This window comes from Musa acuminata, chromosome BXJ1-7 (genome assembly GCF_036884655.1).
Source record: "Musa acuminata AAA Group cultivar baxijiao chromosome BXJ1-7, Cavendish_Baxijiao_AAA, whole genome shotgun sequence".
Classification (NCBI taxonomy): Eukaryota; Viridiplantae; Streptophyta; class Magnoliopsida; order Zingiberales; family Musaceae; genus Musa; species Musa acuminata.
The window spans coordinates 5,198,409-5,320,461 of record NC_088333.1 but is presented as its reverse complement, the minus strand read 5'-3'; the positions used below and the strand labels follow the sequence as shown (position 1 = coordinate 5,320,461).

Below are 122,053 nucleotides of genomic sequence, written 5' to 3'. Positions count from 1 at the left end.
TATAATATGAAACATCTACCATTTCTATAGTTATAATATGAAACATCTAGATCCATATATCCTAACGACAAAAAAGATAATTTTAACTTTCCAGTTGGTGTTGATGAAATATGTTAATGGTGGCGGAGGACGATGTCACTAGGGGTCATGAGTGATTGCTCTAGACAATGAGAGCGATGACGAGATATGAGAGTCGCTCTTCATCTACGTCAGCATCGACGTAGTTACTGAGTGACGAAAGGATTGTCAATGTAGATGTTGTGTGATGTCGCTTGATAACTGCATTGACATCGACGTAGCTAAATTAGATATGTTCTTTTGCTACGTATGTTGATAAAACACTTACCTAAGTTTCAATTTTTACAAAATACGACGGCAAGAAAAAATCAATTGACAAAATTAGTTTCGCTGCTCGACAATTGTGTCAACACTGACGTAGATACAGAACGCCCCTCATCTCTTGTCATCGTTCTTCTCATCCATAAAAGTCACCCATAGCCCTCATCTCTTGTCATCGTTCTTCTCATCCACAAAAGTTACACATGACCCTCAACAGTACTGTTGTTCATCACCATCAATTAAAACGTTAAAATTATTTTTTTTTTCGTATTTCTATTAGTAAAAATGATGGTGTCAAGATAAATAGATTTAGATATTTTACTTTAATAACTATAAGGATATCAATATAATTTTTTAAAATGTAGAGACCGAAATACTAAACGTAGTTGACAAGGTAACATATAATGAATCCGAGTTTTAATTGGGTGTCACGAAAGCTGAGCGCCTAAGTTATGAGTGGCATTAGTGATCACAAAAGGTCGAGGCCGGCGTTGATGCCTGTTTGCTCGTGCAGTTGAGATGAGCTCAATAGTCCACTGATCATCAATGAAAACGTCAATTCAATAAAGATTATACATCGATAATTTCAGTACTAACATGCTCGTATTCGATCGGTTGGAGCCAGATATGTCTACAGAAATAATTCTCGATCTATTAGAAATCTTGTTATGTGAGATCTTTCAAATCTATGTAGTTCTTAGATCGATTTCACTTATACAAGATATCAAAATATTGGAGGATATTCCTAAATTATTTTCGATATATTTTTTTATTATCCTTGTATTTGCTTCAATATCTTTCTACTAAACAAGTATGATCTGCAGGAAGCATTTCAGTTCGTTTATCTAATTTGCATCCATTTTCACTTAGAACAATTAGAGCTGCAAAATCAATGATGTTTTGCTTCTGTATCTGGCAATTGAAAGTGGATCCAATGAGGTTGAAAGGTTTAGGAAGTACAGTGAGTTGACCTTTCTTCTCAGCCTCAGGATCAAGGTATGATTAATGGTTGTGCAAGTCTGTTCGTTCATTGAGATAAAGATGGTAAAGCATTTTAAATTGACCTCGAAAATAAGAACAAATGTATGCCAATAACATAATCCTAAATTTTTGGATGACAGAGATAATTAAAATTTGCAACACTTAAAAATGGACCTTTTCAGAATACAAGAGTCTTGTTCTCTTGATAAGGTAGCACCCGAAGTTCACAATACGATTTGATTGATTGCAGGAGACATTGCTTTTCGAGATTCTCCGATTTCTGCACAAAACTTTGCAAGGTATCCTTGTGAGAAACTCTCTCAACCTGCACCATGTTTATAGAAGTATTCAGACTAGAAGTCAGAAGCATGAGAGAAGCAGTTGACTTTTGTAATGTACTGTAGCTGCAAAAGCCAGGAGCAAAGTATCATCAAATGTATCTATTATTACAGTCAAGGTTTCAAGTTTTGATCCAAGAACCATGTTGGTCTGGCTCTGGTACATATCAGTACACCGACATGTGGTATGCTAACATCCTGATTGGCATAGACCAAAGAATAAGAGGGAGAGAAGAGGAGAGGACAAGGAGGAAGAAGAGCGGGAGGAAATGGGAGAGGATGCAGAGGTGACAACTTTGCTTACTGTAGGAATCTACAGCAATGACAATATCAGGAGGTGACAGATGTGGCAATGGGACTAGGAGGATGTCAAGATAGTGATTGCGAAGGTTGCTGTGGCAACGGTCATAGCCGAGCAAAGAAAGAGAGAGAGAATACAGAGGTTGCGATGGAAAAGTCAACAGATTTTATTTTGATTTTATTTTTTACCATCTGTTGAAACCCAAAACCAAACAACTAGCAACAGTTGTTTCGGCTTGCCCAGAAAAAGAAAAAGAATACAAAACCTGTTTCAATTGGACCCAACAAATTTGCCAGAATCAGGTCAGACTGGTATATACTGGTCAGTATGTACCTGTTCAACCGGTTTTCCGAATCTTAGTTATATTGTTCATGGTATCATATGTTTCTAAGCAACAAACAATCAATTGCAGTTAACACCAGAAACTAAGATGACTGGAATAACTGCAAAATTCAAATCTTTTGAGTTAACACCAGAACACAAAGCATGACAACTTAGACTATAAACCATCCAATAACTTGCAAAGGTCTTTGTTACAGAGACTGTACAATTGTCTAAATCAAGAAAATAAAATTTTGAGGACCTAGATACACAACTGTCGACTCTTTGTTTAGTATCAAATTTAAAAGCCCAAACATTTCTCCAGGTTTTATTAGTTCATTTTGATGCTTATGTTGATCCCAGTTTTACAACCATGGGACATGATACTGCCATGTTGTCTTTGTCAAGGAAGAGCCATGCTGTAATCTCACTTGTATATTACACCATTGAATTAGCAACTAAACTTTACATGGACTTTTTTTAGTTCATTAAGACAGCATACTTGCAGGTGACAAAATTCGAATTCAAATGCAACAAGTATTGTCTTCCACACAACTTAAAGAATGCCAACCTCTTTTGTCCTGTGTGGTTCTCGGTTCTCACAAAGATGATGTTGTAAAAAGGGTTATCATGGTCACCTAAGTTTGGGTAATTTTGTGTGTGATTCAATATATTCAGATGTGCATGTTCCTGCATTTTGTTTACAGATTTCTCAATTTGTTGTCAAAATATACATTAATACAAATATGCTATTTTCTTAATTTGTTTTGTGAATTTGATCATAACTGGAATATCATGGAAAGTAATAAATGTAAAACAGCAGTAAAATATCAAAATGGATATTAAGAAACCATATGTGGGAGAAAGATGAGGACATGAGTCGAGACCATATGGTAGGTATTGGCATTATTAGCCTGTCCTCACTAGTTTGATCATTATACTGTAAGCTACGTACTTGCCAAGATTTTGGTTCTGCCTACGAGACAATCCGTATGAATTTGGATTGGGTTGGCAATGAATAAAAACACTAGCCTTAATTCTATTTACAATTTACAGTACCTTTCATTTGTTAATTTCCATGTGTAAATGACATAAAGTCAAACACTAGTGTGATATCAAACCAAGCAAGTACATACAATATGAAGCCAAGATTGTCATAAAATGGATTACCCTAATATCAATGATCAATAATTTGACAAGGTAAGTATCAAAATTCAGGCATGCATAAAAGAAAATCTTTAATAATTGAGCATAAGAATATCACCATTTGTTCAATAATTGGACCAGCATCCAGCTCTTGAGTTACAAAATGACTTGTTGCACCAATCAATTTTACCCCAGCATCAAAAGCCTGGATTTATATACCAGATCTGACTTAACTCTTATTCAAGAGATGAGCAAAGAAAGTTGTTATAGTTCCAACAAATAAATAAAAAATTTAAACAAAGACCTGTTTGGAAGGACTCCCACCCTTAAATGATGGAAGAAGGCCATGATGGATGTTAATTATATCTTTACCATAACTTTCCAAAAACCTTCCAGACAGTATCTGCATGTTGTTATAATATAATAAGAAATTCGGACTCCAAATGACATTCAAGTTGCCATAGTAAAATTTATGAAATAGATGACACATGCAGGAAGACAGTGTCAATAAATATAAGAATCTATTCAGATAACAGATATCATAATTAAGAAATACCTTTTAAAAGATATTTATTACTCACAGTTCACTTATCACTTTTCTGTTCATGTAAGAGAAATACCTTCCTCAAAAGAGAAGCTAACAACAACAATATCAATCTTTTCCATGTCTTAGACATCACATTTTTCCCTTTATTTAGTCGTGGAACTAGAATCAATTGCTCATGAGCTTGAATCAACATTAGCCAATGTTCTAGGAAACTGCAGAATGCAAGTTCATGTTTCTACAATCAAGTGCTTAATAACAATAAAAAAGACCTAAAGATCTAAAAACAAGTTTGGAAGAATGACAAAATTGAAGGGCAAACCTGCATATATCTTGCAAGTACAAGAAAATCCGTATCTTCAACCAACTCCAGGATCTCTGCTTCTCTTTTGTTTCCTACACTTGTTGGCAAGTAATGATATGGAATTCCATGTCTTTCAAGAAAACGAATAACATGTGTATTTGGAGCTCTTTGATGATTGCTGTTCAGTATATTTGGAAGCTTCAGTTTAAATCTTGAGAAGAAATTATTTGAATAAAAAAAGAGTCGCAAGATGTCTCACCTTATCACACAGCTGATATCCACAGGTAGTCTACCCTCCTGCCATTTATATAATAAGTCCACCAAACAATGTTCCTACAGAAACAAATTCTTGCATTGACAAAATGGATATGCAAAATAGATAGTCGTTCATTTTTTATTTATGAATTACAAACTAAATCACAGTTAAAAGTTTAATACATATGATTGAGTCCAGAAGGACAGATATTTGCATATAATGTGCCATAACTAAACCAATACAGACATTTTGAGGCTTAATTGATAAACACTAGTAATGATGCATGCTTAAGCAAAAAGAGTCAACAGTATAGCAGAACAAACCTGCTTTGAAGCAAGAATCACAATCTTATATTTAGGATCTAGATCAGGGACTCGTACAATAGATTTTTCTGCACTGAATAACTTTGATAATTTGATGAAGTCATTGTCCACCACATCCCGAGGCCAATGAGTAGGATCAAATACAAATTCACTGCCACGTGATAACCACCGTCTATTCTTAGAATCATTTCAATTGGTTGTAATGTGCATGTAACTCAAGATAGTATAAATACATTTACTCATGAACAAGTTCAAAATGTTTGCTTCTTTAAAACCTTGGCTTGGTAATACACTGAGGACAACTAGGAAAAGTTAGCTTCACAGAGGATACATCCATGAGTGCTGAACTCTGCTGTTTAGTTAAAAGGAATAGCAACAGCAGAAACAACAAATAATGTTACAGACCTAGGATGGCTTCTAAATGCATGATAACATCAGATAAGAGATCATCTTAAAAGTCACAATGTAAAAGGCAGCTTTTAGTTAACAATGGCAAGAACACTAACAATTTACAGAAAGTGTGCTCAAAATTTTTTTTATCAACCTAAATTCAGGTGAAGTCCCATCAAGGAAAAAGGCATCATCATCAGAATAATTTCAACACAGAAAGTTCATCACTCTTCGCAGAAACAGACAAAAATCACAGAAAAGGTAAGCATCTAAAAGTTGCACCAAGTTGACTAACATGCTTATCTAAGGATTTCATTGTTTGTATCTATAAAGAAAAAAAATAAAGTAGCAACACATTGTCGTTCATAGATACCAAGTAGACAAAAAAATAAGTTTCCATTTTTAAAATTCAACAATCTATATCGTATTCATATATGTTTCTTTCCTAGAACAGGATCATAATAGGAGACACATTAGAGATCTTAAAATAATAGGAAAAGTTTATTTTTCATTGGGACAGATCAGCTGAGGCCTTTATTAGACATATTCCAGTATCAACCACTATAGTCGAATTACTTTTGGTGATTTAAATTGAGCTTCTTAAGTTATTAAGTAGTTTAAACAATGCCACCATGGCTTGATCTTCATATTTGACTCTGACCAACCCGGAGACACAATTTGATCAACTTGACTACAAACACATACTCATGGCCAAGCTTGTCTTAGACTAATCATCCTTATTACAAGAGGAGAGAAGAGCCTAAAGGGGGTTGGCCATAACCAGGGCATGGCAAGATGCAGGGTTTTTTGGCTTTAACTATCACACCATGCCAACTTGGACACTTTCATGGATACTTGGTACAATTTTTGTAGAAGTTCAACTGCACTTGGAAAACATTCCAACAGATCAACTGGATCTATCGATTCAAGCTATGTTGCTCAATCAACAAACAAGGTCAACTTAGTGGGTGTTTTCCTTATAGAAGCAGCCTAAGCTTGCTAGACACTCCAGAAGATGAGAGTAAAATCAATTAAAAAGATAGTGAGGAATTGTCTGTATACAGGTCATAATTATTGATATGAGTCTGTTCGACATAAAGGGGAATATTTTTGTTACAATAGAGCTAGAAGTGATTTGGATGAATCAAGAACCAAAATCATTTCACATTATATATAATTTGAGCAAACACCTACACTTCACATCAATAAATTAATGTGGAATAGTATGAAAATATTAATTTGAGCAAACACCTACACTACACATCAAATAAGGAATTCTTTGGTGATATTTTCATATTATTCCATATTAATTTATTGATATTTATAAAGGGTTTCAAGGGTCCTACTTAGGGTCTACTTAGGGTCTAATCAGTTATCCAAAAAACTTAATATGGGCATAGCATAGATTACGTTATTTATTTTGCTATAAGAGTAGTTTTATGAGAGTTCTCAAGTTATCTTTTGTAGTTAGTTTATGGGATGATAGGATTAGCTCTCTATTCCTGTGTGTCTATGGGATGACAGGATTTGCTCTCCTCCCCTATATCTCGTCTCTCTTGTATGAATCTCTCGTTTCCCTCACTTTTCCGCATCAGTCTCACATAACAATGTAGGAACCAAATGAAACAGGAGGAAGAACAAACCAAAAACCAAAGACAAAACCCCACCTCCTGGAATAAAAGTCCGACCTATTCTCAGGGACAAAGACATCCACGCTGCGAATGTTTCCACCCCGCGATGCAATGCACTCCGAGAGCTTGGCGACGATCCCCACCACATCCTGCCCACCGACACCTCCAATCTCAACCCAGAAAAGGATTAAAGAAGACCTCCAATTGAAGCCCACTCACCGGGCAGTGGAAGACGTGGATGCCGAGGACGGAGCGGGTGGCGCCTCCGGTGATCGTGGAGATCGCTCTCCTCGCCATCAGATCCAAGACGACCACGCTCGCTTCTTCTTCTCTTCGGGGTAGCTGCGGCGTCAAATGGTTCGGTGTGGAAGGGATTATTGCCTCCAAAACAACCTTTTCCCACCCGATTGAGTTACACAGAAGCCTACCGCGTGAGGTATGGAGGGGCCCACCTAAATGTGGATCCCACTTCCTGATCCAATAAGAAAATGCGAATATTACAGCGGAGATGTAGCCGCCAATGTGAGGGACCGGAGGAACGCTAGGTGGGTCCCTTATTTTTCCAATGTGAGGGTTCGGCGACCGGTAGGAAATAGGACGTTCGGTATCACGTCGATTTAATTCTTGAGATGGTCATCTATTCAACCGGAGGGTTGGACACAGCCGAACCGCCGTATTTGATGACCCGGCAGGTGATCGTGATCTGAGTATACCTTCTGCGTCGATCCAATCTCCGCCTTCTGTCTCTCCAAGTCGACCTTCGTCCCGATCTCGTCGCCATTGTTCTCAGAGAGGGACGATCATCCAACGGTACCATTCGAGGTGAATCCATGTTTATAAGTTTGAATCAGGGTTTTCCGGACTTGCACCGTTATGGATCTGATCTGATGAGGTAGGGATTCTGTAGGTAAGGAGAAGATTGAGATCGAGATTGATGGAGGTGGAGCCGCCGGGGCCGCTGCGGTATCTGATTGGGGCGGCGATTATGATGGTCGGCGTGGTACTCCCGCTCGGGTACATGATGTTCTGCATCAAGCGCGTTCCTTCGTCATCCTCGACCTACTCCAAACAGACGTAGGTGTGGTTTTGATTTCTTTTCGTGAACTTGGCTGTCTCTGTTCTTGATTTCGCATGGATTGTGTCTTTTTTTTTTTTTTTCTCTTTTTGTTTGTCTTTTGCTTATCTAAGATTGCAACTGATGATACAGGACTAAAGGGCTGATATAGGGATCATCGGGAGCTTTTCTCTGCTGCCAATGGTCATCCCGTTACAGTGGAATGAGGAAATTACTGGCGAGTATACCATTAATGATGTTTCGATATTTTTGTTTTTTCCTTTCGTTGGTGTATTTAGAGGTTTTTGTGTACTTTGTATCTGATTTTAGTTAGAATAGAAATTTCTAGCTGGAAAATTTGCTTGTCAGTATGGTTGGTTCCAGTCTCTACTATGTCATTGTCAAAATGTTTGGTTGCTAATTGCTTTGATTCGAGTAAAAATTAAGTCTTGAGAGGGAGGCCCATTCGACTGGCTTAATTAAAGAATTGTTATGACATAGGTGACTAACTAGTTCATTAGATGTTGTCAATGGATAAACTGTATCGCGAGTCAAAAATAATTTGGTGATACAGGGAACAGACGGGGTGTGGCTACGCCAGTCGATGAATTGCTCTGATAATGTATTGGGCAGGAGCTTCATTGGGTTATAGGTCCTCTTTCTCTAGAGATGAATGGTATGGTGCTCTAGTAACCTTTGCTTCTGTCTGTCGGGAGGGAAGAAACCTATTCAAGCATTTCGTCTATCAAAAGAGATTGTGTTATTCCTAGCCGTAGCACACATCTCTTACCATTCGTTTCAAGTCAGCAGCTGCCAACATTGTTTTCGTGGTACCTTCTTTCTTTCCTGTTGTGCTAGGACTAAGGCCCTTTACAGAACGAGGCCCATGCTTTGTGTAGCACTGGGGCAGGAAGATAGGCTCTAGATAGATGCAGTAGTCGCTTTGAAGCAGGTTCATCTATCCAACCTGGCTCGGATACCAGCTTGTTCCTCTTGGGATTTCCCCCGTTTCATCTGGCTGTGGCTTGATACTGACTGTTGTAACAATACTTGGCTGCTCAGATTCATATTTACAGTCTAATATCTCGCTTTTAAGTTTTATCTATCTGAAAGTAATAAGCAAGCTTCAAGCATCTGAAACTAAAAAGTGAAGTCCTTGTTTTTCTATTATACACTATAGGTGTATGCTTGTTTTCCTTCTTTGACTACCCATATTGCTCCCTCTCAATGATATATTTTCTTTTCTGTTGAATTAACTGGTTTTTGGTCAATCATTATGAATTTGTAACTTTTTTTTTTTTTGGGTTTCCACATGAGAGTTAGGGCTTGTATATACGAATGTGTCTCTAAAAATTGAGCAATAATGTAACTCTGCCACTTAATAGACATCAGAGCAATATCTTCCCAATATATTCCTGTTCTTTTCATTACTATAAGTAGTTGATGAATGCCCAAATGTGCATTTTAAACTTGGAGCAGTTTACGATGTCTTGCTAGTGATTTTTCAAGTTGCATCTCATCGTTAACTAATCTCATACGGTTGGTGGTTGGTTTTGAGCATTTTTCTTCCAGCACTTTTTTGTATTTGAAACTGGCTATCTTAATGCCAATCAATGCCTTTTTTTTCATTACTACATTTTCTACTTATGATACTGTTTCAGTAAAGGTTAAAATACTTCAACTATCATCATCTTGTTTATCTACTAAGCTGGAACAGAAAATTGTTGTAATTTTTATTTATTTATGTTAATTAATCATGCAAAATGCCTGAGAAATTTCATTTGAGTTCAACTTTGTGTACAGAACGAGTGAGATTTGGTTAGAATACGAATTATGAGAAGGGAATTCTATACACAGGACGAGTGAAATTTGTAGATAATGAACAAAAGTTCAGTATGTCTCTCTGAAACTACTTGAAAAGATAGTGAAATTTGTAGATGATGAACAAAATTTCAGTATCTCTCTGAAGCTACTAGAAACGATAAAGAACATTGCATTTTTAAAAACAAAGCAGCATTTCAACTGCTACTGAAATTTGATTCTAGTTGTGATTTAACATTTGTCTAACAACTATTTTCATGAATCCTGAAAGTGATATCAATGAAAAGTTAACCCAAAGGACAACCTAGCTAATAATTAGATCACCCTCCCTTGTGTTCTGACATGGTAAGCTGTAATGAATCAAGACTAGCTGGATTAGTGAAGAACATAATGTTAAAATATCAACTTCAAAGCCACGCTAAAAATATTTTCTTTTTCTTGTTTTGAGAAAGAAGAAACTGATGCATGAACATGGAGCAGGGTTTAAAAAAACCACCAATTAACACCGAATTACAGGTCTACTATGAGACCTTTCACTGGTGATCTTCTGCGAGGCTTGACTTGGATAATCTTCTACACAACTATTGTTACATCTGAGATGATGATGATGATGAACAGTTAGCTAGCTGAATGAAGTTTATGTGTCCCCAACTGATCATTTATACTGCTTCTGGGTTGGTCATGTGCAAGAAAATTAGGTTGTTGTTCTGTCAATTAACTTTTAGATCATAAATTAATTTCAATAGCTGGGTGTTTCCCAGGATCAGGGCTAGTGAACAAGATCCAATGTGTGGTGAGCTGTGCATCCTCCCACCGGGTAAAGCATTGTCAATTTTTATTCTTGGAGTCTGCTTGTCTGCACCGATACAATTCTACTGTTTGTTATATAGGAAGTTCTAAGAAATCTTTTGTCTTATATGAATGTGTTCGTTTTCATTATTCTCTTACGGTGCTACTTCGGTAACTAAATTACATGCGTCTAATAATTAAGCGTTCTACAGTAAAGCGTACAGCTGGAAGTAATTGTCCTCTTTCAAAACACTATATTAGGAGTATGGAATACCAATGATGATGATTAAAGAGTAAGATTATATGTTGATTGCAAAAGAGAGAAGGATTAATATGTTGTTTACAGGATGCTTTTGTACCGGATAGTAGCCCTTGCTATCGATTCCTCGAGAGACTACAAGCGTTTTGACATGTCAAGTTTGATCAACCAACAAGGTTAAGGAGCCTTTATTTTTAGCCTCTATTACGAATTAAGGTTGAAGGATTTAAATATTCAAAATAGAATATTTCAATATTTGAAGGAAAATATATATGTTATAATACAATTTGGAGGGGAAGGGTGGGGAATGTAATATTACCAAAATTTGAAAGGATATAGATGTGTAAAACGCCTACCTCAACCAAAAAAAATTCGAGTCTGTTGTCACAGCTACATCTCCATCTGACGGCCACTCGATGCAGAGAACAACGAAATGCCCACCAGACAGTAAGCGGTCTGTACGTTGCTGTCAATCTTTTCTCGGCTGAAGAATGACGACTGCGTTCAAGCAATTAATCTTCGTAGCTGAGATATATAATATTGTCAGAAGTCTGAGGACCATGCAACGAACTTCGGTAAAATATTCGATATATGCCTGACAGAGAAACACGCACAATCGGAAAAATGATCTCTTTCCCACATGATTAAGCATCAAGGATATATGTATAAAAAAAGAAGGAAAAATGAGAAAGACTAGTTATTAGTTAAGCATTAAAAACTGAACAGTTTCTTCCACGTGTACTGCATTCACAGGCGAAACCCATACTTACGTGTGTAACAATTTCAATCCATGAGTAGAAGAAAATGGATAATATTTTTGTATAAGAAGTACAATTCACCAAGAATTTGGTTGTAGTCAGCCTGATATATTAGCTTATACATGTGTAATTCAGGCCTGAAAAGTGTAGGATGCAACTGGTCAAAACACTCATCAAGTACTCTAAATATTCTTATCAAAAAATATTCTCAAGATTGAGATACTGTGCCAACAACCACCATTATCTCATGGACAATAACAAGGATCAATAACTGGGAGTCCTCTTTCAAAATAACAAAGAAAGAGAAAAAGAAGCAAAAAGGTGTTGCCAGGGCACAACTTACCCCGAATATGTGACCGGATTTTTGAAGATGGCAGCTAGAAGACTCTCCCATGCACCCAACAGTTGATCAATGACGTTCGAAGCAAATGCCAATGCGGCTCCAAACTTTACGCTCAGGGGAAAAAACGCCAGCTCCAGTGCCTCAATGAAAAAGAATCCAACTTTTGCTGTAACCAAAGTAAAATGCCGAAGCTATAGATGCTCATGGCTGAAACGGCAGACACTCTTTAAGCAAGACCTATGGCTAGAGAAACTAAATGGAAGCCAGGATGCGCCTCTGACCAATGAGTATCGATTCAATAATGGACGGATGTGAAAGTCACAGCTGGTAGTTATACCTGAAGCACATATAAAGAAAAAATCAAGCAGACACATCAAAACAAGCTTCACATGTTTATCATGTTGATCAGTCATAAGCAAAATGCATACATCAAGAGCGGTAAAGCAGCCGCTGTAGTTACTGGCCAAGGCCCTTCAAAGGGACAAGTCCTTCAACATGTTGAATTCCAAGATATAGTGTGGAGGAGACACCCAGGACAATTAGAAATGTAGGATGAACAAATCACACCCTTTATCTCAATATATGTTCGACAGCCAGAGCAATGATTTTTTACACGCACTTTGACGAACACATTGTCAAAGACTCGCCCATTGGATGTGGTCAAATGAGCATATCAACTTCAACCACTTTCTTGTGGTCAAATTACCTCGGTAGCACCATATTATCAATTGTGACTGAAAGATATATATAGTGTCCTCATCTAATATGTCATCAAAATACAAGGGGTGTTGGACAGTGGGTGTGAAGCACTGCATATATATATATATATATATATATATATATATATATATATATATATATATTAGTTAATCTTTGTTATAATCATATTAGTTAAAAAAATACTGACTGGTACCAAGATGCTACATGGAAGGTCAAACCATACATGGTAGTAGACTAGAGACATGAATATATGATTGGGTTTGAAAAGTTTTCATTTAACTGGAAGATGTTTTTAATGCATACATTGCATCTTTTACAATCGGAATTGTAAAAAATCTCACCAAAAGTAAAGCTACTGGGAGGTTTCCTCAGAAGCAAGAAAAGAGATCTGATATAGTCTACCGATCAGACTAACATTAACTTTCCCAAACTCTTTATCTAATTTTAGTTTTACAAATGATTTTGCCCTTCTGTCATGTGTGTGTGCAATCTCTTAAGTATGCATGCAATTGAGTTCTTGCATCCTTAAATTTGTTCAATACTATATCGTGGAAATTTTAATCCTTGTGATATACGGTGTTATTGGCTTATTGCTGCTGTACAATCCTACTGTGGCACAAAATATGGTGAACTGTTTTAAGTTAATGTCGTATAAGTTAATGGAATTTTCTTTTTTCTAATCATGACTGTAGAATTGACAATCTCGAGGTATGCTTGCCTACTATCTTGTAGTCATGAAGATAATCATTTTAAGTTGATGTCGTAAAAGATAACTGAATTGATTCTTTCATCGAAACACTAGCCTTTTGAACTTAAAACTATGAAACAAAATACAGCTACCCAAAGATTTCCAACCAATAATCATCAACCTTATTATGCAGCATTACCTCGGTAAAATAGATTCAAAAGTTATACATGTCTTTATTCTAGCATTCAGTTGATATATGTAGAGAATCCTGACTCATACAACTATTGGTTCACTCAGGGCATCGTCTTATTTTCAACATTTTTGGGATTTGTAGTATGCAAGTAGCATAGTGTGGCAAATAAAGGAGAAGACAGTAGGGAAATCATTGCAGGAGGAAGATCAGAAGCCAGAAGAAACCAACAAGAGCGAAAAGAAAAACATACTATGCACATTTACCTTGAAGAAAACCCTGAATCATTCATAAAATAAAATCATGCAATCAAAATCACACAATCACTGTTTTCAGATAAGGACATTTTAGTATTTATGTGTTGACATAAAACCACTTAAAAGGTCTTTCCCAAAGATAAAAAAGTTTTCCATGCATTCCCTAGAACATCTGCCATGCATCTCTTCAGGATGAATCATACATATTTCCAATATTGGTTGGAACTTACTTTAACAAGTGATTCTTTCCCATCTAACAACTTGAAGATACCCAAATAGGCTGATTCTTGCTAACACTTGACACAAGAATCAACTCCTGCCATACCTCAACTAGCACAATCAAAGACAATTTAAGTAAAACACTAAATTGACTTAAACAACTTGAAATCAACCAAAATTACTTACATAACCTAACCTTATTAAATTGAATAACATATATAAACAACATTCAGTATTACTCACCTAAAAGATTAAACCAAGTTACAAAACAACATAACAAGAAAACACATTTGACTCGATCTAGAAACTAATTAAACTCAAGCTAAACCCAGGTTGCATCATCAGTGAAGGGCACAAATATCCAATCCTTGCAAGGAAAATCTCAACAGTTTCTAGGACCTCACTAGAACAGGCTCATGAGTTCTAAAATCAACTTGCTTGTCCCAGTTACTCAAGACACATGAATTCTTTCCGTGATTGAATTATATTGAGAGAAATCTCATCAGATAAACCAAGCATCATCATAACCTTTTATATCACTCCTACCAAATCTTCTTTGAGCATACTCTAATATTCATCTAAGCACGCAAGACAAAATTTCCACAGAAGTAATCATATTATTCTATGTCTTGGTAACTCAATCCATGTCAATACTTTAAACATAGATCAAAATATTGTCCGTACTGACTAGTACATGTCAATATTTATGAATCTAACAACTAACCAATAAACAGATCAAGCGATTTCATCTGGTTTAATCCATCATTAGCTAAACCATCCTATATGTTCGCTATACAGACCTTACAAGGTGGTAAAATAGATTAGTACCAAACTGTACCAAAAGGAAGGTTGTTTCTTTTTTTGTTTTTGACAACTGTCATGAGTCTTTTGTTTTTTTTCTTCTTCTCTCTTCCTCTTTTTTTATTATGCTCTCCCCACCACCACCACCACCCGAAAAAAAAAACCTCATCTTCCACCTCCTCATCCCAGCTATGTTTCCACCATCTCCTCCAACAGATATGAGTCCTCCATGCTCTCTCTCTCTCTCTCTCTCTCTCTCTCTCTCTCTTGATGGTACCAACCGGTACCATCACAGAGCAACTTGGCTCAGATACCAAGGTAAATAATAGAGACAAGGCTCGAGTTGGTTCTTGAGTTGAGCATAAACATAAGTTTGGTGCCTCATACATAACAATGAAACTTCAAACGAGAGTTTGTACCAGCCCATGTTATAAGAAAAGGTCCAAATTAGAAAAAGGTCTAACAAATTATATTCAAATAAGTGGAGGAAAAAAACAAAGTAAACGTTTTGGGCCATGGGAAACATCAAAAGCAAAATATTTTGAGATCCGATAATAGGAATACAAAAAAAATAGATATACAATAAAGTCAAATAAAGACTTGACATATAAAAATGACCAACTCCAAAAGAACCATATGCACCCTTAACCAAGTACATAAGCAAATGAACCAATATCACATCTCTGGAACAAAAGGACCTCCTCCTTTTTCTCAAAACAATATGCAAGAAAAATTCAAAGCCATACACTATAAATCCACCTAATGGCCAAAAGAGCTGAGTTAAATGCTCAAAAGCAACAACCATATTATTTGCTTTAACTTTCATTCATTCAGTGCATACTAAGCAAGAGAAAACATGATAGACTCAAGCAAAATGCAGAAAAGGACATGCTGGATGTAACAAAGTACCTGTTTCCAATTATTTTGCTTGAGTAGGAGAGCAACGTAGACCTGAGGCATCTGCACCCACCATTGCAAGCTCACAAACAGAACAAAGCTGCCCCTCAATGGCTGGCACAAACCGATTCCCACAATAAGGGCAGGAAACATCCTTCTGCCCACGATAGATTGGAACATAAGTTGTCCCACAAACTACAAAAGGATTCCTGTAATCATAATTGAGCTGGTTAGCATCCTGTTTATCACCAGCATGTTGCAGCACCTGCCTAGCCTTCTTTGCTTGGATTTCAGTGGGGCTATTCTCCAGAAGCATCCTGGCAAAATTTGCTGCTGTTGCATAGTTCCCTCCCTTATAGCAGATAGTCATAGCATTAATGAGGACAAGCCTCATATGGATATTCTGAAGCTTACAGTTGGTGAAATAGGCTGCCAGCTCCTGCTGTCGAACTGCATTGTCCTTGATTTCCTTTCTTTTGACCTCCATTTTCAAGCCCAGAACATACTCTCTAGCTATCTCAATCAGCTCCTTCACTTCATCAACTTCCCTCCTTGAGTCTACTACGATAAGTGGGATGGTATGCAAGATGTTGAGAAACTGGCGTAAAGCTTCTGGAAACTTTCCCTCTGTTGTGGCTCGATAAGCTGCCTTGAGCTTCTCATCCATCTGTGAAAAGTTGAATACAAGTGCTGGAGGGGCCCTAACATTAGGACTGGAAGCCTCACTCCAACCTTTCTCAACAGAAATTGATATAGCTGGGGCTGAGGCAAAGGCATGCATATAGGTATGACTTCCCACAAGAAGATCCATGAACAATGGCTTCATAGGAGCAAAGTTCTTTATACCCAACTGTCGTCTAAGCAAGCGCATGGCAGTGTCAAAATTCCCAGCTGCCACATGCTCTCCTGCAAGGGAAGACTTCTGAATCCAGATTTGGCTAACAGGCATGCCAGGTGTAGGAGCAACAAATAATGAAGTGCGAACATTTCCAGCAGCTTTTGGTGTATCTGCATCTGGTGGTAATTCCAAATCCTCAAGGTCCCATCCACCCTCCTCACTATCTTCATTTACTACCCCATCTTCAAGTTCTGCTACTATATCAGCATTTTGCAGCATGCCCTCCATTTCAACAATGTCCAATTCCTCATCACCCCATTCAGCACCAGTAGCTTCCTCCTCTTCCTCATTTCCTGCCCTCCCAACGTCTAGCCCATTGTCAAAAATACCTCTCATTACCTTTAGTAAAGGCCAATCCCCACGGCACACGAGTGATGCCGGCGGCATCAGAAGAGAACACACTTTTCCTTTGGGTAAAGAGGGAATATTTTCTCCCAATTCAGAAGTGAGCCTGTCAGCAACTTCCTTTAATCCATGAGTGACAGCTGTAACATATGCAAGAGGCAGATGACCAGCATTTTCCAAAATCTTGACACGTTCCTGAATGTCACCAAGATACATGGCATTATGAAACTGGCCCATGATATCATTCTTCAATTCAGATATTTTGAGCATTTTGGACAGCTTCTCCTTGTTACCAGTAACAAGATAAAGGAAAGATAGCCTCTCAAAGTTCTTTGTCCTCTGATATGCATATTCCACAATACTTGTGTTTCCTTGCCGAAGTGCCTCAACACCCAACCGATACCAATGGTCCTTATCATCAATCACATTTGCTGAAGCAACAGCTATTTCGATGTTACCACTCTCAAGAGCCAGGTTGAATCTAGTCTTTTCATCTTTCACGAAATGGAGTGCTACTTCAGGAAAACCTTTCTGTTGTAGGTATGCAATGACAGCTTGTCCGCATAGCTGAGAGTTCCTGATCATACTCATTACATGATCATATCTTTTCCGAAACAGAGAGAGCTTGAAGATATACTCTGTTGAATCAATTGATATCACACAGTTCTTCCCATCACGATCCAAGCAATAGATAGTTCTTCCAGAAACCCTGGTTATGTAAATAGGAACATCAAGTGTCTTTATAATTCCACTGTCCCCATTAGGAAGGCAATACTTGATATGATTTAACGTTGTATAGATGAAGACACCATTGTCATCCCAGGCACCACTTTTCACACGGATAGTCTCATGCAATGTACAACGGTGTACAAGTTTCTTATTAGCAATTACTATAGCATGTTTACCCAGCAAAGCAATAGATTCCATGTCACTTGACCAAACAACGTATTTAACAGGTGGAATTTGAAGTTCTCCAAGAACAATCCTCTGTTGGAGATCAAAAATAGCCACCTTGTCCTCAGCCCTGCACAACAAGTTACCAGTGCCTGCGTAAAATATTGAATCTGTACCACTTGGGAGAGGGCACTTCTTCACAATCTCATTTTTAAGGTTCTTAACTATGGCCTGATTGCTAGTCTTGTCGAGAACAGCAAATCTATTACGAGCTACAAAAACAGCTGATGCTCCAGCTCCCTTCTTTGCATCTTGCATATAGTCACCCCTTCCAGCAGTGTCCTTAGGAACGATATAAAGCTCGTAAGACCCCCCATCGACATCAGAACAGATCAAGACAGCATTCTCTGTGGAGCTAAAAGACAGTGTTCTGGGTCCCTGATTCAAGCTGACAGAACCAGGTCTCCTTATAGGAACCACCTGAGTATCTTTCTGGGTCGAGAACTCATAGAATCGCAAGAAACGATCTTTTACATAGTATAGGGCATCTCCGCTGACTGAGAAAGCAGGTCGTTCCCTCTCCAATTTGAAAACAATCATGCCACTATCATGGCCAGCTGCAAGAAGATTCATTTCTGGATGTGCAGCGAGAATCCAGAAACGGTCATGTTCACGACGAAATGTTTGAATACCCGTTCGCTTTGTCGCATCCCAAATGCGAATGCTTTTGTCTTCTGAGTTAGATACAATGATGTCCTGCTTTGCATGGAACATGACACTAGAGACATTATTCATATGGCCTCTCAGTGTGTCCACCTCCCAAGCCTTTGAATCTGTTCCAATATGACACGCATTAGCAGACACAATTTCATTTATGCTTTTTAATAAATTATATCAACATCTTCCTTATTTCACACATGAGTTGATAAGGAAATAAATCGACTAAAGTACTCCTGTACTCCTCATATCAAGATGATACAACACAAAAGCATAAGAAAGTAATATTAGATCAGATTCTACGAATTGTATCTCTAGGATTTTGTTTTTCTCGAGATCAAAGGAAATAGCAATTTTAATATTCTAAATAATAACATAATGATGCCAAATGAAAGATGTTTTTCAAGTTACCATTCATTCTCCACAGTTTCACTTGCCGATCATCTGCACCAGAGACGATAAGCGGCAAGGTAGGATGGAAAGATGCCCAGTTGACTCCACGATCGTGGCCTTCCAAGACATATTTGACAACAGCATCAACACCTCCAAACAGATCTGCATTCATCTGTCCCAGACGCAGGATATCATCAGCTGGGGAAACCTTTTTCCTCAGTGAACTAATATCCCAAACACGGACCGTCTGATCCAAAGATGCAGACACAATCAGGTCCTCCTTCGGATGGAATGAGGCGCACATGACATAGTGGTTGTGCCCGGTCAACACCGAAATGCAGTTTCGAGATTGCCAGTTCCAAATCCTAATAGTTTGATCATCACTTGCACTAACGATCCATGGGTGCTCATCGTGGAACTGAACAGTGCGGATGTAATCAAGATGCCCAAGAAGGGTGAACAGGCACCGGTGTGTCTTATAATTCCAGACCTTAATCTTATAGTCATCTCCTGCAAATACAACATTGCCATCAGAAAGAAACAAATAAACAAACTGCGCTCTCTGAACTATAAGTTAAAGGAAGAGATCCCAAGAAAGACATCCATGACAACCTCAAGATATTAAACCTAAAATCAAAGGCAAACAAAGATCGGATTCCAATCTTAAAGGGGCACAAGGTTACAAATATTAAATCAACAGCACGAAACGATTAGCAAATTCAAGCAATCAACGAGATCCGGTTACCAAAAGCAAATTCAACTTGCAATTTTTCCAGCACGAAAGAGATCTAATGCCATGAATGACACATGATGCAACTCAAACAAATTAAGATCAAACGAAGACTGAGCATTAAGGACGGGACAGCGATCACCTCCAGAGACGAAAAGAGGCTGGGACTTGTGAAAGTGGACGCCTCGGACGGGGCCATCATGCTCATCGAAACGGTCGATGAGTGTGCCCATCCGGTAGTCCCATAGCTGGATAACGCCGCTGTGGAGGCTGGCAAGGATCCAGGGCCGCTTGCTGTGGAAGCTCAGCCCCTTCACCCGGTTGCTCTTCGTCTCGAACTTGGTCAGCATCGCTGCCACGCGCCCGCCTGCGAGATCGAAACCGACGCATAACAAACCCAAATCAGAGTGCAACGTAGAGGCAAATCAGCGGAAATTAGGGCTAGGGCAGGGATCGCAGCCCAGATCTAGCGAGGGGATTTCCAACCTGAGGGTCTCAGATCTGGATCTCGAGAAATTAGATCGATAGAAGCGGATATCCCCGCCGCGCCGAGAGAGGAAGGGAGAAGAGAGAATGAACGGGGAGGAATATCTCTACTTTCTCCGTTACATCACTTCATCACTTTTTCTCTCTCCGTCGGCTTTGCAAATATATCCTTTCCAAGTTTAAATATAGCATATTGATTCTTACAAGTTTTAACAACATATATTTCTTCGGTTAATAAATAAATAAATATATATATATATATATATATATATCAAAAAAGAAATTAATTTGGTATTTTATTCAGACTGAGGTCCAACTAGTTTGACCAATAAATCCATGATTCTATTTTTTTCTAAAATAACGTGCATTCTATTTTTCTTTTACAGGTAAAAATGATTCTATTTTAAAAAACATTTTTTATTATATTAAATGTGATGCACTAACCGACTCGTCTCAAGTCTTTGTATGCGTCTCAACTAAACACAACCGAACGCCACGGGTTGACCAAAACCTCAGACACTTTCCGCGTGATCCATGTCTTACGCACCCGCCTTAAAGAAACCACAAACGACGCCGTCGTCGGTTACCGTCTCAGTCCATTTCAACGCACGTATCGTCTCACCCAATCCGACCCTCGTCGTCGGTGAAACCAAAGGCCTCCCCGTTTTCAGATCTGATCTCCGTTGGGATCGGCGCTCGTCGGTCCTGGGAGATCTGATTTCAGGACTCTACATCTAATGCGACCTTGATTTGTCGGGATTTGGTGATTCTTTTCCGTTCTTTCTTCTTCGGATTGGTCGTGTTTTGGTCGCTGCTGGATCCGCGATGATGTCCGACGTGACGGTCCCGTCCAGGTATGTGAAGCTCACCAAGGATCAGGATGTGCCTTTGGAGGAGATCCGTCCTGGGGAGCTCAATCAGCCGGTTCGCGTTCCTCAGGTTAGGGTTCTTATTGGATTCTTATCGATTGTTGAATTCGACTCGAATTGGTAAGATTTCTGTTATTTGTGTTGTACCAGTTGGGGGTTCACAGATGTGCCGAGTGCGGGCAACCCCTGCCGGAAAGCTATGAACCCCCTGCTGATGAAGCTTGGACCACCGGGATCTGTGGATGTGCTGAGGATCCTGAGAGCTGTAAGATCTGTCTCTTCGCTTATGTTCCATACTGAAAAGTGGAAGCTGTATTTATATAAAACATCTTGATGCTTTTGAAATTATAAAATGATGATTCCATTTCAGTTTGTTGGTAACTTTCTCTATCTTATTCTTCTTTTTGGCATATTTCAACATCACTAGTTCAATTTCTCATTTCTATTTGACTAGACACTTCTGATGGTTCAGCTGCTCGACAGAATATCAAGCATAAATTGTATAGTTGAGTTAATAACTCAACAAGTTCCTGATGGATAGCATCTTGAATGAATCTCGGGTGCCAGACCAATACCGGTCTGGCCAGGGGTAGTGGGCAGGTCAGCCGACATTAGCGGTGACATGAGGGAGGTGAGTGCTAGAGAGAAAGTGAAAAGATCAAGAAAAGGGTGCTTTAACCGTAGATAAAAAAGAAATAAAAACTGAAATAGGTGTCTGAGCAAGGAGTCTGAACCAAATGATATACCCAATTCAAGAGGGTTAGTGCTTGGTAACCAATTGCATGCTAGTTCCTGACTAGTAAATAGCACCCGGTACATACCAGTCTGGATAAAATTTCAAACCTTTGTTTCATTTAAAATAAAAACTGATCAGGACATTATGAGTTCAGTGAACTGACGATTTGAAATGATTAGTAAACTTAATGGCAAAATGACACTAAAAAATCAGAACCAGTGAAAGTTGCATTAAGCAGTTATTTTCCTTTTGAAACAATTTCAGGATGATAGGATGGAGATTGTGTTTGTTATGTAAATTGATGAAAACTGTTCTTTTTTTTTGTCATTTCTTTCTTACTTGATTTAAATTATTCACTAGAAGCTTAACTTCCACACAGTTCTGAGTGTCCAGGAATTTAAGATACCATAATTGCTTAAATTTATTAGCTTTATCTCTTACCATCTAACTTCTTTGCTACAGCTACTTCCTTGTATTGTTCTTTTTCCTTGAAGGCCGTATTAAATTCATGATCATGACATAGTCACCTCAGACAATTCCGTTTGCTCAAGTAATGGAAACCAAAAAAGAACGTATAATAAAATTTATGAGGAAATAAAAACACAAAAAAAAAAATCTGAACGGATAATCCACATAGATTTATATTCTAGTTTGTTGTTGAGGAGATGTATAGTAAATGTTGGTTTGTACTTTGTCGTCAGCTTTTCCAAAGACCACTTCTTGCTCTAGTCTGACATATGAAGCATGCCATATTCTTTTCAAGAAATTAAAAATAATGTGTTAATCACTGATTGTTTAGTTTTACCTACTATTGGTAGTGTCTAATAATTTAACTGGCAACCTTTTTGGATGATAGGTCGGACTGGTCTGTTCTGTCCCTGTGTGTTGTTTGGGCGCAATGTGGAGAGGCTTAGAGATGATACACCATGGACAACTCCCTGTATGTGCCATGCTCTCTGTGTCGAAGGTGGTATTGCACTTGCAGTTGCTACAGCAGTTTTCCATGGTATTGACCCAGAAACATCAGTTTTGATTGGAGAAGGATTAGTCTTTACTTGGTGGATGTGTGGTATCTACACCGGTATATTTAGGCAATCACTACAAAAGAAGTATCATCTCAAGGTGGATTTTTATCTTCTATTTTCTATGAATTGATTGTGCTATTTGCCTACGTAATTTTTTTGTTCCTAGCAGCAGTTGGTCCCTTCTCTGCTTGTCTGTAGCTTTCACTTCATGATCTTGGTTACTGTAATGACTGTTCACTTATTGTATTTGCAGAACTCTCCATGTGACCCTTGCATGGTCCATTGCTGCATGCACTGGTGTGCTATCTGTCAGGAGCACCGGGAAATGAAGGGTCGGTTATCTGATAATCATCTCATGCCAGTGACTGTTGTCAACGCACCACCTGTGCAGGAAATGAGCAGTCATAATTCAGCGGACTCTGAGGCTGGTCCACAACAGAGCCAGCTTGCTGAATTGAAGACACAAGCATTATAGTTTAGTTGGTTTTCAGCATAGATGTTTTTAAGAATGTGAGGCACAAGAAAGAAAACTGAAAGATCAATCTTCTTTATACAATTCTTTGTTGTTGAACTAAGACATGTCAAGGAATATTTCCAATCTTTTCAGCACCCAAGAAGAGTTCATTTTTGTTTACTTGTGTTGCTATTTTGATGCTAGCAGATGGTTTTTCAAGTGTTGTTCCGTGATTTTTTTTGTTTTTTCTAAAACCATTTTGGCAATTGTTCGTGGACCTCTACATCTTCATGGACTATTTACCGTGATCCTCTGTAATTTGGTTGTCGAAGCCATTTCAATGCTTCTAAATTCTGCACCTTTAATTGAAGATGTTCCAACAACAGCAGTTCAGATCAATGCAAAGTTCGTGGGAACAGCTACTTCCAAGTCAGATATGGAGAGAGATGCTACTGAAGTCCTGGTCCTGTTGTAGTGGCACAGCAGAAGCATCAATCACCATGCTCAGACGGTATATTTCTATTAAATTGATTAGAAGTTTAATCATGTGCTATCTATAGTTGATTAATCGTTTGTGAGCATAAATGAATTAGGTGAAGGTGTACTCTATCTTTTCTTCATCTCCATTATTTTTCCTGTGAAAACACATGGTAGTTTATATACTTTTACCTTGGATCACAATGTAATGCATCATGTGGAATATAATGTTGCTTCAGTAAAAGCCTGGTACATGCTTCTGTCATCACCATAATTGCTTGATACTGATAAGTTCATTTGTGACATTTACTTGGCAATTTAGTTTTTGGTAGCACATAGTTTTCTAGTTCATTTAGAAGGAATCAATTGACAGTGGGTGATAGATCCATCATAAATTTGTAACAACCAAGGCAATATTATTACATATTGAAGCTAAATTTAAGAAAAGACTGGAGGAAGTTTAACTTACTACTCCAATAATTTAATGATTCTATGTGATACTTTAGCTCCTCTGAAAACAAAACATATGATGAATCGGATGTGAACTTGATCTACTAGAAAAATGGTCGTTCTTTGCCATTTTTATGCATTTCAATGCATTGGAACTGAAGCATACAGCACATTGACTATTTGAATTACTTGTAGGACAAAACTTCTCGTGGAAGCACACCGGGAACAGACTGCAACCTAACAAATGAGTGACAGTGGATGCAGATCAACATACCAAAACAAGACCAAGGCAAATGATGGCAGAACTTTGTCAAGAGCTTGTGCTTGAAGCTGTCGCCCTGGCTGTCACCTCACATTTCATTCTTCTTTTTCCACTATTTTTGGTGTTACAGCAGCCCCATGCCTTCTTTTGAACCTGAGGTGCTCTTACTGTAACTTCCAACATTTCTCCTTACAATTCACATAAGAAAATTATACAGATAAATAAAGATTAATGCAGTACTCACTACACTCAATTCACTGTTTGTACTTATTCCTCAAAAAATTCCCAATTTGTTTATCTTGAGATTCTGAAGAAATGAATGTTGTGCTTGTGGAACAAAATTAAACATGTAAACCTTCCCAAGTGTGATTTAATGAGCAAAAGCTGAGATTAATCAACCAATAGAGGAGTTTTGATTTGCCATAAATGTTAGACTTAATAGGCATATTGAGCTACTTCCTCATAATTTAAGATTTTAAATTTTATAGTCACTCAATCATAATCTATTTTATTCTATCCAGCTCGCATCAAATGCTTGGGTTCAGATTTCAAGAATCAGGTATAATTTGGTATGAATCTGAAATGGATTTTAGATCTAATAAAAACATCGATTCTTTTCTAACGCTTTTGTTGAGATATAATGCCAAATGACATTGTCGGATACCTTCCGATTTCCTTTCGAAAGGAACAAAGAAAAATCAAAAGAAAGGGAGAAAGACAAAAAAGAAAGAAAGAAGAAAGAAAAGAAAACTATTCTGGTTGAACATGAGGTTCCACCTTCCGGACCCAAAGATGAACTAGAACAAATGGAGAAGGGATGCATCAAAAGCATTAAAGTATCTCATGATGGTGGTAAAAGAGGCGTATGATGAGCTTCTTTCCAACGTAAAAGAAAAGTTTAGGCTGGCCATACACCACACTTCATCCCCTTCCCTAAAATATATCAAAAGAGAAAAAGAAATCAATGATAGACTTTATGCTTTGCTTGTGCTCGCCCTCGCTGAACTTTCTTGAGGAAAGTTATTAGGTTCTCTAAGCCAAGGAAAAACAATGCGTCTTTCTTCTTACCACCCATGTTCATGGTTCATCAATCAAATATATAGCTCGATTGGGCAACTCAACTCACATAAGTTACACAGAATATTAGCACAACCAAGAAAGTTGGGAACTTCTATGTATATAATCCAACTTTTTAGGCTACCTCATATGGTGAACGAACATTAATGCGACTGAAAGCTTAACTATTAGGTTGTGAGATAACTAATATAGATGTAATCCAGCTTGTTTTATCTCGAGATTAATCTTTACTATGATACAGTCGTCCTAATTATATATTATCGTTTATAGTTAAACCTCTTTAATATCTGATTTTTAGACTTAAAAAATTTATATTTAAATCTTTATAGTTATAAAAAAAATATTTAACCTCATTTATCCTTACGTGATCGGTTGTACCGACGGAAGATATATAGTATATGACAATACCTATATGAATAACACAAAAACGATATACAAAAGGATAATTTCAATAGTGATGATGAACTAATTATAGATTATCCCTTATAGTTAGACTTCTTTAGCATTTCAGTTCCTACGCTTAAAAAATTACATTGATATCCTTATAGTTATGAAAGTTAAATATTTTACATCATTTATCCTAATGTTATCGGTCTTACCAACAGAGGATACAACACGTGACAATATGTGCATGAATGACGTCACACCTGTTTACCTCACTTACCTCATCTTTCTTCTCCCTTTTAGTCGTTGGCGACATAGATGCTTCATCGGTCTTTTCTTCCTCTTTCAGCATCGACGTAGATGCAAAGCGCCATCGAAGGAGGAAGAGGATGTATAGTAGTGCGACGCCGACACAGATATCTTACCTCCCTCCTCTTCCTTCTATAGTGCTGACGCAGATGCCTAATCACTCTATCTCCTCATCGTCGATGTTTGGATCGACAACGACAAGGTCAACCACCATGTCATTCTCACACCACCACAAGAATCACTCACGGTGTTACCATCCATTAGATTGAAATTATATTTTTATCTATTGTTTTTGTGTCATTTATGTATATGCTATCACATGCTCTATCTTTTGTCGGTAAAACCGACGACGTTAGAGTAAATTGGGTTAAATGTTTAGGATTTCAATATAAATTTTAAAATTTAGAGATTGAAATACTAAAAATGCCTAATTAGAAAGGGTAATATGTAATTAGTCCATCATCATAATTGAAATTATCTTCTTACTCATTGTTGTAATATTCATATATATACTATCACATATTATGTCTTTCATCGATAAAACTACCGATGTTAGGATAAAAAAGATTAATTGTTTCATTTTAATGATTATAAAAATTTTAATATAAAATTTTTAAGCTTAGAGACTACATAGAGCATCATTGTACCTTTCAACATAGAGTAATATATAATTAGAGTAATATATAATCTAGTAAGAAAAAAAAGTTCCTTTCTTACACTGACTACATAGAGGAGAAAGGTAGAGATAAGGGTAGAGACTATAAGCTCAGAGACTACATAGAGCACAATGATGCGCTATGTAGTCTATAAGCTTAGAGACTACATAGAGCATCATTGTACCTTTCTTACAATGACTACAGAGACTAATATATAATTAGTCCAATATAATCTAGTAGAGGAGAAAGGTAGAGAAATAACAAATGTAAGAAAAAATTAAGAGCATCATTGTACCTTTCAACAGCTACCTTTGAGAGAAATCTTGCTTATAATGAGCTAAATTTCTCTTCTAACCGAGCATTCTTATCTTTTCTTGTGACTTCCCTTCTCCAAGACAAGCAGAAAGCCTTTAGTCAGATAAGCCAAACCGTACCCTATGGCTTGGACACAAGTTGATGACCAAATTCATGAGGATAGATTTCTGGTCCCATTCACCTCTCATTGTTATTTATTACCAATTTTGCTCTCTGCATGACTTTGTTTGAGTCTCTACAGAATGTGTGTCCCACATACACTTCATCTTAGATTTTCTTTTCCTTCATGTCCCCCGTGAAGGTTCTATAATTCACTCTGACTGCTGAATGAGATGCACAATAGATTTCAATATGATAGCATACATTATGAGTGATTAATTTTTGTATGTTTATCACCTCCCAAGCTCAGAAGTAGAGTGATCAAAAGCTACAATTTCAAATATTATCTCACAGCATCAAAACAAAATGGTTTTCTCACTTCCCAACAAAACATCTGTCACTCATCGTTAACAAATAATTGCTACCTTGCTGATTGACAGCATGGGCATTTCTCAATGATTGGTAGAGAGATGAAAAGGAAAATTTTATTCTTTTCATAAAAAAAAATAGAAAGAAATTTCCATCACATTAAATGACTTTTACTTTCTAAGGGAAAAGCAAACCATGATTTTTCTTTCTTGATCAAACCCAACTGAAGACACATCAGTGTCATGAGAGAGACCATTGTCATGCAGATATATTCTAATGCTCTTTCCTCTTACTGTTGAAAGGTTAGCATTGCAATTGAATGAAGGATCATGCTGAAGATAGTTTTCAGAGAAGGAAAAGAACTGCCCCTACTCCTTTACAATTTGTCACCATGTGATTACACCAAGGCACAGAGGCAAAGCAAATGCTCTACAGTTTGAGCAAATAAGAACATGGCAGTAACGTTACACACTCATACATCATCTAAGTATTCATCGATCTGTCGAACATGATTTGGCTATGTTGTTCTTTGGAAATGTATATTAGTATGTGAGGAAGCTATTGTTAAGTAATTTTACCAAAGCAGAGAAAGAGATGATTGAGACTAGCAGCAGTATCCCCACAGGAATGGCTCCTCGATCTTAAGTTCGCTGACGTCCTCGGCTGCCGACGGTGCCCATGGCGAAGAGTGGCTGAAGCCTTCTCTTAAATCAAGCAGGAGATCGGGTAGATCGAAGAGAGCGCCGTCGCCGTCGCCGTCGTCTCTCGGTGGCGTCACAGGAGCAGGAGAACGGAATGGTGACAGCTTGGTTTGGTTTGGGCTCGTGCGTGACCCGGGGCTGTGATCGCCGAACGTGGTGGCGGCAGCCAGCGCCGCCGCAGCTTGGATGTCCTTCGCTGCAGCGGTGGCCGGACGGGGTAGATGGGAAGCCAGTTCCGGGAAGTTGAGGTACGCAGACTGCCCCTTGATCGCCAACGCCGCCACGTCGTGTGCTCGGGCGGCCATCTCGGCGGTCGGGAATGTCCCGAGCCAGATCCTCGACTTCTTCTTCGGTTCACGGATCTCCGACACCCACTTACCCCATTGACGCATTCGAACGCCGCGGTAAGAAGGATGCTCGCCATCATTGCGTTGCTTCTTACTCTCCTCGCCACCGGTTGCCCGACCTTTCCTCTTGTAGCCACCCCTGGCTACTTTGCCTGAGATCACCTCTGAACTGTGGACTACTTCTGTCGAAGCATTGGTGGTTGTGGCGGAGGACAAGTTGGAGGAAGAAGAGCAGCAGCAAGAGGAGGAGGAATAGGACGAGCCGAGAGGCTCTTTCATGAGGAAGAGGATGATGGAGAGCAAGCGATGCTGCAGCTAGCAGACTGTGATGCTGTGGGCTTTTATGCACGATGAGACAGCTGCGGTGGCTCATGCAACAGATGTGCCGTGCTATAGTAATTCTCTCGACTTAGTAAGATTGGATATCCTTAATAGACTTCCTGAAGCAAAGCCAAGTCTAACATCAGTTAAGGATCGATCTGAGCCAACGCCGATCATATCATCATACTAATCAAAATACTTAAATTCAAGTTAATAATAATAGACAAACAAATAAAGTCATATTCCACTTTCGATCTGTGATTAAACTAATACATCATAAAGAAAATATCTCTTATCATAAAACTCTTATTTAATTAGGTAAAATATATTATAAATATAATTGGATTCTGATAACTGCATCATCACATAATTTCTTAAGCGATATCCTTGATCAGAGGAACTCTCCTAATAATTTATCATAAATAATTTATTTTTATCTATAAATAGATAAAATCTCTAGGATCAGATTTATTTTTCTGAATAATTATATTACAAATAATATAATTATAAATTTTATGCTAACAAAACTATCACCGCATGTCTCTTTTTATCCAATACATGATCTTAGTCTCCGGATTACTATTCCTCTCTCCATTAAACAGTAAATCGGTAATGACACGAAGAACTCGAAGAATTTATCTTTTCTAAAAATAATATAAGGCAAAAAAAAGCTGTCTTTATAGTATTCTAAAACCAGTTGTTGATATTTCATGCTTATCCAACCTTGATTACCAAACAGATTAATTTCGACACATTCAAAGGCAAAGAGTACTATTTAGGAAGAGTTTAGGTAGAAAGATGAGATCAAATCTAAAAGTCTACATTACTTGGAACAATAAACAACGCAACTGAAGTAAGAATGGGCATTCTACTCCAAGAATGTTATCAATCGGGAAAAAGAAAACCTCGTTGTTTCAACCTCCGAACTGCAAATTTAGAAGGAATCATTTAAGGTTTCTAAGTTCCACTGGTTGCTTCTTTTATTATTTTTTTCTTGAGTTAAAGTATGTTATGGGTGAAAGAAACGAATTATTGTGAGTACGAAGCTTTACTTGCGCCGAATTAAGAAAAAACATATAAAACGATTAATATACACAATGCTATTTCCAAGGTATGTAATATCATATATATTATACCGGTGTTTTGAGGTTTACTCGGTATCGACATACTGAACGGTACATTAACACTGTAGCATTGCTATAATGTACACTGTAGCACTGTAGTACGTTCCGTCCGATAACGAACTGCCACGACCTTAGCTGGAATTGCCTAAGGCGTGCGGCACCCTTGCGGCCAAAGACGCGAACTTAGCGTGCGTTGCCTAAGTCGCGAGTCACCCTTGTGGCAAAGACGCGAACTTAGCTTGCGTTGCCTAAGTCGCGCTTCGCCCTTGCGATCTTGCTCCGCAAGGATCAGCCCACTTTGTAACCTCTCGCAGGTCCCGAAGGACCTGTAAAAGAGAAAGAGAGTTAGATCGAAAGAACAAGCAACGGACAAGTCCCGAAGTCTCGCGAAAAGGAAAGCTTTACAAGCAATTCGTCGAACACCTTGTGTGCCCAGGAGAAAAGAGGGAGAGGGAGAAAAACAAGGCTTTCAAGGATGAACGAACAGCTGCAAGCCCACAAACAGCCGCTCACCTGGTCCCGAGCGCAAAACCAAGTTCCCGTAAAGGTCACGTGCGAACTTACGAAAGAGTGTTCAACGCTCGGTATATAACCGAAGCCCCATCCAGCCATGTGCCACCCGAGGGGTTCCTGGGGTCTGAGATGGCTGACATTTTGGTGAGCGGAGGCAGCTCTCCGCTCACCTCCCGCGGCACGCGAAAACGGAGCTGTTTTGGGGCTGTTTTGCTCGGTTCGGTGAGCGGTCGCTTTGCAATGCTGCAGCTTGTTCGAACTTACATATTTACAAGCAAAATGACCCAAAACCATAAGAAAACAGGCTGCCAAGCAGCTGTACATGCAGGTGTGAGCGACGAACGGTTCGTTGAACGTAGTTATTGCGGGTGCGCGACGACCGTTCGTGACATTCTCCCCCACTTAAACTGTCGACGCTTGTTGGTAGTTGTTGATGACTTCTTCTTCATGTCGCAGGGCGTCTTCAGGCTCCCAACTGGCTTCAGTTCGGGGAAGCTTTCGCCACTTCACCAAGTACTCTGTTTGCTCCGCTTCGTTGGGTAGCTTTATCTTGCGATCCACTAGAATGGTTTCCACTCGCTTCTCGTAGGAGGCTGTGATGGGAGGTAGCCGAGTTGGAACACTTTGAGAAGCATCTTGCGGATCCGAATGGTAGGCCTTCAGGTTGCTGGCGTGAAGAACGTTGTGAATTTTGAACCACGCCGGCAGCTGCAACTTGTAAGAAACTTTGCCTACCCTGCTGATAATTGGGAAGGGCCCTTCATACTTACGCACCAATCCTTTGTGAACTCTGTTCCTGAAGAATTGGAGTGATGCTGGTTGGAGCTTTACCAACACCAAATCGCCAACTTTGAACTCTTGCGGTCGCCTTCCCAAGTCGGCCCACTTCTTCATCCTCTTTGCCGCCTTCTCCAAGTAAGCCCGCGCAATATCTGCATTTCGATGCCACTCCTTTGCGAAATGATTGGCTGAAGGACTACTTCCAGTATACCCAATTGCCATGGTGTGCGGAGTCGACGGTTGTTGTCCTGTGATAATTTCGAAGGGGCTCTTGTTGGACGCAGAGCTCCGCTGCAAGTTGTAGGAGAATTGGGCAATGTCCAACAGCTTCACCCAATCTCGTTGATTGGCACTCACGTAGTGCCGGAGATATTGCTCCAAGAGCGAATTTATTCTTTCAGTCTGGCCATCCGTCTGGGGGTGGAGGCTTGTAGAGAAGTATAACTTTGACCCCAACAATTTGAATAGCTCGGTCCAGAATCGTCCCAGGAACCGAGCGTCTCGATCACTAATGATATTGTGTGGGACTCCCCAATACTTCACTACACCCTTCATCATCAGTCTGGCCGCCTCTTCAGCTGAACAGTGTAGGGGAGCAACAATGAAAGTTGCATATTTTGAAAACCGATCGACCACCACGAGTATCAATCCAAGTCCCCCTACAGGTGGCAAGCTTGATATGAAGTCTAAGGAAATGCTCTCTCATGGCCTTTCTGGTACGGGCAACGGCTCCAAGAGTCCCACCGGCTTCCGCTGCTCCACCTTGTCTTGTTGGCAAGTAAGGCATGTTCGAACATACTCCTCCACATCAGTCCCCATCTTTGGCCAGTAGAAGGCCCTCTCCATGAGAGCCAATGTTCTGTGAATACCGGGGTGTCCAGCCCAAAGGGAATCGTGACACTCTTTTAAGAGTTCACGCCTTAGATTGTCCACTCGGGGAACATAAACCCTCTTCCCTTTTGTGTAAACAAGTCCCTCCTGGACCCAAAATCGTCGTGTCTTGCCTTCTTTGATGAGCTGCATCAAGATAACTGCCTGGGGATCACTATACAGTCCATCTCTGATTCGGGAGAGGAAGTTGGAGTGTAACTGACTGGCTTGGCCTCCGCCCTCTAGTTGTGCAGCATTCACGAATTCCACTTTCCGACTCAGTGCATCGGCCACGACATTAGCCTTCCCGGGCTTGTATTCCATTGCCATATCAAATTCAGCCAGGAAGTCCTGCCACCGTGCTTGCTTTGGGGAGAGCTTCTTCTGAGTTTGGAAATAACTCAGGGCGATGTTGTCTGTCATCAGCACAAATCGCGACCCGAGAAGGTAGTGTCGCCAAACTCGTAGACAGTGGATCACTGCTGTCATCTCCTTCTCATGCACTGGATACCGCCTCTCGGTCTCGTTGAGTTTGCGGCTCTCGTAGGCCACCGGATGACCTTCCTGCATGAGTACTCATCCAATAGAGAAGTCCGAAGCATCTGTGTGGACTTCAAAGGGCTCTCCATAGTTTGGCAATTTGAGAACTGGTTCTTCTAGGACAGCAGCTTTCAAGTCTTGGAATGCTATCTCACATTTGTCTGACTACTTCCAAGGCTGCTCCTTCTTCAGCAACTCCGTCAGTGGGGTTGCCCGCTTCGAATACCCGGCAATGAAGCGTCGATAGTAGTTGACGAAACCAAGGAAGGATCTCAACTCTGGCACCTTCTTTGGAGTTCGCCATTCCGCAACTGCTTGCACCTTCGACTTGTCCATCCGAATGGAGCCATCACCGATTCGATGCCCCAAGAATAGGATCTCAGTTTGAGCAAAGTAGCATTTCTCCCTTTTTACGAACAACGTGTTCTCCCTTAGAACCTTGAAAATCGTCCGAAGGTGCTTGACGTGCTCCTCGAGCGTTTGGCTGTAGACGACGATATCGTCCAAGTAGACGACCACGAACTTATCCAAATACTCCTTGAATAGTTGGTTCATGAGAGTACAGAATGTGGCCGGAACATTGGTTAAGCCAAAAGGCATCACCAAGAACTCAAACGCTCCATACCTGGTCACACAGGTAGTCTTCGCTTCGTCGCCTTCAGCAATGCGCACCTGCCAATACCCCGACCGAAGGTCGAGTTTTGAGAAATACTTGACCTTGCCCAGTTGGTCGAACAAGTCCGCGATGAGCGGGATGGGATACTTGTTCTTCATCGTTACTTTGTTGAGGGCTCGATAGTCGACGCATAATCGGAGGCTCCCATCTTGTTTCTTCTGGAAGAGAACTGGAGCTCCGAAAGGTGCTTTTGAGCTGCGGATGAGACCACCGCTTAGCAGTTCACCTAACTGCTTTCTGAGTTCTGCCAACTCTGGCGGGGGCATGCTATATGGTGGTCTCGCTGGAGGCTTCACTCCCGGCTCTAGCTCGATACTGTGATCCACGCCTCTGCGTGGTGGAAGAGTCTTCGGTAACTCGGGTGGCATAACGTCTTTGAACTCCTTCAGGACGTTCGCCACCACATCAGGTTCTTGAATGGCCTCTTCGTTGAGTGGCTCTAGCTTCATAGCAGCCACGAATGTCAGTTCGCCTTTTCGCACCCCTTTCTTCAATTGTAATGCCGAAATATGTTGGGGCTCCTTGGTTCCTCTCCGAGAGACGGGAACCACGCAGGGGTCATCGCCTCCCATCATACATAGGGAGTTCAAGAACGGCATCGGCACCAACTTCGTCGCGTGCATAAACTCCATTCCAAGAATTACTTGGAAGTCGTCCAGTGGCACGACCATCATGTTGGTGTTTCCGCTCCAAGTCCCGATTTTGATAGGAACACCCTTCGCCAACCCGGAGATTCGCTTGGCCTCCGAGTTCACCGCTTTCATTCGGCTTGGGCTCTTCTCCAAGGTCAACCCAAGTCGCTGTGCTTCGCGATCGGCTATGAGGTTGTGGGTAGTGCCCGTATCCACCATTGCACGGGTCGTTTGGCCATTTAGCTTAATGTCCACATACATCAGCTCACTACTTCCTGCTTTTTGTGCCTTCGTCTTCATGTTCTCCCCCACTTGACCCCGCATAGCGTTCAACAAACGCATTGCTCCCATTCGGGGTCCTTGCGACTCCTCATCGTCGCTACTGGATTCAGAACTGCTTGAGCTAAGGGCGACAGCTTTGCCCTTGTCCGATCGGGGAGGGTGGATGGAAGCCGTCAATGCATTGAGTGCTTGTTTTTGTGGGCACTCCCTTACCATGTGCGGTCCTCCGCACAAGAAGCATCCTCCAGGTTTTGAGGCCTTGCCTTTCGGGTTCGGCCCTTTGTGGGAGCTCTTCTTCTTCTGTTCGCCCCCGAGCTCCTTCCCTCGAGAATGTTTTGGAGGGCGATTGCCTGAAGATTGTTTCCTTCTCGGTGGGTCTTCAGAGGAAACAAAGTCAGTAAGCCTTTCTGCAGCTGCAATTGCCCCGACTACATCGGTAACATTCCTTCGATTCAACTCCTGTTGAGCCCATGGTTTCAAACCATCAAGGAAGCTGAACAACTTGTCCTTCTCGGACATGTCCTGTATGTCCAGCATTAGTGCAGAAAACTGCTTCACATAGTCTCGGATGGTGGTACTTTGGCGGAGTTGTCTCAACTTCCTTCTTGCGACGAACTCTGTGTTCTCCGGTAGGAACTGAGTTCTCAACTCCCGCTTCAAGTCTTCCCATGTGTCGACTCGACACCGACCTTGTTGGATTTCCTCCCAACGAGTTTGCCACCAAAGTTTCACATCTCCATTCAGATACATTGTTGCTATAGAAACTTTGGTATCTTCAGAATCGGGCCTCGTAGCTCGGAAGTATTGCTCCATGTCGAACAGAAAGTTCTCGAGCTCCTTGGCATCTCTGGCCCCTCCATATCCATGGGGCTCAGGTGCCCTCAAATTTTGTGGCGGTGCAGCGCGGGTGTTGCCTCCTCCCGCATTTAGCGTTCTTGTAAGCATGGCCACCTTTGCGGTGAGTTCCGCCACAACATCTTGTAAGTGCTGCACGGAGTCCTTGGTGTCATCAGACAGTCGGTCGACTAGGGCCTCGACCTTGTCGATCCTGGACTCCGCTTCCTCTTGCGAGCTCTCTACCCCAACAAGTCTTTGTTGGCCATGGTATAGTTCCTCCATGCTCGCTTCCAGAACATCCAGGCGGGTTTCCGCCGTCGTGAGTCTCTCCTTATGACTCTTTTTCCCAGTTAGCGCACCAGATTGCGCTTCCTCCGCTCGCGGAGAGTTGCCAACTTCTCGCTCATCCTGTTCGCTGCCGCGTTCCTCGTGAACGGCTCCAACAACATGAGAGCGAGTGTGCACATGCAGCCCGGCTCCAACAACCTGCGGCTGCTTGGGGCAAGGGTCCGGCTTGCCCCGTCTTGCTTGATTCGCCACGATGCTTTGCCATGGCGAAGTTGCGAAGTTCGTTCGCTATTCGATCGAAGAGCTTGCCCGCTCTGATACCACAATGTCACGACCTTAGCTGGAATTGCCTAAGGCATGCGGCACCCTTGCGGCCAAATACGCGAACTTAGCGTGCGTTGCCTAAGTCGCGAGTCACCCTTGTGGCAAAGACGCGAACTTAGCTTGCGTTGCCTAAGTCGCGCTTCGCCCTTGCGATCTTGCTCCGCAAGGATCAGCCCACTTTGTAACCTCTCGCAGGTCCCGAAGGACCTGTAAAAGAGAGAGAGAGTTAGATCGAAAGAACGAGCAACAGACAAGTCCCGAAGTCTCGCGAAAAGGAAAGCTTTACAAGCAATTCGTCGAACACCTTGTGTGCACAGGAGAAAGAGAGGGAGAGGGAGAAAAACAAGGCTTTCAAGGATGAACGAACAGCTGCAAGCCCACAAACAGCCGCTCACCTGGTCCCGGGCGCAAAACCAAGTTCCCGTAAAGGTCACGTGCGAACTTGCGAAAGAGTGTTCAACGCCCGATATATAACCGAACCCCCATCCAGCCATGTGCCACCCGGGGGGTTCCTGGGGTCTGAGATGGCTGACATTTTGGTGAGCGGAGGCAGCTCTCCGCTCACCTCCCGCGGCACGTGAAAACGGAGCTGTTTTGGGCTGTTTTGCTCGGTTCGATGAGCGGTCGCTTTGCAACGCTGCAGCTTGTTCGAACTTACATATTTACAAGCAAAATGACCCAAAACCATAAGAAAACAGGCTGCCAAGCAGCTGTACATGCAGGTGTGAGCGACGAACGGTTCGTTGAACGGAGTTATTGCGGGTGCGCGACGATCGTTCGTGACAGAACGGTCCATGTATCGATAGCCTATCGGACCGATACATACCGTCCGTATCGAACAGTACAATTCGGTATGATAGACCTTGATTATTTCTATAATTTAAGTTGTAAAGATGCAACATTAACCATGTTGGTAAAGCTCACTCTCTTAACCGATGTAATAATATTTAGTTAATTTTATGTTTTATCATTTACTGATATCTGACAAGACTTAAATATATTTTTTTTCCAAATAAATTATTTTCATCTATATATTTTTAATTTAACTCTAGCGTGTATCTCTTTTAGTAAAGCTAATTAGATGCTTATATTTATATAATCGATTTTAAATAGTTAGAAGCTAATGACTTTGTTATTGGTGTGAAGTGTCTTAATATTTAGAAATTATTAGTGGGCTTTTTTATTTTAAGGAATTCGCCCATAAATTGAGATGAGCGGCTTCCGGCTACTCGAGGCGGGAGAGAGAGAGAAGGCGGCCCGTTTCTCCTCGCTCTTCTCGACGTTGCGTTTTCCTTTGGGTAATTCTCGGCTCATCTCTCTCTCTCTCTCTCTGGAAACCGATGGCGCTTTGGGATCAGTGGGTGGAGGCGGCCCTCGTAAAGTTGGCCTCCAAGAATCTCTTGCGCTCAACCCGCCCCATTTCCCTCACGCCGGCGGCGGCGCTCCACTTGGCCGCCGACGAGGTCGAAACGTTCGATGGGCCTCGCCAGTGGGACCGGTCGTCGGTTGAAGTGGAGATGGATGAGCGCGCCTTCCGCGAATGGCTCTCGGAACTCCCTGACCCGGGTAAATATTTTGAGCCTTTTGTATTTGGTATAAAAATATGCTTTTGCCCTATTTTGCCAGAATTTCGCTTGCATTCGCTTCCTATCTTGCCTTAAAAGTTCATCTTTGTTGCGTCCTTCACATTTAAATACCTTTTTCTCAGAAATAACTCCTTCAATTGCTGTTATTGGTTTATAGTGAAAGGAATTTATCTCTTCTTCTTCTTGGTTTGGTAAAAACGTGATTCTTTTTGGTAGGGGCTTCACTTAGTGTAAGGTATTTTTGAGATTAAATAATTCACGATGAGAACTGGATCTTTGGTGCTGTCTATCCAGGAGGCGAGTCCATCGCTAAAGATGAGAACGTGAGTAGGAAGCTGCTACTTTTCTCAGGTAACGATTACTTGGGTTTGAGTTCCCATCCGGCTGTGCGGAAGGCTGCTGCAAAGGTGCACTAATTTGACGGTTGCATGTAGTTGCAAATCATGATAAAATTTATTATCTACAAATTTTTATACAAGTTTTATTTACTTCGGTCTTCTTTTAGGCAGCCCAAGAACATGGTATGGGTCCAAGGGGTTCTGCTTTGATCTGTGGCTACTCTAATTATCACATGCTACTTGAAGCTTCATTGGCAGAACTGAAGAACAAAGAGGTGCTTGATAAATCTTTGTTGCTTTGCACTATTAGATTACCTTTGCTTCTTGGTAGCAAGTAGTAATGTTGTCTCCCAAGGGTCTGAAGAATGAATATTGGACAAGTTGAAACCGTATAGACATCCTCTCTATGACTATTAAATGTAAGCCTTGAAGATGATTATTTGGTTGTTGCTTTACTTCATAATGAGGTTTAAGGAGGAAGGATCCAGGGCGATTGGCAGTTTGAATCGGAGTATCAAAGATTTTTCCAAAAATGAACAACTAAGAAATAAAAATTAAAGAAAATTTTGGACAGAGTACTTGAAAAATATATAAGGAAACAATGAACCAATATTAGTCTGTATCAAATATTATTTGAAGTCAATAGTTGTAATGTCCTGCAGCACACATTGCCAAACCAAAAGAGATTGAAAGAACACTTGTCACTAGATCATTGAGGATCTGTGTAGCACCAATCTAAACTTTCCTTTACATGATGGATTGGCCAAGCCTTATTTTGCCAAATCACCATTCAGCAGTGTCTTGGGATCTACATCAACTGTAAAATTTTTACTTAGTTTCAAACTGCATTTCATGAACTTGGGTGAGAGTCTTCGGCTGCATGGATGTGTAAAAATCTTTGTACGAGATAAGATAAGGACCCCTGGGTCTTCTTCCCTCTTGGAAATGTCTAGTAGCAGCAGCAGATTAGTAGCATGGGAGCAGTAAAAGAAGGCCAACGGCAGCAGCACCAGAAGCAGAGAAGACCCAAATTGGACCAGTGACAAGATCAGAAGCTTAAGCGGGGACTGGCAACATTATAGACATGCTGGGCAACTCCTGCCTAATTCTATGTAGGGCAGGGACTGTGTGAGGTAACAAGTCACAATACTTATATCTGCATGAGGATTCATGTCGTGAGACTGTTGACCCTGCCTCATGGAAAGTAATCACAGGATTCCTTTCTGCATGAGGACAGGAGTTAGTGGACTCCCTTCCCTTGTCGGATTGGTATTCTGGTTTAACCAGCTTCTTCGGGACTGATCAAATTCAATCTTTGACTGATCTTGCTTCAGCGATGGACCAATCCAGCATGTCTTTAATGTTGCCAGGCCCATATTGGGTTGATACTATTGTTACTTGCCATAAATGGGTAGCCTCTGCTGCTCTGCTGCTACCTGCCACATTTTACAGCTGGGCTGCCAATAATCTGCTGCTGCTGCTGCCTATCACCTTCTTTTACTGCTGGGCTGCTAATAATCTGTGGCTACTGCTTGATGTGTCTGAGAGTGGGAATAGAGGAAGGGAAAAAAGAAGAAGTCTGCTCCAAATGTAATATAGACACCTTTCTGTCACGTGGTTGTTCATGAATCTATGTTTTATCTGCACCCTACTCCTAGGTGTATCTTTGCTCAGTCAAGGAAACCTTGATGAAGACTCTTTACCGAGTCTACAATATTGGTTGGTTGCTGCTGAGGTGCGCTCTGGATTCGGATCCCTTCTCCACAACTCTCCCTTCCCTCCCGCTATGGATTTCGTGTCGATTCGCGTATGGTTGGATCTGCACCCGTGCTTCACCTCCCCCCTTCTCGATGCCATCCAATTCGGACTACCGGTTTTATCTCTTTTATGCATTGGGCTGCATGGGATCTTCTTGTCATCTGTGTTAACATCAATTGGCAAGTAACATCATAGTTTTGTTTGCAAATATATTAACAGGGAAAAGAAAGCCAAAATGAAAATGGACTCCTTGGCAATGTAGAGTTGATCTCATACTAGCAACTTATAGGATTTGATGAAATACAAAAGGATCACGGTGCCTCTTTTTGTTGGTATTAAATCATAGTATCATCATAAATTTGATATCAAAAGATGAGCAAGTTCAATAGAAGTGTCCTATAAAACTAAGCTGAGGATACCTGATAAAAGCCCAATTTGGATTGAAGTTAGTAGAACAGTAAAAATAATATAGAATTCAAGGATTCAACGAGAGGAGAATCACTTAAAGTTGCTTTTGTATCATCAACTTTGTTTATATCTTATAGTAAAACAATGGTTCTTTTGAATTTTTTTTATGAACTTATTTAATCATTATTCTTGATTCAAACATTGAAAAGTCTTGATTTTGGTTGAAGAGATTTCCTTTGATTATTTGTTAATTGTAGACTATAATAGCTAATTTTCATTTCGTTTTCTTGTTATTTCACTGTTACTTGGCCATGTATGATATCTTTTAGTGTGCATGGATTTTAGCTGAGAAAACTTGATTCTTTCCTCAGAAGTAGACTTTATCACACAATATTAGTGACAAGACACTGGGAGGGGGCTTTAAGTGATCCTACTTGATACTAATCTGACTATTATTTTTGAAATAAGGAGCAAGGATAAGGGTGATTAATGTACACAAGCCTTTCAAAATTTTCATCTTGTTCACATCTGGACCCGAGGTTTACTTAGCAATGTATATGCTAATCACAAGATCCATAATGAACATTTTTTTTGGCTGAAGTAACATAGTATTAGTTGGACTATTTGACATATTGGCATAGAGGGCATGTTGAGATTATGGAATTTGAAAGCCATGATCAGAAAGGTTGAAGCGATTAGAACTAGACAGTGTCAAGTTGTGCAAAATATTTGAGGATGTCACCTAATGTTTCACCCAGGATTTTAGTTTTGCATACTGGACCTATGCTGGTCACTGGCTGGGCTGTTATAAATTTGGGGCGTATCGACATATGATATGTTGATACATACCACAGTACTAGAAGGGTGGAGGAAGAGGAGGAGAAGGAAAAAATAGGAGAAGAGCATCGTGCGTGCTGGGCCGATAGCACGAGTGGTGTGAGCAGCGCAAGCGGATGTGGTGGGCTTTCCACTTGGTTAAGATATGATAGATAACATGCCAAAATTGGGTCGTGACCCCTGTACCTAATCTGGACCTCCCGTAAACCGGCTGATACATGCAGGGCCATGCAAAATCGCAAATTAAAGTTTTAACAAACTATTGAATGCTTCTTTGTTAGAGCTTTAATGTATGCTAGGTTTTACCCTTGCAGGAATGAGAAAATGTTAGTGCTTGTTCTGTATTAGTGATCAATGGAGACAGCCACTAGGGCAATTCACAATGATGGATATGTAAAGTTTGGTGTTAAAACTTTGTTGTACAAGCTCTTTCAGAAGTAACAATTATGCATCATTCTTTGCAAATTTTGTGCAGCTTTAAGTACTCTAATTATTAGTCCATATATTTTGTACTATAGATGAAAAAGTTAGATGTCATACAATTCTTTGTATTTTGTTTTTCAATTATTTATTATATGTTACTATACAGAACTGCTTGGTTTAAAACTTTAAATGCTATATAGGATTGCCTACTTTGTCCTACTGGATTTGCTGCCAATGTGGCTTTCATGTCAGCTCTTGGAAGTATTTGTTCTCTGTTGGCTGTTGGTGGCCGACCATCCGAAGATCAGAAGATTGCTATTTTCTCAGATGCCTTAAACCATGCATCAATAATTGATGGGATTCGTCTTGTTGAGCGGCAACAAGAAGCTGAAGTATTTGTGTACCGGCATCGTGACATGGTCCATCTCAATGCTTTGTTGTATGTTCTCTAATATGGCTAAGTCTAAATGTGTTGTCTATATATGAATCAATAACTGGAAACACAGATGTTTTTCAACAGGTCATGTTGCAAGATGGCAAAAAAGGTCGTCATTACTGATAGGTAATTTGCACCTGTTGACCTCAATGATGTTGTCCTATGTTGTTCAAGTTGCATTTTTGGTTATCTTGTAGGAAATTTGGGTTGCTATAAGCAGGGTGTTTAATTTCAGTGCTGGACCCATACTGGTCCCTAATCAGACTGGTACAGTATCTGTGGTACAGGCAGTGTATGCTGCAAGGTGCTTTGGAATATGGTTTTTGATGAGTGTGACCATCAGATACTTTTCCTTCATGAATCTTAAATATCTGATCTTTTTCTCTTCTTATATTGCAGTCTATTCAGTATGGATGGAGATTTTGCTCCCATAAGTGATCTTGTTGAGCTTCGCAAGAAGCATGGCTTTCTGTTGGCCATTGACGATGTGAGAAAAGATTGGTATATTTCATCCTAAACATTTGATGTATTTTAAAGGATTTGACTGTCACGAAAATGGTTTCAGGCTCATTCGACACTTGTATGTGGGGAGAACGGTGGAGGTCTTCTAGAAGTCTACGGATGTGAAAGTGATGTTGATATATGCATAGGCACTTTGAGTAAGGCTGTTGGCTGCCTGGGTGGTTTTGTTGCTTGCAGGTAATTCTCTCATGTTATTTTGGTCTATTCAGACAAGTATACAACTTAACTGATTATGTCAGTCATGGATCATTAGACCAGCAAATGTAATAACAAATCTATGTTCTCTTAACTCTCACAGATTGTATTTATGATGAGATTTTGCAGTGGGTACTATCTACAACTTCACTAAATGAAATTCACTGATAGACTTATGATCATACTTGTTTTGGCTCTCATAAGTTGGAAAGAATAATAGTAGTTGCTATAACTCTCAACAATCATTTATCGATGCTTATGCTTGTCGTGCTTCAAGTATGGATTTATTCTTCATGGCACTGGGAATGCTTATCATCAACTACGCTCATGCCTATGCTAGTCACATGCTGGCAAATGTATGTGGTCATGACTGCTTAACTATTCCTAGTTTAAATCTATTTAAATGATACATACTGTCTAGCATATGCAATGACATGGGTAACTCATGCTACAACAATCAAAATAACATGAATCCTTCTGTTCAGTGAGGATTAACATCCTTTGATCCTTCAAGGATCATCATGTATTTTCTCATTGTTTCAGGCAATATCTTCTTTGGTTTTTCTTGCTCTCTTATAGTGCCAAACCTTTGTTTAAATTAACTTTTCTTCCAGTACACTTGAAACTAAAAAATTCTCTTTGAATATGTTGAACCATCTCTTTCTAGGCTTTCTTTTGTAAATTTAATTTTTTTGTGCTATCTTTTGGCCACTAGACATTCTGGATCATAATTATGCGAGTGACTAGGAATGAGAAGCCTTTTCATTTGGGTTGAGAAAAATATCTTACTTGATTGACATGTCCTTTTATTCTGACAATGACGATCTCCAACTCTCACAACAGTAATCTCTAACATTCCTATGTACACTGCACAGTCAAGAAAATTCGATAAACCATTGGTGGTGATATGTTATTTATTACTTACTCTTCATACCAGGCTATTCATAACATTAGATCATTCCTGCTTGAATGATCAATGGGTAGTCTTTAGCAAAAATATATCTCCAAATGATGTTCCTGTTATGCTGCATAAGAAATATTCGCTTTGATGTCCCTTCTTGTTGATCAATGAATCCAAGAAAACTAAAGCTTTTACTTTCTGACCAGTTTTGATGCCTATCTTCTTAAGATCTTCAATTGTTAGCTTAACAATTTAAAAGTTACAGTTTATATATTATATCTTGGTCATATTATGAATTCCAAAATTTATTCAGTTGTCCTTGTGTGCTGCCACCATCTTGTTTAATGATTCCATAAACTTTCGAGAGTGAGATTTTAAGACTGACATAGGCCTGAACAAAGTGTAAAAGATATTGAAAATTTTCAGACTTTAATTCCTCCTATGCATTCTTTTGAGTTATGTTCAAGTTTTGGAACAATACTTGATATTCTGGGTTTTCAATCAAATTGCTTCATTTGAATTTTTACATACAGCTCTTTCATAAGTGATCTGCTGCTAAACCTTTACCTAAGTATGAATTGTTTGTTGGTTGGTTTGTTCGGAATATAGCATCAGAAAAATAAATAAATAAATAAATAGGTTTCACTAACAATTATAACTCTTTAAAATTTTAATGTTCTATTATTGTTTATGCAGTTTACATTAAATTTCTACTGTGCTTTTGCTGGGTAGCCTAATTTATGTGAGAATGACTGCAAAAAAGAATCAATAATTACTTGACCAAAATAGTACAGCAATATTGTTAATAATGAAAATGGAGTTAAGTCAGTTTGAATAACATTATGTTAATTTATCAATGGAAATTATGCTGATAGCACTGTTAATTGGATGCTACTTTGTTTTAATTGAGTGTTACATTTTTTGTTGATAATGAACAATCAAACTTTTTCACTGCAATACCTTAAATTTAGTATAAACATAGTTTAAATAGTTTATTAAATCTCTAGACGTTTTTATTAAACTAGCAAAACTTTTTGAGTTGCTCCCTTTTTGTGAGAAAAGCTCATCATAATAATTATTTTGATCATGTTTTAAATCACATAAGCAATAACAATGTAAAGGAGACATGAAGTCCCCATTTGTGGATGGAAAATATTTAATATTTTCAATAAAGATTTTGATTGGACTTCCATAAATCCCAAGGATAACCCTTAGGAAAGGGTCCAGGATATATTTAACTCTAACATCATCCACCACATGTGAGCCGAATTAGACTACGGATGTGAAATTGAACCCAAGTGTGTGCAAGTCAATTAGAGAAGATGACATTGCACAATTATTATTAAACACTGAACAAATTAAAAAGGAGCAAATACAAAGTTTGAAGTTGCAAACTGCTCTGATGCCATTGATAAAGATTTTCATTTGGCTACCACAGATCCCCCAAGTTTAAGCTATAGGGAAAGAGTCCAAGATATATTTAACTCTAACAATTTAATAGTTATTAATGTTCAATACTAAAAAATTGAAGTCAAACTTAGCTTAAACAATCAAGTTGATTAAAAAAACCAATATTTCTGTGGCTAATTCCTGGTGCTTTTTTCTTTGTTATTTTTGTACTTTTTAGTGCATTATGGTGCTTTCCCAATTTTTGATGTGATAAAAGTTTTCTTCCAAATTTGATGCTTTCTTTTTTGCTGTACTCCTTTTTATTACTCTATGCGACTTTGGAGTTGTATATGCCACATGACTTTTAATAGCTTGATCTTATTGTGAATATTTTGGTGCTTCAGTTTTCATTAAGAAGGTTATCTCTTTCTACATAGTGTTGGTTGTCTATTTAAGTTGCTTCAGTATTTGGACATGGAAGATTAAGCAGATGTGCTTTTTAGATGTTTTATTTCTTTTAAGTCGAGTATCTAATATCTAACACTTACTGTGCAGCAATAAATGGAAACAGCTAATACAGTCAAGAGGTCGCTCCTTTATCTTTTCAACTTCACTCCCAGTGCCGATTGTTGCTGCTTCTCATGGTATTTATTCTTGGAGTTTCTCCAACCCATATTATTTCATATAAACAAATTCTCTGAATTTCATAGTTCTTGGTGTCAGGTTTTTATGTCAGAATACCTGAGATATTTCATACAATGTTGACTGCAACCCTTTTTGGCTGTTGTCTGGCTGTTTATGGGTGATGTCAGTCCCCTCATGAATATGACTTGTAGAGTACAGAACGTTTGTGGTGATGAGGGTGACACTAGGTACAAGATAGTGATCTCACATGGTAAACAATGTAGGACACAAAAGAATGATAAATGGTGGCTGAGACTAAGAAGAGACATTGAATCCTTGGCCATAGTGGCTTTTGCTGCTTGATACATAATTCTTGGCATAATTGCTCAGTCCTTAGCACTACTTTTGTTGTGTTTCTGCCAGGTTGGTGTACCATTGAAACTTAAAAACCTTGGTTAAGACATGTCATGGTGTCTGGAGGTTGTCTAACATACTTTTGTTGGAAAGTTGATACAGTTTTGTTGATGTCTTCTTGTAGCTGCATTATTTGATCAATGGCTATAAATCAATGTCTTAAATCAACACTTGAATGCCTAGCCTTTCTGCAATTAACTAAAATCCACTTTGGAAGACATAGGGTGCTTGTGAAAATGTTGGACGAGCTAATGAGAAGTTGAAGTGGCGGCAAGGATAATTCGTTGTGTGCCGTGAGAATATCAGTTATGAAGATTGATAGGGGATAGAGGAAATTCACAATAAACACTCAAAAGGAGGCCCTTTTGGGGAAGAAGAAAATTGGAAATTGTTGTATTATCAAAGAAGTGGTATCTATAGACTCCTGTATTAATACCCGTGAATCATGTTGGTCCCTGTTCATAATTCATTTTCCTTGATAATAGGTTTCAAGTATCAATCTGTATGTCTACATCAGAGGAGACGTTAGGTTTGGCTTCTTATATGCTGTTTACATAATATTAAAACATTTCTTATGTAGTTACTTAAAATCATGCATCTCTGTCTTCTTGCTGAATTTGCAAATGAGTTATTTTGATTCAGATTCCCTGAAGACATTATAGTTGATCTATTGAATAGTAGAACCATTCAGTTCAAGGGTCAAAGTGGTGTAATTGTTCTTCTTAATTTCTAATTTGGATGTTTCATTGGGTATCTTAAAATGACTTGCATTAATTTACATCTCCATACATGTAATGACTCATAATGGACTTCATTTGGTTAAAGCAACCAGTTCAGGATCAAAGTTGTGTGATTAATGTTATTATTTCAAGAAAGATGCTTCTAGGTAGGACTTATCCCAATTAAGGATAGTGGATTGTGTGACCAGTGAGTCAAGAATTTACCTGCTGTTGTTATAATTATTGATATAAAAGGTTGTACTTGTGGAAGCAGATATACATTTTTGTCTGCTCAGGTGTGAGATGTTCATTTCGGGATCTGAATAGTACTATGGGCATGCATAAAGCTCCAGATCTTAGAACTTGATGAATTGATGGTTACTCTGCTTTCCATTCTAGGAGAACTTTTTTTCGAAGACTATAAACATCGTAAGGTTAATCCTCTCAAGTTATTACTATGATGAAAATACTGTCACTTCCAGAAACACAGGGTTGTTATGATGAGGTTTTTCTTGACTTTCACATTGAATAACTTGTACCTCCTATTTGTTCTTTTTAACTACTTATGGTGTCCACAACTAGTGCTATTTAATTGTGGAAAATGCTTCACATCAAGCAGTGTCCTTGCAGCTTCTCTTGTTGTGGCAAGAAAGGAGAAGTGGCGGAGAACAGCGATTTGGAGTAGAGTGGATGACTTCAATGCTTTAACCCGACTTAACATCACTAGTCCAATAATTTCTCTGGTCATCGGTAGTGAAAAGGCAGCACTTTGTGCAAGCAGGTGATAGGCTGTTTTCACATCTTTTACCTCAAATGTGTTCTCCTAAATGTTACTCACGGTTGTTTTTATCCTCATGTGGTTACTGTTGGCCAGACATATGCTAGAATCTGGTTTTCATATAACGGCGATCAGGCCACCTACAGTTCCTCCCAATTCATGCAGGTAGGTCTTCGTATACGATGAAAATTCTAGAGAAAATTTTCCTTTCATTTACGTCAGTATAGATCTATCTTGTGACATCTTCAAGATTCGATCCTTCGACAGGCTGCGGATCACCCTGAGTGCTGCTCACACTTTTGAGGATATCAAAAAGCTCGTAGCTGCTTTATCCCGCTGTTTTGTGTTCCCTGCTGCTGATCAGAATGCTCAAATAGCTTCAAAGCTCTGAAAGATACGGCCGCTTGTAGCTGCTGCAATTTTTATTTGAAAACTTCCAGTAGCCCTCTATAGGTGTGATAATAAAATTTTCACCTGGGTTTGAAGGACTAGAAGATTAATCGATACGATACAGATAGCAAAGAGGAATTGGAAGGTAAGAATTCTATATTTCAGATTAGTGGTGTCTTGCTATTAATCGAAATAGCATAGTAGCTGATCTATTTTGGTACGACTTCTCGGTGATAAGTATGCCTATCGGACAGAATGGCAAACAGTGAAACCAGTTTTTGCAGGAGAAATCAATTATTTTTGGGTGCTACTGCACCTCATAACGTAGAGCTCTTATCATTCTCGTCCACTTTCTTTTCCTGCTTTGTTACACAGGAGTAGATGAAAAATAATACTAGTCAAATGTAAGGTGACATGCAATAGATACAACTGTATATCTCCTTTGCTTTCCTTTTGATCCAAATATGCAGAGATAATTGGGTGAGGAATAATTTAGGGATGTGGAACAGGTGATGTATTCATAAATTTTATCTAAACCTGCACTCAACTAATTAGGTATTTAATTACCTACTTTCCTAAATAAACCTATGAGATTATAAATCTGCCCTTTAGGGAGTTCTACATTGCACATTTACTTTAATGCATGACTCTTATCAAACAAGACCTTGTTCTTTTATGACATTGTTGTCCATAACTTGGTCAACATGATAACAATTAGTACACATCATATCAACAATCAAGAGAAATAATCTGCATCTGCAAATCAAAGACAAGTCGGAAAAATGGCTGTTGGAATTCACATTTTTGTGTGGTGGTATTATAAGTTGCAAAACAAAGGGAATAACAGATCCTCATTATCAACAATTGCCAGTCTAGAAATTATAAACACCACCCTTCTCTTTATCCTCTTATATAAATGAAAAAAAGATGATTCCTCATTTATTGGTATTTAATATCAAAAATAGAGTATAAAAACTAACTAATATTACCAATTTTTTGGGTCCACAGCCTGCGTGATAGCTCCTCCATTGAAGCTACTCAAAAGAAACTTCCTCAAATGCTATTGTAAGATCCCAAGAAATGATCAGTGAGCTCATGATTTAGCATCAACAGACCTTGAATGGCAATAAAAAGAAAGATGAGATAGCTATTCAACTATTTATACTCTTGAAGGAAGTTATCAAAATGCAATCACTGTCAGCAAAACCAAATGATTCAGAAATAGGCTGTAATCATCGGAGATTTTTCTCTTGTCATTAATCAGAATTATCGTGATTAGTTTTTTTCTTTATTTGAATTATTGATTTCCTTGTTTGTAATATGATTAAGGAAATAATTAAAATAGGCTTTCTTAAAGTTTTTGAGACTTTTAGGAAATAAATATTTCGAAATTTATTTTTGAGAAAATAAAGCAAAAAATAAACTAAATATGAACATTAAAATATTATTGCCTTTTGGGGTGGATGCATCTTCTCATGTATAAAAGGTTACCTCTCCTTTATTATCAATGAGGTTGGCAAGAGGACTGAAGAGAAGATCCATAGAGGAGAGAGGTCTCTTATCTTTTACTATGATTTATATTTAAATTTTCTATATTAAAATTATTATATTTTTATGATGTTTTTATGATTAATAAATAATGATCGTTAAATTATAAATTTCGAATTTATTTGGAGTGTGACATTGGCAAAGAAAGTTATGTCATAAATGTTAATTATGAAGTTATTTACTTCATTTCTATGAAAAAGCACACCATATTAAAAAAAAAAAAGAGAATAAATCAAGTTGTGCAGCATATAACAAAAAGTAACTAAAATAAAGATTCTTCTGTTTTACTATTTATTTACGATGAAAAATCCAAATATTGATGATTTAAAATTTATTAGATCATTTCATAACGTAACGTAGGAGATGATATTGAGATCATGATCTTTATTATTAATAAAATCATGATAATATATTATCATATTTTTTATAATTAAAAATTATGATAACATAATATCAAAATAATAAAGGGATCGTGATAATCTTATCATAATTTATTTTTTTAATAATATCTTTCTTAATATCAGCACATAAAAAAAAAGAAACTAAAAGAAATGATTCTTCCTCTTTATTATTTATTTATTTATTTAGGATTGATACGTATGATGCTCACAGAGAGGTCCTGCGACGATGTTGCTACTGGAATTGGGAATCTGCGTCATCCCCTTAACGTTCTTCCTTGCGCCGTGCCGGCGGGTTGTGCATCTCGTTGCAAATCTTCAGTGGCTGCACGCGAGTCTGATGCGTTCAAGAGCTACGTCTCCGACCACCTGGAGACGCCTCCTGCGGATCAATTCTGCGACTCTGATACTGTAGAACTTGTAGTGCTTCAGCGAGATGTAAAGAATGTAGGTAGGGAAGTCTTCCTAAATCCTGTTCTACTCAGTAATGGTTTCTGCTACTCTAATTACAAAGCCAGTAGCACTCTTTAGCAGAAATGACACAGTTGATGATATAAGTTTATGTAAGTTTCTGCTATACCAACGTCGACGTAGTTTAAGCAGGAAAGGAAGTTTCACATAGTGAATCAATCAAGTTATACAAATGATTTATTAATGGCAAGGGATCTGTGCCTAGAACAATCCACCCAATCAGGGATATAAACAGGAATAATCTTTGTATAGGAACAAATATTAGAAGACCAAAATACGCAGCGGAATAAAATGGAAATACAATCAAACAGAACACCAAGATATACATGGAAAACCCTTTCAATGTGAAGGGTAAAAACCACGGGGCAAACCAGAGATAATCCACTATGAGAATAATGAATATACAAATATCAATCTCTTGCCCAAAACCCTAGCAACAATCACAAGAGAATAACTGGGATACAAGGATCACGTCACTGGCCACAATATCTAAAACCTCCCAAGTAATCACAGTAAGAGCCTACTATAGATTTGATCTAACCTGAGATGAGAACACTGCTAGATGATTGAGAACAGTCTCTCTACGTTGTCCTTGTCTTCTTCTCTTTCTTTCTCTTCCTTTTCTGCTTTGTTCTCCTTCTTCTCTTTGGAATCTCGTCGCTCCAAAGATCTGCCTCGTTGCTGCCTTTTTATAGTTTTAATTTGCCTCTAAAACGCAGCCACCACACCCCCCTAATCTTAATTAGGGTTAGGTTAAGAGGGGGTGTGGGCTGATAAAGCCCACATGGGCTGAATATGGGCCATCAGCCCATAAGGGAGGCTGTCCCATGACTCCTCAATGTGAAGTCATGCCGACCAACTGTCGGCATATCTCCTGTCTTTCTTTTGGTAAGATCTTCGTCAACATGTCTGCTCCGTTGTCATCTGTATGAATTTTCTGAAGTTGCAACTGCTTCTCTTCAAATACATTTCGAATCCAGTGGTATCTGACATCTATATGCTTTGACTTGGAATGAAACATTGGGTTCTTACACAAATGGATGGCACTTTGGCTATCACAATGCACCACATAATTTTTTTGTTTCGGCCCCAATTCTTGTAAGAATTCTTTCATCCATAACATTTCTTTGCATACCTCTGTAGCAGCAATATATTCTGCTTCTGTGGTAGAGAGAGCAATACACCTTTGTAACCTGGATTGCCACGACACAGCTCCCCCTGCAAAAGTAAGTACATAACCTGAAGTAGACTTCCTCGTATCTATATCTCTTGCCATATCTGTATCTGTGTAACATGTTAACACGGGTGGTCCACCTCCAAAGCTTAAACAAACCTTAGAGCTCCCTTTGAGATATCTAAAAATCCACTTTACTGCTGCCCAGTGCTCTTTGCCTGGATTTGCAAGAAATCTGCTAGTAACACCCACTGCATATGCGATGTCCGGCCTCGTACATACCATTGCATACATTAAACTTCCAACTGCTGAAGCATAAGGAACCTTTTGCATTTTCTCCTTCTCCTCATCACTTGACGGACTCTGCTCTGATACCAGTTGATGGGGATATAAACAGGAATAACCTTTGTATAGGAACAAATATTAGAAGACCAAAATACGCAATGGAATAAAATGGAAACACAATCAAACAGAACATTAAGATATACGTGGAAAACCCCTTTAATGTGAAGGGTAAAAATCACGGGGCAAACTAGAGATAATCCACTATGAGAATAATGAATATACAAATCTCAATCTCTTGCCCAAAACCCTAGCAACAATCACAAGAGAATAACTGAGATACAAGGATCACGTCACTGCCCACAATATCTAAAACCTCCCAAGTAATCACAGCAAGAGCCTACTGTAGATTTGATCTAACCTGAGATGAGAACACTGCTAGATGATTGAGAACAGTCTCTCTACGTTGTCCTTGTCTTCTTTCCTTTCTTTCTCTTCCTTTTCTGCCTTGTTCTCCTTCTTCTCTTTGGAATTTCCTTTTCTGCCTTGTTCTCCTTCTTCTCTTTGGAATCTCGTCGCTCCAAAGATCTGCCTCGTTGCTGCATTTTTATAGCTTTAACCTGCCTCTAAAACGCAGCCACCACACCCCCCTAATCTTAATTAGGGTTAGGTTAAGAGGGGGTGTGGGCTGTGGGCTGATAAAACCCACATGGGCTGAATATGGGCCATCAGCCCAACAATCAGGTATTCAACCCAAGTGATCTATAATAGAAGATAGGATTTCCTCAAAAAATTCTCTATTCTATTGAGAAAAATCCTCTAGTTTGTTGAGAGAAAAATCTTTCCTCCTGATAGCGACAATTTAAACTTCTTTATCTTCTATTATCTTCTATCAGAACAGTGAGAAAAGCGAAGCTTCTTCGCTCGACCAATATAGCTAGTTGAGAAAAGCAAAGCTTCGCCCTTGCCTTCGGGTAGTCGGCCAGCGATCTGCTGCTGGATTTCTTCCTTCCTCCTAATATTTATATGTATAAATAGGAGAATGACATGTTAATGTATTTAAGCTTCTTCACTTCTTCAATAATTGTTCTTATCTTTTATTATTTTTATCAATCTTCCTCCCACACCAAGATTGAAATCTAAAGTGACACTCCGAACTTTAGTCTCATCCCTCCACCGTACCAAGATTGATGTTTGGAGAGATTTTTCGACATAGTCCCTTCGATGTTCATGTAAATATTCAAAGGGAACATAGAATTTGACCTTGAAAATCGTATTAATATTTATATTTTATAGTTGGTGCCTCCCTAAGAGACACCTTTTGTAGTTTATTTTGAAGTGATTTAATTGTGCAAGGTCATTTAAGACAAACAATTTATCTCAAGCCCTCATATTCAGATACCTCAATTCTCATACTTAAAGGACATTGATAAGTCTTGAAGATCTTTTTACTATATAAATATCATGTATGGTAGATCTAGATAGATCGAGAAGAATTTTTTTTGTTTATATAAGAGGATATATAAGAATTTTAAGCATGAATTGGAGTTAAAAAAATTATTTTTTATATTTATTATTCTCATATCCGCACATTATTGAGTTTGTGTTTTATTGTCAATTTTCTTTATTGTAATTTTTATGATCAAAGTTTTCTTCCCAGTGCTTGTAATTACACTAAATTAATTACTGTGTGAGCTGCACTCTGAGCAAGAAGCATTATCCTCTGCTCTCTGGCCTGCACTCAGTGGTGTGGCAGCGGTTGTCTCCTCCTTTTTTATGAGATCGAAATGGCATGGGCATAATCCTATGAGCCTTCGCCATTGCTTCTTAAGAGGATTACTTTAGGCAAATTAAGCATGGGAGAGAGAGTTGTAATCCACATTTTTTGAGTCTTCCAAAAATAATTGTCCATGATATTATTTGAAATCAATGAGAACTTCATTAGTCATTTTCATTATAATTTTGTGTAATAAATGCAACTTATTTAGTGGCCAGTAGGATGAATCAACCTAAAGCAGAGGCGGGGACAGACCGGGAAGCATATTACTGAGATCCATTTCGTTCTCACCGGCCGCATTAGACTGAAAAGAAGTGAGAGAATACTCGAACCATCAGAAACCTTGATGAAGAAGAAGAAGAAGAAGAAGAAGAAGAAGAGCTTCTATCTATATTCCTCGGATTCAACACCCTCCTGGGCACTTCCCACGTGAGTTCCCTGGTTTGTCTTTCTCTATACATGCAGCAGTCCATCAAGCTATAGCACAAGGCAACAAAAGAGTCCAAACAACAGGACCATATGCGCATGAGAGAGAGAGAGAGAGTAACGCATATCAATCATTCAGGGGCAAGTCCCAGCTGTGATCATGGTGATGAACACCTAATGCGCATGAGAGAGAGAGAGAGAGAGAGAGTGTGTAACTCATATCAATCATTCAGGGGCAAGTCCCAGCTGTGATCATGGAGGTGAACACCTAATGCCTTAATTACCAGCTGAGACACAGCATGGAATCTGACGTTTATTTCTTGATGGTTTCAGATGAAGGCATGTTCTTGATTTCAGACCAAAGAAAGAACAGTTTTAGAACGAGATCTATCGGAACACTTAACACCACCAAGTCATAGGAGGAAAACAAAAGTAATCCGGATCCAGTACTAGGCTTTGAATATAATCTGAGTTGAGGAATGCCTGTCATAAAAGAAAAGCTGACAGGATTCTCCTATCGATCACCCACCCAACCATCACCATCACAGCACAGCACTCATCGTGTGCTGACAGCAACAGTAGCATCCCATATCTTGCAAGAACCCAGAGCCCATGGTCATGGTGATGGTGGTGTGGGTGATATGGTTGACGAGAGCTCAGTTACGAGCGCTGCGGAGGGGCATCGAGGAATGGCCGGAGCGGGATCGGCGCCCATGGGCCCGGGATCGTGCGGTGGTGGAGGAACTGATGGTGTTCCGGCATCGGCTGCGCCGGTGCGTTGGCAAACGGTGACGAGGTTGAGGTTGTGGTGATGGTGGTCGTCGTGGACGCGGTGGAGTTGGAGACGCGCTCGCAGGAAGGGCACATGGTCAGCGTGGTGGGAGGAGTCATGTGCATGTAGAACTGAGGCGACAGCTTCAGAGCTCTCAGCTCTTGCACTTCCTTCTGCAGTCTCCTGTTCTCTTCCGTGAGGGTCTCGCAGCACCTTCGCAGGAACTCGCAGTCCACCTCTGTTTGCTTCAACTTCGTCCTGAGATTAACCCAAGCATTAACGAGATCAGTATACGAAGGTCACAGCATCATCACACTTAATTAATCGCCGGAGAAAGAATACCTTGCTCTTCGGTTCTGAAACCACACTTCCACTTGCCTTGGCCTCAGGTTGAGTTGTTTGGCCAACGCCAGCTTTTGCTTCTGTCATCACACAGGAGAAGCAGACCCATGTTAGCAACGATTGCTACACCATCGTGTATCGGTAGTCACCGAAGGAGGAGAAGAGGGACTTACGGGGTTGAGGGTGTTGTGCTCCTTGAAGCTCTCCTCGAGGATGGCGGACTGGTCCTTGGAGAGGCGGAGCTTCTTGCGGGAGCCATCTCCGTCGTCCTCGTCGCTGATCCCGCGGTCGGGGTCGTGCTCGTCGCCCAGGTGGGTGTCGCGCTCCGCCCGCTTGCCGCTCACGCTCGAGAGCGTGCTGTTGGGGGACGACGCCCCCGCATCCTCTTCGCTGTCCCTCTCCACGGCGCCCGACGATGGCGCCCGGTTCACGTCGATCCCTCGGAGCAGGGGCAGCGACCGTGCGTCCACTGCTCCTCCGCACACCTCCAAAACCGGTCTCTTATCTGCTAACGGAATGCCACACACTCCATAAGAAACTCGTACTTGTGCAATCAATCTTTAAACACGGGAGCAAGAAAAAGGTTCAGATCTGCGATCACTACCTGAGTCAGCAAGGAGACCAGCCCACTGGGTCGTCTGGTGGCAAGGGAAGGGTGGCGATGGCGGACGGCCGGAAGCAGAAGAGGAAGGCATGAGGTTGAGCTGAAGAGGCAAATGCCGATGATGATGACTGGAGGAGCTCAGGCTGAGACTCAGACCTAAATCATCCTTTCCCATCATCGTCTTTGACCACTCCCCGCTCTTCCTTTCTTCCTTTCTTTCTCGATATGTCCTTACTACCTCCTCTTTACTTTTTCCTCCTCTTTCTTGCAGGGATCCTTAAGGAGGCAGCAGCTAAAGCAGTGCAGCTAAAGGTCGGAAAGGGTCTGAGGCGCTCAACAGAGGGATGAGATGGGTATGGAGTCGGGAGGGGAGAGGAGAGGGTATTAAATAGTCGGTGTCTTCCTCCCCATTGTTTCAATGGTTATTATCTGTGGATGTCATGCTTCTTCTCACCCTAATCATCTCAATCATGACTCCTTATCACTAACTCCTCCTCCCTTTCTTCGACGCTAACCATAGTTAAGCCAACTGCTTTGGGCCGGCGGCTAACTTTGAGCGCTGACTCCCCCCTGTCTTCGGCTCTCTTTTCTTCTCCCGCATCTACCTTTTAACTGCGTCTCTATAGCATGCAGTACGCATGTTTTAAACGTATGGATGGAATAAAAGTATATATGTATCTTCGAAGCATAATGTATGTGCACATATACGGAGTATAAATACGGATATCCTCTCTCTGCTGTCACACACACCACAATGCAAGTTGGCGGAAGCTGTGGCACATTGCGGGAGGAGGCCACCATGATTGCCATACATGGTACCTATCATTGCCTTCGAGTTGTGCAATTATTACTCCTGTTGATGTTGATCCGAGATGGGATCCTCAGCAACATTGTGCCCCCACACCATTTAATGCCCGTCCCTTTGCAGGACTCCTTTCTCTCTCTCTCTCTCTCTCTCTCTCTCTCTCTCTCTCATCTCACCGTGTCCCTCAGTGCACAACCATCATCACTCCATCATTAGCCATCGAACAACATCACCACTCCTGGATGATCTTAACCACATCGCCATTAGTAAGCTCAGTCATGGTCGGGTGGGAAAAAGGAAACGAGATTGCTTGTGTCGAGATGGAGGAATAAGAGGTGGGTGGCTTCTTGGAAACCTGCACAATTCATGATAAGCGGTCCCGCAACTACATGCCGGTCTTTAAAGGGCGCGACTGCAACACACCAATTATTCTTCCTACTCTCCTGTCAAGCCAATCACGAGAGCGTGGAGCTCAGAGGCCATTCGTGCCGAGAGAAGGCCGAGTCAAGTCGAGTCGAGCCGAGCCGAGGGAGGGTGGGGGCGGGGGTGGGGTGAGGTGGGGAACAGAGTGGGGTGGGGTTTCACGTGGGAAGGGGAGGACCAACACCATGGCACCCGGGTCACGTGGGCCAACATGCCCCTGCGACGGCACGTGCGAGCACGCCCGGGACAAGGGCGGCCCCGCCCGGTCGCCCCACTCCCCGACACCCACACCCCGTAATCATTTGCACTTCCTCCCTCCGCCGGGTCCCACACTTCACTCCACCCCTTTTCCCATATTACCCACTCTCCACGGCATCCAATTTCAGTTTGAATTTTCAAGGGATTATTTGGTATTAACATAATACAAGTATATATATATATATATATATATATATATATATATATATATATATATTCTTTCATAATAAAAATTAATGAAAACAACAACATGAAAAAGAATGATCCATATGTATGTAACATCATGTTCTATTTATGATAAACAGGTTCGAAGATGAAATATAACCATACATGTCACCGATCCAGCTTGCGGAAATCGAAAGCATTCATATTTTTGTTCATCGATGGGGACCAGTTGGATGCATTATTTGGATCCAAGAGATCGTGTTATATCACATAGGATCCCGTGTAGGGTCGTAGTGGGATCCTTTCCAACTGTACTGTGCCAGAGATAGTTGAGCGATAATTGGATTTTGGATTGGGTTCCTACGGCTCTCTTTGGATCCTTTACGAGACTCGCTGAGAATTGATTTTGTTGGCGGGTGATGTGAAAGAAATAGAAGGAAATAATTGGTGATCGCAAACATTTCACATGACGAAAGGGATGTTGTTTGATTTCAGTTGGCATGTCATGAATGCCATTATTGGCTCATCCTTTTTATCTGAAAGATGCACACACAGGACAAAAGGGTAGTTTAGGCAACGGGGGACGAGAGCGGTGACGGGCGAGTGCGTCGTGGGACCCGATTTGCATCTCTTCTTCTTCCTCCTCCCTTCCACCACCTCGGAACCTGTGGATTTAAACCCCGGCATGCTGTCGGGGGTCGCGATGATTAATGGTGCTCCCCACGATTGCTTGCTAGCTGTCCCACGTGTCCCTTCCCTCCCTTCTCTCTCTCTCTCTTATCATCATGCCTCGTGGGAGATGAGAGAGAGAGAGAGCGAGAGAGAAGAGAACGCTTTCCAAGAACACAACGCAACAAGGAACCCCCAATAATTACCACTTTAATGGGAGGGTCGTACGAGGGCCAACTCCTCCCCATGTGACCCGCAGGTGGCCCAACGCCCTCTTTCCCGCCCCCAAGGATCCCCACGTTCACCGTCCTGCCCATCCCAGCGCCAGCCAATCCCGGCCCGTCACCCGTGGTTCGTTCGTAATTAATGGCTTCTCGAGGGCTGAGGAGGTAGTAGGTCGACGCGCTTGCGGTTATCTTAAGCTCCGTGGCCATGTGGCGGGGACGTGGACTGCCGGGAGAAGCAGCGGGAGGACAGCGAGGCGCACGTACGTCCCAACCCGTGCACGTGCGGTCAACCCACCACCCCGCTCATCATCATCATCATTGGGAACTCAAATGTTTATTCGATGCGAGTCTTTCGTTCTTCGCCTCGCCGCTTTCCTCGTTGCTTCGCCTCTGTAATGAACGGAAGTCTTGTAGGGAAGGAGAAGATTTTAGATCATCCGCGAGCCGTCCGACGCATCAGAACAGATCTGAGCCGTCGGGCGGAAGTTCCTGGGACGTGATGCGCACGTGCGGTGGTGGGCGACCTCGTTGTCCCCATGTGCGCACGCCCTCCTCGCCGCCGCACGGATAACGTCCGCCCTTTCTACCGAAGTTTCCCGTCCGTTACAACTACCGTTATAACTAATAATAATAATAATAATATTATTATTATTATTATTATTATTATTATTATGTTCAACTAAAGGGGCAATCGTGAAAATTTGCTTTTTCCCAAAAAATTCATCCAATAATAATAAGTTCTGAGCACTAATTGTATTATAATGCGATGCAATAGAGTTCAACTCGGAAACGATAGACTCGGTCGTGACCTAATCACAGGATGGGTTTTCCAAATCCAGCTCACACCACGTGCAATTGGGCCTTATTTAGTCTAAAGTCTCAATCAATAGACCTTCCTTAGTGTAGTAAAAATATATATTTGTATGTGACAGTATGGCCTAACTTAGGGAACTTTTGGTGATGTGGGCCTGCTTGTCTCCTCCTAATTAAGTGGTTTTAGTAAACATTATTGAGGAGATACATGGTTGGGGTGTTGGATTCCACATGAATGGTGGGATTATTAAAGCACGAAGAATGAAATCTTGGGTTGAGTTCCCCGTCATTATTATTCAAGCCTGAGCCCATCTGTTCCTCACCGAGTATTGGTTATCACAACATATGTAATTAAGGTTTGCCTCTCTGTGTTCTTTGATCTTTTTGGTAGCCGCACGTGGTGCCATCGTTTCTCACCATTTTAACTAATAATTTGGCCTTGACTACTACTACTACGACGATCATTTGTGATTCGGTAATACATCGTTCGTATAAATATCATATACGTCGATAAATGTTAACATAGAATATTTTCATCCGTTCCGAATGTTGATTCCGAATCAATCGAGATCTTATTTTATATATTTTTTATTATTATAAAAAAAATCCAATGAATCCGATTAGAGATATATTGAATCATACAAAAAGTAAGTCGATAATATACTTGACAAAGTTTCTCTCATGCTTAGATTAGTATTGATGAGGTGTCACTCAAATATCAAGATTTTTATTGTCAAATGTATGGTAGTTAACTTTTTGGATTGGACATTAGGAAATTAGGGAACACACTTAATGGGCCTTTTATAGTAGAGGTTATAAGACTGATAATATGTCTTTAATATCAAGAACAGTTATATGAGGTTTTTCGATTCCAAATGTAATAATAGGTGCACATGTAACATAAAAGAGTGTCGCTCCATAAACCCAAATGTTGATTACGTGATATTGAAATGTCAAACTCATGGCATCGATGTGTCGATCATATAGCTTATATCAATCGAATGACAGTGATATATTGACTCTATCGTTACCATATAATATCTTGATTAAAATAATAATTTAATTAGTATAATTTTAGTAAGTTAGAAGAAGAGTAACATTTAGATCATAAATGGAAGTGCGACTCTCTCTCTCTCTCTCTCTCTCTCTCTCTCTCACACACACACAGCATATGATTAGAATTGTACAGTTCGTTCATAATTTTTCATCTATGCATTATTAGAAAATTTCATGTTTCGGTATATCATATCTTACATCATTGGCATTATCAACACAACTAAAGAAATACGTGATTCTCAAAGTCGAACTTAAAATTGGTTTTGACGTAAATCTTCCATAGAAACACACTCGGATTGGGTTGGCATATATGATTCGAGTAATTCTACTATCATTACTTAATGGATCAATTATCATCGAGTCTAGCTGAAACAAATGATATTACTTACACACATCTAATAAGTATGGCAAGAGATCCAAATCTAAAAGAACTATCTGTAAGTAGAGCTAGAGATGCATTCCAGAATTTGGATCTTGATGAATGCATCAAGGCTTTAGCGAGTGAATTTGTGACATCCTATGATTGAATTGTGTTCATTAGATTATTGTTGGGTCAAAGCTCATTAAGTTTGAATATGACTGAGGTAGATGAAAGGCACAGACCCAACTATTGCTCTCAGATTCAGTAAGTATTAAATGGATATATAACGAAGCACTTCACTTTGCACTTCAAATTGCATCGATGATCAAACAAACTGCATGTTTTCTTAATCTAATTCATAGAATTTAATATGTTGAACTCTGCACTTCAACTCCATCTCGGGCTCTGTCAATGGATCGCATTTGAGTCGACTCAATGCGAGATCCGACCCGACCAAATCAGCCCGGGATCGAGTTTGTGATCCAATCGTGACCTGAACGGATCAGAGTCCAACCCGATCCGATTGGGACTGGTCGGTCGATTCGGATCCGTTCGCAGCTCCACTCCCTGCGGGCCACGTTAACTAGAAGAACCAGACGCAGCACCAAACACTTCATTCCTCCATTCAGCTGTCTCCATGTGTGGTTGACCCGTCAACCTCAAAAACACGAAAATAACACCAAACACATTGTCATACCATTCGTAAATTGCCACGTTTGATTCGACTGCCCATTAACGAACCAACCTCACTCCTTCCCACTGTTTCTGTTTTCCTTTCTCGTCTCTCTGTGTATCTCTCTCTCTCTGAGACCAGTTTCCAGAAGTGGAAGCTTTTTCGTTGGTCATCCAAGAAAACTCCATCCAAAGCCTCCCTTGCACTAATAAAGAAACCATCTTTTCTATGTTTTCTTATCCTTTTAGCTTCTCCCTGTTCTAACGCCTCCAACCTCTTCGATCCCTAAACTGAGCCCGATCCCTGTTCGAGATTCTACATTTCTCCTTGAATCTCAATAAACTGGCAAGTATCCGGGTTTCTCGCGGTTAGGACGAGGTTGGCGAGCCTAGCATGGAGAGGAGCCACAAGATCAAGCTACTTCTCGGTTTCCTCTGCTCATTCCTTGCCCTCCTTGTCTTGTTGGCATTGTGCCATTACTTTCGGAAAAGATTAAGGTGGCGAGGGAGGCGCAAAAGCGAGTCCTTGGAGGTTGGCGACGAGAGAGGAGGGGCTGGCGCGGAGGAGGAGGAGGAGGAGGACGAGTTGGAGGCGGAAGGGCTGGTGAAGTTCGCCGGGGCCGAGAGCTTGACGGTGCACGACATCTTGGAGGCGCCGGGGGAGGTAGTCGGGAAGTCGAGCTACGGGACGCTGTACAGAGCCAGAATCGAGCGGAGCGGCTCGGTGTTGCTGCTCCGGTTCCTGCGGCCATCTTCCGCCGGCCGGACCGGAGAGGTGCTGCTCGTGGCTCGGGCGCTGGGGGCCGTCCGGCACCCGAACTTGGTGCCGCTGCGCGCGATGTACGTGGGACCGCGAGGGGAGAAGCTCTTCTTGCAACCCTTCTATGCTGCGGGGTCTCTGAAGCAGTTCTTAAGAGGTGAGTCCTAGGTAGGTTTGTCGGTTGTTGGTGGCGTAAAATTGGCATCTTCTTCTTGGTCTGAAGCAAAGTCTGCATCTTTCTTGTGATCTGTTGTCGATGTTGATGAAGCAGAGCAATCTTTACTTCTCCGTGTAGTCACGGAATGTCGGGCTTTTAAGATTTGGTAGTATTCTAGTTGCCTTAAATTTGATTTAGATTTTGGTGTCTCTACGTGCTTTACAACGTCGGGTTTTTGATGTCCTTGAAATTGCGTGACTACATAGAATTGCAATTGAAGAACTATATAGTATAAGAACTGTAAAATATAAAGAATTCACCTTTTCTTTGTTACTTTTGATTGAGCTGAGAAAGTTTGTGTCAATTATAATTGTGTCGGGGGGGAAGTTTTCAAAATTTTGTTATTGTTACACAAAGAAAACCATATTCCTCTTGAATTTTTTTAACATTCTTGGAATTTTCTGTGCTTGATTTGGTTCTTTTGCTTTTAGCAATCTGACTGAAGATCCTCAATCAACAACTCAGTTCCTTGGATTTGCTATGTTGCTTTATTTTGCAGTATTGCTACCTATTTCCCTGTATTTGTTTAGATATCAAAAGTTCTTTTCTTTCTCTTGGAGAATTTATGGTCCAGGTTATTAGTCTACATATTTATGCTCGTATGAAGATCTTCTTTGGAAGCAATTGTATAAAAGATCTTATTGCAGAGCAACTCTCATTAAAATAAGCTGTATGGTTAATGCTTCAGTTGAAGTGCTTACTGGATTCTACAATAATCTACAGCTGGTGTTGCTGAAGCACACAGATGGGACATCATTCTTAAGCTATCCCTTGGAATTGCCAAGGGGCTGGATCATCTTCACACAGGATTGGAGAAGCCCATCGTGCACGGCAATCTCAAGACGAACAACATTTTGCTAGATGCAGATTACCAGCCTCACCTTGCAGATTTTGGCTTGCATCTTATGTTGAATCCAGCAGCAGCCCAGGAAATGCTCAAAGCCTCTGCAGCTCAGGGATACAAAGCCCCTGAGCTGGTTAAGCTGAAAGATGCTAGCAAAGAGACTGATGTCTACAGTTTGGGAATAATCTTATTTGAGATGCTCGCTCAAAAGGATCCCATTAACATCAACTTCTTACAGTCCAAGGATTTCCATCTTCCAATCTCATTAAGAAACTTGGTTCTTGATCATAAAATCTCAGATGTCTTTGACTCCGAGCTCCTAAGCCAGAGTTTAGATAAAAATTCTGGTAAGGCACATGGTCTACTGATGCTTTTTCAACTGGCAATTGCTTGTTGCTCTCCTTCGCCTGCTTCGAGACCAGATACAAAGCATGTTATTTCACGGCTGGAAGTTATTGCCTGAAGATGAGTTCTCTATTCTGCCATGGTAGCAAAGCAATCCGTTGTTATCAACAATCATTGTTCATTCAGCTGTGGTGGCATTGCACATCATCCTAATGGCATTATGACAAAAACCTCAGGTTGTCGAAATAGAGGTGGGAAATCTTTTAATTTGTGATCTGGATGACAGCATGTTGTTAGGAAAGTGGTATCCAATGTGAGCTCGGTTGTTGCTGAGGAACCATCAGCAGTGTGGATCTTGGGATTGACTTATTTTGTATTTTTACAGAGATGGACAAGGAACTTTAAATGCTTGAAAGATTGAACTTTGGCTACATTTGGAGGACTGCATGAGCTGGACAGTCGGGTTGTGCAAGGATGTGAAGCCAAGAAAGGGCAATGACAACTGCATTCACCTCTTCTGAGCTCCCAGTTTTATTGATCTGACTCAACTGTACTCACCATACTGTAGATGCATTAGTGGAATCTTCTCTTGTTTAAGGTAGTAGCCTCCTGATTTGCTGAATAGAACAACAGATGTAAAGCATGGAGGAATTTCCCTTGTTATAATTAAAGCTGTCATCTTCCCAAGGCATTAGGCATGAGCAGAAACTTGTCCATAAGAGTTAGGCTATGGTCTTTATCTTCAGTTGGGTGTGGTTTCTAAATGTTGACATGCGCTTGAAAAAGTGGTGGTGTTGCAGAGATTCCCTGCTCTACTGATACCGACTTCAATTGACCAGCTCCAAAAGTTGTCCTAATTAATTCAATGCGCTTCTGTATATCGATTAATGGAGTGGTCCAGAATGTCATCTCCACTTCCTTGTTTTGTTTGACTCCAGTGAAGCAATATTGTATCATCTTAGATAGCAAGTTATGATGAGGGGTGGCTCACTTAACAGCAGGCACTACAACTATTTCTGAGCAAGTATTTCTCAACCAAGTGGCTGTCTGAATCACAACATTATGCCTTGTGTGCACTCTAAACAGTATCCTACAACTATCTATGTTTCAACAAAATGGGCTGCAAGGTTTAAGGGTTCAGTAGAAGGCAGCAGAAGAAGAGCTTTTTCCATATGACATGTATAAAATCCCAGACTCTTTTGCAGCTTTTGCTTTGAGTTTTAAACGATGTCCAGCCCTTGATAACACAACACAAAGGACAGTGGAAAGTGATTCAACCAGCAGGTGCTCCACTTGGTAATGATGGTAGGGACATTATGGCCACCATCATTCTAGTAACTGGCAAAGCTGCAAACTCAACAAGCTCAGTGCTCCTCCTTTTGTGGCAGTGCATACTTGGACAATCATGCTTGGACCAGGTTAGTGCTGGGAGCTTCAACTCTGGCTTTCCATTACTCGAAACTCAAAAAGTTTCTACATATTAAGTTGAGTTGAACTTAAGATCTCAGATGGTTACAAAGTTAAGAAACAACTGTTAATACCTAACTGGTGATGCCTTTCTCTACATAAAGGTAAACATTACTTCGTCTCTTGTCCAGTTTGCAGTGGACCAAAAGTGTAAGAGCTCAAACAAGGTTGTTGCGATGGTGCAGAACTGTGTCATGCAAATGAATCTTGTTACTAAGAAGAGAGATGACGACAGTTCAGCAAATATTGATATTACTCGAGATCTGTAGCATGGTGATGTGTTTGTATTCACCATCAGGTTCAATCTTTGTCTCCCTGCTATTGATTTCGGGAGACGAAGAAACAATGATAAGCAGCAAAACCCTGGCGATCGTCACTGCTAGTATGGCTTGTGATAGCAAGCAAGCAAGGTAGAACTCATGATCCTCGAGCTCTGAAACTTTTACTTGTGATAGTAAAAGTATCATTCATTTGCCAAGTTCTTAGCTCAAGCCCAAAAGCAAAGAAGCCATGTTCACAAGGCCCAATCATGACCCAACTGATAGGATTTATTTACTGCCTAATAACTCCAATTTATTTTTACTACATGAGGGATTGAATATCTTTATTGAGAAATTCGATTAATTAGATAATAAGTCTTAAATTTAAATCCACATATAAGAGTTTCATATTCATCATTTAATATAATGAATTAAAAAATAATGATATTTAAAACATGACAATGTGCTGACAACTGTGTGTCTTCATAGAGTGAAATCATTGGATAATTGAACCCAAATGGAATAGCAGCTTCGTTAAAACTAATGTTACATTTAAATTTTGTCGATTCAACTCAAAATTCTCACGCCACACGCCTCACCACTCCCTCCCCCTCCCCTATTCTCTCATTAAAGCCAACTGATTCCCTTCCCCCTAATCGAATCAACTCGATATGAAATAAGAGATGGGGGAAGAAGGTTAAGGAGAGAAGCTGAAGCGCCCCATCTCCTCCAGCTTCTTGCATTCCCCCACCGCCGGCCGATCTTCTCGCAAACCCTCGCCCCGAATTCGATCGAAACGGCCCCGAAACACTACGCTTCCCAAATGCCGATGCTGCTTGCCGCCGATTTCTCGTGTGAATGCAAGAGCTGATCGGTCGTGTGGGGATTCCTCCATCCCGAGTCGGTTTGCTCGCGATGAGCCGCAGGGTGCGGCGGCGGACCTCCCAATCCAGAGATAAGGAGAAGGTCGCCGTGTCGCCGCCCTACGCTGAGGCTCCCGACCACTGCGAGATCCCGCGGCCCGGCGGCTGCTGCTGCGGCGGCGGCGGCGGCGGTGGAGCGGCGGGCGTGGACTGGACCGCTCTCCCCGACGATACGGTGGTACAGATCTTCTCCCGCCTCAATTACCGCGACCGAGCGAGCCTCGCCTCCACCTGCCGCTCCTGGCGCCGCCTCGGCTCCTCCCCTTCCCTGTGGACGTCGCTCGACCTCCGTGCCCACCGCTGCGACCCCGACATCGCGGCCGGCCTCGCGGGGCGGTGCGCTCACCTCCGCCGGCTCCGCTTCCACGGATCCTCCTCTGCCTCTGCACTCATCTACCTCCAGGCGCGCGGCCTCCGGGAGATTGCCGGAGACTGCTGCCGCGAGATCACCGACGCCACCCTCTCCGTGCTTGCCGCGCGCCATGAGGCCCTCGAGAGCCTTCAGATCGGCCCGGACCCCTGCATGAGGATCACCAGCGATGCAGTCCGCCATATAGCCATGTGCTGCACGAGGCTGAGGCGGCTGCGCCTCTCTGGTATACGGGAAGTCCATGGCGAGGCCATTAACGCCCTTGCGAAGCACTGTCCGCAATTGGCGGAGCTTGCGTTCTTGGACTGTGGCTTAATCGATGAGGGTGCACTTGAGAAGGTGGTGTCACTGAGATTCTTGTCGGTGGCTGGCTCGAGGAATTTGAAGTGGTCTACGGCATCCCTCTCATGGAGCAATCTCCCAAGCTTGGTTGCTATGGACGTCTCAAGGACGGATGTGTCTGCTAGTGCTGTCTTGAAACTTCTCTCGACGTCAAAGACTTTGAAGGTACTTTGCGCTCTCAACTGTGCAGTATTCGAGGAGGAATGGAGCTATAATTCTACAGCATGCAGAAAAACTAAGGGAAAGCTGCTCCTTGCCCAATTCTCCAACGTTTTCAGTGGGGTTGCTTCTTTCTTCAAAGGATATGGATATGTTGTTAGGGAACAGAGTATTTTTGCAGAATGGAGAAGCTTACTGAATGAGGATAAGAACCTGAGTGATATCATGAGCTGGCTGGAGTGGATACTCTCACACTCTCTTCTTCGAGTGGCAGAGAGTAATCCAAATGGAATGGATGGATTTTGGTTGAGACAAGGGGCTGCTCTTTTGCTGAGCTTAGTCAAAAGTTTTCAGGAGGATGTACAGGAAAGAGCAGCAACTGGGCTGGCCATATTTGTAGTGACTGATGACGAGAATGCAACAGTGGAACCAGCAAGAGCAGAAGCGGTTATGCAAAATGGTGGAATCCCCTTGCTTCTGGAACTTGCAAGGTCTTCTCAGGAGGGTGTGCAGTCTGAAGCTGCAAAGGTTGAGCGTCTACATCTTTGATTGGATTTCTGATGTGATTTTGTTAGGTTTATTTGAAGATATTTTGTATGTGCAGGCCATTGCAAACTTGTCAGTGAATTCCAAAGTTGCAAAAGCAGTTGCTGATGAAGGGGGCATACGTATCCTAGCTAATCTCGCAAGGTCCTCAAACAGAGTGGTTGCTGAAGAAGCTGCTGGAGGGCTTTGGAACCTGTCTGTGGGAGAAGAGCACAAGGTGTGCCTTATGCTGGATATATGTGACCTGCCTTTGTTATTTGCCTCAGTAATCCTGTTGCCTTTTGTTTCAGGCAGCCATTGCTGATGCTGGTGGGGTAAAAGCTCTGGTGAATCTTATCTTCAAATGGACATCTGGAGTTGATGGAGTTCTTGTATGCCCCATTAAAGATCGGTTCATGCATAATATAAGAATTTTTTTGAATGTACTTGTTTTATCATTTATGTTTAAGCAGGAACGAGCTGCTGGTGCACTTGCAAATCTGGCTGCTGATGACAAGTGCAGTGTTGAGATTACAATGGCCGGTGGTGTCCGTGCACTTGTTACACTCGCTAGGACATGCAAGGTTGAGGGAGTGCAAGAACAGGTCTGAAGTTTTTCTAGTTTTATCTTGCTATTCTTTGTTTCTTTTTCAGTGATTCCTGGAGCATGTTTTTTTAATGATGTATTACTATGACTAGCTTTAATGCATCAAAGCATGAAACTTGGGTTGTTTCAATCTTTTTAATACAGATGTAATCATTGTAGTCATTCATCTTGTCCATCGACATAACAAAGAACATATTCTTGTATGGAGATTTTTTTTTTTTGGTAAGTTTCTTGTATGGAGATTTGCTTGGGAGACCTATAAATGTTGGAGTTAGAAGATGTGAAATAATACATTAGTGGTATGAGAGGTAGAGGGAGACATAGAAAACTTTATTGGAAACTATAATAAAGATTTAAATACTCTTATTCAACTAAAATTATAATTTTTTACATAACTCAATGGTAGCAAAAGATCTAGGTAGCTGGCCCTAAATAGTTGGGACTTTATGCCTTTGTTATTGTTGCACAAATGCTTGCTTAAGGATGATAGTATTAGTTTATACTTTCTATACATTGTAGTGTTGTTTATTAAAATGGCTTACTTCTTGATGCTAAATTCATTTTGGTTGTATGTAGTTTAATCATATCTAATTAGATAAAATTGGATTCTACTTGTTGGGTGGTTCAAATGTAATGGCAATTCTGGAGATTGAATCATTACCTCTTGTTAAGCTAATGCTTGAATATGCATTCCCAAAAGACACTCGAGTCCCATGATTAACCAAATTATTCCACTTTTTGTCACTGTTTTTATATGTAATAGTAGAGGGGAAAATTTGCATTTCTTCCTTGCAAACAATTCTTGCTTGATATCATAGTCTTCAGATGCATCTAATTTAAAAGACTTAACGCTGATCTGATGGTAGCAACATTTTTGCCAAATCCCTTGATAATAGATTTCGACAACTATGTTAATACTGCTACGGGTGGAAACTTGCTATATATATTTTCTGCCCCTACTATTTGGTGCTCTGTTGCTAACATAAAATGATCATTCGATTGGTTCTTGTACTTTCTTGATATGTCTGTATGTTGTTCTTTAAGGAGTTTCTAGAAAGAGAAGAAACTGTAGGTACTGAAACATTTGATAGTTTTTTCCACACCCAAAGACTGTCTCCTAGCACCTGTAATGGAGTGCACTTTGGGATTTATTTTTCTTCAATTGCATAAATATGCCTTTTGAAGTTGGCAATTCTGTGGTCAAGATGGCTTGTAAATATTATGCTTTCCGGTTTTCTTCTACTTGTCCGATTATCACTTAAATGCATGAAACCTTTTTCTTTGGATATACATTTAATATAGTGTTCTACAATCTGATTGGATGATTACCTGAGTTCATCTGTTGGTTGCATATGGATACAGCTTGACCAAGAATAAAGGATTATAGAGGGACTTCTATCTTGTTAGTGAGTATGTTGGGCATGGCAGGGGGTGGTGCTGGAGGAAGGGTGTGAGAGGAGGGACTGTATAAGGATCGTATGATGGAACAAGTAAATGAGATACAAGGGAAGAGCTGGAAACTGGTTGAAGAGGCTGTGGGAGAGAGTTAATGGTGCGCTACAATGTAGATCTTGATGCTTGACAATGTTGGACGGGGGAAAACTCTTAGAAAAGACTTCTCTTGCCTTTTGCGACAATTTTGTTTTTGAACACTATATTTTTGAAAATTAAGTTTTCAACTTCTCCTAATTGAAAATGATGTTCTTTTCCCTGGTATCAGAATAATCATATTTGATCTTTTGGAAAGACCCATGAAGTAGTATGTTACCTTTTAGTAAAGGAAGATTCATGTAGGAATATTGCAAATATGTTGGGTGTGAAATGAAATTTTACCTCTTTTATTTTCTTGTGGTGATGGGGGTTAGTTAGGATGGGGAAAAACATTCAGTTGATATGTTTATATGTACAACATGTATACATGTACATGGGGTGAGATAAAAGTGAGAACTTAATGCACGAGATCAGTGTTAAGTGATTGTTTATGATTATTTGCTAGTGAAAATAGTGGTTGGATATAAAACTGAGCAATTCAAAGAAAAAAAAGAATGTAGATTGGGCTCAATTTTAGAGATATCAATAATTTCTGAAGTCATTGGACCAGTTCCTTGAAATATTTCACTGAACAATCCAAGTGCTCAACCATTAGGTTCTTTGGTGATGCGGTGAAATTAGCAAAAGTAAGTTTTAGCCAGCTTTATATTTTTTCTTTCAGAATAATATTCCGGACTTTGGTACCATTTCTGGTGGTTGTTTATGTTTAGGATAATGGGAAGAAGGTTGATTTATTTTTAATTAATCGAGCTCTATGTGGTGATCTGTTTCCAAATTTGAAGAGTCCTAAATACAAAATATTGTGAAGATCTGGGGATGGTTGGATGAATCTTAGAAGTTAGAACACTGTATTTGGTTGATTTGTTTTGTATTCATAGTTCATGTAGGAATTAACTATTTCTATGGAAGAAATTGTGACTGTGATAAGAATAAGGAGGATATAACTGCTTCATATTGATGAATACACTTGCTTTGAGTGAACATTTGCATTTATTGCCTTCTTTTCTCATGTTTTTTATTTACTACTGTTTACCTTGTTTCTTTATCATATTCTAACTCTTCATCTTTAATCTTTAACACAATCTATCTTTTGGGTTATATTTATGCTGTTTTGTGTTGCTTAGGCTATATATTACTTTTGATGTGGTTAAATATGGAAAATTTAATTGCTACAACTTTGTTAACTCTCATGTGACCATGTGTTCTGTTACCAGTATTACTTCCTTTCTATCTTCTTGGGATTTTTGGATTCTTAACTTTTTGACAATCCGGGCCGTTGGTCAGAACATTGGCTACTTGCTTTAAAGTTTAACCTGCTACTCATCGACATGTATTGTGAAACGGTGTGTAAATCAAAATGCATATGTTCAATGACAGATCTGATGGTCCTTTTTTTTGGCACATTTTAAGGGTTTGACCATTTGTTTCGTTTGAGTCCATCCCCTTTGTTCAAAGATCATGTTTTTCTTTCAAGTTTCAAGGTTTCTTCATTCAGGTGTTCTCCTCTCAGGCTGCTCGAGCATTAGCCAATTTGGCAGCTCATGGTGACAGCAATAGTAATAATGCTGCTGTTGGTCAAGAGGAGGGTGCACTTGAGGCACTAGTGCAATTGACTTTTTCTCAAAATGAAGGTGTAAGGTGATTGTTCCTTTGTATTTGTTTGCTCAGAAAGCATATTCATTTTTGTAAATTGTCATCTTATATCGTATTAACATATTTTTGGAGTTTAAATCTCTTTGAATGTGTAATAGATGAGTTTATTTAAAGTTCATTTTTTCTTTTTCATTTTTTGCTTTTGGATATGAAATTAGCTTTTGCAGTTCTTTTAAGTGTGAAGACTAACTTGTTGAGTTTCTTTTTGTTAGATGATTTTTTTTGTTTGTGTAATTGGCCTTTGTTAATACTAATATTTCATTTTCAATATTGTTTATGCAACTTGTGAAAGATTTTTATCAATCACTCAGGCAAGAAGCTGCTGGCGCTTTATGGAACTTATCATTTGATGATAGAAATCGAGAAGCTATCGCTTTAGCTGGTGGAGTTGAAGCCTTGGTATATCTTTATGATCGTCGACTCCATTCCTTTTTCATATATGAGTATTGTTTTTTTTTTTTGTGTTTTCCTCTTCTAAATAATTTTTCAAGGGTCCTAGTGCTCTTTTTCTTGATACCTCAAGAAATTATATATAATGATAGTCAGGGTTAAGGACATTGTTGCTTTTTGATTGATTGATGAAATTTGCAATCTAATGACATTGTTGTTGACATTGCTTGATGGTGGGAAATTATCTATGTACTAGTCCCTGATAATTAGAAGCAACAACTTGGTAACGAAATACTTTATTTTTTGCATCTGTAGATTTAAATATTTGCTAGTTGAGGTAATAGACAAAGGAAGTAGTCCAGACATAGAGTGGTCCATTTTGTATCCAATGTTTCTAATCTTGTAGCATCTTTGGGTAGCAAAATTTGTGGAAAGGATGAACATTTTGTAGGCCATAGTATCATGCTCTGAAACGAGAGATGAGACGAGTAGTGATCCCCCATTCTTAGCCTAACACCCATTCAATCTCCCACCCCCTGCTTGAAATGCATTTTCTATGAGTTCAAACTTCAAAACTCGTTTTAGGGCGTTGGCCATAGATCCACCTCACACCTTCCCTTGCTTCGTACCGAGGATGAGATTCATCATACAACGGTGTCAAAAGGAGATAGATACTCATGGCTGATAGAGCATCTGAACTCAACAAATAAGCCTGACCTTGCGAGTAGTCTAACATAGAGCTTGTAATGATAGGTACTCTCTATCTTAAGACAGGGGGCATTGGGTGGATGGGATCTTCTGGCCACGATCAAGAGAAGACCTCATTGCATCGCCTGGTTCTTTCACTTGAGGGAAAGCAAGGAGTAACTTGGACTGGAAAGCACCACTTGTCCGAAAACAACGATCGAATCAGGTATGCGATGGGTTATAACTATATCGGTAGCAGTGATTTCAATAGGCGCTCGGGCGAGGCGAGGTGAGGTCCGAGCGCTTCGTTTCATTTCCAGGCAGCACGCTTCAAAGAGGCGCCGCTTGGGCGCTTGCTCGAGCCCAGGCGCCGAGCGCTTCGGGCGAGCGCCCGGGTTAAACCAGGCGACCGAACTAGTGTTTTAGGTCTGGTTCGGTCTTTGGTGCTTTAGTTGGTTCAATCGAACCAACTAAAGCACCGATACCAACCTTCCTCTTGCGACTTCCCAACCCTAACCTTGCTCGCCACTCCTGCTGTTGCTGCTGCTGCTCGTTGCTACCACTACTGTTGCCACTGTCGCCGCTCCCGTTGCTCGTTGCTACCGTTGCCACTATCGTTGCTCGCCACTCCCGCTGTCGCTGCTCGCTGCTACCGCTACCACTGTCGTCGCTCGCCACTCCCGCTGCCGCTGTCATTGCTCGTTGCTACTGCTGTCGTTGCCACCGTCGTCGCTCGCCGCTCTTGCTGCCGTTGGTCTTAGTCAGCAGCCTCGATTTTCCTCTTACTCACACTCTTCTCACTTCGATAGTATACTGTTAACAATATATTAACAGTATAATGCTAATTGTATACTAGTAATAATATTTTTATTTATTAGATTAATAATATATTATTTTGATTTTAATACTGTTATTTTTTATTTATTTGAAATTATTGTTATTGTTTTGAATTTTGAGACTTTTTGTTAATGTGATATTATGATTTTGCAAGATTTTCTTAATTTAATATCATATTATTATTTAAATAATTATATTTATTAATTATATTATATATTTTTATATATTAGTGCCTCATTTCGCTCGAGCGAGCGCTTAGCGCCTCGGGCATTTTTGGACCTTGGCGCATTTTGACGCCTAACGTTTTTTAAATCACTGATCGATAGAAGTCAACTCCAACTTGATGGATTTGACTACAGGGGGCATAAAACGGAAGGGAAATGCATGTTATTAAGCCCAACGGGTTTCTTAACACAAGCGTTCCCTTCCCAAGCAAGGGGAGGTGTGAGGTGGAACTACAAGTAGGAACTCGCTAATTCCCCAAGCCTATACTCGGTTTTCGTTCCCTTGGTCTATAACTCCTCTCTTTCCTTCTTGCTTCTATGTTTGAGGGCAATCACTCTTCCGGAGGCTGCTTGAGTCGGGAAATCACTTCCGGGCTATAGAGAAAACCTCTTCTTCTTGCTCCTGTATGAGGGAAGGCACTTGTACAAGGAGTGCCTTTCCAAGTCAGTTAGTGCATCATCCAAGAGAAATTATATATTCATGTTGTTATTATCTATAGCATAATAACAGTGCAAGAAAAAGAATATCAGATTAAGCTTATATGAAAAAGAATTAAAAAAATATGGAATTATTCTACTCAGGTCATCAAGTTACTTACCTTTAGTTTATGTTACAATGAAAACTCACAGGTAGCCAATAACCTTAAGTTGAGTTCTAAAACAAGAAAATGATGTTTTGGTCATTTCATAGCGTTATAAATAAAAAAATCAATACAATGTTTTTTAAAAAGGTCTGAAATAAAAATTGTACAAATTAATTTAATTGATTTGTGGTTCCATTGACATATTTAATCGATTAACATTTCAATATATGTTAACAGTTTCTATAAAATAAATATAAAAGAATCCCAACAAAGTAGCATTGATATAATATAAAGAATACTCCAGAAAGAAGAAAAATAAATAATTCAAGAATGTATGAGGATCAAAATAATAATAATAAAATATATTAGCTTAGTTGGAAGATTCACAAGATTTATTTTTTTGGGATTTTGAAATCTAGTTTATTGTTAAAGAATCTATCTAATGATCCAAGGCCAAGATGATCTTGGTGCATTCTCGGATTCTTGATGATTCGTATGTTGTATCAAATGGTTTCTAGTGTGTTTTGATTTCATTTGGCTCAGTTATAATGTTTTTTTAATAGCATTAGATTATTTTTGTTGAGGTGTTGAAAACAACTGTAATTGACTATATTATGTTTCTTTGGTTGGCGTTACTCGTAGATCATTATGATACCAAATTTTTAGGTTGCAGTTGGTTTGGTTGAAGTTGGAAGTCCATTTGGGTCGTTTACAGAATTTTTGTTGTGGTGGTCGAAATAGGTAAACTTTTGATGTTGTTGTTCCTAAACTGATATAAATACCTTTTTGAATCTTAGTATGATATGTCAAATAGTCTTTAGTGTGTTTTTATTTCATTTGACTCACAGTGTTTTAACATAGTATTATAGTGCCTTTGTTGAGGTGCTGAAAACATTGTAAAACTATTACAAAACATTATAAGTGACATCATATTATGTCTCTTTGATTGTCGTTGCTCGTACACCACCATAATGCCATGTTTTGAGGCTTGTGCTGAAATTGCTGTAAAGCTATTGAAAAAGTGTAGGTGACATCATATCGTGCCTCTTTGGTTGTCGTTGCTCATAGACCATTATAATACCAAATTTTTAGGTTTGTAGATGATTTGGTTGAGGTTATTTATGGTGTTTTCAAATAAGCTTTGCAGTGTTTTTGTTGTGGTGACCCAAAACTGTAATATGCTAATTTTTTTTCCCCATTGGGTAACTAAACTGCTCTGCAGACCATATGGATTGGACCATGCAACTTTGCAGACCAGTCCATCCACTTGGACGGTCCATAGGATGTCTCCGAGATTGGCTAGAAAAGTACCATTGGGGCTGGTTAGATGTATTTTTGGCATTCAAACAAGGGGCATCATTTGAAAAAAACATAAACAAGGACACTTTTTGGAAAAAAAACAAAAAGGGGCTTTTTTCTGGGAAATCACCCATATCTTTTTTCCCCAAAACTAGTCGTGCCTACCATCATAAATCTTTAACCCCGAAGGGCAAATAGATAGTAAGAATGAAATTTAGGTAATTCTTGATAAGTTTGAAATAATAATAACAAAATATCATTGTAAAAGAATTCATGATCAGTTGGATATTTTTTCTTAATCAAATCAGCTTAATTTAGGTGTATAGAAAAAGAACTAATTATTGACATAATTGAAACTCGAGTTGATTATGATTAAATGATTTGAACCAATAATTGATTGCTTAGCCATCTTTAATGAGTCAAACTGATCTGTAGGTCTAGCCAAGTGAGTTCTAATTGGCTCGATGCCATACATAGTCATAATGACAATATTGCTTCCCTAACCATTTTTCACCCTGTAGATGGATGGAGTGGCTCTGATGCATTATTTAGTTCATTATAATTCTGAAATTAATGATAATAAATTTTTTTCCTCAATTTTTTTTTATGTGTTTGCCTGTGGTTATAGTGTTATTTGGTAGAAAATGACAGCTCATTTTAAGCAGTAGAAGTTCATGTTGTAACTTCTATATACATTTAAGTTTTGCTTTGATGAATTATTTAGTTTGTTGAAATTTTCTCTCTGGGAAATTGAATTTTTTACAATCTCCTGAAGACCGTAGAGATCAAGCATAGGCACTGAACCCATTTCTTACAAAGTATATTATAGAAGGCAAATATTCTAGGTACATTGGAGATCTTATTGATTAGTGCATTGTTGCACAATTGATGGGTCTTATGTTTGAATTCATGTGAGAACGAGTGCATTGTTGCACAATTGATATGTCTTAGATTCAAATTCATGTGAGAGCATAAAGTACACCATTTAATGTAATAAAAAAATTTCTTAGTTTTTTAAAAAGGTACATAGATTTTTAGCTTAAGTGGTGAAAGCGGATTTTGATCGCAGAATCTTGTGATGACCTGACAAAGACTTTTACCAGCAAGCTATTCAGTACCTTCGAGATACATGGATCTTGAGAAATGAAATATGACAATAGTGTTGGCTGATAGCAGTGGATACAAGAAAAATCAGCTTCCATTCTAGTATGTTACCTTTTCCTTTGTTTACAATAATTCTTTTCCTGCCTAAGGATTGCCTTTTCCGTTGCATGGATGTATTGCAATGGAATTGTACTGTGCTAGTCGGCACACCTGTGTATTGACTGGCATGTCTAAATTTGGTCTAGCAATATGTCAGCACCTTGGCACAGCTTGACATGGTATGTGCCAGCTGAGATAAGCCTAATGACAAAATAGTCTGTGTTTCTGTAATACTTTAGCAAAACTATCTAGTTAATTTTTTACTCTTCACTAATTGAACTCATCCATTGCAAGAGGGTTTTATCTTCAGTCTTAATTGTGTCCTTTTGTTTTCTAGATTTATCACTTAACGGACTCAGTTATGATGTGTCATACTAATCATTTCTATCTATATATTGAATTGCTTGTTCTGATTACTGGTCAATACTTAGTTTCTTTGTTAAGCCTAAGATTCAAGTTATTAACACAATGCTTAGTTCTTCTTGGTGGTTTTAAATTGTCTGCCCAATTTATATAGCTTCACTTCTTCTCAGTATCTCTTATACTTTATCTTCATACTGATTGGATTCTATGTTGTTTTTTTAAATACACAAACCTAATGTGGGATTTGGATAAGGTCAATGTTCATTTAGAGAGGTTATTTTCGTAACTCAAACCATGATCGATATTCTATATTGTCTTTTCAGTAGATAAAATTTCACATTGTTAGTTCAATATATTTTTTCGTTTAATTTTACAGGTAGCTCTTGCACATGCATGTGCAAATGCTTCTCAAGGACTTCAGGAAAGGGCTGCTGGAGCTTTGTGGGGCTTGTCAGTCTCGGAAGCTAATAGGTAATATCACTTGTAGTTAAGATGCTAGTGATATGATTTGTTGATCCTGCACTTGTTGATATATGATGTGGTATCCAAGGATCACCATTTCTGGAACGGATATGGTCGGACTGGTACATATGGGTCAGTGTACCATGTGTTGATACACTGGTATGTACTGGTGTTTCAAACAGAAAGAAAAGGAAGGAGAAGAGGAAGGGTTGGTGGAGGAAGAGGAGAAAGGAGGAAGAAGGAAGAAGGAGAAAATAAGAGGAAATTGGAGAAGGAGGAGGAAGTTGAGAAGTTGTGTGCGGCAGAGGTGTTACAAGGTCATGGTGGAGGTGTGTGGCTGTGCATGGGAAAGGCGGTGTGTGGCGACCATGTGGCGTACTAGAGAAGTGATCAAGGTTATCACACGAACTGTTGTTTCCTTTCTATATGGGCAGGCTGGACTGCTTGAAATGGAGGCAGTCCTGGTACTGGTTCATAACTGGACTGGTACTTACTGCCCTTTTTGTATTAGTCCGGGTTAAATGCCATTCATTGGTGGTACCTGCAGATCATGTTCTGTAATAAAGTTATAATAATATTAGAGATCAGTTACTCATATATTGTCTAATGTATTTCTTGAGATGATGAGCAATGACTAAAAGTAGTCAATAAACTCCTCATGCCTATGGATATTTTACTTGAGGTAAGTCTAGTGTTTAAGAGGAGATAGTGATCTCTACAACAGCATTCACTCATTTGGAAGGAGATTGCTGAAAACTACCATGTCTTCTAAAATGGTGATAAAATGGTGAGCTGGATGTATTTCTCAATCTTTCTAATCTATTATACTTTTTGGTCCAAATTATAGTTAAGTCGGATAAGAACACCTTTGATGGTGTGGACTGGAGAGCAAACTTCTTGGCTTATTATTTTTGATCCACGATATCTTGTAATTGTGTGAACTATGTCATTAGTGGGTGTGAATTTTCTACAAAATTATGATCAAAAGGTAGAAGCACTTGCAAGGTAATTACTAAAGTTTGTTGTCTTCAATTCATGGATAGAAGAAACGTAATTCTCAGGACTCATGCAAGGGTAATGGAAATTTGAACTGGAAATAGATACTCCACATAAAGTTTTTTCTGTCAGGTTTTAAAATAAGTATTTGGCCTATGTCAACTTGTGTTGCTTTGATTTTTCTGAAATTAAGAATTGGTTCATAAGTCAAGTTGCCTGAACTTATGCGGGTGATGATCAAGTTTTTAAATTGAGGATGAGGTCTTGTTAGGGTATATGTAGTATAAACAAGTCAAATTGAGGATACTTTTGTTGGTTTTAGCTAATTTTTTCTGTTATGGGTTTAATTTTGTCAAGTTTGACTAGCTTGTGATCTTTAGGTTGGGTTAAGATTGAAAAGAATTTGGGTTTTAGAGCTAGCATCTAACTGGTTTTGATTGCATTATGCAATGCAATTTATATGATCTTAAGTTAGACTTATGAAGCCATGTTACTGCATGCCACTTGAGAATCTTTTTTTTGAGTTTGTAAATGTTGAAGTCAAGTTTCTGTACTGGGTGTTCTTTTTGGATTTCAGTTTCAATTCACTTAAGTACCAAACACCAAAAGTAAACCCACTTAAGCTAAAGTCCACTTCTGCCACTCGTTTGCGTGAAACTAAATGACATAGTATACAAACACAAAAATGCCATTTTCCAGCCAAAGTCCACTGATGACATCTTAGCTTTTTCACATGGTGCATGCTGCCATGTACCATGAATTCCTCTGTGCCTTGGTTGTATCTGGTATATGCTCTAGTTTCATCTGCAGCATGGCAGGGTCAAAATTCTTGCTTCTTGTGGGATGCTACTCAGGGTTGAGAGGGCTATCATTACCTTAATAATAAACATCATCTGCAACTGGATTTGAGAAAAGGAAGGCCGTGTAACTTTGTGAAGCAACATATATTTATATAATATTGGTATGCCACAGTAAGTGGTTTCATCAAATTCCTATTTTTTGTTTCTCATCTCAAGGTGTTTTCTTATTTAAAGATAATAATATGCGATATGCTCTAAAAGTTCTTATACCTGCTCCGGGAAGAGCTTGGACCATAATGTGGCCCAAGGATTGGGCTTGAGTCAGAGCCAATTAATAAACAGACTGGATTGTTCGGTTCGGTTCATTAGACCTTATCTATTCTGAAAGATTCATTTCTGATAGTCGCTGAATCATGATTGTAACTTTAATTGTTTATTTTCCAGCTTCAATTTTTTCTGTTGTTTCTTCTATTAATGTATTTCTTTATGGTATCTAGCATCGCAATTGGACGAGAAGGTGGTGTTGCACCATTAATCGCATTGGCACGCTCAGATGCTGAAGTAAGTTGTGTTATATCTCTGGAAACGTTCAATTAATTTTTTTTGGATCTATCCATGGATGCTGTACTTCGTTTGATTTGAAACTTTGAAGTATTATGCTGAATTGGATATTTTGATAAATTAGACCTGAAGGTGCCAAATTGGAATAATTGTTGAAGTCTATTAAAAAGTAATGATTTTTCAGATTGGAAATCTTTTATGAGGTTGTAACTATTTCGGATTTCTTTAGCTGTTGGTTGAAGCCATCATGCCTAAATTGTTGAACAAGATAGTTGTTGTTATTGCAATACTTGATATCTGCCATCCTGGCACTTTGACCTCGTGACAAGTTTGTTGCTGCTATAAGTTGTGAGGCTGAAATGAGAATGTGCATGCTGTCAGAAAAGCTGAAAACAATGCTATATGAATTAAATTGACATTTAAAATTACCATATATTCTGGGAGGCATGCAATGCTGGATTTTCAGATACTAAATTTCTGGTAATTAACCATATATAGTTATTACTATTGTCTTTAATTAGGTCTTTCCTTGCACTTCATACTTTCATATGTACAAGATGATAAGTCGGTATCAAAGTTGAAAGGTTGATTTTTATAGCTAGTGAAGAGTGCTTAACTATCAACATGAGATTCCATTGTAATGCATGTGATAATTTTTGTTCTATCCCTTGGAAGAAAAGCTAATTTTAACTAAGAAGATCAAAGCTGCTAACAAGTTCATTTAGCATAATATATATGGACTTTCAGTAGGCCACAATATTGAATTAAATGAATTGATACAATGAATGTGCTGTTGCATGTGTACTTAAAAAGTTAAAAGTGCGTAACTTTAGTGCATAACTAAAATCCTGATTATATACAGAGTTATGTAGGTAAACTCTTCTTCAAAGTTTGGTAGTATATATGCATTTAAATGATGGAAAAATCTAAAAACATTGTAGTCTGAGATTTTAAGCATAAAAAAGGTGATATATTTTGTTAGTAATTTTCATGATACCACACATCAGACATTGTTATGTGGATTTTCCAATGCCAAAAATGTAATTTGAAAAGCATCTGTCCTTAAGTAACAAGGTTCTATCATAAGAATTGAAAAATGAAAAAAATGATGGAAAAGGTATCATATTTCATCTCTTATTCTCTTTGTTATTGAAATGGACTATTGAACATAATTATTTGAAAATTATTTCTTAGCAATAAGTAGCGTTGGCCAAAGAACTAGAAATTATTACTATCTTATACAATAATAGTTATGCAATAAGAACATAACTGTTATTACTATCTTAGAAATTTATTTTAAATATTATTTAACCTTTAAATAATTCTAGCATTGAGAATCATCAAGAATTAGAAATTATTGTGTCTGAGTACTTCATACTTTCTTTGTGTACAGGATGTTCATGAGACTGCCGCTGGGGCTCTCTGGAATCTTGCTTTTAATTCTGGTAATGCTCTCCGAATAATTGAAGAAGGGGGGGTTCCAGCTCTTGTACATCTTTGTTCATCATCTGGATCAAAAATGGCTCGTTTTATGGCTGCATTGGCACTTGCTTACATGTTTGATGGAAGGTACTAATTGAAATATTCCTTCTTGGTCATCTATTATGTTTTAATCTTCAAAGGTTAAGCCACTTATGTTGATTTACCATATCGACATAGTTGTCGCAAGATTTCCTATTTACTAAGGGGATAAGCACTTAAAGTTTCTTTTTGCTGCTTAGCCTTGCAGGTGTTAAAGAATTACGATTCTAATTTTCATGAAAGCACATAATGATATATTTAAATATGTAGTTTATAAATATGCATATGTATAAGAATTCGTGTGCTGATTTGACTTCGAAAAGGCAGAAAATTGAGTCGAACTCAATGTTTCTTCAGGATAGATTTATTAGATGGTCCTATTCCTATGTATGCATATATCTGCTGAAATGAAAGGATGGTTTGTGACCTCTTAAATTATGCATGTTTCAACTAGGTGTACGGGGGAAAGAAAAGAGAAGAAAAACTTTTTTTTGTTGGTTATGGCTCCTTTATATCTTTTTTCTTTGATCTACTGAATTTCCATCTTGGTGGAGCTTTAGTAACTTTTATTTTGCCCTGTTAATTTTTCTGTTATTGTACCCACCGTTCTTGTCTTGTTTTTTCAAACTTTAGTTGTGTTCACAGAATGGATGAAGTTGCACTAGTTGGCTCTTCATTAGAAGGTCATTGGAAGAGTGTTAACTTTGATGGGGCTAGAAGGATGGCATCGAAGCATATAGAAGCTTTCGTGTTGACCTTTTCAGATCCACAAGTTTTCTCGATGTCTGCCTCATCCTCAGCTCCTGCAGCCTTGGCACAGGTAGCGGATGCAGCTCGTATACAAGAAGCAGGTCATTTGAGATGCAGGTTTGCATTTGTATTCTGTAGTTACTAAATTATAATTTTCAGCGTAGGACGGATGAAAATTTAAATTTAACACTGGTTTACAGAATTGTGAAATTTGGTGGTGCTGAAGCTATGAATCTTTTCTTTTTACTGTAAGCACTATGGTTGCTTCAGCTGTTACATACTGCAGCAAGACGGTATTAATACACATTTAGGCACTTACTATGATTATTAGTTGATTGCTATTCATTCCAAGCCTATTCACTTGCTCGGATATTTATCCAAATTTGTCTTTTTTATATTTAGAGGAGTTTGAGGTTTTGCCTTCGCCAACTCTGACAATTCATCTCCCTCTTCTGATAAGCACTATGGTACCTCTGGGTTCCTGAGGCAGGTGCTGCATTACTTGCGGATGTTGGAGGGGAAGCTAGAGTAGCACAGAGAGTGCTGGAAGAGAAGTGGTCTGTTCTAACAAGAGTTCCGGGTTGGGAGATACTTCCTATTAATGCTGCCAGTGCCCCACTTCACACCAAGTGTTGACAGGGGACATCATCATGTTTTGGTGAATGACCAGCACTGCTGGTGTCAGCAGGAACAATAACTAGATAAGCGGATGATGTTTGTTGAAGTTTGTACCTAGTTTTGTGAAATTTAAATGTCTAAAGCAAATACAGTTGCTCTTGGTTGCTTGAACCTAAAATGTTTGACTAAGTTTGAGGCCTTTCCTCTAACCCAAGTTAGGTCTTTGAAGCAACTAGGCATGCCTAAACTGATTAGATAAATAGTTCAGATGTAAAACTTTTGTACCTTGCATGGCTTGTGTGATTCACAAAATCTGTCCAAAAATTTTAAGCTGTTATGTTGTTTTGCAATGACATTCTTGAATTTATTTGCATTGTTTCTGTCCACTTAAGGTGTGACCCTTTCTATGCGTTCTATGTTCATTCTGCTAATATAGTTTACAAGAAAAAAGAATCTTATTTACCTTGGTTTGTATTATTTTTTAATCTTCTTTCCAGTGCTGCTGAGATTGGGAGATATATTGCCATGCTACGGAATCCTTCATCTGTCCTTCGTGCCTGTGCTGCTTTTGCTCTTCTTCAGGTAATGCACGATGACTGTATTATTCTGTAAAGTGTCTTGTGTTTCTGATGGTTGATACACATTTGGGATTTTGGATTCTTGCTAACCCTCTCTCCCTCGCCGTCATCATCCTCTTCTGTCTTCTTTTAGAGATGCAACTCATGTTTGATTAATTATGGTGTTAATCATCTCAAGCTCTCAAAATCTTTCAGCTGACCTGTTGTAGAACTCTAGCCTCTTAGCTGAATCAAACAGGTTACCTTCATTGAGCTAGTAATTTTGAGAAAAATAGAAGGATGCTTTTACCATGAAGAGGTGGGAACTAGTTGGAAGACAGTCTTCTTATAATTTAATAGTTTATAGGGAATAAATGCTATGAATGTTTAGAGAGAATATATGGAAGAAGACCACACCACAATAATTTTTGGAGGGATAGATTGCTTGGATGACATATTATCTGTTAGTGCCAACCCTTGTCTAGGTGGAAAACCAGAATGGCACCCTGCACCCTCTTCCCCATCTCCCCCTCATACCGTCGCCACCCCCAAGGTTTTGCCTTGGTATTTCAACCTGAGCTCCACATCTTGGTGGAAAACTGAATTGTCTCTGCTTTTGCCAAGGTTATCTAAAATTATGCTGGGATTGATTACAACAAATTCTTGACCATGAATTCATGATGCTAGCAAGGCCAGTTCCCAATGTGGCACCAACCTGGAGATGGCCCTAAGTGCTCGACATGCTGGCCATGGCTACCAAGAGGCAGGATTGTCCATGGTCATACTTGTTAACATTGCCTCACGTTGCAGCCTTACTGTATCACCAGAGAATAATTAGTGTAAACGGTTAAAATGATGTGACAGTTTAGGATCAAGTATTAGATTGTTTAGTTCATTGACAAGAGAAGAATAAATGAAAGGAAGAGGAAGCATAGAAGAGGATAAGCAGGGTCAATACCCAAGAAAGAAACGTCATCCTATCAAATTGTTTCATGCAGATTGAAATCATTTGTTAATATGCCTCCCTCTGCATATGTGGATTCGTTAAATAAATGACCTTTATCAAGGAATTTCCTGGCTTTTTAAAACCAGGCTTAAGTGATGCTCATCCAAAAATAAATAAATAATTAAATAACTTCCAACTTAAAACTCATATTTGGCTTAGACTCAACTGACTACAAAATTATACCTGCAATAGTCTATTATGTAATTCATGATATGCTTGTGTTATTCCTTGATACTTGTAATGAGGTTAAAGAGTTCTTTGGTCAACGCTACGTATTGCTAAGAAATAATTTTCAAATAATAGTTGTGCTCTTATTGCATCATTAAGAAGTTCCATAGTTTTTACATGCTTTCACATTCTTAACCTGCAGTGAGTTTCTAATATCATATTTTGACAAAATCATTTTTGCTTATAAAAATATTTTCTGGAATTTATATTATATCCAGAAGCCAGAACTGGGAAAAACTATATATGCTGCAGTTTAAATTGATCTTATCTATTTAATTGTCATCCAAGGGACTTTTGAGCACATTAAGTTTGTTTGACAATGATGGATATTGTCTTGGAAGTTCTCTCTAAAGCTTGTTGGGTTCAACCGAGTCTTCATGGTTCATCTCCTTTTGTAACAATTCTTTGTTGCTATATCCTCAAAATGCAGTTCACTATTCCTGGAGGTCGGCATGCAGCACACCATGCCAGCCTTTTGCAGAAAGCTGGAGCAGCACGTGTCCTTCGTGCCGCTGCTGCGGCTACCACTGCTCCCATTGAAGCCAAAATATGTGCAAGGATAGTTCTCAGGAATCTTGAACACCACCAACTAGAAGCATCAACATAAGTCAGACAAACAGGTAGGTTTCATTGTATAGGTAGATCAAAAAGTTCCAACTTGTATCAGCATGAAACGAGGCATGCACATGAGTTCTATTTCACTCAAATGCAGAGTTCTTAATCATAAAGCTTTCCTTTCTCCAGGGGAGGGAGAGTTCGGATTTCCTTCCTTCGCTGGTTCATATACTTAACAATAAGACCCAAATGGGGCTTGTGTTAATTAGGCATTTGTAAGTTTGCATGGTTTGTCAGCCACATTAGTGCTTGGGTGTATTTTTTTGTAAGTTTTTTTGGCATGTACAAGAGGTGATAGTGGCTAAAAGAAACTAGTCTCAAGTTTTGCACTTCATTCATTTAGACACTATGTTTGATGCCTGTTCCAGGCTAAACGAGGCAGATTAATAACAAGTGTTTCGGCCTTCTCATGAAACTTTAGTGCTAGTGATATATGGATCGATATCATTGTGTTTGTTGTTGACGGAAAATTTGCATGTTCAATAACCCACTGATTCATGTGATGTGAGGTTTTCTTTCTTTTTTTTTGGATTTACAAGATGCTACAGATCAACTAATGCTGGCTTATCTTCTCTAAGACTTTTGGTTCATTCAGAGATGAAGAGAAAACCCCTAATTCTTTCCCTGCTTGTCCTTCCCTCAGCTTTGCAACTTGTGCTTGCGACCGTAGTTGCTTAGTTTTCTGTGTGTCAAGTTCTTTCAACTGATTTGATGAATTAACTTGCAAAAAAATTTAGGAAAGAATCAGTAGTCATGATATATGAAAAAAGGAAAATGTTATGTTGGACAAACTCCAATCCCCATTAGAGATGAGAGAATAGCATTGCTAATTCCGAGCTGAAAGTAGTTTGATATTTCTTTTTTCATTTCATGCTATATTTGTAAGTTTTTTTTATTATTTCCAATTCTCCTGCCTAAATTAAGCTCGAGTAATTTCTCAGGAAATGTGTTTATGTTTTTGGTTTTTCGATAGAACCTCTACTCATCATTCGATTATCTTGTCGATTAATCCTTTGACATAGTTGACTGGACTTCACAATTGATGTTTATCTTTTTAGCTCAACCTTTAGTTAAAATGTTTTTTTTGTATCACTTATATAAAAATATATTTAATAGAAGGTTAATTTCTTATACTAATCAATTGATTTTCTCGTGGTGATATGAGATTCATTAATAACTACCTCTCATTGGAAACTAAAATGGAAACTTTAAAGTTCATAAACTAAACTACATTAGATTCCATCAATTGTGTTTTATGCAATAATGGAAACTAAATTTCACATCTAATAATCATAGGAGCAAAGCAGAAAGTATGGTTCATCTTTGAACATAGATGGAATAACAATAAAACTCCAAGAAAACAAATGATAATTAGGATCAAGTTAATTTTGCAGGGAATTGTGTAATTACAGATGCAAGTACAGAAACTAATAAAGATAAAGAAGACAACAACTCGATGGCGACGGCGACGGCGACGGCGACGGGGGATGTCGAGATCCATACCCCACGACACATCAAGTCGTCATTCTGCGTTTACCATCGCATCAATGTTTGTTTCCGAGGGATTCCTAAGCACTTTATTCATTCGAGTACTAACCATCGAGAAGGTGCCAATCTCGCACAGCAGCCAGCATCTACTTTTCTCTCTACAACACCAACACATATCTGGCTTTCCTTTTCTCCAGCTGTATGATTAACCTGATTGAACATAGAAATGAAAAAGGTGGATTTGATGCACCAGACTTACCAAAATCATAAACGAGCAATCTTATATAAGAAAATTAACATATTTGAGGGAGGAATTGAAAGCTGTGGTCCTCGAGATGGTGAAAGACCGGAGGAGGAGGAGGAGGAGGTAGGTGCACAATAAAGCCTTCAATTCCAACCCAATAATGCTGCTGATCTGTTCTTCCCTCGCCGTAAGAAGAAGATGGATAGCATCAGGTTTTGTTGCTTCGAAGTTGCTAGCATTATGTTGTGGGGTGGCCCCCCGATGTATTGCTTGCTTGCAAGATTGTAGTTGGAGATGCTTGGTAGCCACAGGTTTTAGGGAGGCAACTAAGAAACATACAATGATGAATGCATTTAATTCATGAGGAAATCCATGGCAATCATAATAATACTAAAGAGAATAAAATGAGCTTTCTTTGATAAAGAACATTGATAAGATCAAACATACTTGTCAATTTGATCGATTTAATTTGGTTATTTTTTAGTACTCACATGTCTATATCTTATGTCTCTTATGGGATGAAAGATTTCTATATCCTATATTTTACTTCCGATAGAAGATTACATCGAGACTTATCTAGTAAAATTTATATAATAATCAAGTTAGTATACATTCATAAACGTCTAAACGCTCGTAAATATTGGTTCATGAAAAAGCCTCTTTTGATATAATATTATTCTTATAATCATTTATTTAACAAGAGAATATATCTTTTTTACTATTTAATTGATATCATATGAATAACAAATCCTTTATCGTCTTCAATAATTAATATGATATGTCCAATATATATTTATTGGTTTTCATATATTGAGTCCTATTTGACCGAAAATAATGATATGATCAAATAAGTTATAAACAAAATTATTCTGGACTTAAATGATTTAAATGGATCCAACAACTCGGACGGCCCACCAACCACATCACCGTTATGTCACACATTACGGCGTTAACGTTATGTCACACCGACAAGCACACTTTTTTTCTCTCTCCTTCTCTTTTTTTTTTCCCCCTATTTATTTATTATTTTTGAAGCAAATACTATGATTCGTTTCTTTCATCTCCTCCTCGCCCAACTACCCGTCTCTCCCCCTCCTCCTCTCCAACCTCCTCCTTCCCTTCTCTGCCCTCTCGTGGTTCTTCGATTTGATCGCGATCTGTGCGGTCGAGAGATCTTTGGCTTGGTATGGTGCGTGAGATGAATGGAGGGGTGGGGGACGTCGGGGGAGAGGATTGGACGGAGGAGGAGAGCGTCAATGGCGGGAACGACGTTTGGAGCTCGTCCCGCCCCGCGGACCACCTTGTGGTGATGGTTCATGGCATCCTCGGGAGGTTGTTCTTCTCTCTTGATTTCCGGATGGATTGTTCTTTTTTGTTGTTTGTTCTTGCGGTTGCGTCTCTGAGCTGCTGTTCTGTTTGGCTTAGGCGTGGATTTGATTTATCTGAGGAAAATCCTAATTTCCTTTAACTTGCACTCTTTCCTGCGCGTTTGGGATGCTGAATCCTCTTCTGTTTTGTTGGAATCGTGCTGACGTGATTCTTGTTTCGATTTTGCAACTTTATACACGAAAGAGCTAACGACTATGTTTATTGAATTTTGCGACTCATTATTTCTTTGCATCTCTCATACTATCTAAATACAAAGAACTTAGTTTGGAAATCGTGGACTATTTTATTATATTCTTTTTAGTTATAGTGTCTTGATTTTTTTTGCTAGAAAATTTTATCGTGCTCTTCTGAGTGTATGTGCACGGTAGTTAGTGCCATGAATTTGGAGGTTGTCTTTGTTGAAACTGCAGGGTTGTCCTAACTTGATGCTTGCTCGTGGAAATGAAGCAACATAAGCAACAAAGGTTTTTTGAATTTTGTAGACAAGGCTCTTCTTTGTCTTATCACCTGTTTCAATTGGTGATTTCGAGCAACAGAACTCATACCTTAGTTTTACTCCTTTGTGCAAGTTATAATTTTGTTTCTATTAAAAAGGATGACTTATTAGACTATTAGAGTTCACAAAAGAAGCTCATTTGTATAGTTCCAGAGAGAAAAATGACAAATAGTTATGACTAGTTTCCTCTGTGATCACTGGTGTCTGCCAAACACTCTTCGTAAACATGATCTTAGGAGTTACTTAAGCTTTTCCATCTAAGTAACACAATAATTGTGTTGATTTTTCAACTGAAATATTTGTTAAATTCTGTGGCCACTTAATTGGCAAGCCTTTATGGAACAATGCAGCTGATTCTTTTATTTCATCCTTTGGATCTGCAAGACTGCATGCACCGTTTCACATTATGCAAAGGTTTGAAATTTTGGTTGCAGCACTGCTGACTGGAAGTTTGCAGCCCAGCAATTTGTTGCAATGCTTCCAGATAAAGTGATAGTTCATTGTAAGTTATGCTTTGTCAACTTTATCTAGGCCTGCACTGAATGTGTCAGTTTATTCTGTTCTTTGAATGGTGGATATCATTTTTCCTTTCATTCTTGAGAGATCATAGTTTTCTACTTTGCTTGACTTCAGGTTAAGATAATGTCCTGCCTTTTCTTGTCTACTTTTGATATTGTTACATCATATGGTTTAGGATTTTTTTTGTTTTTGGACAGCAACTTAGGATTCTTATTGTCTAAGAACAAAGTATGAAAAATGTCAAAAATTAGAAGCTTCCTGTTTGTTGCAGTTGATGCTAAGTTTGCTTCCGTATAATGATAAATAACGTTAGATCAAGTCATTCTTGACATAGTCTTCCATACTAATCAATAGACTCCTCAAGTATAATTTCATGCACCTTTCATCAACTCTTAACCCATGCCAAAATGTTGTCTTGCACATATTGGATATGATCATTCTCTGTTTGAAAATTTTTTATGTGAATGCCTGATTTTGTATATGCAGTCAACCATACAATTGCCAGCATTTTTTAATCTTTATCATGCAATATATTGTATTAATAGTCTCAGTTGATCTTTAAATCTAGGAGAAATGTGATTTGTTGTCCTCCAAGAATAAATTGCCTTAATTGGTTGTGAAATATCAGTAAAGCTGAAGTATGTTGGAATATCGATATTGGTCATCACAACAAATTATGTTTTCTAGATAATACTTAGAGAATGAGGAATCTGGTTTTGACTTTCAGTGATTGCAACATGTTCTTTAGTAAGTATTAGAATTCCATTTTTTTCTTTCTCATCTTTTTGTTGTTGACATCCATGACTGGTATAAAATGGATTACCTGACTAAATAATATGATTTATTTCTAGATTATGTGATTTTTTAATTTTTTTTCTTGGGTTTCCTGTTGTGATGATTTCATGTTATTTTGTATAAATTGTGCTCTAATGAAATCTGTCCTATTTATTGTATACCCTGTAGGACATTGACACACTTGTTTTTGTTGTAGGCAGTGAAAGCAACATGTATAAGCTAACATTAGATGGTGTTGATATTATGGGTGAACGATTAGCAGAAGAGGTTAGTTGCTCTTAAATAATATAAACATCAGATTTCTGAAATACATTTTGTTGTTTAGTCTTTTGAAGCAACCTAGTTAGCCAGATTATTGAAGTGGTCAACAAAAGGCTGTATCTTCGAAAAATTTCATTTATTGCACACTCGGTTGGAGGATTGGTTGCAAGATATGCAATTGGGAGACTGTATAGACCCCTCATAATGAAATCCCTAGAAAATCCTCTCTGTGATGCCTGTGATGATAGTCACAGAGGTACTATCTATGGTCTGGAAGCAGTCAATTTCATCACAGTTGCTACACCCCATCTTGGTTCTAGAGGAAACAAACAGGTACTCTTCCATTTTTTTTTCTTTGTTTCTGAAATTTTACTTTTATATACTTGGCCAAAGAACTAGATGGAAATTATGAATTGGAGTTAAATGTGACTCAGAAAGGCCTCGGCAGGTGATGGGATAAAAGGTGAAAATAATTATTAGGCCAGTCATTGGAATAACGCATAAAGACAACCTACCGAGCTGAATAGTACTGTTAACTGCTTTCTCCAGGCCACATTCCATAAGTTGTTTCTTATATGTATCTTTATTCTGAATATGCATCTGTGATTAAAGATGATTTATCAAACTCCTTAATTTGAGAAACATCGCATACCTTGATGTAAACTTTCTTTTGCATACTTGTTTTTTTCAATAAGCTCTAAATTCTACATTCTTCATAGCACTAAGTGTATTAAACATCAAATAATCTCCTACCCATGATTCACTGTGAATAACCTTGCATCTTGACCCTACATGAACATTATGGTGCTCTTACAGTTTAATGGAACATTGACAAGAATACTTCCTAATGGAAATCTTGTTTGAAGGGAAGTTTGACTATTCTTGCTTTATATAGTTACATGTCCATGTAGGGCCTAGATTAAGAAAGGTTCATGAAGGTTTGAGTAAATGTTACAGCTGGTTGTGAACTTGACATTGATGCCCCTGGTGCTAAATTTCTGGGGCAAGCCAAACATAGATAAATAGAGTCCTAGAAGGGCTGTAGCTAGCCATTTGGCTGTAAAACGATCTAGTCGACTGCTTAAGTATAAAGTCATGTATTCAAATAACAATACAGCAATATATTCCTAGACTTTGAAAGACCAAACAAAGGATAAACATAATTAATTTCATATATCGAGCTGCAAAAGACAAATAGCTAAACAATGTGTAGTCCCATTAAAATCTTTAAACATTCTCTTTTCCTTCATCTTCTTACAGAGCACCAGTAAAATTCATAAAAGTGCATGTTTTAGCAGTAGTTTTATGTTTCTTATGTGCTCATATTTTTTCATATTCATTCTATCATTTTGACAAAGAAGTAGGCATATTATGGCTTGGCATATATTTCAGGTTGTAGTTCTTCCACCATGATTAAAATGCCAGTTGGATGATATGATTTGACTGATTCCATCTTTAGGGTGGTATAGATTCAACCTCACCACCAGTTTTGATGTATACCAAATGAACCATGCACTTTTGTTCCAGAACTGTGGTTTAACTGCTCTGTTTTTATTAAAACAGCTCAAAATCTAGACAATTTCTTCACCTATTCTATAGTTCAGTGTTGAACTGAAACCCCGCCCTAACTTTAATAGATTTTTACTAATCTTTGAACCGTCCCAAAATCATGAGATTTTCCTTATTCGTTTTAGTCTAAAAGATACATCTTCATAGCAAGTCCACTTTCCGACAAATTTTGGCTCCAGAACATTCATCTTCTGATGTTCTACCAACTTATGAGTTCTAAGTTCTAACCTTGTTCAACATTTTCTCTTCTTTGTGTTTTAGCTACCAAACTCTTTTGTCTGGTTTGGGTCAAGTTCCCTCATTTTTGGCCCTTTGGGGCCAGGGTGGGTGGTTGGGGTTCTTTTAAAACTAAAATTTTTATCATTGTTGAGTTGGAGTCATCCTCTAGTTGTCTCATTGACATTATTTATGGCTATAGTGTAAAGCTCCTTATAAGTTGAACTATTTCTTGTTCTTCTGAAACTATGTTTCAGAATATGTCATATGTGATATTATGTCATCATATAATTGCATTCCAATGTTTCATATGGGAATTATCTGCAGGTCCCATTTCTTTTCGGTGTCACTGCCATTGAAAAAGTTGCTTCTCTTGTCATTCACTGGATATTTAGAAGAACGGGCAAACATCTTTTCCTAACAGACGATGATGAAGGAAAGCCTCCATTATTGCAACGAATGGTGGATGATTGTGATGACCTTCAGTTTATGTATTCTCCATCTTTGCTTTGTCTTTGTTGCAGTAGAAGGATTTATGAATTATGAGATGCTATTTCTGTGTAGAATGATCACACTATGAAAATTCATGAATCCAGGTCTTCCCTGCAAGCATTCAAACGCCGAGTGGCCTATTCCAATGTTGGTTATGATCGTATCCTTTTGTTGTAATTTTCATGCTTGTGGTTCAGTTAGTTTCATGCATACAGTTTTCTGAGAATTTTAATTGGCAGTTCAGTTGTTTTCCACAACTGAATAAAATTGAAGACATAGTCGGCTGGAGGACGTCATCTATCAGGCGTAACTCTCAACTGCCTAAGGTATTCCTTTTATTTTCTTTACAGTTGCCCCTCGATATTTTACTAATTCATTGTTGAGGATAATTTATTTTATATCTAAGTCTTCATACTTTTTTTTCTTATAGTGGGAGGATTCGCTGAGTGAGAAATACCCACATGTTGTATATGAAGAATACTCAGCAGGAAGCAGAAATGATAAGTGCACAGATGATTCACTAATTAATGGTGACTGTGATCTATTAGAAGGTAAATATCATCATTTCATATTGGTTTGAGTATTCTAAAATTTATTGCATAGGTTCCTTGTTGCATAATGTCACCAAAACAATTTTACTTGGCATTTCTTATTTGTGTACATTTTTTTCCTTCCGAAAAGACAGGCTGTTCATCCCTCTTCATGAATTGCTATATTGAGCATGATGATCCGGGTGATGATTCAACTGTTAACCATTTTGGTGTACTTGTAATTATATTCTTTTTTTTTTAACCTGTCAATCACTTGAGTCTTTGTCCTCCAAGTTTTTATGTATAGAAATTACCAAGGAAAAGCTATATAATCTACAAAATTGTCATTGGATGTAGGGTTGCAAAGATAAAGTGCAGTAACTCATGGTGGTAGTACTGTCAACAATTTGGAGATGTGCATCTAGTAATGATTGTTAACCAGTTTGACCTTAAATAAAAGAAGAAAAATGAAGAAGAAGAAGAAGACGAAAAAAAAAGGAAATTCTGGTTACAGAACAGTTACTGTAACTGAGACAAGGATCAGTTAAAAGTATTCTCATGCAAGAAGACATTGGCAAAGAATAACTTTGACCTTGCGGAGGTCATTGAAACCAGTATGAATATCAACTGTGGTTTTCAGAACTAATACAATGTTAGCTGAGAAGAAATGTTATTATGAACCATCGATGCAGGAAACAAACATATAGAGTAGTCATCACGAGGTCTTTGCATGTATACATGAATGAAGTGTCTATTTTGAGTTAAAACATGTAGATCCGGAAGCCAGAGTAATAAATGTAAATTTTTTTGCTGGTTGAATCGACAGCACAAACTGTAGTTGGCTAACGTTTGGCTTTATCTTCTGCAGAAAAGCTAGTAACAGGCCTCGCACATTTGTCTTGGGAAAAAGTCGATGTCAGTTTTCACAACAGCAGCATCCATAGGTTTGCTGCACATAGTGTCATTCAGGTCTCTCCTTGGCCATTATGACTACCTGTCTGCCTCTCACTGTTCCTTGTTCTTCCCCTCTCATTGATAAGCCTTTCTTCTGTAATCGCTTATATGTTTTGGTTGGATCTGTCAGGTTAAGGATCCATTCATGCATATAGAAGGTGCAGACGTTATACAACATATGATCGATCACTTTCTTACTTGAGGAAACTAAAGAAATTTTGGGTTGAAATGATGATTGTGCTCCTGTATGCAAGTTCTTCATCGTAAGAGTACATAGCTACTCAGGTGCCAGATGGAAAATAAGGTTTGTAATCAAACTAAATCAGCAGCCATAGAGCTGTCACTCTTCTGGTATCCTCGAGTCCTTGAAATTATTTACTTTCAGGACTGATGACTGTTCTATGTATATAAGTTAAGCTTCAAACAATACATGATTCATCTACTGTATATGCAGATATTCTGCTCTTGTCCACCATTTTCGATATGGGATGATGTCAAGACAAAACCTTAAAAATGATACATGATGTCATGGTAAGAAAAAAAAGAATCATCTGCATCTTCTTATATTTAAGTAAAGATGCAAGGTTGAGAGGTATTATAAGAGTTATTTAAAATTCACATTATATATTTTGTCGTGGTAATATTTTGTAAGGTTTCCTTTTATAAATGTTATATAGGCATCAAAATTTGCATTATTAATATCTTTCATTTTTTTTAATGTAAAATTTACATGAATAAGTCTGAGGGAAATTAAGACCCAATCGATCGTGTTCATTTAGAAGTTTTAGAACTGAAATGACATTAGAGGATGCACCATATTCAAATGCTAAATTCAGCATGTCTTTTGATTTAACTAATTTCTTGGTGACATTATGCATTTTCATGAACTAATTGTTCAAAAAGTATCAGGATAAATTTATGATCGTCTAATTAGATGAGATCATCATTTATAGCCAAATAATACATTCTCATAAACTTAGAGGAGTATGAGATCATCATTTATAGCCAAATAATGCATTGAGTATGTTAAGCACATTCAAATAATTTTCAAAGTTATCAAGGAGAATATTTTGTTCGTGAAAAAGGAAGAAGCGTTACTTTGCTCTGATAAATATTTTATTCTTAGGACATCGAATCAACGAATGTTTCATTCATATGGATAAATCGAATGTACAAATCGTGGTAGAGTGGCGAATACCAAAGAACGTATCAAAGCTAAGATCCTTCTTACGTTTTGTTAACTATTATCAATGCTTTATAGTTGGGTACTAGAAGCACACGGCTCCATTGACAGAGTTACTAAGGAAGGAGTAGCCTTGGTGATGGTCAGACAAATATGAAATGACATTCCAACACCTAAAGGCTATTGTGTTCTAAGAATTGATACTTAAATTGTTATACTATGGGAAACCTTTCAAAGTCTATACATATGCTTCGAACTTCGTTGTTGAGGGAGTATTTATGTAGGAGAGTCACCCAATAGCCTACGAGAATTACAAGCTCAACGAGATCGAGCGGTGATATTCGGTGCATGAGAAGGAGATGACAATGATGGTCTATTATCTACGAATTTGATAGCACTACCTTCTCAAAACGTAATTTGTGCTAAAGACAAACAACGTTGCGTTGAGTTACTTCTAAACTCAAAAGAAACTCTCCCTAAAACAAGCACGGTGGTAGGACTTCCTAGCTGAATTTGATATGACAATGGAGTACAAGCCCGAAAAAATAAATATCGTAGTTGATGCATTGAGCAGGAAGTGGAGCTAGTGAATGCAATGTAACTAGATGGCAGAAGCTAAGCAAGTCAACTACACTCCAACTTTCTTTCTAGGATCAGGGATGGACTATATAGTGATCCCCAAGTAGTAACCTAGATGCAACTGATTAAAGAAGGATTTGTCTATACCAAAAGGAATAGAGTTTATGTTCTTCAAGTAAATAATTTGATAAATGAACTCTTGAGAGAGTGTCACAATTTCCTTTAGGCAGAACATCTAAACATCGACTGAACGTTGGCTCTCGTAGAGAGGACATTCTATTGGTCGAAGATAAGGACTGATATGGAGGAATATGTTTGGATGTGCCTTACTTGCTAATAAGATAAGGTAGAACAGCGAAAGCCGATGGGATTTTTGGAGTTGCTGTCCGTGCTAGAAAGGTTGTGACAGAGCATTTCTTTGGACTTCATATCAAACTTGCTGATAGTATAGGGACTTGGATTGATACTCATGGTGGTCAATCAGTTTTTAAAATATGCAACATTCATTGCTGCACCCCTACACTGCTTAGTAGAGGAGGCGACCAAGTTGATAATAAAGAATATTGTGAAGTATTAGGGAGTCTCGCATAATATAATCAACGATCGAGATGTGTGGTTAGACGGATGACCAAACTGAAAGAAGTAATATCTTTAGCACTACGTGAGTGTTAACCGACGAGATTGGGTGAAGCTGTTGAGCATAGCCTAATTCTCCTACAACTTGCAATTGAGCTATGCATCCAACAAGAGCCCCTTTGAGATCATTACAAGATAGCAACCATCGACTTCTCACATCTTAGCGATCGATTATACTAGTTGTCTGTCAATATATCACTTTGCAAAGGAATGATACTGAAATATAGATATTGCCTAGGTTTACTCGGAGAAAGCAATCAAAAAGATGAAGTGGGCAGATTTAGGAAGGCAACCATAGGAGTTTAAAATCGATGACATAGAGAAGCTCTAAGCAACAACACTCCAATTCTTTAAGCATAAAGTGTATAAGGGACTAGTATATAAGTATAAATGACCATTCCTAATTATTAGTAGGGTAAGCAATGTCTCCTACAAGTTGCAACTGCCTGCATGACTCAAAATTCACTATGTCTTCTACACGAGCAACTTAAAAAATCTACCATAAGTCCGCAAGATGCTTCCCGAAGTATTCCAACTCAACTACCCATGCCAGAGTCTCTTATGAAAGCGAGTTGAAATCATTTTAGTGGATCACAAGACAAAGTTGGCCAATGGAGTAGAGTAAATTAAGTATTTAGTGAAGTGGCAAAAACTTTCCCAAATCGAAACTAGTTAGGAGCCTAAAAATGCCCTACGACAAGAAGAAGCAATCATCAAAGCCTACCAGCAAACATCGATGAGGGTGTCGACAGTATAAGTGGGGAAGCATGTCACGGACGGTCATTGCACACCCATAACACCTTCGTCAATGGATCGTTCATCGCTTTTATTTGCTTGTACATATGTTAGCAACATGTTTTGCCTTATTTTTACGTGGTTTTGCTTAAAAACTATGAGCATGAACAACTTGTAAGACCATAAAGTGATCACTTATCAGAATAAGCAAAACTACCCCAAAATGACCTAGTTTTCGTATGCTATAGCCTATTTTCTGTGAGTTGCGGTATAGAGAATAATGTTAACCATCTTAGCACCCTAGAACATCTCGAATAGCACCTAGCTAGATGAGGGTTTAGGGTAATGTTGGCCATTGGTTCACAAGTTCACACATTAAGTTTATTAGAGCCTATGAGAATTTGCCAACACGCCCAACACCTAGTGAGCAGTCATTTACGAATTTACGATTGTTCGTTTGTCTTCTAAAGTTATTGTTTTCTCCTTTCTCTCTTGTATACTAACTTTTTTTTCTTGCACATTATGTGTTTGTTGAATTACTTGTAAAACTATCAGCTTGACAACTATGTTGGTACCGACACAAATGTAGAGCATTGAAAGGGTCGCTCGGCATTTGCATCAACGCCGACATAGATACAGAACAATACTGCTCTTATTCGCATCGTTGTTAATGCTGACACAAATACAGAGCGATGCCACTTTGTATTTGTATCTGTGTCGGTATCGATGTAGATGCTGAGTGATCCTTTCACCACTCTATATATGTGTATATGTCAGTGTCGAAGTAGATGCAGAGCATTAGCATCTACGTTATCCTCTTCCTCCTCCTCTCCTTTTACCTTTACCTCTTATTATCGCTCTCCCCTCTTATTATCGCTCTCTCTCTTCTCATTCGTAACAAACGATATCATTATCTGTCATCGTAAAAAATATAACTATGATATTAAAATTATTTTTTTATTCATCGTTTTGGTAAAACTTAGATGTTTTGTAATTCTAGGAACCGCGAGCAACAGCCATCTCAGATGCATTCAACACAAAGGAGGGAGGACTGTTGTTGGATCTTGAGTAGCTTATAGCCTAAGCTTCGTCCGATTTCCAAGAGCCTCCACCACGGAGAAGACCTGCCCAAGAAGTAGGGTCGGGGCTTTTGGATGGAGAGGGTTTAGCCGGACTTACAGGGGAGAAGGTGGAAGAGATGATTTGGGAGATGCATCGCCAGAAGTAGGGTTGGGGCTTTTGGATGGAGAGGGTTTAGCCGGACTTACAGGGGAAGGTGGAAGAGATGATTTGGGAGATGCATCGCCAATAGGGTTGGATGATCCAAAGATTAACAGGGTCAGGTGAGCGAACAACCGTAGTAGCTTGTGGAAGAGGGCTGAGTTGGAGTCGAGAGATGATCACTTGGGGCAGGTCGCGAGGTAGGCTATCGTAAAAATTCGGAATTCGAGGAAGATGAAAGACGATTGAAGAAGGGGTATTGCAACCAGAGATGTTATTGTTCTCACTCTCGTCAAGAAGTCGATGAAAATTTACTTGTATCCGGGAATTTCAACATCCAATCTATTACAAGTGCAAACGAACGAAAGAATAATAGTGCAAACGAACCAAGGAATAATAGGTGAGAGAGCACACGAAGAGGGATAGGATTCCGTCTTCTGTTTTTGTTTTTTTGTTTTCTGTTGCTTTTGTTTCCTTAATCTCTTCAGCTCACGGTGACTTGAGCACATCCCAGAGAGGGGTGGGGAGATAACGGCGACAACGGCGGCACGTTAAAGATTCCCTTCGTGTCCGCCCCCTCCCAATCCCACACGCCCTTCCAGCTCGACGGCGTCAAGGGGCAAACCGACATCGACGGAACGAACCCTCCGTCGCCGCCTTCCTCCATCGCCGGCGACCTCTCCCTTTTGATTCCCCTCACCGCTTCCTCCTCCTCCTCCGCCTCCCGCTTTCTTTTCCCGGATAGGACCTGCGCGGCCGTCGTCATCGCCGCGTCCCACTGCTCGGAGCTCCCGATCTCGTGGGGGAAGTTAAGGATGGCCTTGCGGCCGCGCATCTGGAAGGCGGCGCGGTCGTACGCCCTCGCCGCCTCCACGGCGGTGTCGTAGGTGCCGAGCCAGACCCTCGCGCCCCGCCGGGCGGGATCCCGGATCTCCGCCGCGAACTTCCCCCACGGCCGCTGCCGGACCCCGCGGTACCGCTTCAATTCGTCGCAATCCGCCGCCGCTCCCACCGGCCGCGGCGGCACGGATATCGTCAGCGACGGCCGGCGGCCTAGCGCCGGTTCGGGGAAACGACAGGCTCCGTCGCAGGGGAAGGCGGGGGCCAGGCCGGGGGAATCGGCCTGGGGAAGGTCGCCGAGGAGGCATTGACGGATGAGGTCGAGGGTGGAGTCGTCGAAGCCGATGGATGCCTCCATAGATTGATGTATCAGAGAAGACGATAAGAGATAACTGTGGTGTGGAATGCCTTTGGAGACCACACAGCCTCCCTGGTACAATATATAGAGAAGCTCTGCGGTATGGTTTTGGGATCCTATACAAACCTAACGGAGCATCAGAACGTACAATTTTCCGATTCCATCAGAACCGTTGATGTGAGGTAGTAGGAGATGGCGGAACCGGTGGATGGGAGGAGTGGTGGTATTGGATGCAGTAGAATTGTAGAGGATCCCACCAACTCGAAGGATGCTTCCGCGAATGAGATCAGCGTGCGGGCGTGGAAAGAGGCGAAAGTGATAAGTACACTAATATTATATCCCTAAGAGAGGGAAAGCGTGACATCACTAAAAGACCGGTAGAAGAGAAAAAGAAGAACGGAAGGGAGGTGGAAGCGGCAGTGAGCTGCCAAGTTGCGTGGCACGGATGGATCCGGGAAGGCACGGGGTGACATGGACCAGGCGACCTAGCGGGCCCCGCGACACCATTACTGTATTTTATTGGTCCTTGTTATGGACACGTGATCGATCTACCGAGGGAAGCACCGCGATGGGCGCATATCAAAATTGGAAGAGAATCCATGACCCATTTCTAAGATCCTCAAGAATTTTGGTGATCGATCGTTTGAATATGGACATTTATCTTTTTTTACTTTCTTTTATTTGCCATGAGATCCGACTAGTGGCTGCTTATATCACACACTAAATTCAGCTTGAATCAAACTGAAAAGATCTTCTGGAATCAACAAAATCCAAATGAAAAAATAAAAATAAAAATATTTTACCGAAAAAATAGACTGGCGGAGTAACAGTTCAGACAGAGCATTGAACAGTCTGCCATCTCTGTGACTAGGACGAGACATTTATGTATAGCCTCTCGTGCACATAGCACACATGGCATTTATAATAATAATAATAAAAAGGTTCCTTTACCAATATGAAGACATAAATTGAGACCCCTAAAAACATATCCAACATCTCTGGCCTTTGGATGCTCTCCATCAACGGACTCCAAATCTAAAGGAAGCACTGCAACTGCACAATGTTAGATTGAAAATTAGAGTAGCAACAACGTAAGTTTCAGTGAGTTCAAAATTTTACAAAGAAAAGCTCTTTTAGTCAAAAAGCAAAAGATAGTTTTACCTTTTAATCTTCCAAACCTTCGATCATGGAAGGTCACTCTGGATGTATAGTTTCAAAGCGCTGGGATCCATGACCAACCTCTGTCAAAATCAACACAATCTGAATCTGAACAGATCCAACTCAATAGTTTATTGATACAATGCAAAGATCCTCCAAATACAATGTATGTGACCATTGCAAGCCTCAAGCAGACAAAATAATGATGGAGATCTTCCAGGACCAGGGAATTTCATCTGAGTTTGTATATTAACTGATGAGCAAGATTGGAGTAGAATTCTACACCAAACAATCATACTAAGGATACCATCTAAAGAAATGGAGAAGGTCTAACTGCATGCAAAATGGAAATGCTTGTACCCATCTATATGCAGCAAATTGACAGTCATAGAATTGATAAGAAGACCTACCAACACATGAAGAGAGAATCATAAGCTACAATTAGAGTCCCCCTAAAAGAACTCGAAGTCCAAGTACTTTCCTCCCGATTTCATGTCTGCCCCTAGCATCCTCTTACTGCTACTCTCCACACCTTCTGCAACCCCAAACTTCAATGAAAGTTCCATCTCGACAGGCCTCGGTACCTCCGGTGGTGTGCTGCATCGTATGAGCGCCCAGTTCACACCTTCAAAGAAAGGGTGCTGCTTTATCTCGGTAGCTCCTCTTTTCACGCCCAGACGATGCTGGGGCTCTTTAACCAAAAGCCCTCTTATCAAATCTCTGCTTGCATAACTAGTTGATGGGGTTTCAGGGAACCGAAGCTGCTGGCCGACCACGTTGAACAATGTTGCCCTATTGCCAGAGCCTTTAAAAGGTGTCTTTCCATACAAGAGTTCATGCAGTAATATGCCGAACGTCCACCAGTCCACAGCGCTTCCATGGCCTTCTCCCTTAATGATTTCAGGGGCCAAATACTCATGGGTCCCAACAAAGGACATTGACCGGGCAGATGTTGGCTCCGCTACAAGTTGAGGCAGGGCGGAAGAGTGGTGCATCGATTCGGCCTTTGGCTTCCTTTCCTTTTCCTTGTTTCTTTGTGGGAAAATTTTTGGTATGAAGCATGAAGGCTGAATGCAGACTGATGATGGCTCAACACAGGCTGGCTGGATGCAAAATGCTCCAGCTGACCGTTTGGAAAAATCAGAATCAAACGATGATATTTTTATTAGTGTTGGTGAGACAGCACACCTTAATGATAGATCAAAATCTGAAAGCATTATGTGGCCATCATCACGAACAAGCACATTTTCAGGCTTCAGATCTCTGTACACAATTCCAAGCATGTGGAGATATTCAAGGGCCAGTAGTACTTCCGCAGCATAAAACCTGTTTTGTAATTAAATAAAAACCCTTATAATTTATTTAAAAGTAGAAATTCCAGTTTAGAAGTTCACTTAATGGCAAATACAAATGTCTTAATACATTTATCACATTTTCCCCTTTTGTCTGCTCAATACATTCTTTCACTTGCATTTGCTTCAGTGTTTTTTTTTTTGTTAAATGGTAGAAAATTGGAGATGCTAAGATAATCTTAAATCATTTCAATATAAAGCTTACTGAATTATGAACATTACTCGATGAGAATTTTATCACAAAATTTATCATGTTGACAAGTGAGCAACTTTACACTATGTTAGCAACTTGAAATAAAGGAATACTTTCAGAGAAGGGATTAGAATTGGTATACACTATGATCAAAAGAAGAATAGATATTACTTATTTATAAGAGACCAAGTGGGTAGAGAAAAAATCTAGAGAGGTTGATAGTATTGGATTTAAAATTTGGTATACTGAAAAAATTAAACACATAAATGATGTAGGAATTATTGTTGATAAAGATCTTAAGAATAATGTTGTAGATGTAAGGAGATTGAAGATAGAATTATAGTTCTAAAATTTGTGAAATGACAAGATGTTTTGAATGTCATTAATGCTTATGCCCTCAAGTCAGATTGGATGATCAAAATAAAAGAGAATTTTTTGAAAGCTTAAATGATACCATTGAAAGAATGCTTAAAATCGAAAAACTTATGATTAAAGAAGATTTGAATAGTCATATAGGGAAAATATATTATGAATATAAATGGGTGCATGAGGGCCTTGGTTATAGGGAGACAAATGAAGATGGTGATATGATTTTAGATTTTTCAACTTCGTATGATCTTATAATTGTAAATACTTACTTTAAGAAGAGAGATGAATATCTAATTACTTATAAGAGTAGTCATAACTGTAGCCAAATAAACTTTTTCTCGTTAGAAAGATAGATAAAGTTATATATAAGAATTGTAAAGATATTCTTAGTGAAAGTTAGACGAATCAACATAGGTTGATGATTTTAGATATTTACTATTTTTAATAAAAAAGCAAAAGATAGTAGAAAAAATACTAGGACCATATAACGAAATTTTAATGATGATACTGCACACACTTTTAAGAACAAGATGAAAAAAGAGACAACTTGGAACTCAGATCAAGATAATATTAATACTATTTGGACTACAATGACTAATAAGATTAAGAGTTTAGAAAAGGAGATTCTTGGTGAAACTAAAGGTAGAGGTGTAACTAAGAGAAAGTTGGTGGTGGTGCGAGGAAGTTCAAAAAATAATTTTTACTATACGATCATAATTTAAAGATTAGTAAAATTATAAAAATGAGAAAAAGTTTAAAAGATATAAAGAATCTAAAATAAAGACTAAAAAATGGTTAGTATGGCAAAATAAAAATCTTATGATAATTTTTATACTAAAAATAGTGAAAAAGATATATATCGAATTGCTAAAGCTTGGGAAAGAAAGTACAAGTATTTATATAATATTAGATGTATTAAAGACGAAAATCAAAGAATACTTGTTAATGATAACAAGATTAAGGAAAGATAAAAAAATATTTTTATAAATTATTTAATAAATATTCCATATAGGACTTACATTTAACGATAAATAATAGTGATATATTTAATAATAATAATATTTTTCATTAAATTAGAACTAATGAAGCAAAAGATGCAATAAAAAAGATAAAAACAGCTAAGAGTGTGGGGCCTAATGGTATCCCTATTGAGGTCTAAAAAAGTCTATGAGACAAGGGAGTTTTGTTAACTAGCTTATTTAATAAAATCATGAGATTCAGAAGAATGTTTGATGAATTGAGAAATAGTCTTTTAGTACCAAAATGAGAATTTTGAGATGGAAGTATAGAGTTACTAAGAAAGATAGGAAAAAAAATATTTTTATTCGTAAACAACTAGGTATCGCTTCGATAGAGGATAAGATGAGATAAAATCGTTTAAGATGATATAAGTATGTGCTAAGAAGACATCTGGATGCGATTGTCAAAAGAGATTAAATAATTAATGTTAGTGGTATAAGGAGAGATAAAGGAAGACTTTAATAAAAACTATAAATAAAGATTTCAATACTCTGAACTTAACTAAACATATGACATCTTATATATTTCAATGGTAGAAAAGATCCATATAGGCATCCCCAAATAGTTGGGACTTATGGCTTTGTTGTTATTGTTATTGTAATTTATCATGTTGACAAATCTATTCGAATGGTACATATGTTAGTTGATCTTTTGCCAGTTAGATGGATGGAGAAAAGCACTCTAAAATTGCTCATTCTTTTGTTATATTAAAACTTATATATATCCTATTACAATGGCATAGAATTATGATATTGCTCAAAGCAACAAAGATGACATGATTTTTCTGAGACTTACTAATAGTGGTGGTCAGTACACTTGTATGAAATAAAGGGGTATACTCGGCTTAAATTTAGAAGTGAAAAGATTATTGGTAAGTAGTTGTTCAAATGTTTGAAAATTATAATTTGGTTAAAACCAAGGTTCATCGTACCGCGGCATACTGCCTGGTATGGGCGGTATATACCGATTTGATAGGGGATTGGTACATACCGGTTTGTTGGTACGCTCCATCAGACCATATGTTGATATGTTGGTACGACTCGATACGTACCATACCGATAGCCGATCTATCACGAATGGTCATCGCGCACCCATAACATATTTGCTTAACAAACCGTTTTTCGCTTTTGCATGCTTTTACATATGCTTGGTAACATGTTTTGCATTGGTTTTGTGTGTTTTTTCTTGAAAAATATAAGCAATGATAGTTCGCAGCGCTGTAGTCCGACCGCTCACCGCGCCGGGCAAAATTTCCCTACCGCACACAAAACGTTAGCCATCTCAGCACCCTAAAACCCCCCGGGTGGCACCAGAGGGGATGGGGCTTTGGGGTAGTGTTGGGCGTTGATCGGTATACACAAGTTCACACGTTAACATGATGAAAATTTGTCATCGCGCCCGACACCCAGTGAGCAATCGTTGGTGGACTTGCGACTGTTCGTTTTGCCTTCTAAAGTCCTTACTCTCTCCTTCATCTATTTTCTCTCTTGCACTCAAAATGCTTACTGAGCATGTTGGCTACATTATTGTCAAGCTTTGGAACATGTTTCTTTGCATCCATTACCTTCCAGAGCTCATTGTTACAAACTAACTCTGTTTAACCACTTATACTTTACGGTAAACAATTTTTAACTCTTTTGATCACATAATAATTATTATATTCTACACCATAATAGTGTTTTTTAATTCTTTTATGTATAATATTTCTTCTACCTCAGTGATCTTCTTAAATTTACATACTTAGGTTTCTTGATTTATTTTAAGTTGTTATTAATAGCTATCTTCTTTGTACCCAAGTTTCAAATGAAAAATATGAAATACTCATTTATCAATTTGATGCTCATTCTAATTGTTGTGCAATCTCTAGTTCTTTCTTCTTATGGTTTCCTATTGTGTAAGTCACTACTCTAAGACACATTCTTCAAGTAATTTCTTAACCAACATAGATCCGACATCTTTGAGAAAAAAGGGAAGAAATAAGAACTTGTTGAGCTCCCAAAAGAGCATGCAGTACCAAAGACTATGAAGTTGTGCAACTAAAAATTAAGCCCCACTGTTAGATAAAAACTGGAGGCAACTTGGGTAGCTGAAACAAAAAATCCTCTACCTCTAATCCAAAAATATTGATGTTTTTTCAAGAACAAAAGGATGTGAATGCTTGTAACATCCAAAACAAGGTGTAACTCTAAGGAATAATCGCCCAAACGGATTGATGGTACCATGCTTAGAAGTGTGACACTTAATTCATAGGATTAATCACTATTATCAGATCTGGACCAATTAGGATGTGGTTAAGTAAATATATAGTGATATAATATTAACTACTTAAATATTAAAAAATGTTAAAATACGTAAAAATGAAATAATAGAAAATTGATAATATAACTTTGGATTGTAGGTAATCGAAGAAAACATGTTATTCATTATTTTTATAAAACGGTGGAATTCATCCTATGTCGTAGTGAATAGTTAAGTATTCAACCATCAATAAATTTGTAAAATGGAGATATCTCGTTGATAAGGAAGAAGGATATGCTCTGCCTCAATGTACTGGAGATCAGATATCTCGAAAGAATGAAAAATGATGAGGCTGAAAAAGGGATGGAACAATTAGGGCAAGAAAGGAAAAGGACACAGGCTAGAGGAGGACAATACAAAGAGTGATACAAGAAGGATGATGGTGAGCGGTGTTAAGATGAGAGGATGTATGGTATTGGGTTAAGAGGAGGCATTCTTGGCATATGTTAAGTTAGCGATATGGATTATCTTCCTAATCCAAATGACTGAAATGCCCATGACAAAAAGGAAAAGAACACCAGAAAATGGAGACATGTTAGTTATTTGAGAGTAGCTAACAAAACTAGACCGTTTGGATTCAAACTACCTAGTTCTCATGCATAACTGGCTCGGTCAACTGGTTCGATCCAGTTTTAAAGCACAACCAATCCAATTACAGAACACCAACCAGCAGTCTGAATCCCCCTTGTTTTGCTTAAAACAGCTGATCTGGTTTGGGTCAAATAACTAAGGGATAAATTCCCACTTAAAATATGCACTTGAAACACTTCAGTTTGCTGTGATATTATTAATTATAGAACCCAAGAGGAGGGCCTTTTCAGTATATCATTGTACAAAATCAGTTCAAGTCAACTGATATCAGGTAATATTGATTCAACACTACAATTGGTTAACAGGCCATATTTTTATAGAGAATCTTAGAAAGCAATAGTTTAAGAAATTAAAGCACGTTGTTACAACAAGAAAGAAAAATTCTTCATCAGTCTTATTTTATCATAATTGACCATAATACCAGAGAAGTTATATGTTAATTTTCAAAATCAATACCTCCATATGGGATCAGATAATGAATAGATAACTGATCATTCTGTAGAATGGAACCTCCTTTCCATCAAGGGTAACAATATCCTCAGAACCCCTATGGTTTATGATTCAAATAACTAGTCATCAATTCATGTCCATGGTGACATCTCTCTATATCACTGTTTCATCAGGAGACTATCCCCCTGCAGCACAAAATGCACCTAAAGTATAAAAACTATCAGATTATTGGTTGCTAGGCCTCATGTCATGAAGTAATTCGAAAAATAGGCCAGTAAAATTTATGCAACTTAGACAATCCCTGCTAGCTGATGCCTTTGAAAGACACGAATGTTAAAAAGGTGAAGTAACTAATCTCTGTCAAACTGAAAATTAGTGGGAAGCCATAATGATCAGTGAATTTACTAGCAAGCTCCTTGAAATAGGATAATCCATCTATGTTTTTGCTCATCTCGTTACTCCAAAAGAGTATTTGAAAGCTTATGTCTTTGAAAGCAGCAAATGTAAAAATTGTGAAGTAACTGTTCCCTGTCAAAATGAAAACTATTGGGAAGCTCAAATTAATAGCCAAGAAATTAGATAGCTCCTTTAGAATGGACAGAAATTTGTAACTACAATAATCTATCTACGTTTTTGCTTAAAAAGTATCTTAATGGATGGTATAACTTTCGCCTCAACTTAAAAACCTACTTCCAATGGATGGCACAAGACGATTAGACTCCGTTGATTAAGATCAAAGGACAAGCGGCAGAAAGTTGAGGTATAACTTAAATTCAGAGTACACTGATGACTGAACTGTACTCTCTGGAAAAAAAACAGATACATAATGATAGTTATAGATACCAAATTCATTAGCAAGAAAATTCAATGCAAAATGCATAGAAGACTACGAATTCATAGAATACCTTAATAATTAAAACTTTCAACAAGTGGTAAAAATATTGAAGCAAAATATTAGGATCCACTGGAATCGGGCAATAAATACTCATCATTATGTTATAAATTTATGACTGGAAGAATAAGAAAAAATGATGAATCAGTAAGTCAATAGCAAACTCCAGACATAAGATATTGTCATTCTCAAATTTGAAAACAGAACTAGTAAAGGATAAAATCACCTAGATTAGTAAATATTAAAATTTCATGTTATAAACAATACCTTGCTGCATATTCAGAGAAGTGCTTTCCAGGCTGGCGCTGTCTCAGTGTGTGCAAATCACCACCAGGGCAGAACTCCATCACCAAGCATGAGAACCTGTCAGTCTCAAAGTGTGTGTACAAAGTCGGCAGGAACGGGTGATCCAGAAGCTGGAGAATCTCTCTTTCAGTTTGAGCCCTTGTAAGCTTCTTCCTGCTCGCCAATGATGCCTTGTCCATAACTTTAATTGCAAAGTAGCATCTTGTGCCACTCAGTTCAGACAGATAAACACTACCAATATCACCACAACCAAGCCGTTTGAGAAGTCGAAAATGACTCATCCCCAAAATACCATCCCTAGCCCTAACTGCAAGAATAGCTTTCCATCTTGAATCATTCCCCTTGTGAGGCTTATTAGCACTCCCAGTAACATTACTCCAGTTACTATCATCACTGAGACCACTGCTATCACTTGCTCTGCTGACGCTGCTTTTAGCACTCTCAAGCGAATCCCCTCGCACACTTCCCTTGACACTTCCACAGGTCCTTTCCACACTGAGCATACCATCACTAGTAATTCCTTCACTTCGATACGTGCTTGTGCAGCTGTTTCCAATACTCATTGCAGTTATCACACTGGTGCTCGCAATGCTGCTGTGAGGACTGACATTGCCACTTGGGGGGAGGGAAGCATCCCAGACGCACTCCTTTTCTTCAGAATCATGCCCTACACATGTCGCCTCTGTTGATTGTGATGCACAGGGAACAGAAAACAAAGAACTCTCTGTGCCCACTTCATTTTGTTCCTCGATTGATCTTTCTTTTGGTGATAGAAGCACTTCATTTGATTTGACTGCAGGAACCTGAATTGAAATATCTTCTATAAAAGGGCCTTTTACAGACAGACCTCTCATCAAGCACCCAGCTTCAGACTCGTCCTGATTGATTGCTACATATGCTGCTTTCATGTGATCAGTATCAACAGGTTCCATGGGATGACTTGCCCCCAAGAAAGACGACTGCCCCCAATCTTTGTAAGAGTCCGTCCTCCTAAAGCTATTGACTTCCAGTGCTAACTCCTTCTCTTCTGTGAAAGGGGTCTTGCCTTTCCATGCTTTTCTGGGTATAGTAGCCTCTAAATCTGAAGTCTTCACAGCATTGGATGAACCTTCTTCATTTTTCACACTATTCCCATGCAAATCCATTGTGTGATTCACAGAAGGCAGATGAGCAAGCACTGTCTTCAGTTCCGAGAATCTATCCATCCCAAGCGAATCCTTAACATTACCTGCAACTCAACTCCACTATTGTGCTTCCTATATGCTCGCCAAAGCCTACAAAATCAGGCTCGTTATATGTTTAATGCCCAACCCACTATAGATTCAACGGTAGGCCTATATCAACTTCCAAAAGCATGGATTACTGGCATCTAACAGTTTCCTTGATGTCAAGATCAGAGATATACTATATTGCATTGCAATTACTAGAAACAGGCAGTGCGAGAATGCAACATGGAGTGTGAAAAATGAGTGGAGAATTGACCTTTTCCACCTTTCCAGAGACCTGAAAACCCAAGAACAGCACTATCAGAACAAATCCATTACCTCAACTCCCAGTCAACAAAGGGACCAAACAGCATTCACTATAGCAAATTACCTCAAGAAACCACAAGAAAATAAAAAATAAATAAATCTGCTTCAATCATCACAAACTCGAATCATGACCTCCAAATCTCTACATTTTGTACCTTGGAGAAAAAAAAATCCAAAATCCTGATATTATCGTTATTCTTTCCCCCGCCGAAGGGCATTCTAATCCCTTCCCCTAAATTAACAAGTGGATAAAAAGAAATCGAAATTAGAAGTGAAAAATCTTCTCTCTCGAAGCCCGAAAAACAAAAAAAAACATATATATACCACTCTAATCTGCACGGAAAGAAATGAATCGGCGCACCAAAAAACAAAAAGATCCAATGCGATCTCCAAACTTTACCTTAGGGTTCTCGCTTCCTTGGAGCTCCTCGTGCTTTTACCCAACTCGCTCCTCTCCCACTCTCTCCCTTCTTTGTCTACGCAGTGAGAGGGAGGAGAAGACGACACACAAACGCAAGGGAGATCGGAAAACAGGAAGTGAGTGTGACAATAACAAGCGGCGGAATTAACTCTACATTTCTTTATTTTATGCCCTTTTTATTTAATTCTCCTTCTTTAGTTAATTATGGTTGTCACTAACCCGATTGCACTTTGCTTGGGACCCACAACTTGTCCGCCCCACTCACCGTCGAATCTTCATCAGACGGCGGCCTCGTTGGGTTGGGTTTTATGATCACGACCGTGATAAGGAGGTCATGATGGCAGATCATCGCGGGAGGAAAGCGGCCTACCAACTTGGAGCGGATTAGGATCCTCTCCACTACCCACGCGTGCGACAGAAACCAACGCTCCATCATGACCGTCTATCACGACGATTCCGATCAATCCTCGTGATGACAGGCCGAGCCACGCTTGGAATGGATCCAACACGCAACAAGGTTCGGTGTGATTCATAATGATCAATATTTTCCTGTCCGTCCGTACTTGTACTCATCTTTTACCCGTCCGTTGAACGGCGGGTGCCACTCGGAATTCAAGCGGGTCCCGCTCGCTGCGGACACAGAGGTGACTTCCGAGTGGCTTTGGTCGTCGTCGTTGTCCGCAGAAGAAGACAAGTTCTTCGTGTCTCCACCAATGAGAGGTGACATTTAGATCGTATGTCGCATAAGAGTCATGCATAAAGTCAAACTTAGGTAACATGAAATTAAATTGACAATATCAATTGTTAAAGTATATATTGGGTCCTTTAAGAAAAATAACTTTTGAAATTTATATTCTCTAATTAGATCTTTAACATCAATTAAATCAAGATCGAATGATTGATTAGCTTAAGATGATTTTTTTTATAGTTATAGGGATCCCCCAATCCAAACCCACACTCCTTTCTTTCTCAAAGGGAGGATAGAAAAAGGGCTTTTGAAGCACTTGGTATTGGAATTAGGAAAAGATGTCACCCTCCTGCCTTGTGCCTCTTTGATGATTCCTCCTGGCTTTTGTGCTATTAAAGCCTGTGCAAAGTTATGGTGGTGGGCCTCATTTTGCTTCTTCCCCGTCCACCATATGCCTTTCTTTCTTAACACTGTGATTACAATGCCTGACCATAGTGTCAACGATGAGCCACAACATCGAGTGTGAGGACATTGGAACGCTGAGGATGACACAAGTGGTGTTACATCAGCTACTTTCTCACTCCCACCACCATACAAGACATTGTTTGTGATGCAAAAGGTTCCTGCATATCCACATTCGGAAGTCAATGTCTTTGTGAGATAAATTATCTTGTGAATGCGACTTTTTTTGTTTTTTTGAAGGCAAAGAAGCAAAACAGAAAACACATGATTACGAAGTTTAAGTTACGGCATGACTTGGAAAATTAAAAATATTATTAATGTATAAAGATCATCGATCGCTGAGTTAACTCGGTTAATTCATTATCGAAAATATAAGTCTGCTGGGTAGGGAGAGATAGTTCATCAAAAGTGGTTTCGTTTTCAAGCGATGAAACTTAGTTTGGGAGCTGGGCAGTCGCCTCTGTTGGGTAGCCTCTTGGCCATGCTTTCGGGCTATGTTGATGATCCTACATAATAGGCTTATGTTAAGGGTGTCTTGACTCGATCTATCCGATAATTAAATTAGGAAAACAGAGAGGAAGGAGGACACTAATATCAACAGTGTAAATGAGAAAGTAAAAAGTTAGCTTGCCTTAGCTTAACTTGGGACTAGACTTTTATACCTAAATGTTGGGTGGAGCAAACTGGTCTCCATTAAGGCCCCTTTTACCATGTGTGGCAAAAGTATTTAATGTGATCGGCCTATCAGCATGTGCCCCTAGGAGTAACACTTGGGGACTATCGGGATGAGGTTTCTGGTTTGTCTTTCTTACTTTTTTTGGGTTAAGCAAAGCGTGATCTTTTTGTCATTTGTCCGGAAGAAAAAGATAGTAAAGTCAATTATACATCTGATTATTAATATGGAGTCAGATTCTCTTTCCGATTATTAATATCCATTTGAAGAAAAATCGAGACAGATGATGTAACATCATACTGGTGACCAGTAAATGGTTCTTAAATTTTTATTTAAATATTACTTACACAATGAAAAGAGATATGGAGTGTCAAAATTATCCCTATCATATATAAATGCATTTATAGTTATAGATGAGCAGTTTATCCAATTCTTTTTGCAACCAAAGGGTGTTTGCTTGCGATTCAGAAGAAGATTTTCATGTGTTCATTTTTTCCAAAACGAAGATTTTTGTGTTAATATGGTGTCAGGGTGGAAGATTCTGTGTTTGAATCTTCTAAGAACATGATGATTGTTTGTATAAGCTGGAACCATGCATCATGATGACATAGGCCAACACAGTTGATCCAATGGGCCATCATGGACTAATCTTATGTGCAGAATAAAGGCAAGATAAGCATCCAATGTGTGTAAGGCAAAATCCTGGTCTAATCTCAATACTTAGCTTTACAAACATGCTCATGTTCATTGCTCCAACAATACTCCACCCAGAAACTTGATAGAACATGCTATATTGCTTGTCAATTCTTGGGTTATTTTTTTGCCATGTTCAATTAGCCTCATTAGTTATCTAAACCCAATATATGTATAAGTGATAGGAAGAATTATTTGACTATAATTGGAGCTAAAAAATAAAATATAATGGCTGACTCCATCATGTAAATAAGAACCAGAATAAAAAATTTTCTCAGAATGTTTTTCAATTTGAAGAATATTTTATTTACTCAGTATGTATGCTCTAACTATAAAACAAGCCTATCAACAAAGGTTAGATCTTTTTATTTTATATAGTAATCCATCTCATAATTTTCTAACTAGAGAATCAGAAGAATCTTATCGAGAGAGACGCATCGAAAATTTTAAATTATTATTTGTTTAAAAATGATAAATTATAATACTGGGAAACCTTTATCACCAGATTGAGAATTTTGAGAAGAAATGCATGCATGTTTTTTCCTTGGTTGATTGAGGGCCATCAATAAGGGACAAGTAGAAACCTTGGTATGAATTGATTGGTAATAGTCACACCCCCTGTTTTATGTCATATCTCAAGGAGCTCAAACTTAGGATGTCATGCACAATTTAAATCCATCCAAACTTTGACTTGGTCTGAGGTTGGGAGGCCTATGTTGGAACCCTTCCTTCCATCAAGAATATAAAGAAGAATCATGCACCATTTCACAGTGAGACTTGAACCAGTTAGCTCTCTTCTACCTTCCAAGTCATTCTCAAACAAGGACATGGAATCTGCTTTCTTATCTTTCTGCAATCCAATCCATCCAATGTTGGAGGGTAACATGTAAAGAAAGACAAAGATAAGCTTATGAATCTAAGAATTGAAGAGAAAGAAAATGTCAGCCAAACAAGTCTTTATCATGTCATCCTAACAGCCATACATCCTTCCTTGCTGTAGCTTCAATGGCACCCCTAACACTTGACTAATGTGCAGAGTGACATGAGAAGTGCCAAGAAAAACAGATCTTGCAAACTACCTAACCTACTTGAGCTTCACACTTGTTTATGGTACAAACTTACGATCGAAATAAATTATTTAAAGTTAAATAAAAAAAAATTAAAATTTTAATTTATAATTTCTTATAATTTTTTGGTCCTCCGATATCTCTCGTGTCACTAATATTTTTAAATTTATCGGAGCTATACTTAATTGTTTACGAATGAAAATATTTTTATAATTTTTTCTAGCAATTTCATATTGGTGTAATATTGGAATAATTTGAAATGGAAGTGACATGCTTATAGTTTTGGAGATACAATTCAAATTCTCTGAAGCAAATAACACAATCTGGTGGATGCATTTGTTTCTGTAGAGATCGAATGTTAATACTTTTGCACCTCATTTCCCACTCTGATTTAGGATTAAATTATCTGTGAACATGATAGAATATTGTTGTTCAAATTCTCGTTTGTTCTCTTCCGTTCATCGATGGCCCCATTTATCCTCACGTAGCGGTAAGCTGGTCAACCTGTTGCTGCATTGGTCCGCTCTCGAAGGGTTCATTCGAAGCAATTCACACCCAAAGTCCTCATGGAAGTCCACGAGGGAGCTCCGATTCTCTATACCTCGCAAGCGAGCATGTTACGGGGGGTGGGGAAAGAGATGAGTCAAGCGTCGTGCTTCAAGGCTTCGACCATGGAGGCGGTGGTGGAGGAGCACAAGAGGGAGAAGGTAGTGAAGCTATTTGGCGTCAGGATTCTGGGGACGGCCCAAGGGGAGGAGGAGGAGGTTATGAGGAAATGCTGGAGCATGGGTTGCTTGGCCTCCTGCACGGTCGCATCTCCCTGTGCCGCCCCCGGCGCCGGCGGCAGCAACCGGGCCTACGTCTCCGACAGCGGCCTGGACCAGTCTTTAAAGAGAGGGAGCAGGAGAGGCCAGGAAAGGAAGCGAGGTTGGTCTCGTTTGCCTTTTTGCTTCTCTAGTTTTAGTTTTAATCCTCTTGATCTCCTTCCTCGGGATTCGATGTTCTTGAATTCACCCTTCGAGATCTACCAGCTTCCGAGTGAGTCCTTTCTTTCTCTTGGGGTCTCACTTTCCTGCCGATCTCTGAGTTTGTTCTTCACAGGAATTCCCTGGACGGAGGAAGAGCACAGAACGTTTCTAGCTGGGTTGGAAAAGCTTGGGAAGGGCGACTGGAGAGGAATCTCCAGGGAGTTTGTGACCAGTAGAACTCCAACCCAAGTAGCCAGCCACGCTCAGAAGTATTTCCTTAGGAAGAACAATCCCGGCAAAAGGAAGCGCAGGTCCAGCCTCTTCGATGTGGTCACCTCTGATCGAGTAAATTCCCTTCTCTCTCAGCATTGATCTTCTGTAGCTCGTCTGCCTTCCTTTGATGTAATCTAGATTTCAGCCGCAGGTACTGCCATAGATGCAGTATGGCCCCATGCAGGAGTTGTTCGTGTCCATGGAGGCACCCGTTTGGTAATCCTCTTGCAGTTTCAACTTAGTTCTGATTGTTCCATGGGTTCTGATTGTTCAGGTGGGGATCTCGGACAGCAGCACTGTGGGAGATGATCCAGGTCTCCTTGGAGTATCTTCGTCATACTCAAGCTGCCAACCTCTCTCTTCTGATGCTCCTCTGTCAGATGAACCCAGTGATTTGGAGCTGAGGATTGCACTTCCTGCGCCACACAGTCTGACTAAACTAGCTACTCAGGGAGCAGCAGGTGCAATAAGAGTGATCTGATCACGCATGTAACATCTGTTCATCTTTGTAAGTGCCATATTCTGTATAATAATAAATGAAACGCTCAGAAGGTAGATGGTGTCTTCCTGAAGCAAAGAGGCCTCGAGGAATACCTTTGTGTCCCTCTCTGTCTCTTCCTCTACTTTGTTGTTCCCATCTCAGTGACATCAAGGATAGATGCTTGTGTAATTCTGAGCATTGGGTCGTTTGGAGGTTGAGATAATATTCACCGCAGAAAGTTGTGTGGCTCACTGGAATTTGGTCTTCGTAGATCCAGACATGCATGTCGAACATTGATTTGAATGGTCTCCGGGTGAAGATGAACCTTTCGAACATCACGGTTGTGGAGATGCACTCTGGAAACTGCACAGAGCTTGGTAGGTGCCAGTCTAATGGTCAACAATGCACTCGTCCATGGATGGGTGGAAGTCCGAGGTTCCTCAATCTCACAAGTCAAGTTAAGACAGGTATGAAGGGAAAAGGACTCGGGGAGGTAGTTTCTGAGAAAGTTGCAGAGACTGTAATCAAGGAAAATTGGAGTACCTATAGCATTTCGATCTACAGACTAAACACAATTTGTAGGGCAATTTGCCAAAAAATGGACAAATATATATTTGATCTTTTGGGTTTATTACATAATTTTATGTCAAATCAGACTTCCAGTTCATTCATGAAATCAATGAAACAAGGTGATGGAATCACGTTTTCCTTAAAGATACAATGAAACTGTAGTTTCTGTAGCATCAATCGTTGTCTTTCTTTCATATTCACTCATTGATGCAAGTTTCATTGAAGCCTTGGAGCCTTCGCTAAAAGAAAACCCACTAAAGACTCAATAAAAAGGTGCTGAAGCAGGAAGGGAAGTGCTAATTAAACTTCGGACAGGCATTGATTTTTGTAGTAAAGGGAGGGAAGTTTGGGCTTTCAGGATTCCTCATCGTTAAGAAAACAATGATAATGATGCAAGCCAGGAAGAGTGCTTCGAGGTTCTAATTATTGCACAAGGTTTGGAAGCAGAGTCTCCAAGAAAATAAGGCTCTTCCTGGAGAAGTCATGTCAATAATTCTGGAGGATTGTAAACGGATCATACTATCTAACTTCGGGGGAAGAACAGGATACCATAACAAAATGATTTCAAACATCACTAGCTTCCACAGAGGTTAGTTGAGAGTCTGTGCATAGATTAAATTGATCATAAGGTCATTGTTCTAAATTTGATATTACTGATAAAGAACAGCTCAGGTATCGTAATAGAAGACGCATTTTTAGTGTAGAAAACTTATCATCTTACCATCAAAGCATCAAAGACCACAGCATTTGGTACATGAATCTATATAAGTCCAGAATGCACAATTTGGAAGAGAGTTTATCATTAAATGTATGTAACACAAGATCTCGAAAGATAAATAATTGGTCAGACACTTGCAGATTATAATGATCTGAATATAACTCTGCCGCTGCCTTTGTAGGTGCTTAGTGTGCTCACTGCATTTCTTCTAATCATTTAGCTTTCTGTGGGGTGTTTCTTTCTGTTTATCGAACAGTATTAGGACTTCTGTGAATCTACCTGCCACTAAGTATGGATATGTAACCTTTCTCATCAACTATCCTCCATTAGAAGTGGTGAGGAAACAGAACCTGCAAGGAGAAAGAATATCATTACTCTCCACAGTCGGCACGCTTTGCAGAATCGAATGATTTTTACGAGTATACTCCTAGAAGAGAAAAAAGTTACCAAATGGAGAGCTTGGACATATGGTACCTTCCACTTCCTGCTGGCTTGGATGATCAGTTGATGGGTTCTTATGATGCTGAATTATCTGTGCTATTTCAACTCGAACCAGAACAAATAAAAGGGCACCAGCAATAAATGCTCCAAACATTAGCATCTTGAACACCAAACTCCATCCGTGTCTTGAAAGAAATCCAGTGACAAGAGGCCCCAGTGCAGCACCAACTGAACCAGTACCGTCTATAATGGCAGTTACAGTTGCCAATGCTCGCGAATCGCCTTTGAGTGAGCTGTGAGTACCAAGATCAGCCGAAACAGCAGTTGTTATCAGAGCATAAGGCCCATTGACAAATAAGCCTGTGATCATCATCAGCATGATGTTCACAGACCGAGAAATGCACCCATATGTGTGGTAGGCATAAAGCGAAGGGATCGCTAAGTATATGAATGTGGCTGCTGTGGTGGCCCTTGCATTGAGTTGATCAGATATGAAACCAGCAAGGATCCCACCAATGATTCCCCCCACATCAAAAAGAGTAGAAAGGTTCCCAGCAGACTTAACTGACAGGTATTCTCCTCCAATTGCTGCAACATAAGAAAATGAAACAAGAATATCACTTGCAAGATTTTTTCTTCATAGTGAATTAGGCATATCTGAATGTGAGAACTTGTTCCGTTACAGCTGCATCTAAGATGTACAAATTGAACTGAAAGAATGCAAGTAACAATAACATATGCAGACAATAGTAATATAATAAGAGTTCAACTTGATAACTGTAATTAAGAAAGGTGCCTCTTTCCCATAGAATATGAGAAACACATGCAGTGCCGCAATCTTTGCTTTCAGAGTGTTGATAAGCGATACTGCAGCATACAGCCAAAGCTGCAATTGTCTTCAAATTTGGTCCAGTTAAAATGACTGAATGTATTGAACAATTTCATGAAAGTAGTATATGACATGACAGAAAATAACTTCTGATATAGAGTTATCAGTACATCACACTCATATATGAACTGAGTACTTGCCCTCACAATCTTTTATTAGCCTCCTGCTAAACAAAATGTTATATTTTAGGTCTAAATACAAAAAATAATATACATGTTCAAGTCTGCAAGTATAGAAAGTTATGTCAGAAACATCCTACCAGCACAAAAAAAACTGACTAGGACACTGTCAATTTGTCAGGACTTGAAATTCTGACATCTAGAATTATTTGGTGAGCAAACCAAAAAACTAATCTCCAAAAAGTGGTATCTTTGTGAAGTTTCAAGTATAACAGGATTAAATTTTAAATAGAGGGTGGACCTCGGTGTCATGGAGAGATTGCTCCTTTGCGATATAGATGATATGGCCCGATTCACGAAAACCTCAGTTGTAAGGTAAGTCTACATATGTTGAGCTTTTCCAGATCCAACATTGCAGGAGAGTTGTGTAACAGTGCACGTTTCAACTTACACTGTTAACTACCTTAAATTTACTCTTTTAATCCTTTCAAGTTATACTTCTTGCAGGTTCTAGCCATCTATATCTTCCTTCTCAAGTATTTCTTCTACTCTTCATTATATGGGAATGCATCAGAATCCTCTGATCAAGTCAATTATACTTCTCCTCAAAGCCCTTAATTAGTTTTCTTCAATGAGTGGAATGATTCATTAGATGATGATCGAAGAATATTTCGTTACAAGCATAGATTATATTTGAAAGAATCATGTAAATCTCAATCAGAAGCACACTGTGTCTTCAGTGCAAGAGGCTATCCAATAACAGTTGCTTATAGTTCTCAACATGGAAAGTACAAAAAGTTTCATCTCAATCAAAATAATAGAATAATGAATCATATGTTGAATACGAGAAAAAACATCCTTTTGCAACCAATTCTCAAGCTCCAAACAGTTTTTTTTTTTCTTTTGCAAACCATCATAATAATAGGAACTTGTTGGGAAGACCACAATAAATTAGAAAGTAGAGTATAATGCTCAAGACAGCATTTGTAGCATCATAAATGAAGATGTAAAATTATGATAAAAATAATCTAAATTCTGTCAATAATGACAGCTAAAGTGAAAGCTAGCCAATCACTAGTCTGGAGATCAGACCAATATGCTTGTTTCAACGGTGATCAAATTGAGATTGAATAGTTGAACTGAGTAAGGGTAACACAACATATAATGAAATTAAATATCAAGTTTCAGAAAGTAAATAAACAAACAACATTAAATAGAAAAAAGAAAAAACAAATAAAAAAACTCTCTCACATAATTAAATCAACTATATGCAGTTTCGACCAACCTACAGAATCAAGAGTCTCCTAGCAGATGCTTCTGATCATGCAATGGAGGGAACAAACAAAGCAAGAAACTCAAATTAAAAGACTAAAGTATGTTGTACTTTCAAGCAAGGTAGGCAATTTCAAGCACCGGTCAAGGCTCAGGATGATACTGTAGTGGTATGTATCAGTGCACCGAATGTCGGTACTCAGCCTAGGAAAACCAGAAAAAAAAGAAAAAAACAAGAAATTTCTCAATGTAGGGCTTGTACCATTCCGTACAAGGTGGCACATGGGCATACCGGGCAATATAAGTAATGTACCGAGCATACCGCCCATTTATCCTCATCTGTCGAATTGTAAATAGCACCCCATACCATACCGTACTTGACGGTATTGCAAACCTTGCTTTCAAGGCAGTGAAATAATTAAGAATCCAAATTATTTTGGGTTCTATAAGACACTTGTCTGATGTTTCCTACCTAGATAAGCAATGATTATAAAACACTCTCCCCATAAATCTGGTACAAATACTTGTCATGCAGCCTCAATTTTAGTAGACCAATCAAACTGAAGCAACGTCTACTTCATGAGAAACCAAGTACTCAATAACTACTTAGACCTGCTTGATCTGATTCAGACCAAAGCAGCCACCCAACTATCTATTGCAAGGGAGAAACACCAATTTGTGACACATTCAAATGAAGGGATAAAAAGAGAATATGCACAAGAACAAATGAACCATCACTCTTTAAAATTTCACACCAAAATCAAGGTTTAACTTCATTGGAACAGCTATGAAGTCAGTTATGTCCATGGTTTTTTATGACAAAACAAATAAGCTTCACTAAAATACTTTTTATTCTTGTTGCATGGCACAACACCATCAGGGTCACCATTTCCTATTCATGAATGAACAAAACAAATTGCTTCAAAAGTATTATTTTTCATATGAAACTTATGAGGTAAAATGTTGTTGAAGTAGGATGGGTTTTTAATTCTGGTTGAGGCCTCTGCAGTGAGCTTTCTGATATTGTCAACCATAAAGGTCTAGCAAAAGATTTGTAGCATGATGCATGTGCCAAATATGTCATGCAAAGGCATGCACAATTTGCAAGCATTAGTAATACAGAATTACACAACTTTGCACCTTTCCCATCCAAGAGGACACCATAATAGCATTATCATTCTCATGTCTCTGTTATAAAATACTCTCATTGGATCCAAAGTCAATCATGTGAAGACGATTCTGATTATTAAACAACAAACACCGCCCACAAATCACATTCTCACTATACTAAGCACTTCATTTGCGAGATAACTAATAACCATATCAATTTTTTTCTGATTCAACACGACAATCCCAATCAATATTCAATGAACATGTAGAGAGCCTTAATTTAAGCCAGCAATTGCAACCTATGCTCGTCTAATAGCTTTGATCTATGCAAGTTTTGACCTCAAGGCGAAACCTCCCCTACATTTTAATGCCCTTTTCTTTACCTCAGTTGCAATGTGAAAGCTAAAAGACTAGTGTCATTCATGCAAACAAGTAACCCCACTCCAACCTCCCCACAGATGCAGAAAGGTAAAAGAAACTTATAGTTCTAATGTATCCTACATTAATCAAAATCCATTTTTTTGTATTCACTACCAACAACCAGACAGAGTCAGGATGAGGAAAAGTTACCAGTGTGGCTGAGGTAAAATGGCAACCAGTATAAGAACGTGTAGGCGACAAGCTTTGAGAAGAAGAGACAGAGCGCAAATGGAACCACCCCTGGTATCAAGAACGCCTTGGCAATCCCAATGGCATTTCTTGTGTCGTCCGTCGATTCCATCTCCTGCCCTGCCTCCTCATCTTGAACATCATTCACCTTGCCATACCGGCTGCTACCAAGCCCAACGTCTTCCGGATATGCAGCCAAGAAGAAGTACACCAGAATCCCACCGGAACCTATCAAAGCCCCTGGCAGAATGAACGACCAACCCCACCCCCGCTGCAGCACGCTGGCCGCGAGCAATGATCCACAGATGTTCCCAACTGAGGTGTGGGCATTCCATATCCCCATGATGAGTCCTCTCTTCCGTTCCCCGAACCAATTCCCAACCACAGCCACCACTGACGGCCACCCGGTAGCCTGGAGCAATCCGGCCAGCATCTGCATGGTGAGGTAGAATCCAAAGGCGTGAATGTTCAAGAAGTAGCCCACGCCGAAGAGGGCAACGAAAGCACCGCTGCCCATCATTCCAGCAGCGAGGAACTGCCGGAGGTTAAGGCGGTCACCGAGATGACCTGCGGCGTACATCCCAAGGGAATAGCAAGCTAGGAACGCAACGTCAATCTCGCCAAGCTTGGCCGTGCCATCGGTCCCGTTGAACGGCGGCCAGCCCTGGCTACCGGGCGATGCCAGTACCGTGCGTCCGCCATCGGACTCGATGAAGACAGGGCCGAAGGGCCAGCGGGGCGGCTTCGACGAGGGGGGCTCGGGGTCGAGGACGCTCTTGACGATGCTGGTAGGCTTACGCGAGGCGTGGTAACAGGCGTAGGCGACGAAGGTGAGGGCGAGGACGAGGCCGCGGTGGGTATTGCGGCTCCACTCCTTGCCTCCAATGCTTCGCAACAGATTGATCCCAGGCGGGGCCGACCTCATTTTCTTCTCTTCAGAGCACAGTTTCCAACGCTAGACCTCTAAAAATCCGATCTTTCTCGTCAAGTTTGATCCTTTTTAAGATTCCAAGAGTAACCGTTGATGGCGAGGCCGGAGGATTTGAGGTCGTAACGTACTCATATTCTTCTCTCCAACCAAACGCAGCGACCTATAAAAATCCGATCATTTTCTATCCTCGGGAACGAAAAAAATTGATCTTGTTTGGGATTCCAACGAGGTAGTGTCAAGGAACGAGGGCGGACATGGGAGGCACGAACCACGTTTTCTCTGTAGGATCCAATGCAACCCACGGCAATAGACCTCCAGCAATAAAAAAGGGAGGGGATGGCGGAGGACGGAGATGGCGGAGGACGGGAGGAGAAGAAGAAAAGGGAAGGGTTGGTGGAGTGGAGAAGTGGGGCGAGGGAAGTGAAGGTGGTGCGCAAGCGGGGGGAGGAAGATAGCGTAGGCGGTTC

At 39.3% G+C, this 122,053-nt stretch overlaps 13 protein-coding genes and 1 long non-coding RNA gene across 37 annotated transcripts; 7 read left to right on the top strand and 7 right to left on the bottom strand.

The window, feature by feature from the left end:
* Positions 1-1,369: 1,369 nt before the first annotated feature.
* On the bottom strand, positions 1,370-7,250 carry LOC103990413 (formyltetrahydrofolate deformylase 1, mitochondrial). Of its 3 annotated transcripts, none has more exons than XM_009409538.3 (8): positions 7,094-7,250; positions 6,911-7,023; positions 4,854-5,004; positions 4,534-4,607; positions 4,293-4,452; positions 3,731-3,829; positions 3,545-3,631; positions 1,370-1,645 (listed from the first exon to the last, which is right to left on the bottom strand). In XM_009409538.3, the coding sequence occupies exons 1-8, from the start codon at positions 7,169-7,171 to the stop codon at positions 1,499-1,501; spliced, it is 909 nt and encodes a 302-aa protein (XP_009407813.2). In that variant the 5' UTR covers positions 7,172-7,250; the 3' UTR covers positions 1,370-1,498. The 3 variants fall into 3 exon arrangements, with proteins under 3 accessions (XP_009407813.2, XP_065047277.1, XP_009407816.2); XM_065191205.1 differs by having other exon boundaries at positions 4,534-4,571; XM_009409541.3 differs by having other exon boundaries at positions 6,932-7,023.
* A 557-nt stretch (positions 7,251-7,807) lies between these two features.
* On the top strand, positions 7,808-10,665 carry LOC135678414 (uncharacterized). The gene is made up of 2 exons (XR_010514941.1): positions 7,808-7,948; positions 8,082-10,665. It is a non-coding gene; the product is annotated as an uncharacterized LOC135678414 (long non-coding RNA).
* Positions 10,666-11,014: 349 nt separating this feature from the next.
* LOC135678413 (coatomer subunit alpha-3-like) lies at positions 11,015-20,276 on the bottom strand. Of its 2 annotated transcripts, XR_010514940.1 has the most exons (6): positions 20,134-20,276; positions 19,790-20,014; positions 18,936-19,427; positions 15,683-18,640; positions 11,899-12,235; positions 11,015-11,322 (listed from the first exon to the last, which is right to left on the bottom strand). XR_010514940.1 is itself a non-coding variant. In XM_065191204.1 (5 exons), the coding sequence occupies exons 2-4, from the start codon at positions 19,995-19,997 to the stop codon at positions 15,693-15,695; spliced, it is 3,648 nt and encodes a 1,215-aa protein (XP_065047276.1). In that variant the 5' UTR covers positions 19,998-20,014; positions 20,134-20,276; the 3' UTR covers positions 11,714-12,235; positions 15,683-15,692. The 2 variants fall into 2 exon arrangements, 1 of the variants encoding a protein (XP_065047276.1); XM_065191204.1 differs by lacking the exon at positions 11,015-11,322 and having other exon boundaries at positions 11,714-12,235.
* Positions 20,277-20,627: 351 nt separating this feature from the next.
* Positions 20,628-23,397, top strand: LOC103990416 (cell number regulator 6). The gene is made up of 4 exons (XM_009409543.3): positions 20,628-21,072; positions 21,153-21,267; positions 22,595-22,860; positions 23,017-23,397. The coding sequence occupies exons 1-4, from the start codon at positions 20,959-20,961 to the stop codon at positions 23,236-23,238; spliced, it is 717 nt and encodes a 238-aa protein (XP_009407818.1). The 5' UTR covers positions 20,628-20,958; the 3' UTR covers positions 23,239-23,397.
* A 4,624-nt stretch (positions 23,398-28,021) lies between these two features.
* Positions 28,022-28,953, bottom strand: LOC103991068 (ethylene-responsive transcription factor ERF039-like). Its single transcript, XM_009410432.3, has one exon. The coding sequence runs from the start codon at positions 28,940-28,942 to the stop codon at positions 28,220-28,222; it is 723 nt and encodes a 240-aa protein (XP_009408707.2). The 5' UTR covers positions 28,943-28,953; the 3' UTR covers positions 28,022-28,219.
* An 8,118-nt stretch (positions 28,954-37,071) lies between these two features.
* Positions 37,072-48,052, top strand: LOC135678412 (8-amino-7-oxononanoate synthase-like). 4 transcript variants are annotated; one of them, XM_065191201.1, is made up of 11 exons: positions 37,072-37,416; positions 37,731-37,843; positions 37,942-38,049; positions 41,401-41,619; positions 41,707-41,762; positions 42,036-42,123; positions 42,202-42,335; positions 45,199-45,287; positions 47,031-47,181; positions 47,275-47,343; positions 47,446-48,052. In XM_065191201.1, the coding sequence occupies exons 1-11, from the start codon at positions 37,191-37,193 to the stop codon at positions 47,567-47,569; spliced, it is 1,377 nt and encodes a 458-aa protein (XP_065047273.1). In that variant the 5' UTR covers positions 37,072-37,190; the 3' UTR covers positions 47,570-48,052. The 4 variants fall into 4 exon arrangements, 3 of the variants coding, with proteins under 3 accessions (XP_065047273.1, XP_065047272.1, XP_065047274.1); XM_065191200.1 differs by having other exon boundaries at positions 41,401-41,639; positions 41,721-41,762; XR_010514939.1 differs by lacking the exon at positions 47,446-48,052 and having other exon boundaries at positions 41,401-41,639; positions 41,721-41,762; positions 47,020-47,181.
* A 5,864-nt stretch (positions 48,053-53,916) lies between these two features.
* On the bottom strand, positions 53,917-55,754 carry LOC103990418 (homeobox-leucine zipper protein HAT4). Of its 2 annotated transcripts, none has more exons than XM_009409545.3 (4): positions 55,363-55,754; positions 54,932-55,266; positions 54,759-54,838; positions 53,917-54,674 (listed from the first exon to the last, which is right to left on the bottom strand). In XM_009409545.3, the coding sequence occupies exons 1-4, from the start codon at positions 55,538-55,540 to the stop codon at positions 54,305-54,307; spliced, it is 963 nt and encodes a 320-aa protein (XP_009407820.1). In that variant the 5' UTR covers positions 55,541-55,754; the 3' UTR covers positions 53,917-54,304. The 2 variants fall into 2 exon arrangements, with proteins under 2 accessions (XP_009407820.1, XP_009407821.1); XM_009409546.3 differs by having other exon boundaries at positions 54,932-55,263; positions 55,363-55,753.
* Positions 55,755-60,925: 5,171 nt separating this feature from the next.
* On the top strand, positions 60,926-63,681 carry LOC103990420 (putative kinase-like protein TMKL1). Its single transcript, XM_009409547.3, has 2 exons — positions 60,926-61,728; positions 62,512-63,681. The coding sequence occupies exons 1-2, from the start codon at positions 61,206-61,208 to the stop codon at positions 63,093-63,095; spliced, it is 1,107 nt and encodes a 368-aa protein (XP_009407822.2). The 5' UTR covers positions 60,926-61,205; the 3' UTR covers positions 63,096-63,681.
* Positions 63,682-65,306: 1,625 nt separating this feature from the next.
* Positions 65,307-84,950, top strand: LOC103990421 (protein ARABIDILLO 1-like). 3 transcript variants are annotated; one of them, XM_065191198.1, is made up of 13 exons: positions 65,307-67,026; positions 67,103-67,261; positions 67,335-67,415; positions 67,497-67,628; positions 70,677-70,819; positions 71,146-71,233; positions 76,798-76,892; positions 79,177-79,240; positions 80,634-80,809; positions 81,407-81,628; positions 82,627-82,711; positions 84,351-84,540; positions 84,665-84,950. In XM_065191198.1, the coding sequence occupies exons 1-12, from the start codon at positions 65,563-65,565 to the stop codon at positions 84,525-84,527; spliced, it is 2,886 nt and encodes a 961-aa protein (XP_065047270.1). In that variant the 5' UTR covers positions 65,307-65,562; the 3' UTR covers positions 84,528-84,540; positions 84,665-84,950. The 3 variants fall into 3 exon arrangements, with proteins under 3 accessions (XP_065047270.1, XP_065047269.1, XP_009407823.2); XM_065191197.1 differs by having other exon boundaries at positions 84,633-84,950; XM_009409548.3 differs by having other exon boundaries at positions 65,309-67,026; positions 70,692-70,819; positions 84,351-84,950.
* A 2,353-nt stretch (positions 84,951-87,303) lies between these two features.
* Positions 87,304-94,005, top strand: LOC135678410 (putative lipase ROG1). 8 transcript variants are annotated; one of them, XR_010514937.1, is made up of 11 exons: positions 87,304-87,599; positions 88,587-88,654; positions 89,663-89,733; positions 89,818-90,060; positions 91,840-92,003; positions 92,109-92,164; positions 92,278-92,330; positions 92,435-92,555; positions 93,403-93,503; positions 93,619-93,792; positions 93,943-94,005. XR_010514937.1 is itself a non-coding variant. In XM_065191189.1 (10 exons), the coding sequence occupies exons 1-10, from the start codon at positions 87,454-87,456 to the stop codon at positions 93,688-93,690; spliced, it is 1,095 nt and encodes a 364-aa protein (XP_065047261.1). In that variant the 5' UTR covers positions 87,304-87,453; the 3' UTR covers positions 93,691-93,935. The 8 variants fall into 8 exon arrangements, 7 of the variants coding, with proteins under 7 accessions (XP_065047261.1, XP_065047262.1, XP_065047265.1 ...); XM_065191189.1 differs by lacking the exon at positions 93,943-94,005 and having other exon boundaries at positions 93,619-93,935; XM_065191190.1 differs by lacking the exon at positions 93,943-94,005 and having other exon boundaries at positions 88,587-88,658; positions 89,667-89,733; positions 93,619-93,935.
* A 4,129-nt stretch (positions 94,006-98,134) lies between these two features.
* LOC103990423 (ethylene-responsive transcription factor ERF105) lies at positions 98,135-99,102 on the bottom strand. The gene has a single exon (XM_065191196.1). The coding sequence runs from the start codon at positions 99,038-99,040 to the stop codon at positions 98,327-98,329; it is 714 nt and encodes a 237-aa protein (XP_065047268.1). The 5' UTR covers positions 99,041-99,102; the 3' UTR covers positions 98,135-98,326.
* Positions 99,103-99,815: 713 nt separating this feature from the next.
* On the bottom strand, positions 99,816-109,751 carry LOC103990424 (serine/threonine-protein kinase D6PKL1-like). Of its 5 annotated transcripts, none has more exons than XM_065191185.1 (5): positions 109,602-109,748; positions 107,631-109,172; positions 100,609-101,524; positions 100,202-100,477; positions 99,816-100,093 (listed from the first exon to the last, which is right to left on the bottom strand). In XM_065191185.1, the coding sequence occupies exons 2-3, from the start codon at positions 108,872-108,874 to the stop codon at positions 100,651-100,653; spliced, it is 2,118 nt and encodes a 705-aa protein (XP_065047257.1). In that variant the 5' UTR covers positions 108,875-109,172; positions 109,602-109,748; the 3' UTR covers positions 99,816-100,093; positions 100,202-100,477; positions 100,609-100,650. The 5 variants fall into 5 exon arrangements, with proteins under 5 accessions (XP_065047257.1, XP_065047258.1, XP_065047259.1 ...); XM_065191186.1 differs by having other exon boundaries at positions 100,202-100,434; XM_065191187.1 differs by having other exon boundaries at positions 100,202-100,281.
* Positions 109,752-113,557: 3,806 nt separating this feature from the next.
* Positions 113,558-115,001, top strand: LOC135679872 (transcription factor MYBS2-like). The gene is made up of 3 exons (XM_065193856.1): positions 113,558-114,132; positions 114,307-114,518; positions 114,721-115,001. The coding sequence occupies exons 1-3, from the start codon at positions 113,772-113,774 to the stop codon at positions 114,925-114,927; spliced, it is 780 nt and encodes a 259-aa protein (XP_065049928.1). The 5' UTR covers positions 113,558-113,771; the 3' UTR covers positions 114,928-115,001.
* A 1,387-nt stretch (positions 115,002-116,388) lies between these two features.
* LOC135679871 (putative glycerol-3-phosphate transporter 4) lies at positions 116,389-121,727 on the bottom strand. Of its 4 annotated transcripts, XM_065193855.1 has the most exons (4): positions 121,363-121,727; positions 120,617-121,323; positions 116,690-117,244; positions 116,389-116,565 (listed from the first exon to the last, which is right to left on the bottom strand). In XM_065193855.1, the coding sequence occupies exons 1-4, from the start codon at positions 121,578-121,580 to the stop codon at positions 116,528-116,530; spliced, it is 1,518 nt and encodes a 505-aa protein (XP_065049927.1). In that variant the 5' UTR covers positions 121,581-121,727; the 3' UTR covers positions 116,389-116,527. The 4 variants fall into 4 exon arrangements, with proteins under 4 accessions (XP_065049927.1, XP_065049925.1, XP_065049926.1 ...); XM_065193853.1 differs by having other exon boundaries at positions 120,617-121,727; XM_065193854.1 differs by lacking the exon at positions 116,389-116,565 and having other exon boundaries at positions 116,618-117,244.
* Between the last annotated feature and the right edge of the window lie 326 nt (positions 121,728-122,053).

What these genes read in the sequence shown, in the direction of transcription:
- LOC103990421 (XM_065191198.1), top strand. Translation starts at nt 65,563, where the DNA reads ATGCAAGAGCTGATCGGTCGTGTGGGGATTCCTCCATCCCGAGTCGGT. An exon ending in TGCAGTCTGAAGCTGCAAAG is followed by an intron (nt 67,027 to 67,102) that starts GTTGAGCGTCTA and finishes TTGTATGTGCAG; the next exon opens with GCCATTGCAAACTTGTCAGT. An exon ending in CTGTGGGAGAAGAGCACAAG is followed by an intron (nt 67,262 to 67,334) that starts GTGTGCCTTATG and finishes CTTTTGTTTCAG; the next exon opens with GCAGCCATTGCTGATGCTGG.
- LOC135679872 (XM_065193856.1), top strand. Translation starts at nt 113,772, where the DNA reads ATGGAAGTCCACGAGGGAGCTCCGATTCTCTATACCTCGCAAGCGAGC. An exon ending in AGGCCAGGAAAGGAAGCGAG is followed by an intron (nt 114,133 to 114,306) that starts GTTGGTCTCGTT and finishes TGTTCTTCACAG; the next exon opens with GAATTCCCTGGACGGAGGAA. An exon ending in ATGTGGTCACCTCTGATCGA is followed by an intron (nt 114,519 to 114,720) that starts GTAAATTCCCTT and finishes CTGATTGTTCAG; the next exon opens with GTGGGGATCTCGGACAGCAG.
- LOC103990413 (XM_009409538.3), bottom strand. Translation starts at nt 7,171, where the DNA reads ATGGCGAGGAGAGCGATCTCCACGATCACCGGAGGCGCCACCCGCTCC. An exon ending in TCCACGTCTTCCACTGCCCG is followed by an intron (nt 7,024 to 7,093) that starts GTGAGTGGGCTT and finishes GTCGGTGGGCAG; the next exon opens with GATGTGGTGGGGATCGTCGC. An exon ending in TGATTCTTGCTTCAAAGCAG is followed by an intron (nt 4,608 to 4,853) that starts GTTTGTTCTGCT and finishes TTGTTTCTGTAG; the next exon opens with GAACATTGTTTGGTGGACTT.
- LOC103990420 (XM_009409547.3), top strand. Translation starts at nt 61,206, where the DNA reads ATGGAGAGGAGCCACAAGATCAAGCTACTTCTCGGTTTCCTCTGCTCA. An exon ending in TCTGAAGCAGTTCTTAAGAG is followed by an intron (nt 61,729 to 62,511) that starts GTGAGTCCTAGG and finishes AATAATCTACAG; the next exon opens with CTGGTGTTGCTGAAGCACAC.
- LOC103990424 (XM_065191188.1), bottom strand. Translation starts at nt 108,874, where the DNA reads ATGGATAGATTCTCGGAACTGAAGACAGTGCTTGCTCATCTGCCTTCT. An exon ending in TTCTCTGAATATGCAGCAAG is followed by an intron (nt 101,525 to 107,630) that starts GTATTGTTTATA and finishes ATTACAAAACAG; the next exon opens with GTTTTATGCTGCGGAAGTAC.
- LOC103990423 (XM_065191196.1), bottom strand. Translation starts at nt 99,040, where the DNA reads ATGGAGGCATCCATCGGCTTCGACGACTCCACCCTCGACCTCATCCGT.
- LOC135678412 (XM_065191200.1), top strand. Translation starts at nt 37,191, where the DNA reads ATGGCGCTTTGGGATCAGTGGGTGGAGGCGGCCCTCGTAAAGTTGGCC. An exon ending in TGCGGAAGGCTGCTGCAAAG is followed by an intron (nt 37,844 to 37,941) that starts GTGCACTAATTT and finishes GTCTTCTTTTAG; the next exon opens with GCAGCCCAAGAACATGGTAT. An exon ending in GCAGCACTTTGTGCAAGCAG is followed by an intron (nt 47,182 to 47,274) that starts GTGATAGGCTGT and finishes ACTGTTGGCCAG; the next exon opens with ACATATGCTAGAATCTGGTT.
- LOC135678413 (XM_065191204.1), bottom strand. Translation starts at nt 19,997, where the DNA reads ATGCTGACCAAGTTCGAGACGAAGAGCAACCGGGTGAAGGGGCTGAGC. An exon ending in GCCTCTTTTCGTCTCTGGAG is followed by an intron (nt 19,428 to 19,789) that starts GTGATCGCTGTC and finishes TTGTATTTGCAG; the next exon opens with GAGATGACTATAAGATTAAG. An exon ending in GAAACTGTGGAGAATGAATG is followed by an intron (nt 18,641 to 18,935) that starts GTAACTTGAAAA and finishes ATATTGGAACAG; the next exon opens with ATTCAAAGGCTTGGGAGGTG.
- LOC103990416 (XM_009409543.3), top strand. Translation starts at nt 20,959, where the DNA reads ATGATGTCCGACGTGACGGTCCCGTCCAGGTATGTGAAGCTCACCAAG. An exon ending in AGCCGGTTCGCGTTCCTCAG is followed by an intron (nt 21,073 to 21,152) that starts GTTAGGGTTCTT and finishes GTGTTGTACCAG; the next exon opens with TTGGGGGTTCACAGATGTGC. An exon ending in AAAAGAAGTATCATCTCAAG is followed by an intron (nt 22,861 to 23,016) that starts GTGGATTTTTAT and finishes TTGTATTTGCAG; the next exon opens with AACTCTCCATGTGACCCTTG.
- LOC103990418 (XM_009409545.3), bottom strand. Translation starts at nt 55,540, where the DNA reads ATGATGGGAAAGGATGATTTAGGTCTGAGTCTCAGCCTGAGCTCCTCC. An exon ending in AGCACAACACCCTCAACCCC is followed by an intron (nt 54,839 to 54,931) that starts GTAAGTCCCTCT and finishes GTGTGATGACAG; the next exon opens with AAGCAAAAGCTGGCGTTGGC. An exon ending in TTTCAGAACCGAAGAGCAAG is followed by an intron (nt 54,675 to 54,758) that starts GTATTCTTTCTC and finishes GGTTAATCTCAG; the next exon opens with GACGAAGTTGAAGCAAACAG.
- LOC103991068 (XM_009410432.3), bottom strand. Translation starts at nt 28,942, where the DNA reads ATGAAAGAGCCTCTCGGCTCGTCCTATTCCTCCTCCTCTTGCTGCTGC.
- LOC135679871 (XM_065193852.1), bottom strand. Translation starts at nt 121,580, where the DNA reads ATGAGGTCGGCCCCGCCTGGGATCAATCTGTTGCGAAGCATTGGAGGC. An exon ending in ATTTTACCTCAGCCACACTG is followed by an intron (nt 117,245 to 120,616) that starts GTAACTTTTCCT and finishes CTTATGTTGCAG; the next exon opens with CAATTGGAGGAGAATACCTG.
- LOC135678410 (XM_065191189.1), top strand. Translation starts at nt 87,454, where the DNA reads ATGGTGCGTGAGATGAATGGAGGGGTGGGGGACGTCGGGGGAGAGGAT. An exon ending in AGATAAAGTGATAGTTCATT is followed by an intron (nt 88,655 to 89,662) that starts GTAAGTTATGCT and finishes TTTTTGTTGTAG; the next exon opens with GCAGTGAAAGCAACATGTAT. An exon ending in GTGAACGATTAGCAGAAGAG is followed by an intron (nt 89,734 to 89,817) that starts GTTAGTTGCTCT and finishes CTAGTTAGCCAG; the next exon opens with ATTATTGAAGTGGTCAACAA.